We start from the raw sequence: 106,036 nt of genomic DNA, 5'->3' as shown, positions 1-106,036 counted from the left end.
TGGTATGAAGCAACGTCTTATAGCACAGATAAAGAAAAAATTGCGAAAAGCATAAATTTTTAGTTACATCATATAATAAAAATATTTGTAATAATTTTGTTTGTACGGAACCCTCGGTGCGCGAGTACAACTAGCACTTGGCCGACTTTTTTTGTTACATTATCTATTTGAAAGGTAAAAAGACTGAAAATGACACATCCATATGTCACACACTGCTATTTCTGTGGTCACACGTGTGAAAATAAAACAGTGTGTTGAAAAATGAATATTATTCGATGACTTAATCTAAAAGTAATGACAGTGGAAAAACCTATTTCTGAAATATGAAGAAAATGTCAGTCGCTTGAATGAGATTAATGTAACCGAGATCTCATTATTAATACGAGTACTTAATATTTATTATCTTCCAATTTAAAAAAATGTAAATATTTGTATCCTTGTAGCGGTTAAATTGTCCTTAGAACGACAAAAATACCTGTTGACTGAATTCTTAGCGCTACGTTTAGCATTTTATGAGTTATAGAAAATTGTAAGCACCGTTTCTTAAAAATTTCAGATCAGTATAATAAAAACAAATTACTGTTATTTACTTTTTTTAAATTTCTTTTTAAATTGTTGAAAGAATTATTATTTTATTGTTATTTAATATTAATCAGTGAACGACATATAAAATATATCGCAGCGTAGTGCTTTGTTTCCAGTGTAAACATAGCATAAATTAACACGAATTAGTAAAACCTACTTCCGTGTGCCTAGTTATAAAATTGTAAAGATTATAATGTAAATATTTTATTCGAAGTGTATTAATAATTCGAGGTTTTCATTTTATACATATCAAACAAAATATATACTAACTAAGTCGTTTCGCATTATTTTGTAAATGTATTAAACGGATAACTAATTGTTTTGTAACTTAAAAAAACCTCTAGTCATAATAAAAAATATCACCGAGTATTGGATTTGTTTCATTTCACATTTTACGTAAAAAGCATTGTCTAATATCCTAATAGAGCATTACTGAAAAATAAGATTAAGAAAGTCATCGGTTATTTTTATTTTTATAAGATTTTATTTTAAGAAAATGTCATTAGAAGCAACTCCTTAGATTCTAATTTCTGGTTCTCATTTTTGATTTATATATTTTAAACATAAAAGAATGAAAGAGTGAAATAAATTTAAAAAAAAAACTACATTACAAAAACTGACCTCAAAAATTATGAAGAATTTTTGCTACTAACTTATTAAAAATTTAATTTGAAACACGTTTTCTTATGCAAACGTAGTTAGTAACTTTAATAAAATACTATTATTTGTATCCGCTACCTACTGATCCACTGATCGGATCAAATTTTTTAACTAATCAGTGCACCAACATATAAGCAGAGTATCGTGAAAATTACACCGCACAAGTTAACAAAAATGCTCATAAAATAAAAACTTCTGAGCCAAACTGAATTAAATTTTCATGATCCCCAATGAAAACTATTTCTTATTTAATCGAACAAAAAAAAAAAAAAGAATCTCATCGTAATCAGTGTATATACAAAAAAATACCAACCGAATTCAAAACCTTCTCCTTTTTGAAGTCTGTTGAAAATTGGTAACTTATTTATATATACCTATAGTACCTGGGTGACCGAGCTCAGCTCGGTATTTTTAGTAAATCGTGAAGGATTAGTAGTAGAAAAGAGAGTTAAAATGATCCGCTGCCGGTTTGGATGAAGTCTTTTTTAACCGACTTCAAAAAAGGAGGAGGTTACTCAATTCGGCTGAAGGAAACTCAATATATATATATATCGCACCTTTGTTGCAATAAAGTCACAATTCAGGACACTTTTTTGTTATGTCTTTTATTAGGACTTTTGATAATTTAATATAAGATTTTTAAACTATAGCAAAGAAAGTAAACTATTAATTTTATAAAGATTTCAAACGTACCATAAATAGTAATCCAGAAATGAGGAAGTAAAAGCGAAAACAAAAAAATTAAAAGTCCTCTCCTATAAAATTAAGAAATGAGCTGTTTTGACTTAATAATATCCATTAAGTAGTGGAGAAATACTGTTATTTTTGAGGTTTCTAATGTGATGTCGTAAATAATTACAATTTTTCGCTTACATTGCAAACGCAGCCTGAACCCTACGAGTTTTATCAAAATAATGTACTAAGTATTATACACATTGAAAAGTTCTACAGAAAACTCTGCTATGGTATATGTCTTTCTCTTATGGATATCCCACAATAACATTTTTTTTGTCATTTACTTTTTACGACAAATAATGGCAAATTTTCAAAGCGATTTAAACCAATACAGTATTAATCCTTATCTAATTAAATACCTTAAATACATTGTTGATTTAATATAGATCTATATGGCCCTTTACAGCATATGATTTAAATGAATATTTTTGAAGATATTATAGATTTAAAAATTGCGATACATAGCGTTTGCGACAGTTCCGGCCGGCTTTTACTCTAAAGTTAACGCGTGCTGGCCACGGCCTTAATGAATAAATCAAAACTACCGGATCGATTTTAATCATTTTTCAGTGAATGACATAGGCTATAATTATATTTTATACCCGTGCGAAGCCGGAGCGGGTCGCTAGTATATATATTTTAATGTGTGTTCGGGGATAACTTCGTCGTTTATGAAAAGATTTTGATAATTCTTTTTTTGGTGGAAAGGTCCCTGGTGTGGTATGATAAGGAAACCAGGATCTGATGATGGGATCCTAGAGTAATCGAGGGAAACTCTCGAAAATCCGCATAACTTTACATTAACTACATAATACTTAACATACTACTGGGTGTACTGATTTTGATGATTTTTAACTTAATCGAAAGCCGATGTTTATCATGTGGTCATATTTCATCGAGATCTGATTACAACTTTTGGAGTAATCTTTGATAATGCGTATTTCTTGACTATTACGTTACGTTACGTTTATTAATACGTACGTTGTATTAATTGTCGATATAATTAAAATCGTTTTTTTTTCTTTTGCTTGCAAACACAATTATTAATAAATTATTAAGGCAAAATAAAAAATAACGGTAAGTTAAAAAATTTATACAAAATACACAATAACAACGCTTCAGCCTGTAATATCTCACTACTGGGCATAGGCCTCTTTCCCCATGTAGGAGAAGGATCAGAGCTTAATCCACCACGCTGCTCCAATGCGGGTTGGTGGATATATTCCCTACTGAGCGAGTAACGATCGCTATCAGGTGTACATGATAACAACCGGGGCCGACGGCTCAACGTGCTCTCCGAGACACGGTGGGGAGGACAAGGACTGCACAAACACCCAGACCACGGCAAACACCTGTATAGCCAATACAAATGTTTGTCACGTGCGGGGATCGAACCCGCAACCGCCAGCGCAACAGGTACAATCCATGGCGTAACCGTTGCGCCAACGCGTGTCACACACAATTACAAGATTGAGAGTAATTGCTTCTCAAAAACTGACAGGCGCTCCAACAAATCTTGAATCGAATTACATATTTATAAAATATGAATAATTTTTTTTTACCGACAATAATTAAAATCATAAAAAATATAAAAAATCAAAAATAAGAAATTATTAAAAAATAATAATGATAAAATATGAATAATTTTTTTCGATTTTACCGACATAATAATAAAAAATAAGAACAGCTTATTTAAATAAAAAATAACGAGTGCAATAAGAAAAAGAAAAAGAAAAAATAATTGATCAGGGATATGGGGATTTGAACCATGATCTTCTCGATTGATCCCGACCGACCGATTTCCCACCTAGCTATTGCAACTAAATTGACAAATGCGAAATTTACCTTCGTATTCTAACGATATTTTTTTCACTCCCTAAAAACAGGGATAAAACGACATTTTCTGAAAATGAATCCTAGCTAGATAGATTTATCTCCCCCGAAACCCCCTATATACTAAATTTTATGAAAATCGTTGAGCCGTTTCCAAGATTCAGATTCTATATATATATACAAGAATTACTCGTTTAATAGTATAAGATATGACTAGCCCGTTGGCGCAGTTTGTAGTGGCCCTGCTTTCTGTGCCGCGGGTTGCGGGTTCGATTCCCGCCTGAGTCTGTATTATTTCTATATATATTTATAAAAAAAATAAAATAATATTGTTATAACAGTCGGGTGTTACCTGTAACACAAGCATTAAGTTGCTTACCATAGGAACAGACGACCGTGTGTGTATGTTATAAGATATTTATTTATTTATTTAATTATTTTATTTGATTAATCACAGTTGTATAGTGGTGCGCGTAGGCGCCTAAAGACCAGCGATTGCAGGTTCAATTCCCGCTCGGAATGGACATTTATATTTGTACCAATATTTGTTTCTGGTCTGGATTTAGTGATAGTTACTTATAGTAAGGAAAATATCCGCAAACCCGCAGTGGAACAGCGTGGAGGCTTATGCTACGACCCATCTCCTACATGAAGAAGAGGCCTGTGCCCAGCAGTGGGATATTACCCAGCTGAATCGATCGATCAATCAATCATCCTCACTGAAGCAGGCTCAATAAGAGCTTCAATCTCTTGATTCTGATCCTTCAGAAGGTTTGAAGCGACTACTATTAATTCGTACAATAAAACAAAGAATCAATTAATTATAAATTTGATGTCGTAATTATTAAAATTTAAGAAAGAGAGAGATTAGGTAGTTAATTATATAAAAAATATTTATGGATTTAATTTGTTTGAAACATTCATAAAAAAGAAAATTAAACTAGATTAAAAAAAATTGAAGTCACCTCGTGATTGTAACTCGACTATAATTGATAAGCTTGAGTTTAAATTACAAATAATAAAGTAAATCTAGTTCTGTGTCTTATTATAAATAAAACTGCTCTGATGTAGTTGTGCGAGAAACCTAAAACACCGACGGTTTGCGGATTCGATTCCCGCTCGGGATGGATATTTGTATTTGTACAAATATTTCTTTCTGGCTTGGATGTCTGTCCATGTGGGTCTCCCCGCCGTGCCTCAGAGAGCACATTAAACCGTCGGTCCCGGTTGTTGTCATAAATACCTGATAGCGATTGTTACTCATAGTAGGCAACATATTATCCGCCAACCCGCATTGGAACAGCGTGGTGTTAATAAGCTCTTTTGGAGAACTCCTCCTCCGCCTATGCCCAGCAGTGGGATCTTACAGGCTGAATGCATTTATAAATAAAGTGTAAATTGTTTCTATAAAAGTATCTTTGAAGTCCACTTGAATAATAATTTTTTTGATTTATTATTTTAAAGTAGCTGCCCGGACAGACTTCGTTCTGTCAAAAGTTAATAGTAAATATTTAATTTAATTTTTAGTACTAAAAAAATATATTTTTGTAGTAGGTACTAAAAACCTTCAGTAGGCTTTAAGGAACATACAAAAAATAAATTAGCCGAATTGATCGACCCATTCTCAAGTTATACGCTTAGCAACATTCATTTTTATTTATATTATACATAAATAAAATATATATGTACCTTACATTACCTTTACCTTACATTACTTTTTTGTACCTTTGTTTTGTTTTATATGGATTCTAAAGCGCTTTAGGTCTTCAAATCTCTATACACGCAATATGTTGAAAAAGACTACAATGTATAATTTCATTTAGTGATGTGGGTTAAATATGTAAATTGAAATAAAATAAAATATTTTCATTATAGATCGGTAGCCCTGCTAGTACTTTCTGTATACCTACAATGTGCCCGTTACAGGAATTGTATATAATTTTCTTTACAAAAATATTATGATTTACATATATATCTATTAATGGAATAGTTTAGTATAAAGCCAAAAGAAACATTTCAGGGAATAAGAAATCGTAAAAATAAGAAATAGGAGTTCAGTTTGAGGTCGATCTTTAATGCACCTATTTCACTTTCATCAAAAATTTAAAGTGGCCCAAGTTCTGGCGAGTACTTAGTATCTGATGAATTTACTCATAACAATTTATGTAGGTAGTCTAGTGACACGCTCACGCTCAGCTTTACGCTCCATGTTGATTTTGTGTATTTTTTTCTTAAAAATTAGGTTTATAACTTTTTTTTAAGGATGAAAAAACTTACATATAAATATTTAAATTAAAAAAGGCTAAATAATTACAAAAAAAAATTATACTTCTAATTGACAGAAATTTCCCGAACACATTTTAATCTTCTTTTAAATTCTAATGCGTGGGACTGAATTTTGGAAATTCCTAAAAATGTCTAAAAGTATTTTCTTTGTTGGTAAAAAATATTAAAATACCCTGCCTGGGAATAAGAAACTTGGTCAAACTTTCTAATTTGTAGGTTAATTAAGACTCTACATAATGTGCGAAACGGCCAAAATAGTAAGCAAAATTATGCAGAAATTATAATTACGAAAAATGGTCTTAAATATATTTTGTATATAATTTGAAATAAAAATTAAGAAGTAAATTACTCTAATTATAATAATTGTAGTAAATGCGGCTGATGTCCATTATACGTAACAAAACGGCTTTTGAGAATTTCCGATAGAGGTGCATTAAATTGAATTGGTATAAATTTCGCGTTAGCATAAGCTTTTACTGTGGGCGAAGTTGGCAGCGGGAGATAGATTACATTGAGGTAACAACAACTAGTAGACGCTCAAATGTCTGAAAGTATTAAAGACATATCGAATTAGGTAAACGGTGTAAAGTTGGACATGATTGCAGAGAGTTAATAGAGACTTCTTGTTATTGTATAAAGTTGGTGTAACTTTTAGCTTATAGAAAATAGTAACGAATTAATATATATTTTTTGGAATTTTAGTTTCCAAAAGTAATTACAAGCAAAGGGAAGAACTTCAAAAGTTTGGAAATGTTTTGGATCCTGTGCAAAGTGCTAAGGTGCAGGATAGTACAATAATATATAAAATTTATGTAAAGAAAACTTCAAAGGACCCTTTTTTAAGTGAGAAGTTAAAAATAAAAAGATTACAATAGGAACGCATCTAATATATACCAATCACATTTGTATTGAACCAATGAAACAAAAGTAATTTATTCGTTATTGCCCGTTAAGAAAATTTCGCTAAATCGCTTATCCAGTTAAAATACTTGTATAAAACCTCCAAATCCTTTGAAAATTCCAACGTGAAAATTGGGGTCAAAGTTCGGTGCGCCAATAAATTTCGACCAATTGATTCACGAAATTCGGTGACATTAAGCGGAAAGTATACAATAATCCAGTAAATGATTATCAGAGGAGCGACGCGGGCGGCGCAAACACACAGTTTCCAGGTGCTCCAATCCAGGCGCTTTAAGGATTTAGTCGAGGATTTGCTTTCAATATTAGCCGTCGGCCGCCGAGGGCAAGCCCATTCCGTTCCGCTCCTACCTTTTTTATTATTTTGTCGCATCGTTTTGGTTCCAAATGGAATCATTCCGCCATCTACATTTTTATTTTTCAATTGCTCCGCGATTAGTGGGATTAGCCGGTATCGCTTTTCGATTCTTTGCTCCTTTTGTTGGGAGATTTCGCGGACTAGCGCCCGACCAATCTAATGACTTTTCAGAGCTTGAGGTGCTCGGACCTGCAGTGACGTCTAAAGAATCGGAAAAATTATGCTCGTGTTATCTGAGAGGTAATTAAGAATTTTATTATTTACACGACTGTAATTATAGTGCGTGTATTATTTGCTCTTCTTGTTTCTACTTACGTAAGCACATTTGTTAGCTGGCCGACCGTAGTTCGTGCGCGTCACGTGTTATCTTTATGACGGCAAACACTAATGTTGTTTTTTATTTTATCAAGGATTGCTTTAGTCACTGAGGTCTGGGGTCTACATTCGAGAGCGTTTGTAAGTGATATCATATCATCCCCGTTATATTATGTTTGTCCTCGATCAACAACACATCTTGTAGTCAAGAATGTAAGTTACGTATAACCTAACATCTTAGATAGTTTGGTATTAATTTTACAAAATAATAATTTATATAAGTTTTGTGATACCCTTACTTTGATAATATTGTAATTAAATTTAGTTTATTTATTTATTTATTTAATATGAACCACCAACAGAATTATATGTTTAAAAAAATTACAATTAGTAATATGCTAAGGTATTAAATATATACATATAATTCCTCTTAAAGGTAGTTACAGCATGCGCTTTAGGCAATTGAGTCATCTGCATCAAAAGATTTTGAACATATAGGATTTAGGTAAAAAAATTCATACAAAATAAAGAACTAAATACGTAACTATTACTATTGTAAATTAGGATAAGTTAATATTAGTGCTACATAGCTTTTGATTTGAGGAATCAAATGACTTTAATAGTTTCTTCTTAAATACAGCTAGTTTATCTGCAAAGATATATAATTCTAGAATATATAGAGAATAACGGCATCAGTAGAGGTTATATAACTTAATTAATATCACAGAAACGAAACTTTTCAAAGATATAATTTAGATATATTTATTAAATACGACAAACAAAAAAACAAAAAACAAAAGTAAGTATAAATAAAGCATGTACTAGTACCTAATTGTTTACATTCTAAAATACCACAGAAACTATCACAGTGACTTCATTTTTCTCAAGTATTTTCATGTACCTACTTCCTTTTTTAATTATTAATGAATTAAGTAAAAAAAAAAAAAAAAAAACTGTGAAATGCTGCCAGCATTCTTGGCACCATTCCATGCGGGCATGATTTGTACCATAACTAGCTGTAAATATGTATAATATTTTAATAAATTAATATTTTTTACGAATTAGTAAAAATATTTTTCAGACATCATGAGATAGCAAACTTGCGTAGGTACGTGACAGTTAAAACACTTGTTCTTCAAGAAGATAAGTAGTTTTTATTGACGCATCATTGTCATTCGCATATTATTCATTGTAATGCAAAAAATTGAACAAAATTTACTTCAAGTAAAATATTATTTCATTAAAAAAAAATTAAAGTCTGACAGCTAAGTTAATTAAGCTTATGAGCGAACAAATAAGTTCGTTCATACAACGCAGTGACTAACAATATTTCAGCAATTTCGATGCAGTGAAATAAATGGGTCAGACTTTATGAAAAATGTGTATTTTGATATCTTAAAATATTTTTATTGGAACGAAGTTCCTTACGGCAGGCTTGACATTTGGCTGGGCGAGCGAACTGAAAATGTGATACTAAAACCGCAAGAAAAATATATAACAGACGTGACGTAATATCAGTCACACGACTGTATAATATGACGTTTGTAAAACTAAAATATTACTTACTGGTAAACTTTTTTAAAATTATTTATGAAATTTTATACTGTCGACAAAAATAAATAAAGACACATGTTTTTTTTTATTTCACTTAATAGTTTGAATTATTATTATTATTATTTTGTTTGATTTATTTTATTTTAAGGTATTTGTTATTTTCTAAAATACTAAATTTCCTAAATACTTTTATGTACTTAATTAAAAACCAAACAACAAAATAAAAAAAAATCAAGAACTGGAAATATATATAAAATTCAACATTTTTTTTTTCAAATTGTGCTGCTTCTATACTATCCGAAGGAACTTTTCCGTAAGGTTCCTACCTGGTGTCCTATGACACCACATAATTTTTCTATTGTATCGTAAGCACTTTTAATTCATTACTTTCGCAGTTTTTTGCACATTTGTATAATTAATTAAAAATATAAATAAAAACAACCGCTCTGGTGTAGTGATGCCTAAACACCGACGGTTTTGCGAGTTCGATTCTCGCTCGCGATCGATATACAAATATTATTTCCGGTTTGGACATTTGTCCTTGTAAGTCTCTCCACCGTACCTCGGAACCTCCCAACTGTTGTCATATACCTATACCTGATAGCGATCGTTACTCGAAGTAGGGAATATACCACCAATCCGCAGTAGAACAGAGTGGTGGGTTAAAGCTCCTATCCTTCTCCTACATGGAATAACAGCCTATGCCCCAACAGTGGGATGTTACGGGCTGAATTATGATCATCATCATCATCATCACATCTATCTATCACAGTCCACTGCTGGACACAGGCTTCCACAAGTTCACGCCAAAAATGGCGTGAATTCTGGCTCATAGTCACCACGCTGGGGAGGCGGGTTTGTGACCGCAGGCTTCGTCGCATCGAAGACGCTGCTGCCCGTCTTCGGCCTGTGTATTTCAAAGCTAGCAGTTGGATGGTTATCCCGCCATAGGTCGGCTTTTTTAAGTTCTAATGTGGTAGTGGAACTGTGTTATCCCTTAGTCGCATCTTACGACACCCACGGGAAGAGAGGCTATATTCTTTAATACCGTAGCCACACAGCTTTGTGATAAAAAAGAAAAAAAATGGATTTCTTATAAAATATATTAATATAAATTACTTATTTATACAACATTTTTTCTTCATATAAGTTTATGTCCATTAATAAGCACTAGCAGTATATTAAATCATTTACTTCCACAAAAGGTTTTCTTGTCAAGTTTACTATAGTAATGCGTGCTTCACTTGTGCATGTTTTGGGTTTGCTTTCTTTCCTATTTCCTGTAATTGTAGCGACTCTAATAAAGTTTTCGTCAATCCATCTATTAATCTATTTAATTGTATGTTAAATTGCAAATAATATTGAGCCTAATTATTATTATTCATAGCATGATAGCTAGCTAAACGTCAACGATGAATGAACATTACTTAAGATAAATGATGTCATCAAAAATAACACAAAAATAAATAAGGTAAGCACATTTGTATGAGTGTATATTTAAGCGTTTAAAGCGACACTTTTCGTAAAGATTGCTTTATAATATTTCGAGTCTTGGTCTTAACTTCTATCTTCAGTTTGGGGCGATAACTTTAAAAGATAAAAACAGTGAAGTGAATTTACAAAGTTGCATTGAGCATTGAGCTAAAAAATCTTTTTTGACGCTGTAGTATAAAAAATTACTTGTACGATTTTTATTTTTGTGTTACCCACAATTAGGAATTCTAAACATTTTACCCGCGTCTTCGACACGGTATGTCGAAGACGCGGGTTCGAATCCCGCTGGAGCGGTCAATTTTTGATATGATATTCAAAAATGTTTAAAAAATTACTTTTCAATCATAATAATTTTTTGCGACAAATCTTCGTTCAACTAAGTTTTGATTATATAGCGATATTAAGAAATTTACTATAAACGTCATTAAAAATAAATATTATTGTATCCAATCTTTTCTGTTAATTTTAAGTGAAGCTAGATCGTAAAATATAATAAAACTACTTCATTAAAACAGCGTCATCGTAAGCTTCAATGCATACATATTTAATTTAGTACTATTAATTCCACGACATATTAAACAGGCGGCAATAAATAAACTTGTCATTGGAAAAACATACAAACAGACAGGTACAAACGCATGTCAATAGTTAACTGAGCACCGGCGAGGGCTAGGTTTGGGTGGAAAGGATCAAAACGGGATTAGAGGAACGACAACCAATCAAGGGTAACTGGACTGCTATACCTACACGAAATAAATGCGCCACATAAAACTTACGACAGTACACACGAGTTTAAGCCCTAAATTTTTACGTTACGGTTCAAAATACCTAACGCGCGTCAGTTTATTGATGTTTTGTTTCGGAGGGAGGGTAGATCGAGGAGGGCGAGGGTACGAGTGCAGCCTCCGCAGACAATCTTACAAGTTAATTGTGTTCCGTGCCTGAAGCCGCCTGACTACAAAATAATATCGCACTCAGAGCGTCGCTTGATGTACTGTCTGCTTTAATATTTACATAGGAAATATCTTCTCCGTATATTCCTGTGAAACAATACGATAAAATCGCAATTACATTTGCAATATCAAATTTATAGCAATTAGAAATAAGTTATTGAAGGTAATTTATAGGTAAACATATAACATATTAGCATCACATCAGTTTGTAGTGAAACTCAATTTTTTCATTATATACTTATTTAATATTCTTAAATACTTAAGCTGAATAATATGGCAGAAATGGAAATTAAAAAGAAACAATTTTTTTACAACAGGGTTGTAAGAGCAAAAAATGTGAAATAATATTTTAATAATTTCTATAAAACGAGAATATTCATACATCTTTATATATAGCATAAGAAAATCATTTGTTTCTTAAGATTTTATAAACGTGAAGTACCTTGAACTGAATTCAATATTTCGCAAAAGTAAGAAATTTGTTCTAATGAGTAAGCAAAATTATTCAAAATTAAGAAAAGACTAAACATATTGAGAACAGGAAGACGGTAGCTGTAAAGGTAAACACAAATGAAACATAATAGATCTAATTCGAATCTATAATATATATATATATCGATCTAATTCGAATAGATCTAATAGATCTAATTCGAATCTATAATATATAGATATCGATATAATCTATATATATCGATCTAATTCGAATTATTATAAAAAATGCCTAAAAGCATTTTCATAGAAACAATATCACAATTTGTCTCCTAACGCAAGTTAGACGCAGCCTTATGGAGACGTACGAGAAGTAAATAAATACGCCGTCGTCGTTACGATTTATAGCATCTACTTACGCAGATACAAAGAACATTTTTATATAGAATTACCCAGATGTATACACATTTGCTTGAAATGTTTTGTGCGACGGCTAATAACATTTAAGCTAATGGAAGTTATTATTTTAGAAAGAAACTAAACTACATTATAGAAACATATTTCCTTCTTTGTCGTCTAAGGAATCGAGCAAACCAAAGTAAAGTTATAAACAGACTAGTAAATAGTGTGGCAATAAGCAGCTTAAACAATTTTCGTTTTTGTATAAAAAATACTTCGAATATTATAAATATATTTTATCAAACCTTTAATTTGTAACAACTACCAAATATTATAGTAGGAGATCCGAACTGGAGACGAAAGTCACCCAAGTGCTTAATGGATGCAAATTATTTTATATTTATTTTAGTATATTGGAAAAAAAATTGCGAAGAGTTGACTAAAAATTCCTGTACAGGATAATTCAAAATTGAAAAATTTATTTTTGACATGATAACAACGATTACAATTTTTTTCCCCTTTAAGCTTTATTCTTATGTAATTGTTATATGTTACTGTGTGTAATTAAGTTATTTATTATTATTATTATTATAACGTCTTGTAAAGCGGTAAAAACCGGCTGCACGCGCGAAAAAATGTCACGTTCCGCCTGAGCCTGAGCGTGCAAGCGAGAGCGTGAAACAAGCGATAGAGAGGAACGATCGGCCCAAGCGTTGGCTTAAGACACATTTTTATCTCTATTCTCGTGTGACGTCAGGGCTAGTAGTTCGAAATAGTTCAGTGATAATAATTTAAATCAATTCATAAATGTATGCAGTTTTACATCAATGTTTCTTTATAACGTTACCACGAAAAACTATCTTCCGATAACGGACTTTACAGATAACCAATTTTTATTTAAAAATTTTAAAAATTTATTCTTTAAACTCGTTTAAAGAATAAATTTAATACCTACTGACAATATGAAGCCTGTAGATAATGCGAACGTTGGGTTGTCTGTTATTTTCCTGTTATAACTACTGGGTTGGGTTGGCAGGTATAAAAAGGTATATTAATTATATAAGTATATTACTACTAGTTATTTAAACCCACATGCTTACTAAAATAAACCCTGCATCAAAATGAGTGCTGTTTCATTGCGAATACGATGACATAGGGTTGCCTGCTCAAAGTCTAGTTTAAAAGGCGGTTGCCGAATATAATATAGCCTAGCCAGAAATTTTCCAGCCAACTCTTTCACCGCGGTGGTGGACTCTGCCAGCACACCCTCGAGGTGTGCCCGAGATGGGCGGCACTGCGTCGCGATCTGACGACAGTCCTCGTAGGGGACTTGTCACTGCCTTGCGTCATTACCGCGATGCTCGGTGACGACGAGTCCTGGACGGCGATGGTCTCCTTCTGCGAGATAGTAATGTCCCAGAAGGAGAACGATGTGCGGATGAGAGAGGAGGCCACCGACGAGGCCTCCGTCCGCAGGCGACGAACAGGGGTGCGTAGGAGGCGCTACCTAATGCGCCTCCAGTAACGCCCCTGTACTCGTATCGGGATGGGATGGGAACCCGGTCCTGCTAGACACGGCGTCGTCGGGATTATTCAGAGGTGAGCCGGATAGTCCCCATGGAGGAGAAGTCTGGCCTTTTCGCCGAGGCCAGCCGGTCGCTGGACAGATCTCGTTGCCTGCAGATCCGGGACCCTCCAATTAAAGCGGCTGAAGGCTCCCGCAGGGGTTTGGTCGGTACTGCACCCCCAAGTGCTGAAGCCGACATACGGTCTAGGACTGCCTACCCGGGCGTCCTGGATATCACCCGTAAATGGGTTCCCCTGCGATAACAAAAAAAAAGCCAACCCTTTCACCTTTTATCTTTAACATAATAAAAACTATAATTATTTAATTTTTATTAACTAAGCAGTTGGGCGAAGATCAGGTCTACTTCAGATCTCAGACTATTATGTTTAAAATAATATTTCCTAATCAACTACGTCAATATGATAAAATTAAATTATCTTACAGCAATCTCTTAAGTTATAATGATTGTAAAATATTAAACTAGATACTGTCCCCGTCTTTGCTTTAAAATTTGCATTAAAATTTTCATTTACGATTTGTCTTTATTAAGTGTAGCTTTGAAAGAGATAAATGAAACCCTATTTTTAAAAAAATAATGATTCTTAGCTTGACAAAAAAATATATTTCTATACAATATTTTATCCCTTTAATCAATAAACCTCTGTTTTTATTTCTTCCTCCTTTCTTAGTATCCAAATATTAATATTAAATCAGTATAAAAGTCGACATACCGTCATGTGTATACAATGCAGTAGAAAGAATACAGATACCTACTTAAATTGGTTCATAAAACAAATACTACAAACAAAGTAAACAATTGTAAACTTGTCAAATATTTACACGTAAATAACATGTGATCAGTTTCATGATACTGTTACGTGATGGAGCAAAACGAGACAGGAGCTGGTAGGATCAGCACAAAAACATGCTACACTAGTTTTCGTAGTTGGTTGAAGTTCCATTTTACAGCATTGCGATGTGAATAGGAATTAATAGAAATAAAAGTACAATGACTTATTGATAAAGAATTGTTAGGGAGAAAAGAACTTCGAGAAGGATTTATTCCACGTCTACCGCGGACGCGAACTGCTATGTTATTTATTTTAAAACTAATGATGCCGCAGGTTTAATGAGTTTGGCATCCGCCGGCGGTTGCGGTATACGTATAATCGTAAGTTTAGCGAAAAATAATCACTAGGTCAGAGTTTTCTATGATCAATTAATATTGAATAATACGTCATCAAAAACATTGTTCAAACTTAGAAACTTGGACATACCTATCTAACTTATTTTATCGAGGTAAAGAATTCACCCATGATACCAGATAACACAGGCAACAGAAAGTGTGAAATAGTATCAGATGCATGCGGTTTCAAATCCGGTCTCACGTTGTTGATTTTTAAGTTTTAAATATTTATATTAATTATATTTGTGTTCCATGAAGGTAATCTTTACGTGTGGCGGATTAATCTTCAAATTTTTTTCATCGAAAGAGGAGTTAAGAAACCTGTGTAATGAAGCAAAAAATTCAAAGGCTATTATAATGAAAAAGGTCATAAGAGAAGTACAGGTATAAATTAAGGTATGTTACTAAATTATGTTTGTATTTAAAACTTGATTCAAAGGAAATAAACACGTACACTCATTATGAATATTTAACAAAATTCCTAACGTTTAAATATGATCAAAGAAAATTATAACGTATGACATCAAAGCTTCCAAGTGGAAAGCAGGAATAGGGAGGGGGCAGGGGGAAATGAAGATTTACGATCGTGGCATAACGAGAACTAGATGAGGCGTAAAGATGCCCAATTCTGTATTATATCTACGTGGAGCAATGAGTACGCATATTTAGGAGAATTTTTTTTTGAACATGAATATGATTAACTGAACTAATAAAAACTCCATTTAGTTGTTTTTATATTAGTACATAAAAACGATTAGGTTGTATTTTTTATCTTATCGTCTAAAATTAATAATATTCTAATAAACGATTTTCAAGCACGAAATAGACAAGTATTTTGATTTTTGTAACTATAAATTGAATATTACCTTATACAATGTCATAAGTTTTAGCGTGTTAAGAAATAGTAAATGTAAATGAAAGAAAAAATTGATTGTGAATTTCGGGAATTTGATAATTTTCAGGCGGTGCAAGATCGAGTGTTGGAAATTCATTAGAGGCTAATTAATATCTAGTGAGCCGATAACAATCGTCTGATGTCGGCAAAAAATGATTCAAAAGTAGTACATTTTAGCTTATTTTAATGAATAGTATAGTTTTATAAACATAGAACATTATTTTTAGACAGAACTATAATAATAATAATAATAATAATAATAATTCTTTATTTCAGGCAACAATTTGACCCATAAAACAATACAACAACAACAAACAACTGAGAGAAAGCTTTTCAATATTAACTGTAAAAAAAAATTAAAAAAAGAAACCGCAGAGAGAATATTTTATACGTGATAAACGAAAATAAATGTTAGTGGGAAAGGCACGTTACAGCCCTGCTAAATAACTTTTTCATAAAATTAAATACTAAGACTAAGTTTTTTGCTTTACGTTAAAATATTATTGTATTTAAAAAAAAAAACAATGTTAAAGCATCGGTGAAAAAGTATTTTCATTTTATATTGTACATATATTGTTTTGTAACTTCTTTTTGCCTATCATCTGGTAGCGATCATTTAAATAAATAATTAAATAAATATATAATCATTATTGACGAAAAAATTATAATTCTGGTTAAAGTCGACTTTAGTCCTTTTTTTCGATAGGATTAACTTAATTAATCAAGACAGTAATAACAAACGAAACGTTTTCACACTTGACTTGAGGAGTAAACTGGTGAATGCGTAACGAAAGCGTTACGAAAAGTGTGCTCGGGTGAAGATGAAAGGGAGATACAAGTTATTTAAGAAGCACACTTTTTTTCTAATGTGTTTTTTTTCATAGATATATACCTACATAGTAACATATATACCTACATAGTTACATAGAACTATTCTACATAAAAATTCTAAAATCCAGAAGTCGTTGGTAATTAAACCAAAGCAGGAATTCGTCAATCAGTCAGTCAGTTTAGTCTATTGTAGTCTACTGCTGGACAAAGGCCTCAACAAGTTCGCGCAAGACATCGCCGTTTATTGCTATCGTCATCCTGCCTACCCCGCCAATCTTACGTAGATCATCGGTCCAGCGGGTTGGAGGACGTCCCACACTGCACACACCGACTAGAAAAAAGGTCAGGCTCAACCAAATCATGTATCTGGACCGGATTAGGATAGAATGAGGTATGCCAGATCCGGCAAGCTCTATCAGGACCAGTTTTGGTCCAGACAAGGATAGCCTGATGTAAAATATAATCAAGTATGTTAAGGCATACAGGATCAGGACCCGGTTCGGTTCTCTCGCGGATAGTCTTAATTCTAATCGTATTTATAAGAGAAACCCCAAGCGTATTAATTATTTTAGCAATTCATCCCTACCACGTCATTAATTTATCATTATTAAATCTTTAATAAAATGTATTTGTATATATATTCTTCTAGAAGATCGGTTTTAGTTAATTATAGAGTAACGCAAACAGCGGGCGATAGGAGGCGAGATGGGGAGATAACTAATTTGGGGATTAAGCACATTTGCAAATGTAATTTGTATTCATTTAAACCACACGTAGGTGCTGCTGTACGTACCTGCTGCTTTGTACGCTATGATTTTAAAACAACGTTGAAACAAATCTCCCGAACAAAAAATAATTGTATGATTAAAGTTTTTTCGTTTATTAAATACTAGCTACCTATAATCCTAAAAATACTAATATTTATTATTTATTAATAATAAAGCTGAAAACACAAAAGCTGTGCTGTGTGGCTACGGCACTAAAGAGTTTAGCCACCCCTCTCTTCCCGTGGGTGTCGTAAGAAGCGACTAAGGGACTACAAGGTTCCACAACCACCTTGGAACTTAAGAAGCCGACCGATGGCAGGATAACCATCCAACTGCTGGCTTTGAAATACACAGGCCGAAGACGGGCAGCAGCGTCTTCGGTGCGACAAAGCCAGCCTTGCGGTCACCAACCCGCCTGCCCAGCGTGGTGACTATGGGCAAAACACATGAGTTCACGTTATTTTTGGCGTAAACTTGTGGAGGCCCATGTCCAGCAGTGGACTGTATAGGCTGTAATGATGAAAGCTGAAAAGTTTGTTTATTTGTACACGGTAATCTCAGGAACTATTGGCCCAATTTGAAAAATGCTTTCAGTGTTAGATAGCCTATTTATCGAGGAAGGCTATTTTTTCTTCAAATTAACGCGTGTGAAACCGCAGGGCATAGCTAGTAGGTTAATAAAAAGATGAAAAGTATTTGAAATACAGATTTTATTTACTTTAGGAAATACATAACAAATTGAAATTAACTTTAATTATGTATAAGATCGCTGGCTGGATGAGGACGGCCGAGATAGGGAAAGTTTTGTGCGAACTTGGGTGGGTGAGGTTTCGTCCAGCAGTGGACTGCGGGAGGCTGAAGCGACGACGTAATAAGTATGTTACGGATGATTTTATTAATTAACTAGCAGTGGCCGCTCTTTTGTCCGCTTAGAATTTAACAATGAAGTTATTGTTTAGTTCGCAGAGTTATAAAATAAACAAATTTTTAAAATCAAAGTAGCTTAAGTTGAAAATGTGTGAAGTGAAAGTCCCATCAAAATTGGTCCGTTCATTTCAGAGATTAGCTGGAACAAATAGACCGACAGACAGACAAAAATTGTAAAAAAAATGTTGTTTTTGTATATGTACCGTGTATACATCAATATGCATTTAGTAAAAGCGGTAATTTTAATATTAGAAACAGACTCCAATTTTATTTATTTGTATAGATTGAAAATGTTTTTTGCAACTATTTTTAGGGAGAATGTATTAAGATAAAACATTTTGTTTAAACTATCCGGGCACCAGAACTTAGCGAAACAGTAACAGAAGAGAACTCTATCAAAACCATTCGAAATAAAGTTCATCTTCAATGTAAATAAAACGTAATCAGTATCGTAGACGCGCTCTGAGCCGTTCGTACCTACCAACGCGGCGCTATCGCTACAATTTTGAAACAATTACCTTGAGCCCGATATCGTAAGATTAAGAAAGTCCACGGTCGGAATTAGGATTTGGAGCGAATGAGGGCGAGGCGCTTCTTAACAGCCCGACTCCACAAATTGCGGACCTTAACGAGACCATAAAACTCGACGCGCTCTCCGAAGACGCCGCAGATTGTACTTAGACTTACTTCAGGATTAATGGTGTAGAAAACAGATTATCATTGGCTGGATTTCTATTACAGACCCCTGCCACCGGCGCGTGAAGAGACCTACGTACCAGCTCCGTTATTATTTTCCACATAACGGAGCGATGCTCCCAATTTAATTCTATCACGTTCTGTCGCGTTTGAACGACAGAACAATAAAGTTGTTTGAGTGGTGTCAACGCGCCCTTAATTTTATTGGTTTTACGAAGTTTTTGTCTCGTTTTAATCACATTGTCTGTACAAAAATGAAATAAAACTTAAGTATTTTATTTTTCTCTTTATTGAACATATAATATAAATACGATCAATATAAATACGATCAAGTAACATTTATTAAACAATTGTTTAGAAATGAAAGTCTGAATGTCTGTTCAAAACGAGTGCTGGTAACCTTATAAGTATACTTAGGAAAATATCGATACTCTAGAAAAACCATCATGGGGAGCATAATAAAATCGAAAGTAATCATGCAAATTGGCAGTGGAGGAAAGTTGAATTAAAAAGCGGATTCGAGTACTCGGGGTGGGGTAGCGAAGAACGGAGGGTAATGTGTCTTAATGACCGCAATGGATGAGTGCCTTAATCCTTCGAGGCAACCTTTAGCTGCCGCTCGTTAGTTTACGAAATGTTTCGGAAAAGGTTAAGTCTTTATGTGGTATGAGTACATAATATTTTATATGTATGTGATCGAAATTTTTTTTTTTTACATATGTATGTGTATTAAATACACGTGAAAAGAACGATTGACCATGTTTTGGAATATAGTTTGACTATAATTTTTTTAAGTACCCTAAAAATTATTTTATTGAATCATGAATCATCTATAACATTTTTTTACTTAATTATCTTGTTAATATTGGATATGCGTTCCTCGAAATAAGTATGTAAATAAGAGAAATTATAAAGTAATTAAAACAAGCTATACCCGTCCTAATAATTCGCACTAAATAAGTATAATAATTATAACTTAAAAAATTACAAAAAAGTATTTATATGATGATGATTATAGATGATTTGAAATTGAACAAAAAATTTACCGACCGTCAATCATGTTGACATTATTTAAAAATTAAAGCCGTCATTTAAATAATTTTAATAATTATATCATTTACAAAAATAAAAACAATAATGATTTTTTTCAGCAACTTTCAGCAACTGCTGATGCCGGTAGAGCAAGCAATTATCTATAAAATTATATATAATTTATGTGGAGTAATTATAAGGTTTATTCTAAAAAGGGAGGCAAAAATTTTAACCTTAGCGTATTAATATATACTAGTGGTCATCCAGCGGTCGAAATTGGATCATAATAAAAAAATTAAATTACAAAAATCCAAAAAATAATGATAAAGAACCATTATTTTAAATATTTCAATTTGACTGCAGACTGACAATCAACAAAATAGTATACTTAATATGCGTGTGTGTAATATTTTTTTTTATGTTTATTCAATATATTTTTATTCATAATTAAAAAAAATTAGTACACTGTACCTACTCTTTTTCTATATAAACTATAAGTGAACGTAATTTCATACTCCGTCGTCCATTTTCGTAAAAAGGGGTACAAAGTTTTTTCTTCACATATTAATATAAAGAAGATTAATATATATCATGTAGTTGTAAATATTTTTTTTCAGTAGCCGTTTTGTAGCGAACTTTTATTATACCATCAAAGATATAACAAAACAATACTTATATTAAAAATTGTTTAAAATGGATAATTTAATCCACTATTCTTGATAAAAAGTAGAGTCAAAGTTAAACTAAAAGTTCACTGAAATACGGTCTAATGAGCGATGGCAACCATAATGAAAACAACATGACATGGAACAAAAAAAACACATTTTTATAGAAAAATATATTCATTATCACAAAAAAATATTTTACAAATTTTCACAAACAAAAAGATATATAAAAGCTATAAAAAGCCAGGTTTTTTTTAAGAAGTACCAGTCCATTTTAAAGGCATAGTAAAAAAAAATCTTGTTGTTATTTTAAAATTCAAACTAATTTAAAAAAAAATTCATTTAATTGTTCATTAAATAATTCTTGTTTTTTATTCCGTCGATACTCGATTACCGATTAAACGAATTTGCAAACAATAAATACTGATGTATTTATAATTGATTGATTTATTGCAATAGAGGAAACTGAAAATTATATTTATTATTATGCATTCATAAATAATTTGAGTAACCATGAATTTAGGGTTACTTTATTTATTTTTAACATATTTAATTAATGTTTTTCTTTTATTTAATGTCTTATACATAAAGGAGAAATTCCTAGAAGAAGGCTACTAAGCCATCGAGTGTCATTAAAATACCACCAACAAAGGGCCGTTCCGTGTTAAAAACATTAACATTATTTTAATTTTGGTACCAGGTTGATATAAAATGGTCTTGTTACATAAATGTAACAAGACCATTTTATATCAAAACGAAATGATAATATGATGGGAAAAAACAATAAGGCATAGTGCGTAATGGAATACATAGAGTGACTACGCATTCGACAGTAGTACGAGTACGCGTGTACGGCGGAGGACGACATCATCAAATCAACATTTGCAGATTCGCGAAGATTTCGTTGGAGATTTAGAGGTGGAAGGAAAATAAAAAAGTTCGTAGAGGAATCCCGCTTGATCCCTGTTGCCTTTATGGTAATGCCGGGATGCGTGTATTCGACTATTCAATTTATATTTTTTCCCTTCGCCTTATTTCTTTCGCTACGAAATTATCTATCCTTCGAATTTCGTTTCGCACTGTATTGTATACGGATTCGATGTTTGCGAATAAGGTACGACTTCGCCTGAAAATATCACGGATAACCGCGGAGGATTGGCTTTGTTCCCGACTTCAAAGAAGTTTTCTTTTGAAAATATTTGTGTATAAATTCACCCGGTTACTACTAGCCGACCGTTGGAACTAACTTCGATGAATATTGCACTGGATTCTTTAAGAATTTACTGATATTCATCCGCCTTTAAGATGATCTTACACCAGTCAAACTTAAATCAATTATGACAGAAGTTATACTACATAAAAATAAAATGTCCTAATGTAAGTTATTCTAAATTGAATGATATTTTGGGTCGTTAAATAAAATTAGTCTTTTAAGTAGTTACCGATAAATCTTTATGAAAAACAAATTAGACGCTTAAAGCGCTTGACATTTTATACCAAAATGCCCCTGTACAAGTAGGCATGTTCAAATTTAACGTTGTTCTTCCTCATGAATAAATCATAAGAAGTAAGCGGGGCTCGACGCCTTTATAATTCTACATAATACATTAAAACGCTGTACAGATTGCCTTCTGCTTTAGTAATATAAACTTAATGGGAATTACCATGTGAAACGAAGAATGTTATAATGCCGTAGAATATACACGAAGGTGTTGTGTAATGAAACTCCTTTGATAAGATTTATATACGCTTCGAAATACTTAAAATAAAAATACCCTTTAATTTTACATCGTTCTGTATATTTTATATAAATAAGCAGACAAAGTTTCTGTACATACATTATAACATACTATATATCTTTGAGACAATAATTGCACGAATAAAACTCTCGATATTTATTAATTACGGCCTTTATTGGAAAAAATAAAATAGCTTAGCCTGTCTGTGTGTAGGTAGAGAATATCTGTAATCTTGAATAATAGGTACAATCTATCTTTGGCGCTGTTCCGAGAAATTAAGCATTCATTTAGTTTGTTTTACACGCGTTTTTAACTAATTTTTAATTAAGGAAAACATATAACTTCATTTGTTTTTAATCTTTCTGAATTTCATATGTATAAGTTTTGAGACCTTATTTCTTTTTTTAATTACTCTTACTATTATATATTGCAATATTTCTTTTATTAATTTTCATAAATGTGTGATATTACCTACGTTCTTTCATTACAATCAATAAATCGATTCCTTAAAACTATACAATAACACTATGTAGGATATCAATCAGTCACTACTTTTTGTCTATTTATACATTATACTCGTAATACAAAAAAAAAATAATAGGTAACAAGGTACGTTTAGTTTGACGGATAGTATTTTTTCAAAATTTCATGAACCATTTATATATCGAGTCTTTCAGTGCAATGATACAGTTGTTTACAGTGGGGGGATTGGGGTGGGGTGGAGGCAAGATGGCGGCGTCGCCTAGCAACGGTGCACTGCTTCGCCTTAATCGACCGCCTCGCCCTCCGCCCGGCTTTTATATAAGTATTGTATTGCACTTCTGAAAATGTTTGCGATGTTTTGAAAATGAAGTAAAATATTAGGGTGACACATTCTTTATTACATACAAACTGCATTTTATTTTAACAAAAGAGCCTTGAGTATTAGAACATAATTTCCTGATGAAAAGCAAGTAGACTCTTATTTGGAAAAAGAAAATTAAGAGTTTTAATTTTAAATGCTTTGGTATAGAAAATTCAACTAAATGTGGGGGTCAAGTAGTGAGGGTCGTCAAAGAGCTTGTGATGCTTCAGATGCTACAAGCGTAAATGGGCTAAAATAATCGCTTACTACCAGGCGGACCGTACATTTGTGGCGAAGACGGGTTATTGTCATAGTTGTATATCAAAATAATCTATTCTTCTATTGAGGTAATTAAAAACTATAATAAATATATCCTATTTATTAATAGAAAGATTAATGATAGAAAAGTTCCCAAAACGGACCACTAAGCTAATACACTTATGGTCAGTTGTACTCTTAACCTACTTCAGTGGAGACTCTTCCTTAAAAAAACTAGTAACGAAATGAAAAATATTCTGGAGAGACACATCTTCGGACAGTGGTAGTCAAATCAAGTGCGAGTAGTTAAATATCCAACTATACAAGCCAGGCATAATTAGACAATTGATTAATTTGTCAATGCAGGTGTGTAACATCCGACAATAACTTCGAGAGCAGCAATCAGAATCAGACCAGACTCAGGTAGATATAATCTTAGTTTTAACTTTGTTCGTTTTTGACTTACCTCAAACTCCATTATGGAACTATTTTATCGACGGATGGAAAATAAATCATGTAGGTACGCACATGTCGAAGTCTCACACCGTGATGTTAAAACCAGTCTGTTTTAGAAGCTTAAAATATATATTACCAAATTGTGTTATAGTGTATCGTACTAACATTAGTTTCTAAGTTTTCATATGTTACTAACAATTTAATGGATGTAAATCTGTAATAAATAAATATTATTATTCTTATATATTCCAATGCAGTTCTGCAGCAATAACAAGTTTCGGGAAAATTACAAACTTCATACAAAATATAGGTAGAACTCCGTCTTTGTGTATCAGAAAGTGTTCATCTAAAGTCATTAAATTAAGGAGGCGCCACTGTTGCACGATTGTAATTTAAATTATATCCTCATATGAGATAATGCTCCTCACCTCTATCCTCCATAAAACAAACATTACTTGAAATTCAAATATTCGACGTTAATAAATTTTCGCCTCCATCCCTCTTCTTATAAAATTATATAATATCTAATAAATAAATGAACTTCATTCCTTTATTATAGGTTTACTAGCATTGCGTAGGAAAATGAGTTGTCTTCAAAAGTAAAATCTGTGACGCAGCTATCAACCCTCAAATACTAGACTGTTTTTTTTTTTTAGTTAATATGAATAAACTATTTAATATTATAATTCCAAAAAAATAATAATAGAAATAAGCTTATACTTGATTTATAGTTCAGATGCGCAAAGCAATTATATTTACAGCTTAAGTTCGCATGTAGATAGTCCGTATAATCATTTTTATGTGACAATGATTTGACATAATTAGGTATATGAATTTATCTTTTAATTTAAGGCTACAAATAATGTAATATTTACCGTTCTACTTTAATAAACATGCATATTCAAAACTCTATAGGTACAATCATCTACGTTTGCAAGTGCGAATGCTATCCGTAGACTTTTAGCCTAGATTAAATGGTTTTATATCTACTATAAGTAATATTTTTTTGAAACTCTTACTGGGATGTTATTACATTTAGATAAGTTTGCAAAGGATAACATTGTAAATTTGTCAATCAATATTGAATAATTTGTAAATTTGTCAATCGATAATTGTATTTGGGGATTTTTGTTATTATTTCTAAAAGAATATTGGTGTCAGTTTGTAATTATTTTTAAAAATTATTAAATTTGGAAGGATAAAAAAACGAGTGTGTTACAGACCACACGACTGCAGTAAAACTTCTTCAGCTGGATCTAACTTATATACACCTCTAAACTTGCGTTCGCCTTGCCCGATCACACTTTTCGTAACGCTCTCGTCTCGCATTAACCTGCTCAAGCGTCCGTAAAGAAGTTTTACTTCAAAACGCAACTTTACGACGACATAGCCTTCAGTACTGATAGTGTTGTTCATTTCCAGATAATTTAAATTGTGATCAAACTGGGACATGCTGTCAGTATTCGTAATAAAAATAACACGTTTATTTCAGACTTGGTCCATACAATGAAACAATACCTTAAAAAATAGTTAACGAAGAAACAAAAAAAAATACGAAATCGAGGTCAAACTACATAATAATTATACAGATTAAATTAAATATACTTTTTTGTATCTCAATAACTAGAAAATGCTATGTCAATTTATGACAACAGAGCTTAACAAACAATATATTTTGCTTTCAGTGGTATATTTTAAATTTAAACCAATGCGTAATAAAATAAAACATGATGCACAGCTATTTCATAGCTTTATCCCGAGTGCTTGGAAATATAGCAAGGTGAAGTGGAGTCGCGAAGTTGGTCCGCAGTTAGGCAAGATTTGTCGCGCGCCGCCAACTAATGCTGTACTTGCTCTTGTAAGTAAAAATTATGATTATCGCCCGGCGAGAGCTGAGCCCTTGATCCCTAACTAACGGCGAGCGGCTCCGACTCGGAAACTTTCCTTTTCGTCTCAACTATAACTCTTTTTTATTACCGCCCGTTGCACCGAGTGCCCACTGGATTATATACTGCTCTAACTGATCGCATCCGTAAACTATCTAGTTTGGAATCGCCTTCGAATACTCTTTTCGGTTGTAACTAATGTGAATTAATGTCTCCATAGATATCGCTTTGATTTCCGAGTTGTTTTTTCTATTGATATAAGAACTTGCTGAGAATTTAATGAATACGTAAACCCATTTTATATTGTTAATTCAGAGTAGGTAACAAAAAGTTTTTTAATGATCTTACTTGCACAAAGAGTCGTGGACGATTTTTTAACCGACTTCCAAAAAAGGAGGAGGTTCTCAATTCGATTGTATTTTTTTTTTTAATATGTTACTTCAGAACTTTTGACCGGTTAGATAAAAAAAATTGTGGTGGTGCGTGTCATCTGGTCCCATTTAAATTTATTTGAAATATAACAACTACTGTTCGAGTTATATCTAATAATGCGTTTTTACTTGACTATTTTTTCGTTGAACTACGTTGTATTGCACCGCATAACTTTTTACTGGGTGTACCGATTTTACCGAAAGCTGATGTTTATCATGTGGTCACATTTAAATTTCATCGAGATCTGATTACAACTTTTTGAGTAATCTTTTATAACGCATATTTACTTGACTATTTTGTCGTCTACCTACGTTATATTACTTGTCGATGTAATTGAAGTCGGTTTTTTTTATTTCGTTTGCGAGCAAACACAATTATATTGTAGTCTGTCTGTTACAGACACTGTTCGAACGCGCATTTTCTTACAAGTAGTTTCTGTTTTTATTATAAACTGGCTTTGTCTGCGACTTCGTCCGCATGGAATTCAACAAAATAGTTATTGTTTAGTTTACAGAGTTATAGAATAGTAAAAAAAAATGTAAAATAAAAGTAGCCTACGTTAGATCTTATTACATTAGTTATATGCCAGTGAAAGTCGCGTCAAAATTGGTTCAGCAGTTTTAGAGATTAGCCGGAACAAACAGACAGACAGAGAGACAGACAGATGAAAATTGTAAAAAATGTTATTTTGGTATATGTAACGTGTATACATATATATGAATATACTAAAAAGCGGTTATTTTAATATTACAAACAGACACTTCAATATTATTTATTTGTATAGATGTATAGATTTTATTTACTGTGCCGACAAATACATTTATTATACCTACTACTAGCTGTGCCCCGCATATCCACACCCATCAATTTAAGGAAATAATAGCCTCTAGTCTTTGTTGAACAAAAGATAAAATTTAAAACTAATTAGAAGATGTAATTTAATATTAATAAATAAAGATATAGAAGTTGTATTGATTCTACTACATGTGAGATACGATAATAGAAGAAATTTTGAGAACAAGATAACTATTAAATAGAAATTGTAACGTAAAATTCTTTAACTAGCTAATTTAAATGATATATTTTTATAAGAAATGACAAATTTTTTAACCGACTTCCAAAAAAGGAGGAGGTTCTCAATTCGACTGTATTTTTTTTTTTAATGTATGTTTCATCAGAACTTTTGGCCGTGTGGACCGATTTCGACAAATTTTTATTTAATCGAAAGGTTGTGTGTGTCGATTGGTCCCATTTAAATTTTTTTGAGATCTACCAACTACTTTTCGAGTTATATCTAATAATGCGTTTTTACTTGACGCTTTTTTCGCCGACCTACGTTGTATTATACCGCATAACTTTCTACTGGATGTACCGATTTTGACAATTCTTTTTTTGTTGGAAAGGGGACATCTTTAGTTTAGTACCATGATAAGGAAACCAGGATCTGATGATAGGATCCCAGAGAAATCGAGGGAAACTCTCGAAAATCCGCAACAACTTTTTACTGGGTGTACCGATTTTGATAATTTTTTTCTTGTTGGAAAGAAGATATCCTTGGTTTAGTACCATGATAAGGAAACCAGGATCTGATGATGGGATCCCAGAGAAATCGAGAGAACTTCTTGAAAATCCGCAATAACTTTTTACTGGGTGTACCGATTTTAATAATTTTTAATTTAATCGAAAGCTAATGTTTGTCATGTGGTCACATATAAATTTTATTGAGATCTGATAACTACTTTTTGAATAATCTTTGATAACGCGCAGTTACTTGACTATTTTTTCGTCGATCTACGTTGTACTACTCGTCGATGTAATTGAAGTCGGTTTTTTTTCGTTTGCGAGCAAACACAATTATAAAATTTAACAATTGTAATGATTAATAATAAAAATTATATATAACATTGAAGAAAAATACATGTAGAAAAAAAATAAAATAGGAAGAAAGAAATTATAATAAAATAAAATAAATATATGTAAAGATTTGCATTTCAATAGTCAAGTTCTGAGAATTTGATGCCTTGAAAATGAACAAACCAAAAAACTTAGTAACTTAAAATTGTGCATATTGTTACCTATTTAAATTTAAATGTTTTAGTATAAATTTTTAAAATTCATATAATACAGCTTTAAAAACGTTACTTAGAAATAATATATAATGCATTTGGATTTAGAATCTTACATAATAAAAGAACTTTAATAAAGAGATGTCGATTGACTGCTACGTGTAAAGATGCCTGATGATGATCCAATAAAGGATCGAAAAGTCGCATGAATTTGCAGTTAGTGGTTTGATTGGCACCTTATGTCCACTTTCCTGCGAACCGTCAAAGAATACTTATAACAAATGGACACAACGATAAATAATTAATATATATTGTTTTAGTTTATTAGATCATAGTATCTCATTCAAATAGTAGTCATTTTCTTAGCAAGAACCCTCTCAATGAAAGGTAAAGGCCTCCTCCAGAGATGACCAGTACTCTCTATTCTCTCACTCGCAACCATTGTATACCTGCTACTTTTATGATGTCATTTACCTAGCGTGCGTATGGTCTTCCTCTTTTTCTCTGTCCTAGTGGACCCACCCATGTTGTCTTTTTAGTCCAGCGATTATCGCTAAGTCTCGCAACATGTCCAGCCCATCGCCATTAAAGTTTTTTTGAATAGCTGAGAGCATCTATGGCTCTAGTTTTTTGTCTTATATCAGTGTGGCGGATCTTTTGAATTTTTTTAATTTTCAAAATGCTTCTCTCCATATTCCTTTGGCAGGACGCAGGTGAATTTTCGAGATATATAGATCTTTTAGTATGGTACGTCATGATGTTAGTTTTTATTAGGTTTTTTTTTTCATCCACGGGCTTTTGAACCCATGTTCTTTTTATTCTAAAACATGCAATTTTTATTTATTTTTTTATTTCAAGGTAGGCGTTACTCAGCACCATCACTGTCCAAGTTAGACTAACTTAATGTCTCCGAAAGAGACGTGAGTCCACCGACCGCCCGACTAGAAAAAAGGTCAGGCTCAACCAGATCATGTATCTGGACCGGATCAGGATAGAATGAGGCATGCCAGATCCGGCAAGCTCTCTTAGGACCAGGTCTGGTCCCGACAAGGATAGCCTGATGTAAAATATAATCAAGTATGGTAAGGCATACTGGATCAGGACCTGGTCCGGTCCAGATCAGAATAGCCTGATGTAAAATATAATCAAGTATAGTAAGGCATCCTGGAACAGGACCCGGTCCGGTCCAGATCAGGATAGCCTGATGTATAATACAATCAAGTATGGTAAGGTATACTGGATCAGGACCCGGTCCGGTCCAGATTAGGATAGCCTAAAAGAAATTATGCGAAATGAGCCTGAATCGCGCTATTAATGTTTTTAAGCGCACTTAGTATATATACAGTTATCAGGACAGTCTAGCAGGGAGTCCATTTCTACACAGTGGAGTAGTCGTAAGTAATAGGAAATAGTTAATTAGTAATTAATTATTAGAAGTTGATAAATAAAGTTAAATTGATAATAACAATTAATTAATAACTTAAAAGACGATCTCACGATGGAGGTTTAGCCAAATATAAATCTTAATAATTGTAAATTTTTTGACTGGTGAAACTTACTTAGTGTAAAAAGAAAGCCCATAAAAATAAGAAAATGATAATCAAAACTTTTCCAATATCAAATACGTGAAAAATGAATCAGATTTAAATTTAAATATCAAATAAAAAAGTATTTTTAAAATAAAATTTGTAATACAGCATAGTGTGGTTTGGTAATATTCACATTACACAACATCATTACACAAAATTATTCATTGAGCGCCAAAGTTTTCATTTTTTCTTTCCTTAGTTAGTACCTAATAGGAAAATCAATTTTTGACATACGAAATTCAACTATTGATTACACAGCAAATTTATTCATTGACAAAACTTTTAAGTATAATAATCTCAAACAGTGCTTACGCTTTTCTTCATTTGAAATTGAAAATAAATTCTAGTTTTCAATGTTTATAGTGACCATATTATTAAATATTTACGGAGTTTTCCAATTGTTTTTAGTTATAGTTTTAATCTATTAATCCGAAATATTAATTTTAAACAAAAAGACACTACAAAATTAACCACATATAGATTTTGAACGAACATGGAACGTAGCGGTCTGTCAGAATAGACTTAGGTACTTTCGTATTTGATTTGTGCATATTCATGCTTTAAATCATTTCTGTATTTAATTTAAATTACATTTCAAGTTTAATGTTAATATTAACAGAAATCCTAAACATAATCAACTAAGGTATCTAATTGGTAACGTTCCTTAGTTTTGTTAACGAATTTTCAATAAAATTTTCTCTATACCTATTGTTAGACAGAGTTAGACATGTCTCGACAGGCTCTCACTTTTTTTTATTTTTTTTTATTCTAGCCTTTTCAGTTCTTACTAGACACCGTTGAAAGAAACTAAACTAGATAGGTAAATAGATCAATATTTTATTTATTATTTTATTTAAATACAACAACAAATGAGTGTTATAATGAAACAACTTTTTTGGATTTTATCGTGGTTTATTAGGTTTTTTAGATGCCCGACGTTTCGAATACTTTACAGCAGGGGTTCCCAAACTTATTTTGTCTACTGCCCACTTTGAAATTAAATTATTTTATAGTGCCCCCCCATTTTTTCACCGACTTAAAAACCACTATAACTTCAAATTAAATTAATTATTGCGAGCTATATTAACGGAGATTAAACATTAGTTCTAAGCGAGACTTTTACTATAACCCTTAGGAGTTAAGTTGAGACCTGAGCGCAGTAGGTAGTGTAGTACACAGCGGCGGCGCTCAGGTCTCAAGTTAACTCTTACGGGCTACACCTGCCAAGGAGAATGATTATTGAAACGCAATTTTATAGTACCGACCTTTATAGACCTTTTATAGTTCAGACCGAGTATCTTTTACTCAAAATAAAGCAAACATAATCGATTCTAATATAAAAACTAATGTGAAGGATGATTTAAATCGCCCCCCAAGCCTCTACACAACACCACCATTTTTTTCTGAGTCTCTTACCCCTTTTATGCCTGCAGTGCCAACAAGGGGGCGTTATCGCCTACTTTGGGAAATGCTGCTTTACAGCAACCATGGTCACGGGAGGACCATGTCAGTCCTCCAGCGATAAAATCCGAAAAAGTTTTTTCATTATAATGCGTGAAATTCGCGTAATCATTAGAAAACAATAAGCAAATGATTGTATTACTTTATCACACAACATTACTGTATCTCATCATGAATATGTTACTTATGTACCGAAATATAAAAATTGTGAAACATATTTCTAAATTACTTCGAAACGGACTAGTGAGTATTGTATGAGAAGGTTGTAAGATGAGTGTACACTGTACAGTCCCGTCACGTGGACGCAAGTATGAGGACAAACAAGAATGTCAGTGCGTTAGGACAGCGGTATTCAAGTGTTATTCAGAATATGGACATCGGTTACGTGACCGCCTGTGGAGACTTCATTGGCTGTATAACTTTTTATGTGTTATTACAGCTTATTTGAAATAAAGATTTAGAAAAAGCTATCGGCTGTTTTAAATTATTTTTCATATTTTCGATTTTCTTTACGTTTCTTGATACTTTAATTTTTATCATTAAATTATGTAATTAATACAAAAATGTCAAATTTTTAACATTAACTATGTGAAGTTGTTTAAATGACAAATAATATTTATTACAATACTATTTTATTTACCTGTTTCTTTTATTTTCTCTGTACTATACCTACAAGATTATGTATTTTAAAGAAATGTATTTTAAAACATTTTATAACGATTCAAATTTAACAAAGCACGTATATATACAGTACACTAATACCCTGCCTCTTCATACGTGGCACCTAATCTTGCCAGTAAAAGACCTTGTCTACGAACAGGGCTGGTACTGAAAAAAGAAAGAAACGGAGACTCCACGAGCGACAGCGTAGCGCTCACGGGCCGGCTCGGGCGGATTTGTTTTATGCCCACCGAAAGCATCGACTTACCGCTACCGTACGCCCGAGTCTTCTTAATTTTATTACGCGACCCGACTCGGACCAGCTTCCCAGGGGGATACCTCCTAATTGTGTCTCAGGAAAACCGCGCGGTAGAAATTGTAATTTCTCTTTGTCGATTGGTTTTAACTTCATATGGAGGTAACTCGTATTAAAGATGTTATAAGATGTTTTGAAATGGAATAAAAGACTTTTTATGTATATATGATATACACATAGTGACAGATTTACTCAAAAAAAAAACAAAAATATATAAACTACGAATAAATAAGCCAGTAGAAAGTTACAAAGTATAAATTAATTAAAAAAATATACTGTGTACTTAAGACCGTACGGCAGAAGTGAAAACTTATTATTACGTACCAAATGATAACTATTAAATAAATAATGACAATTATTATCTACATATTAATTAAATATATTAAACACAGCAACACAACAGCAAAGAGCAGCTCACTGTATGTTTCTCGCTCGGGTACACTCGGCGGTCCTGAGTTCACTTGATCGAGCCTTTCGCCCTTCCGCAGCGAAGAGCAGTTGTCTGTATCTTTCTCGCTCGGGTGCACTCGGTGGTCTCGAATTCACCCGATCGAGCCTTTCATCTCAAAGCGTGACGGATCAGTTTAACTTACTACCTACGAAAAAATGTGTGTGTGGTGCGCCAAAAGAAGTTTTCACTTCAATGATAATTTTGTACCTACTTATTTTGTAAAAGAGAGTGTTTTATTTTCGTTACGTTTTTTCATTATTTGATATTATGACTCTATATCCTTGTTTCTTGGCGTAGCTCTAGTATAGTACTGCGTGTACCGTGTAGGCGCTCACAAATATTTCTTTCCGGTCTGGTTGTTTGTCCATGTGGATCTCCCCAGTGTGCCCTGGGAAGGTTTATTATTAAGTTAATTTCTATAAAAAAAATTGTCAAAAAAATATTTTTTTTTTCGTTTTTTAACTCTCTTAAATGTTTATCATACAAAATTGCAGACATATGATACGATTATACATGATTTACTTATTTATTTAGAAAACCAACAGCTTATACATACAACTTTTATCATATAGCATACAACAAATAATATAGCCAATAACAGGTTTCCCTAAGGTTAACAAATTGATATTATGGAGGTATCGTTGAGGAAAAATAATTGTATTTGCTCGCAAACGAAAAAAAAATCGACTTCAATTACATCGACAAGTAATACAACGTAGGTCGACAAAAAATAGTCAAGTAAATACGCGTTATCAAAGATTACTCAAAAAGTAGTTATATCAGATCTCAATGAAATTTAAATGTGACCACATGATAAACATCAGCTTTCGATTAAATTAAAAATCCTAAAATTGGTAGATCTAGTAAAAAGTTATTGCGGATTTTCGAGAGTTTCCCTCGATTTCTTTGGGATCCTATCATCAGATCTTGGTTTCCTTATGCTACCAAACTAGGGATATCTCCTTTCCATCAAAAAAAGAATTATCAAAATTGGTACATCCAGTAGGAAGTAATGCGGTATAATACAACGTAGGTCGAAAGAAAAAAAGGTCTAGTAAAAACGCATTATTAGATATAACTCGAAAAGTAGTTGTTAGATCTCAAATAAATTTAAATGGGACCAAATGACTCACACCACCTTTCGATGAACTTTTTTTTTGTCGAAATCGGTCCACCGAGTTAAAAGTTTTGGAATTTCCTGCTCAAAATATGGAGCAGCCCGACTGGAGTAGTACCTCGACCTTAGAGAGGATCACAGCAAAATAATACTGTTTTCAAGCAGTATTGTGTTCCTGTTGGTGAGTAAGGTGACCAGAGCTCCTGGGGGGATTGGGGATTGGGTCGGCAACGCGCTTGCGACGCTTCTGGTGTTGCAGGCGTCTATAAGCTACGGTAATCGCTTACCATCAGGTGAGCCGTACGCTTGTTTGTTGACCTAGTGACATAAAAAAAAAAAAAAAAAGTTCTTAAGGAACATACATTAAAAAAAAACAGTCGAATTGAGAACCTCCTCCTCTTTTGGAAGTCGGCTAAAAAACAAGTGTGACTGTATCTGATTAGTACCTACATTCCGATACACAAAAAATGCTGATAATTTTGATGTTGAAACACAGTTATATTACAGTTAGTAAATAATACGCATACATAAATAACATATGTAAAAGATGATTAAAGAAATTGTCTCTCTGAACATCTTGCTATAACACAAATAATCTGAGTAAAAACCTATCAAGCCAAAGTTGGTAAAACCGCTCGAGTCGAATTGTAAGTAATAAAGTGAAATATTTGATACTATTAGCGACATCTTCTGTCGAGTAGCTAAAAGACTATAAAATTCATAATTTTTTAACACGGCACTTCTATCTTTACGTTTTTACTGCCATCTACTACGTAACATTGTAAAGTATAAAGAAATATTTGTATTATAAAATCATATAAATAAAAAAGCTTAAGGACAATACTGGTTTAAAGTAATTCTAAAAATATATTACAATGTAAATTATTATGTCCTTGTTTAAGTAGAAAAATTATTTCCGGTCTATTATTATTACTACTCACAACATATTTAAATATTTATTATCTGTGCTCCGTGACTTGACATTTGTTTATCAAATCGAATCAATACGCAATAAACTTCGCACGAAACAAAGTGAAAATTATTCGGTGTATTGTTTTGTTACTTCGTTAGTCTTATTACGACAGAGATCGAAAGTGGACATTATAAACTAAATTAAAAGCGTTCAAGATGACAAACACGCTAGCTGTTTGTCTCCTCTCTATATCATTATTTTGTTGTACAAGTAAGTATTTTTGCACGCAATAATTACATGTTGATTTTATTGTCCTCTGTCCTTGCAAAAAAACATTTCGTGTTATTCTGAGAAACTAACGCAATCCAATACAATACAATACTAAACCAGAAACTATAATAAACAACAGTAGTTTTTGTTCCGTTTCGTCAAGAACATAATGCAATTAACAGGATTATGGTAAATTAAGTTATTGTTTTATTATTTTAAAAGGAGAAATTTATTCTCAACAAAATATTTATACTTCATTTTTTATAAAAGGTTTTTTTTTTCATAATGTAAATAAAATATCATACGTACTAAACTATGTAAATAAAACTAATAATTGCCATAAATTATCAAATTTTACAAGAGTAGAAATAGTAAAAAAGTATATATACAGACATCATATTCATTATTCAGTTTTAAAAGTGTTTCAATATTCATTAGTTAAAAATAGGTATGTACTTGTAACTTATCGTAGATTACTGACCAAATCTTGCTTTGTTACAAAAAAAATATAGGCTAGTGTTTAGATTAACACCCGTCGAATTAATTGTGTAACGAAATTATGCCGATAAATGGTCAAATTTTGAGTTAAGATAGGTTAGGTTAAATTTTTTTTATTCGATGGGTCTTAATCTAAAGTGTTATCAAAATATATTAGTAACTTTAAAGACTATGTTATATATTGTGCTGGAACTACAGTATAAGTTTTATCTATTTTTAAATGAAAGTGTACCATGATACACTACAGTATTAAATATTAATGTTTAAAATACATTAATAAATACAAGGTCACAAAATTATATGTTTTTGTCTGAAGGTCAATTATTGTGTAAAAACAAATAATTTTTTTTTCATACAATCAGCTGTGTATACATCAATATATATCTATAATGTAGTAAAATGATTCACCCAACGGAGATACTCGGTAACTACTTAGCATTTGTCACAATATTGAACTTCCTGCAATTGATACAAACAAGGGGTTCGAGTTATAAAATAATAATTGTAAAATGACAATTGTAAAGAGCTGGTTGGAGCATAATTTAACAGTAAAATTATTGTGAATGCTTTTAAGCTTTTATTATATCTGTGAGACCTAGCAGTTTTTATTTTTGTTGTTATTACAAAAGGGCTTTTTGTCTTTAATCAAAACAAGTAATAGAATTGACAAATCAAAACACATAGCTCTACAGATTTTTTCATTATACAATATAGGAAGCTATTTTTCATTTTTAAGTTCTGTATTAAATAGGATTACATCCTATAAGAGTATTTAAAATGTATTATAGACAGCATTATTACACATTTAAAGGCTCCTAACCACAAAGCATTATAATACATTTTATTATTGGAATACATAGTTTTGTGTCATTGGAACTATATTAACGAGACAACATATTCCTCAATTGAATATATTAATATTGATTATAAAAACGTTAGTTCCGTTTATGAATAGGTGTTGATTTCATAAATAATGTTGTTTTTGTAGGCTTTTAAATTATAATATACAAATATCTTTGTCACACTGTTTATTGGGTTAGTTACCCAGCTTTATCTCCGACTTCACTATTTTAACTTTGTTTACAATGTTATTAACGTGTCATCCTGATAATGTATGTGATGACCTTTTATATTTTCATATACTTAATTATTTTATGGAACTGCTTGCTTAATTTCTTTTTGCATGTATCTGAAAATATAGTAGAACTAAAACTACATTCAAAATCATATATTAAAATATAGTCGATTAGTGAGTTACTACTATTTAAATTGTAAACGAGTTTTATTTAATAGTCTTAGAACAAATTATAAGCTGTTGATAGTTTTATTCATCTACATATAAAACATTAAGGGCCCGTTTCAACAATTGTGGATAATGCTAATTGATAGACGACGGTATGTAACAGATAATTTCCAATGTATGTATGATATATTTCTATTCACAAATATTAATTTAAAAGTTGTAGTTTATTAATTGAGGAAAAACAGGCCCTAATGGTCTATTCTACCTCCTGCCGCTAAAGTTTATTTGTAACAAACCATCTGCAGCTGTGAAACTGGCTCTTATTGTATTTTATTTATATTATAAAGTTATGGATATATGGTTTAGCAATGCTGATCTAAAGCGCATTTATAAAACACAAGAAGATAAACAAAATTTAGTGATGCATAAAAAATGCAAGGATGACTAAAAGACTGTATGTTGTGTCTGCTAATAAGACAAGAGTTAAGGGTTTAGATTAAATAGTGGCGATTTATTTAGTACATTAGGGATTTTTAGTCAAGTATATTCCTACCTTTTTATAACATTCCTACCTTTCCTTACTCCTACAGGTTTATCAGCAGCCCGACAAATTCCAAAAGAATGTTCAAAAGGACCTGAATATTGGTGTGAAAGCTTAAAGTGAGTGTATATAAATCTTTAATATGTAATAATATTTAAAACGTTTGTTGTACTATATTATATAGGGGTACATTGATACATGTCTGGGGAACTTTGGTTCATAGTCAGTTAACTAATATTTATTTCAATACTTGCATAAATAAAAGCCATTTTAATCGTTTTTATAAAATTTTATACTATAATGATTACTTTGGTATATATTTGCTAAACAATTTGTAGTGAAAATATAATTTAAAAAAGTAAATAAATAATATTCATTTTACACTTAATCATGTGCCATTTCTTTGAATTAATGAATCATAAATGAATCATAGGCATGCATCCGACTGCGGAGCGGTGCAACACTGCATTGGCACAGTATGGGAACAGCAACAAGTCGAAATCAAATACAACGATGTGTCCAACAATATTGTACATCTTTTCAGAAAGTTGAAAGATGTCAAAGACTTGATAAATGAGGTAAAGCATAATATACGCGTTACTTTTAATAATTTGGAATAGATAAGGAAAAACGCTAACTTGTTATTATTAGTCACTACTGTCCTAAATATCCGAAATGAAATCCCTTTTTAATTTGTTTTTAGTTTTACTCATATCTTTAATCTTATGATGCCCCATGCCTTATGCTGACACCGAGTTGGCGCAACGGTTACAGCCATGGATTGTACCTGTTGTGCTGGCGGTTGCGGGTTCGATCCCCGCACATGACAAACATTTGTATCAGCCATACAGGTGTTTGCCGAGGTCTGAGTGTTTGTGCAGTCCTAGTGGGTCTCCCCACCGTGCCTCGGAGAGCACGTTAAGCCGTCGGTCCCGGTTGTTATCATGTACACCTGATAGCGATCGTTACTCATAGTGGGGAATATATCCGCCAACCCGCATTGGAGCAGCGTGGTGGATTAAGCTCTAATCCTTCTCCTACATGGGGAAAGAGGCCTATGCCCAGTAGTGGGATATTACAGGCTGAAGCGTTATGATGCCCTAGTACATTTTTTTGTAATTGTTTATACTCGCTCACAGCCGATTCCTATATTTAAAAAAGATTCGTTTTGGGTACAAACCGTTTAATTTCGAACATGTTCGTTTTTTAAATATAGGAAGTTCTGTTTTTTGGTAACTCGAGTTTTCTGAAACCCCAATCTTGTGTATACGGAAGTGTTTGTTTCAACAAGCTTATCTTGGAGTCTACTGAACTTGATTTTAAAAATTCCTTTTAATAACATATTCTACGAGTACTAGTTCCCTAGAAGCAGGTGACGTCAACCTCAAAAAGCGAGTCGCCTAGACTCTAGGCAAATTATATAAATTGAATCAAATTAATAGCTAACTTGGCAATGAATATAGCTGCACAAATTTCTTGATATCTAAACAGAAAATATTGACAGTTTTGATGAAATAAATGTTTTTATTTCGTCCGAGTGATAAAAGTTTAACCCTCAAAGTAAATATTATTTCAAATGTTTTTTCAAACCAACTTGGTAATCACTGATGATAACAAAATCGTACGTTTCCTGTGTATTAAAATTATGATAACTCCTTTGTTATTATTTATAAATGACACAAAATATATATTTGTAATTCATTGGCATTTCTAAATATCTTTAGCACTAATGACTGCAGACGTTTTAATAATACAAAAAAGTCAAATGCTTAAATAATTCTTAAAAGTAGTCCGCCAGGATATAGTTTTTGTAAAGGATAATCTGCTCTTTGTTTCTGTAAGCCCTACATCGCACAAGTAACCCTTCATAAAAAATTATGCATTAATAGTAAATGAAATACCTATAACCAGTATATAACTATACCAATTTTATTGTTTTTATTTTTGTTTTTTTTTTGTGAATTATATTGGAGGAAAAATACAATTAGAATGATTTTATGACCTATTAAGTCCTATTAGATTTCAAAGAGTAGTAGTAGATTACTCGTAACAAATCTCTAATTTGCCAATTCGTCAAAAATTACGAAAAAGACATTAATATAGGTACTTTAAATTTTATTTCAACAAACACTTTACAATTTAATTTATCTCGCACCCCTTCTTTTATTTATTCAATATTTTTAATGTTAGATGTACTTCTAAAAAAAAAATATATAATTTAATTTTAAAAAATATAATTTAATATTTCTATCCATTAGATTGAAACAATTATGAAGTTGTCTTGTATGGTGGTATTGGTGTATAATATTAAAATCTATCTCCATTAGGAATACCTAGCGACCAGAGTGAAGTCAGCTTGCAGCGATATCCACTCTCCGCCTATAACCGCTATGTGCAAGGCGAACACCGCAGTGCTCGACAGCTACCTCATGCATGTCTTACAATCCAAGACCTCTGCAGAAACAATGTGTCAGATTATTGGCATGTGTAATAATGCGAAACTCGATCATCTTCTTAACGTAAGTTGCTAAAATATAGAAAAAATAGGTTATTTTGTTCGATCTTTATAGATATATCTATTTATACTACACTATAATATAAATTCTGCTTAGCAAAGGCTCACTTTACTATTAATAAGGAATGTTTTCCTTTCAAAGTATTTTGATTCCTTTTTGATGCTTTCCTTCAATGACGATGAGATGCTTAATGAGTTTGCAAGACAAATTAAAATAGCACTTGATAGCGCAACACAACTAACAAATTAGATTTTACAACGCAGCTGGTCATTGGTCCAGACCAATTGGGCGTTTAGGTTTTTTATTTAATGGTCGGGAAATGAGTAGAGGGGTTAAATGGTGTTAAGTGATCATGTCCCTGAATATAACCACAAAAATAATTACTAAAGAAAAAAGTTGTTAATAATGGGTTTTGGAATTTTACTATGGTGGATATTTTAGTAGGTTTTCTGTAAAAACGTTTGATACAGTCTTTTTGCGTAGGTAATATATGATTGTAAACATATAAATTTCATATTTTATTTATATTAACTAAATGTAATATAAAATCTGTACGAAAAGGTCAATTAATTTCATTGAAAGTAGCTAAGCAGAACAAGTCGTTAAACATATAACTTGTTTACTAGTTAAAACGTGTTGGAAGATTTATATAAACGTATCGTTTATTGAATTACATAACTATATAACATTAAGTACATTTGCGCTTATCACGATAATTTTTTGAAGTCAGCGAACATTCATCTAATATATCGTTTCATAACATAAATACATAAAATATAAGATAAAAAAGCAGCTAAACAATAAAGACATCAAAATATCAATATCCTTGTTTTTATTAATGTATTTTTTAACATATTCAACATTTTTTTTTTCCAAAAAAGATTACTTAATGAAGTGAAATAGAAATTTAATGTTATATTCAGTTATTTTATTTAGTATTTATAATCCAATCTAAGTTTTTATAATCTCTTCAATACTTCTATCGACTAAAATATTTATATTCATAGCGACAATGTGATTACGACGAAACTATCGTTAAATATCTTTAAATTAATATGTTTGTTTGTTTTAACAGAAAAAGAAAGCAGAAGAACCGGGCAAACAAAAACGTAAGTTTAATTTGTCTTTTTAATATCTAAAATATAATTTATACCGTATTATAAATGAAAAATGTAATTAAAGATGCATTTTGTTGCATTTTCATATAGGTACTCGTAGTAAGTACACACTTGCTTTATAATTATGCGCAAAAACCTTCTAAATGGAGAAAGAGGCCTATGCCCAGCTGAGGGGTGTTACAGAATTAATCGTGATTAATTTTTAAACTTAAATTTGTAACTAAAATATAACAATGTTATATAATGGGGCTTGATGGACCAAATTGCTTGCATCAATAAAAAAAAAAAAAAAAACATTAAATTATTTATTTATATAATCCGTTCACTAAAGACTAATTTTAAAATAACAATTTTGTTTTAAAATATCTGAATTATGTATAATATAATAAAATATTTGACAAAATTAATATATAATATGAAATTAACACGAGGTTTTACTGTAGAAATGACACAATCGATACGTTTTATATTATTTACGTGATGTCTGTATTTTTTATGCCTACATCCAACCATAGATAATATATATAAACATGACAAAGAAATGATTTTTATCACTTCGATATTAAAATAATGTTTCGATCATTAATTAAGCATACGAATATTAATTAATTAAAATGATCCAATAAAAAATATTTGTTATAGATAAACTCTTGGGAGCATCGAAATGTACTTGGGGACCCTCATACTGGTGCAGTAACTTCAGGTAAATTATGAATAATTTTTTCTATCTTAATGTTATTTATATTGCTAGAAGTTTTAATAGTTCAAAAAAAGTTTGAAATAGTATAGTTTTAAATACTAGCTGAGTGTTATAAATCTTTACCTTGATTTTATTACTTTGTTTTTTGTACCTGATTGTAAAAAAAAAAAAAAATAATTAGTTAACATGTGTCAAATAGTTTACAATTTTTTTTTTTTTTTTTTAAATTTACATTTAGACAAACATTTAAATATATCTTTATTGTTCGTTCACGTTCGTCTGACACTCTTTGGAGTCTAAATAGTCGTAATATAACGTTTTATCTACATAAATCAGTGGTGCAATTTTATTTATTTTAAAAGAGTCATACAAATTGAGTTTATATATATATGTGTGAAATCGGTTTAGCTAACTTTATTAAATGCTAGATTCCTAAGTGCGTCCTTCAAGTAGTTCAAGAGTTGATAGGTGTAATAGATCACGTCGTTTCGCGTGGAAAAAAATATCCTAACCCTATTTTCAATTTGATTTCTCATCTCATTCTTACTTCATTATCAGTGACCCAATCATCATATTGAGTTCACTTGTTGTGTGTTGTTTTTGCTTTGGCTTCGTTTTTTTCTTATCCTTGACACCATATACATATCTCTTTCGTTCTTTTAGCGAGGAAAGATCTTTTAGCATAAATTGTAGTGAAAAATGAAACGAACATTGAGACTTAAAAACCAACTCAATTTCCTACAATTTACAGACTAACTGTTACATACATTACTTTATTGAAGTATCATACAATGTTTGAATGGTACATACAAATAATATTTTTGTATGAGTTTTTTTTTTTGCCCTTATGTATCTTACTACATTATCAAATCTTACATCGTGCCTACCTAGCTGTAAATATTTGAAAATGGGAATTAGTTTTATGGTTAAATCTATTGCCTACTTTATTTAAGAGTTTCACAATTTAAGTACCTAACGATATCTAGGAGTATCAAGTTAAGACATAGTAATAATTTAGTTAGTGTTATATCGATAAGTTTAGTATAGGACTGTCATGTATATATGTATGTATAAAAATACATACATAAAGATAAAAAGGTACCTACCTAACAAGACCAAATTATATGTGCAATCAAGTTTGTATAATAATTATTGAGTTATTTAAATAATTATACATATTGAGGATAATATTTTCCTATATTTTGCTATATGTATTCGTTGTATGTCAGTTCGAATAATAATAATAATAGAATATTATACATAAATATCTCATAATTATAAATGAGTCAACTTATGGTAAACAAGTTAAGGTAAAAGCGGCTATGGATATTATTTTCCGCCTCACCTTATTATATTTGTATTGTAACCTTAAACAATCGTATGATCTAGTGTTCAGGCTTACTCATCTTTTTGTATGGAACATGTTATTGTATGATTATATATTTATTTAGTTACATACAAAGAATCTATACTAATATAATGATTGTTAAGAAAATTGACCTGTAATGGGCTACTGGATCATTTAGACAAAGAACAACAAACAAAGACATATCCCTTTTCTATTAATGTAAGTCGATCACAATAATATTGACTCGTAACAGTCGTGAAACTTCCTCCTATTCTAATAACTGAGTAAATTCCATTCGACACGGTTAGTCAATATTGTTTGTTTTAATCAATATTTGGTTTTGCTGTTACGACGGAAATTAAATTTTGTAAGCAAATAATTGAAACTCAATATGTACTTGTCAGTGACGTAACGTGGTTTTTTACCGCGCCTATCAAGTGACTTATTTTTTTAACAAATTAATTTAACACGCTCACTGCAAGCACAATTTTCATTCAGTTCAATAATGGAGGCTCTCAATTATAATTATTGTAATTTTTGTGTATGTTACATTACGGACGAGATTTGGATTTTATTTTTTTGTCAATTGTATGCCGCCCAGGGGCCTCCCCGACATCCCCCACGCTACGCCACTGAATACTATATTCTTATTTACCTGACACGACAATTTACCATAATAATTAACCCTTTTTATGGTTTTTTATTGTAACATAAATTAATTTCGACTTCGTTACAATTTCACTAGAATTTTTTATTTAGTAATAATTTAAGTAAGTTTGTCAAGATAAAATGTACACACCAGAATTTAAGTTAGATGGAAATCCGCAATTTAATTTCTTTTTCAGAATGCTTTGCAAGATACCGAAATAAATACTCTCGTAATAGCCCATACTTCGTTTTTCCGAAGTATCTCTATTTTGCATGTATTGACTAAATGACCGGTTGAACTTTGGACTACTGCAAATTGTTGAGTGTTCGTTTAATTATCATTGGATGCTTTGTAAGAATAAATATAGATGCAAACTAGTCAAAAATGAATATTATATTGTTTTTAAAAAATATATTTAGTAATATTGAAATATTTTTCTCAATATCTTAAAATTGCATAGCAATTGTCGCAGATTGCTTCAACTAACCTTGTACTTTTTTGTCCGTTGCGATCTGTCAGTTTTTTTTTTCGTACTATTTGTTTCAACCGCGTTAATTTGAATAAAAACAGATTAAAATATTTTTAAACTATTAGGTACTGTGCAACTCGGGTAAAATGTGTGCAGCGCGACACAGCGTCGTTTCATTTCATTGTACATATATTTTAAATTATGTGACCAAATTAAATTGTATAAAAGACAAGTTTATCTTAAAAAATTCCCTTGTTGATGAATAATTTTTCATTAGTAAGGATTCATATGCCTGGCTAATAACACTGCAATAAAATCACCTTGTAATATTTTTGTGATTATTAATTCCTTGCAGATTTATTTTAAAACTATGATATTTTCTAAGATGTTCATTGAAATCAAATAATTTGAAGGACAATTTTGTTAAAAAAAAGATTTGTGATGAACGTATTTATTTGGATAAGTTCTTATATCATGTTTATAAAACTACCTTCTACACAAATAATGCATTGTTTTACAAAAATTTGATTACCATAAAAAAGGTTATACGTACTGTGTGGCTACGGTACTAAAGAATTTAGCCACCCCCTCTCTTCCCGTGGGTGTCGTAAGAGGCGACTAAGGGATATCACAGTTTCACTACCACCTTGGAACTTAAAAAGCCGACCGGCGGCGGGATAACCATCCAACTGCTGGCTTTGAAATACACAGGCCGAAGACGGGCAGCAGCGTCTTCGGTGCGACAAAGCCAGTACTGCGGTCACCAACCCGCCTGCCCAGCGTGGTGACTATGGGCAAAACACATGAGTTCACGTTATTTTTGGCGTAAACTTGTGGAGGCCTATGTCCAGCAGTGGACTGTATAGGCTGTAATGATGATTACGCAGCGCACGCAACGGAAGCTCTCAAAAAAGACATTTTTTCCCGTTTTTGCAACATTTCTTATTAATACTCAGCTCCTATTGATCGAAGCGTGATGTTATATAGCCTATAGCCTTCTTGGTAGAGAATACATCCGCCAACCCGTTTAGCATTGTGGTGAATAAAGCTCCAGCCTTTCTCCTGTATTGAGAAAGAAGCTTATGCCAAGTAGTTGGATGTTACAGACTGATATCAACCAGTGGCGTATTTTAAAATTCAGTACCCTGGGCCTATAAAGTTGGCCGCCGTACAAATTGACGGGTAAAAGCAAAAGCATTCTACTCATGCTCGGCTTACACCGCCCTATAAACCTTTTGAATCTAAGGTAAATACGCCCAATGCTCAATCAATAAATCAAAGTATTATATCTTCATAGCACGGGTCGAGAATGCGGCGCGACGCACCACTGCGTCCAACGCGTGTGGTCGAAAATGACCTTCCCAGAAGACAACGACGGCATCTGCAAGATCTGCAAAGATATGGTCACCCAGGCCCGTGACCAGCTCCAAAGCAATGAAACACAGGTGTGTTTTTCATATCTAAATCTATATTGTTTTCTAATGTTTACGCGAATTTTACTCATTTAATAAAACACTTTTTTCGGATTTTATCGCGGTTTATTGTTAACTTTTGATTCCCGACGTTTCGGATACTTTACAGCAACCATGGTCACGGGAGGAATCTAAATCTATATTATATTACTTGCTCACAAAAAAAAAACAACTTCAACTTTCATCAATAAGTAATATAACGTTAGTTAGGTGAATAAATATTCAATGAATAGGCATTATTAGAGATGGTACAAAAACTCGAATGGGACCACGTGTTAGGCAACAGCTTTCAATTAAAATAGGAATCTTCAAAATCAATACACCTAGTAAAAAGTTATGAGGTAGGAACAACAAAAAAAAAATTAAATTTTATTGCCACGGTACACAACTATAACAATTAATTACGTGTCATAATGTCATAATAACACAGATTCTTTTATAATGTAGGTGAAATATTAAAATCTCATTAGTATTGCATCATTTAATATGCAATTCATGAAACGTTTTAGACTACATTTGTCAATTATATGCAGCTTCTTATAATAAATAATGAAATAAACACGAGACAATTTACTATATAAACAACGTTTATTTTGTTTTTTAATCTATAGGTCATTTAATTATAAATTATTTAATTATCATTATTTTACAAAGCAATGACCGATAAGAGTATACAGTGTCCATTTAATTTCTTATAATAGTGGATTGTATAAAATAACTACGGTATTATGATGGTTATAGTTATTCTATTGCTAAAGATGAATCACTAGATGATGCAAGAACTGAAGAATCCGATTTAAAATATACATATACACCTATCTAAGTTCAGATTCAAATTTTATTTTATATTTGGATTGCTAAATAACATTTTATAATTTTATAACTGCTAATGGAATTTGGCTGTGATCTTTACGCGTGAATTAGTTTCATAACAGAAATATTGATTAAATTAATTTATCTAGCTGCATATTACAATACATTGAGTAAAATTTCATGATAATCAAGTAAATAAATAAAAAAACAATTAAAGGGACTTAAATAAATTAGATATTATTTAACTAAATAAATTATCGTAGCTTGCCGCGTGGATGACGACATTTATAGAACAGGTATATAATTAAATTATATCATTTTACTGACGTGTTGTAGGGTGTTTAAATATCTGCATATCAGATTACATTCGTATAAATAAAGAAAGAAATCAATAATTCGAAATGATGACAAATTTAGCAATTTAAGTCAAATTGTTTTTGAAGTAATCAACAATACTATTGATTAGTGTGTTAAAGTCAAAACGTGTGCAGCGATATTTTGAAAGAGTTCATTCTTATTAAAGTTTAAACTTCAGTCAAAATTATCAGTTGTAGTACGTTTTAGATAATTCATTATATAAGTAAAAAGAACAACAGTTTAGGAAAAGGAAGTCATCAAAATTGGTACACCCTATGAAAAGTTATGTATCTCTATCTATATAAATCTCTCCTCCTTTTTTGGAGTCGTTAAAAAATAGATTAAGCTGTAATAGGTCAAAATGAAACATTGCTTCTTTTTTGTGTTTTTTGTGTTCAAACGAAACTGTCAAATTCCACTTAACTTTTTACGGGTCATAGATAACTAAGAATTTTATCAATAAGTAAATATAGTTTAATTTAATAAATGTATTTATATTTTCTTCAAGGAGTATTTTGATAGATATGTCAATAAAACCCGATTTTGAGTTAAAATGTTTTCATTTAAATTTAATTAGAAAAGCAAAAGGCGTTTACCAAAATGAGTATGTCTAATTGATATCCCTAAGCTATAGGGCGATGTCACCCTAAACTTAATTTCACTTTTCACTTCACTTTTCTGAAAATATTCGTAGTAAGCTATTTTGTATTTATTCTTTAACTAACTTTTTTTTCTAACGATAAAAAATATTTTGCAACAGGAAGAACTAAAGGAAGTATTCGAAGGCGAGTGCAAGTTAATCCCTATCAAGTTAGTGACAAAGGAGTGCATCAAGCTCGCAGACGACTTTGTCCCGGAGTTAGTCGAGACATTAGCTTCACAAATGAACCCTGACGCCGTCTGCTCAGTCGCTGGACTCTGTAATAACGCCAATATTGACAAACTTTTGGAAGACTATGTGAGTCTTTTTATGTTTTTTCTTTTGTAATAATGGTATTTCTATAATTATAGACACATACTATAAACATAAGTATTAGAAAATGATATATTTGTTAGAGCTTTTTCTTAAAAGTTTAATTTTTTTACTAATGGCTTATAGTAGTTACTGTTAACAGTAAATATAGACATTCATAACCCTAATACACTTTTGGGCTTTTAAGTTGTTAAAAGAAAAATATGAGGCTATGGATATAAGCTAGATAGTATAGATTAAGAAGTAACTAAAAAAAATTCTCTTATATTTCAGAACGCAACCCTTAAACGTAGGGAAGGTTGCTCGAACTGCAGAAGATCGGTTGGCATCGTCAGAAAGAGGTTCGACCAAACCAGCTATGAAAACTTCTTGGTTGGATTACTTCAGGTAAGATGACTTTTTCTTTTGCCTATAATTTTTACTGTAAAATATTACATATAGACTTTAAAATATCACAAAAATATACAAGTGAAGTTACGCGAGTTCCCTTGTTGTAAAAACAAAGAATTATTTATAAAATTCTCTGATAAAGACTAGACTGGTTCGCCAATGTTTATTACTTATATGTTTATTCAAGCATATCGTATTATGCGGATTTATTTGACATGTTTCAAGTTTACGTTCTCATTTAGTCTGTTGGAAAATTTGTTTGACCCAATATAATACGACGCAGATATAAATTTAAAGTATATAACAGAGCTTGTTAAGCTAGAGCGTAGCCCTAATAATATGATAGAATCAATACAATTGTCAAACAAACTTCATTATTTACTACTAGCTGGTACTCGCAACTTTGTCTGCGCAGGATTAGTAAGTACTTCGAGTAGCTTCTCAATATCTATCTTTATACCAAAATTCATCAAAATTGGTTCTGTGACATAAAAATCAATTTGTTACTACCAAATATGCATTAGAAATAAACTATCAAATTTGGTTGTATTCATAGTTCACTGTTTTTGCCATAATGGCTTACTCAAAAGATATGCTGTCGCGGACTTTTTCGTAGAAATAATTAAGATAAACATTTCTCTTATACATTATATACGTGTAAACTCTACAGTTTTTTCAGCGCACGCCAATAGCTCGCAGAAGGCAGATTTTTTTCCGACTTACTTAACAATTATCGTTATATTTTGGACAATTCACACACTATCTTTAAAAGTTATAGCATATGTGTTATTCTAGTGTATAAGCTATATTATTGTAAACTTTCGGTAGTGTTTGCATGAAAGAGGAACAAACATCCATACATCTATACATCCATACATATAAACTTTCGCGTTTATAATATTACTAGGACTATACTGTTAATATATAATTTATCAACAGGTCTGCCAAAACATGGGGTCTCTGTCCGATTCTTGCTCGATGCTAACATTTAAGTACTACGAGAATATTCTAGAAGCTGTTAAGAAGGATTTCAATCCCCAATCCGTCTGTCATCTCAGCGGACAGTGCTCTCATATTTTCCATTCTCACAATCTTTACACTTTCCCCGATGAGACCAAGGATTTGAAGGCTAACGAGTAAGTAAATTATTTCTAATTTTATATTAGTTATATACTTTATGTTTTTAAATTGAATAAGATTTAAAAGGTATGCAAGATATGATTTATTGAGTTAGGACACATCAGAATATATCCTGATCACAGCTAAATAATACCTTACAAATAGTGTTAGGGTCCGCAACGTGACATTCGCTTGCGATGCTTCTGTTGTTGAAGGCCTCTATAGTCTACTTCTACAGTAAGCGCTTACCATCACGTGGTCATCGGTTGTTTGCCGACCTATTTGTATAATAAAGTAAATTATATCTTTACACAAATATTGTTTAAGTTATATATTTTTTATCTGTGGATTAAATGAGATGTAAAAATATAATATTGTTTGTACAGTGACGTGCCATGCGAGTTCTGCGAGCAAGTCATCAACCATTTGAGAAACACACTCATCGCCAATACTTCTGAAATCGAGTTCCACAAAGTGTTAACTGGTAATTTATTTATTATACACTTTGAAAGTGACAATTGTTCATCTTAACTTTTTATTTGGGTAATTATATACCCGCATTAGTTTCATAGCTATTCAGCTATGGCAACCGTAATGTTTCATATTCTATTACTTGCTAGATAGATAACCCATTTGATATACAGGTTGGGCCATATTTTTTTTGCACTTTAGAAATTATCGTAAAAAAATCTACACGTATTTTAAAGAATCTTTATTTGAAATGAAATAACATATTTCGAAATTTTATTTCTTACAAATAACATCTATGTGAACTCCATCTCCGCTCTCTTCCCGTGGGTTTCGTAAGAGGCGACTAAGGGATAACAAGGTTCCACAACCACCTTGGAACTTAAGAAGCCGACCGATGGCGGGATAACCATCCAACTGCTGGCTTTGAAATACACAGGCCGAAGACGGGCAGCAGCGTCTTCGGTGCGACAAAGCCAGTACTGCGGTCACCAACCCGCCTGCCCAGCGTGGTGACTATGGGCAAAGCACACGAGTTCACGTTATTTTTGGCGTAAACTTGTGGAGGCCTATGTCCAGCAGTGGACTGTATAGGCTGTAATGATTGAACTCCATCTCGCCGCTGGCACTCTTCATACCTAGCCATTCTTGCTGAATAATTATCCTTTAATTCTGATATTGATCTCGGTGCATTCACATAGAATCTGCTCTTAAGATAACCCCGTAAAAGAAATCAGCTGGAGTAAGGTTTGGGCAACCGCGTTTATTTCAAAAAAGTACCAAGCTTACCTTTTGAAGTCATTGCCGCCCAAACTGTCACTTTTGGAGATATAAAGGTCTTTGACGTTTTAGTTTAGGGTTTTTTACATTCCGATTCGGTTTGTCAATTTCGTTGCTCTTAACGCTCCGAGGCAGTGTTTGGTTAACCGACTTCCAAAAAAGGAGGTTCTCAATTCGATTGTTTTTTTTAATGTATGTTACTTCAGAACTTTTGACTAGGCGGAACGATTTCAAATTTTTTTAATCGAAAGATGGTGCGTGTCATTTGGTCTCATTTAAATTTATTTGAGATCTAACAACTACTTTTCGAGTTATATCTAATAATGCGTTTTTACTTGACTATTTTCTCCGTTGAACTACGTTGTATTATACCGCATAACTTTTTACTGGATGTATCGATTTTGATTATTTTTAATTTAATCGAAAACTGATGTTTATCACATTTAAATTTCATCTGATGATCTGATTGATTTGAACTTTTTGTTTAATCTTTCGTATTTACTTGACTATTTTTACGTAGCTACGTTGTATTATTTGTCGATATAATTGAAGTCGGTTTTTTTCGTTTGCGAGCAAATACAATTGTTATTATTAACAGTCGAATCGTTTTTTTTTATGTTTAAAGATATATCCACAGGCTTTGCTTTTGTTATTCCAATTTTTTATTTTTGATAGTAATCGTTACTCGGTACCTACACTACTGCCGCTTACAAAAGAAAGACCATTATTAGAAAACCAATTATTTTCTCTCTATTTTTCTTATAAATAAATAAATATATTACTATCTTGTAATGGTATTTCGTTCGAAACAAGCGGCGAACAGTGACGAAGAATCATTATCTTGCAAAACTGCTTTACACAGAACGCGCGTTGTACTCCCGTGAAGCGATTGTGTCTAAATTTCCCTGAATCGAGCTACCGCGCGTGAGTGGTTCCCACCCCACCAAAAACTTATGGCCCATCCTGTATTTTATCCTTACTATAATTTCAATATAGATAAAATAATAACGTCTTTCCACAGGTCTCTGCAAACAGACTGGTAAATTCAAGTCTGAGTGTCTGCAATTAGTCGAACAATACTCGTCTGTTATCTACAACTACCTCGTGTCCGAGCTCAAGCCAGATATGATCTGCGGTTTCATTGGAATTTGTACGAATAATACAGATGTTAATATTGCTCCGCTGTTGCCTAAGGAACTAGTGGACAAGGCTATTAATTTATCTCCCGAACTGATTGGTCAAGATGAGGCCAATAGCTATACTACACCGAAGGTAAATAGTAAATTGTAACTTAAATTAGTTAAAGTTATTAAGATAAATAAGGTTAATACTTATTATTTGTTTCGTTAACTTAACCTCAGTGGAGAAGCGTTTTGAATAAGCTCCAAAGAATTTCGTACGTAATAATATTTACAGTTTAAAACTTTAATGCAAATCTCGGAGCTTGTATATAATATTTTTATAAAATAATTCATGTACCAATAAGTTTTTTGATTTTACATTATTTCTCAGCTTGCTCGCGTGCCATTGACACACAAGCAGTCTAATGTAAAAATATTGGGAACGGAACCCACCGAAACCCCCGTGCTGCCCATCGAGAGGATGTTCATAGCTACTCCCAAGGCCAACGCCTGGTGTTCCTTCTGCCAGTACTTCCTGCACTACCTGCAGGTGGAGCTCAGTGATGATAATAACGAGGTTAGTTGATACACTTGATGAAACTTCATCATTTAGCTGACAATGTAAGTTATTCATTGTTATTTTATAAGAGAAAGTATAATGTTTGTTTATTCGAAAATACCCATTTGTGCTTTTTTTTCTTAAATAAACGCTTTACACTCAACGGCCCCAGTAGAATTTTCACTTGTGTCGGGGGGATGTGGGCGGTGTCCAGAAACACACACAATACATAACACACATTTTATCAATCTGGTAAAAAAAGACTTTTCTTGCGTTAGAAAATGAAATTGCATTTAAACATTTCAATAGCGAAGTTGTGACAATAGACGCGATAAATCTGCTCGAGATGTCTAGTAATATATAAAGTGCATATCATTAAGTTGCCGATATGGGGTTTACCAAATAATAACTGCTTGATTTTCTTAAATACTTTTTCAAAGCAATAAAATGAGTTCTAGGTATTATCTAATTCCATTTAAACTGCAAATGCCTTACATCATTTTGGATATGAGCTGATAGTCTTAACTACTGGATCGATTTCTATCAAATATGAGTAAACAACAAAGAAACTTGCTTTCACGTAATAAAACCTCATCAAAATGGGTTTATCCGTTCGCGAGCTACCATCCCAAAGACAGACAGATAATTGACGTAAAACTTATTGTCGCCCCCCCTGTTTTTGCGCGGGGGGGGGGTGAAAGTAAAGACATGTTTCACAATGTGTGCCACTGAATATACCAGGAGAGCATAAAGAAGGCGGTGGAAGATGCGTGCGACGTGCTGCCGCAGTCCGTCAGCGACGAGTGCCGGCAGTTCGTGACGCAGTACGGGCCCGCCGTCATCGCGCTGCTCGTGCAGGAGATCGACCCCGCCAGCGTGAGTCTCTCGGCGGCTTATGATAGCCTAGTACTATTTTTGTTTAGATGAATAACGGTCACCAACCCGCCTGCCCAGCGTGGTGACTATGGGCTTTCCGCCAGCGCGAGTCTCTCGGCAGCTTATGATAGCCTAGTACTATTTTTGTTTAGATGAATAACGGTCACCAACCCGCCTTCCCAGCGTGGTGACTATGGGCTTTCCGCCAGCGTGAGTCTCGGCAGCTTATGATAGCCTGGTACTATTTTGGTTTAGATGAATAACTGTCACCAACCCGCCTGCCCAGCGTGGTGACTATGGGAAAAAAACACATGAGTTCGCTCCATATTTGGTGCGAACTTGTGGAGGCCTATGTCCAGCAGTGGACTGCAATTGGCTGAAATGATGAATAACTGTCCGTCGAGTTTATAGGCATTTTTTTAGTTTTTTAAACTTACCGATAAGCTAGGATACTCGATTTTCATTTTATATGGAAATTTTTAATTTTACCTTTTGTTGAACACAATGTTCAATTTTTTAATTTCGCGCCTATTTGTGCAGTCTGTGCGCTCTAATATATAGTTGTCTCTCTCTATATTCTGTTACATCAAGCGACCGGCATATGACTTAATTTTTCTATTATTTAAATATATAGTGATTAAAACCTGAGCTACGTCTTTTAATTCAACAATTTTGTCATCCACACCACTGAGAGATTAAAAAATAGATGCAATAATTACATCTAAAAATTACAAAGTAATAAATGAATAAAAAGTTTATAGTCTGATTCCTATATCAAAAAACGATTCATTTTACTCACAAAAGAAAAAAGAAATGAATCGTTTTTTAAATATAGAAACCGGACCTTAGTCAAAAAGTGTCGACGACGATATCCTGTTTCCGGTAACACTCAATAAAATGTCTTCAATACGTTTGTGCAGGTGTGCCCCGCCCTGGGCCTGTGCCCGTCCACGGAGGAAGTGCGTCACGTGTCCATCAACTCGGAGAAGTCGAACTGCCCGCTGTGTCTGTTCGCCGTCGAGCAGCTCGAGACCATGCTCAAGAACAACCGGAGTGAAGTTAGTTTTAACTAAAATTAATTACTAACTGACGGGCCAACTACCTATATATTCGTCATAGTTTTAGTACCTACTTTTAGTCTGTGTAAATTCATATACACAGGCTGTTCTCGATGGGAACAAGGTATACTAGGCTTCTTAATTAGTTCCGAAAATTGGAATGGAGCTACCGCACCGACCGCCACTCTAATTAGCTGAAAAAAAGCTTGTATGATTTTTTGAGGACACAGACAAAATTATAAAATATTTTATATATATAACATGTCACAATTATTGATTTATAAACTATTCCATACATGGGATTAGTCTCGTATTTATTTTAAGTAAATAAATAAATTAACGCCTCACACTCAACGGTCAACTGATTTACTCCTATATCGGGGGTCTGAAAGCACAAACAATACACAAGTACAAATGCCTAGACCACAACAAAGATCTATATGGCCAATACGAGTGTCTGTTGTGAGAGGGGATCGAATCTGCGACCGCGAGCACAACAGTCAGTAGTGTGACCGCTGCGCCAACGCGTCGTCGAATTGTATAAATAAACATATTTTAATTTGTTGTATTGTTAGTATTATGCATACGCTTTTTTTTTATTAAAATATATCGATTTCAACATGTTACATAGTCTCAAATTATTAAAATATTGTTCGTCTGTGCTTGTTCATTACAATCTGCTCTAGAGCAAGGACCATTTACTGTTAAAAGAGTCAGTAGAATGATTATTTATAAGTCAAATAATAAAATACATTACAGGAAAGCATCCGCAAAGCCCTAGACGGTCTCTGCACTCACCTCTCAACGAAACTTCGAACGGAATGCGTAGACTTCGTCGACACGTACACCAACCAACTAGTCGAGATGCTTGTGGCCAATCTCAATGCTCAAGAAATATGCGTGTACCTCAAACTGTGCAAGGACGATAAGAAACACGTTGACCCATTGGCTATCACGCATCACTCTATTGACGATTTCCATACGAACCCAGCTCTGAGAGCCGATAGAAACAACAGGAGAAAACCCATGCTCCCTGTGGAAATGTTGGAAAATGTAGCTGGGGATATTAGTAAGCTTAAAATTAATTTATTAGAAAACTTTTATATATAGACAATACTGATATTTAGGAAAATATGTTACTGCATGCAAAATGTAGCTGCATGTGTTCGTACAATTTTGTGTATGTATGCTTTCTTTTCATAAATAATAAAACATGTAATTGTTTTAGTAAAGCTGTTAAGATACAAAATAATAGTAGTCATTATTTTTATAAAATAATAAAAAATATATATAAAAATAGTCAGTCAAGGATTTTTTCGGCATCCCATTTTTAACATATTATCTAATGTACTAATTTTATTATAAAGTATGTTTCATTCGATTATCAGCTCGGTGAAGATCGATTTAGGTTCGGATCTTGAATATATAACATATACGATGTTTTTCCTTTATACATTGTATGAACTTGGAATTAAAGGTAATTATTTATAGGTATTAAAGAACATATTAATGGATGATAATATGTTCCAGGTACGAACGAAATACCAGACCATACGTCGAACGGTCGCCCCATCAAAAAACCTTCGCAAAACACAATTTGTGTCATCTGCGAGTTTGTGCTGAAGGAGATCGACGATGAGATCAAGGACAAACATAATGACGTTCGTATTTTTTATTGACACTAGATAAATAACTTACATCACGTTTCATAGCCTCCACTGTTGTTAATTTTTGTCAAGAGATACTACTGTGCAGATTAGTATTAAGATTCAGTGCACACATGTATTCAAAAATTTAAAAGTAAATGAAAAAAAAATTAATTAAAAAATATAATAAATTGTTTTTATTATAAAATTTTATCATTAATTTAACATATAACGAAAAAAAAGTGAGATATTTTAATCACCGACTTTTAATAGCAATTTGTCGTCGTTATTTGAAACAAAATCACGAATAACACTCAATATTTGTGAATATTTGCAAATGGCTCGCTGACAAAAACTCCAACTCCGCTGTGAAATTAAGAAAACGTGAGTCGTTCACACTGTACAATACGCAAATCGTTCCAGGACGAAATAAAGAAGGCGGTACACTCGGTGTGCAGACGTATGCCGAAGTCGGTGCGGGCGGAGTGCGACCAGTTCGTGGAGAAGTACGCCGACCTCGTCATCAGTCTGCTGGCGCAGGAGCTCGAGCCCGACGAGGTGTGTCGCGAGCTCAGGCTCTGCGACCCCGCGGCCTTCGACAAGCTTCGAGGTTGCTAGATAATCTGGATTCATTGATTGATTGATCCAGTTTATAACCTCCCCTACTGGGCATAGTCCTCCATATAGGATCTATATTAATACTAAATCATCTTTTTTGTTCTACTATGATATCGTTAACGGTTACCGTAGCTTATAGACACCTGCAAAACCATTGTAAAAGCAAGTATTGCAAACGCGTTGCCGACTTTATCACCGACGTTCCCCAGAAGCTCTGGCTACCTTACTCATCCCAGAAATACAATACCACTTGAGAACAATATTATTTGACTGTGATCTTTGAGGTTGAGTTACTTCCTCAGTAGGGCTGTTCTAGATTTAAATCAGATCGTATGCATTAATAATAATTATAATAATAATAAACATTTATTCATACTCACACACATACATCGATATAGAGTAAAGACAAAAAAAAACATAACAATTCTATTATTCATTACGAGGGTGTGTATGTACATGTAATCTACAAAAGATACTAAAGGGCAATTAGTGCCATGTTCAATTTCTTTCCATTCTGTTGTGCTAGTAGTCTGAGCTCGATCCCCACCCATGACACCTACTGGTTTTTCACCCCACTGGTGGACCTTTGATTATCAAGCGTTTATTAGACTTTACTCCTTACGAATCGATTTTCATATGAGGCTCCCGATATGAAAAAAAAAAAAAATGAGTAAAATCTACTCAACGAATGACCTCGTAACGCCATCTACGGTCCGTTTTTTTGGAAGAGTCCTAATTGGTAAACAAATATGGCGTACTTATGACCACAGACAATTAGAGTATAGTGTAGCTTAGTGAAGTGACACAAAGAGCAAATGAATGAACAATATCAATAAGCCATAGACAAAGTAAAATTAATTTTACATCGAAATATTTAATGATACCATATTGCTGAAATTATTTCAAAAACTAATAATATATTAAATAATTTTGTTAATAATTAGTAAAGGTATAAAATTACGAAAAAAAATCGAACATCTTTATATAAACAAATTTATATTTCTTAAATATAAATAACCTGTTAGAAATTAGTTGCTCTTTGACTAGAATAGATAATTAAAAAAATACGTACTGATTTATTCATTACAATAGTAAAGTAAAATATTGAAATACAAAATAAAACGCCAATAAGAAATTTATTTACTTTATTTTCTAATAACTGTCTATACTTCCCAATGAATCGCAAGATTCTTCAGAGACGTGGATATTGAAACCTGGGGATTCTGATGCAGCATCCATGATTCCGTCAAGCTGCATCATTTTATCTTCTTCTTTTATGATATGTTCGATATTTTTTTTCCACGACACCGCACTTATTTGATTTAGGCCTTCTTTTAAAAGCTCCTTGACTTCTGCCATTTTGAAACTTTTATTATTTTTGCCTATATAACCTTTTACTTGTGCCCATATGAGTTCTATAGGGTTTAACTCGCAATGGTAGGGCGGAAGACGTAAGACTATTATATTTTTGCAAGCTGCCATTTCGTCATTAACTTTTTTGTTATAATTATCTTTATTAATTTTTTTTAAAAGCTCTGCTTTTATTTCATTTTCATCATAACCTAAATCATTTTCTAACAACCACGCTTGTATGTCTGCCTTCCGCCAACTCATGTTAGGCACTTTGACAGCTAGTCTCGAGTGGTACGGTGCGTTGTCTAAAATTATTACTGACCCAGGTTCCACTTTATTTAAAATATTAGCAAACCACTTCTCATAATTATGTGCATCCATTTATATTATCCAATTATTATTAACGGACAATCGATTTTAAAATATTTTTAAATCAATTATTTGTTAAAATCGATTAAAAGTAGTCTATAAAAGAAGTCTATAAAAGTGTATTTAGTAAAAAAACATTTAACTTTGGTGAAAAATAAACTATTTTAGAAACATTGTTATGGACTAAATAAAAAGCAAGCAATTAATTATATTAAATTCGATTATCGATTGAATCGATTTATTTGTTTATTGAAAATATTATTTATTATGGCAACCCTAAACTACAGACTTTTGCTTCATACATTCATTTAACTTCCATATTGCTTTCATAGTGATATAGCAACCTACTGTAAGGTTTTCCGTCAACCGAGAATTCATCACTACTGCGACGTAAAATACACAGTAGGCATATTCATAAGTAGGAAATTATATTTTGTATTTATTTTATATGTAAACAATAAAAGTCAGGCAGAGAAGCCATAAAAAAATATTATTGCAACTGCATGGTTAGTCGACGGACAGTAGGTTGTTGTGCCCATGTCATGAAATTATTTGGTTTTTGGGCTGAAAAAGGTTTCAAGATTTTATAAATCTACCTGCCTAGTTTTTAGATAACATTCTGTTAACGTACGAATCCGATTAGTAAAACAAAAATAACAAAACAATGATTTTTTATTTCAGAAACCTTCTTGTAATTATCCACAAAAAAACAAAAAATGAAACACCTGGATACAAAACTATATCATTTTCCTAATTCATACTTGTTAGTACTACTAACTTAATATATAATTATTATTCTCAGTGACTGTTCACTCGGGGCCGAAACCCCCATACAAAGTGGACAGTCCCCTATATATTTCGTTTATGTGATATGGTCGGTAAAAAAGATGCCAAAAATAAAATTTACAACAAAATAAGGGGGCCGCCTGTGTCTAAAAAAAGTCGACCCTATTAATATTATTGTCACATTATTTGTATTTACTATGAATAAAAAACCTTGCGCCGGCGGCACACTCTCTCTAACATCTAAAAAAAGGACTAATAACATTGTACTCCACGAAGCTCTCATTGGGTCCTAAGTCTCATCCTAAAGTCTCAAAATTTTTTCCTGTGAACTACAGTAAACGTTTATGCCGTTGCTATGTGGTATACTTTAATATTATATGGGAAAGCATTAAAAATGTGCAGGATGAAATTGATATTCAGAAATATTCATAATATAAAATAAAACCTTTACAATGAACACTTTGCCATAAATGATTGACATTTGCAATATTTTGTAAGCATTTTTTTTGTGCGCTCGACATAAAAAAAAGAAGAAAAAAAAAACAATTCATAACAAAATACAAATAAATAACAAATCGCTTTACTGTAATATTATTTAACAAGTTATAATTCGTGAAATTTTAAAATATACTTAAAGAACATGGCCTATTTTATCGCTCATGCTGTTCATTCACTTATACTCATTCACTTCTAAAAATATTATGACCACATCCCTATTTGCCTTATAAAAAAAGATATTGAAATGTCATATTCGAAAATATTAGTTATCTGTACTTTCGGAATTCGTATTTTGTAGTTTTTATGTGTTTAAAATGATAAATTGATATTTGTTTTTAGTGAAATAAATATTAAATGGAGTTTTACAAGTGTCCGTAAGCTAATATGTTGTGAAAGTGAGTGATAAATGCGGAAAAATAGTGAATTACGATTGACAGCGGTTTGTTTACCAAATAGGACTCTTCCAAAAAAACAAGATATACACCCTATTGGATTCCGATAGATGGCGTTATTTGATTCGTTTATTTACCATTTGGTATGGTATTAATCGTCGGTCACCAACCCGCCTGCCCAGCGTGGTGACTATGGGCAAAACACATGAGTTCACACCATTTTTGGCGTGAACTTGTGGAGGCTTATGTCCAGTAGGCTGCTGTCATGATGATGTGATGGTATTAATCTTTTTCTTAGACTTTAAGCCTTTTTTGTGCCTATTTAGACAGTCGATCTGAAGGAGTAAACTCCACTCGTGCGTAGGAGCTGACAAACACACACTTTTTTACTTATTAACGTCATTTTTCGAGAATATATGGTAATAGAACTTGTAACTGTTGTTATAACGTGTTCGACGTATTATATACAAAAAATTCTAAAAATAGTAAGGCATATCACTGATCGAAACATTTTCCTATCAGAGGAAATCCTGGACTGCGCCGTGTGTGAGACGGTGGTGATGGCGGTGAAGAAAGTGTTGAGCAACGACAAAATGGACCGCAACATCGTACACATCGTGGAGAAGGCCTGCTCGGCGCTACCCGCCAAATACAACGCAAGGGTGAGATACATTTATTGATTTATATTTATATACTTTATTGCACTTAAGAACAGAATATACAGAAAATTACATATATAGTTGATGGCAAAGGTGGACTTATCCCTAGAAGAGATCTCTTCCAGTCAACCAATGGTCATGAGAGAGTGTCATATAGCGGGGGACACAGTGCAAGAAATAATATTGAGAAAATAGTTGAATAACTGTAATGTATTACAAACTTATAAGTATAAATACATACACACAGACATATCATACATATATATACATACCTTACATTTATACATACATACATGTACATATATATATATGATTTATTTAAATAATAGCTGCTAATAGAGTGTACAATAAAAATTGTCCAAATATATACATTTGTTTCAACACTATTTGAGAGCAATTTTATTTGGCAGTGATCTCCTGTACGGGTGAGGTGCTTCCCCGGGCGGGCTGCTCCATATTCTGAGCAGGATATGTTCTGCTGTGCCCTACCTCAGTTAAAATATATATCTTTGTGTAGTGTCACACAATGATGGAGATCTACGGCGAGGGCGTCATCCACTTGATCGAGGAGTTCGGTACCAAGGACGTGTGTAAGAAGATCGGCCTCTGTTCCGCTGGGAACGCGGCTGTTGTCAGCATGCATAGGGATAATTAGCGTGAGTATCGCAACCTGTGACGAACAGTTTTTAAAGTCTCTTTCACAACATGTTTGATATTAAACTAAACAATGATATATTAGTTGGCTCAGCCAATAAAACAGGGCATAGACTTCTTTCTCTATGTAAGAGAGATCGGAGCTTAAACCACCACACTGCTTTATTGACTAGCCCGATGGTGCAGGTTTGCTCCGTCTGGATGTAATATATGTATTTATTTATATGTGCTATTTATAAGTTATTTCATTGAAGAAACATATATTTAACAAACATTAAGTTGCTGTGTGTGTGTTAACCCTCCGTTGGTCGCGTGGGGTCTTTGAAAGCCCAGGTGTTACAGAAATGTAAAATTTTAACATTTAAAACCATCTCAGCGATTCAATATTTTGGGTACCCTCCTAATTTGGATTATACTTGCTGCGTATACCCATTAACTTCAATTCGTGCGTAAGTGCCGTGAGATACAAACGTGTTTTGTGCGTACGGGCTTTGAAAGACCCCACGCGACTAACCGCGTAAGTAAAATTTAATTGATTTTTTTAGATTAGATTTTATTTGTAACATATTTTTATGTATTTTTTTGTTATTTTAAAATTTTATTAACTGGTAAAATGGACGAAGAATAACAACGTCATATATCAAGCTGGTTAGATGATGAAAATAACGATGTTTACGGTGGTAGTAATGATGGAGATGGTGAAGGCAGTATATATCCGGATAAAAGGAGTAAGCATAAAACTGATTCTGAGCAGAAATGTGAAGATGAATCTACAGAATAACATGAGGTATCTCCAGACAAACTGCTTGAGAATTGGGAATCTTTGCGTGAGCATCGTCAGGTTCTGGAATCGTTGGACGAAAAGCATGTGTTTTTGGAATCGAATAAACAACACATACATTTGAAAAGTTCGTATAGAGATGATAATGTAGAGCCATTGATAAATATATCGTCACAAAAGTTTTTCATCGTCAAAAAGAGGGAGAGAAATGGGACCTACGAAATAAGTTGCAAATTGATTGATAAATTGCAGTGACATAAAAAAAATTGAGTAAGACACCTTTGCATTCATCGTCCAAGATCAACAGATCGAAAATTCAAATCTGTTTGCCATTATTGTAAGGGTAACATATGCCTAACACGTATTAAAACGGTCTACACCGACTGTGTCCAAAAAGATAATCGGTAAAAAAATGACTGACTTCAATTGGTAAAAGTTTGTTTTTTTTTTTGTCTGTGTTTTCCAAATTTTACGTAACTGTCTTTGTTATTTTAGTGTTATTGTATATATATTTATTAAAAGGAGAAATTCCTGCATTTAGTTACATTAAAACATTTTTTTTGTGATTGTGATCTCAAGGAGAGAAATTTAGGTTCCTACTTTTAGATTGTAAGTTGAAGGCAGAAATAAAAGAATATTTTACGTAACTCGTTGTAGTTATATTGTAATTAGGTTAATTACCAATAATTTGCTAAGATAGTTAAGAAAATTTAATTAGATAGTTGTTTTTTAGGCTGTTTATTTTTGGGGTCTTGAGAGACCCCACGCGACCAACCGCGTAAACAAAAAATGCGCGACCGACCGAGGGTTAAACATGTCGGCTAGCCTGTTGGCGCAATTTGCAGTGATCCTGTTTTCTGCTCCGGGATTTTTGTGTTTTCGATTCTCGTCTCAAGTCTGGGTGTAATATGTGTACTTATTTATGTGAATATTATTTGTATGTATTTATCAAAAAAAAAAAAAAAAATAGAGTGCAATTCACACACGGCAAAATGAAACTTCTGAATAGAAAAGACACCTAGACCGGAAACAAATATACAGTTCGTAAGCAAAGCAAAAGGTTTTTTTTTTTAATATAGGAACCAGGCTTTAAATCGATTCATTAAAACAACACACAAACACTACTACACAAACCCTATAATGAAAACTTTGAAGAAATGAAATTATAACCTTATAAGGTCCTTGAGTAATAATTGTGTTTTCTGGCAAACGGAAAAAAATCGACTTCAAATACATCGACTGCATCGAAATGCAACGTAGGTAGACGAAACAATAGTCGAGTAAATACGCATTATCAAAGATTACTCCAAAAGTTGTAATCAGATCTCGATGAAATTTAAATGTGACCGCATGATAAACATCGGCTTCCGATTTAATTAAAAATCATCAAAATCAGTACACCCAGTAAAAAGTTTAAACGTTTTACTTTTTAAAGTTTTTCTAATGTTTGTTTTGCCTTTCAGGTGCTGTAGCTGAAATATGAATAAGCAATTAACAATAATCTCTCATTTACTTAAGTCATGATTTTTTACCAAATGTCTTTTAGTAGTTTCTTTTCTTAGTTCATTTTTTTTTTAAATAATATCATTGATTTACTAAGTTAGTTGTGCTTAACTTTAAGTTTTATCCCCCTCGTTCTGGATATCTTAAAATATGTATTTTTATAAAAAAGTTTTGTATGATACGTAAGTTATAATAATGTATAACCCTTTGTGATAATCTTTTGCAAGACTTTAAACTAAGTATATATATATGTATGGGTTATATTATGTATGATTAATAATCTCAATTAAATGTTTATATCTTACATATTAGCCTGTGATAGAAAATCTTTTGTGGAAAAAATAAATTTGGGGAAAAAATGGTGTTTTATTTATTTTATACTTCCAGTCTATATTAATAAAAAAGATGTTATGCCATATTAACACGCAAGAAATGAAAAATTTGAGGTAGATAGTTTATTGCTAATTGTATAAAGTTGTATCCACTAAACAACAGAAATACATGATAATACAGAAAACTCAAAGCTTACGATAGTTAAGTCCAATGTAGTGTTGATCGTTTTTAAATCAATAAATAATCACTCAACTTCAAAATGACTAAATGGAATGGCGTTGTCCAATAAGAGAACTAAATTATTAATGTGGATTCTTATTTTAAGCGGAAACTTTACTTATTTATGTTTTTTTGACGTCTCCTAATTAAATAAATAAAAAATAAAATAAACCTTGAATGCTAATTTTGGTACAAACTGTATGTATTTCTTTCTTTAATAAGAAACAAATAAACGGTATTAAGTGCGAAAGTTCTGCGCGTACAAGGGATTATATTCATTAATATTTTATAGTTCAACTTTTTATACGACTAATAATAAGTCGGCAAATAAGCGTACGACCCACCTGATGGTAAGCGGTTACCGTAGCCTGTAGACGCCTACAACACCAGAAGCATTGCAAGCTACCCCCAACCCTCGTCAGGTTGCTCGCACTACCTCCCACACCACAGGAACACAACACTACTTGGGTACAGTGTTATTTAGTTGTGATATTAGAAAGGCTGAGGTTCCCTTTTTTGGTATCGCAGGGGAACCCATTTACGGGTGATATCCAGGACGCCCGGGTAGACAGTCTTAGACCTAATGTCGGCTTCAGCACTTGGGGGTGCAATACCGACCTGCGGGGAGCCTTCAGCTCGTTCATCTCTCCAGCGACAGGCTGGCCTCGGCGATAAGGCCAGACTTCTCCTGCATGGGGACTGTCCGGCTCACCTCTGAACAATCGCGACGACGCCATGTCTAGCAGGACCAGGTTCCCATCCCGGCCCGACACTGGCACAAGGGCATTACTGGAGGCGCATTAAGTAGCGCCTCCTATGCACCCCCGTTCGTCGCTTGCGGAGGAATATCACGTCGGTGGCCTCCTCTCTCATCCTTTCTCGCAGAAGGAGACCATCGCGTTTCAGAACTCGTCGTCGCCGAAAATCGCGGTGATGACGCTCGGGAGTGACAAGTCCCCTCCGAGGACTGTCGTCAAATCGCGACGCAGCGCTGCCCATCTCGGGCACACCTCGAGGGTGTGCTGGGCCGAGTCCACCGCCGCGCCACAAGGTTGAGGTTCCCTATCTCAATAAAACTAAACATAAAAAAGCGCATGTAAGCAGCGCCCTACGTGTACCTATCGCTTGGTAGGCCTGCTTGGGTTCTATGGTGTTTTTTTTAAATAATAACAATTTAATTAATCAACTAATTCGTCACTTCAGCCTATCGCAGTCCACTGCTGGACATAAGCCTCCACAAGTTCGCGCCAAAAATGACGTGAACATGATGATGTGTATGTGCCAGTAGTCACACAGCTTCAACTAATTATGTTATGAAGTTATGCCACAAGAAGTTTTATAAATAAAAGTATGGTTACTACATTTCACAAGACTATAAATATAAGTACTCAATAAAAGATTAAATAGATACAACTTATATACAATATGATTAGTAATTTAGGTCAATTCTATTTTATTAAAAGAAAATATAATTTGGAAGTCATTTAATTCTGTAACCATAATGGCGTAACATACATAATGTTTTAAAGTCAAATTAATTTAAAATGGATTCTTGCGAGGGTAGTGGCGTATGACATTTTTCTTCTTCCCTTTGTTCCCTTGCTATAGGCGCCCACTGGGGTTCGTTAGGGTTGTGACGGTTCAAGTAATCAGCTAGCCAAACTATGGGCTCGGAAGGTCTTTCTTGAGCGAGAGCTGATAGTGCGGGGACGAGGGTAGGCGATAAGTTTTTCTGAATATAGTCGCTGATTTGCCATCGACGGAGTAAGGGTCCTACGATCACTGTTAAAAAATATTTAATTTAGTTCAATATTAAATTTTTGCCATATAGGTTTCCAGCGACTCGACCTAATTACTAAAGAAGTTCTTTCTTATCAAAATAAGAATACTGTCTTTAAAGGTCTTATTTTTATGGTATACTAGCTGTGCCCGCGACTTCGTCCGCGTGTTTTAAACAAAAAAGTTATTGTTCAGTACGCAGAGTTATAAAATAAATAAATTTCTTAAATAAAAGTAGCCCAAGTTACTTCTTACTACATCAGCTATCTGCCAGTAAAGGTCCCGTTAAATCGGTCCAGCCGTTACAGAGATTAGCCGAAACAAACAAACAGACAGACAGAATAAATGTTTTAAAAAAATATTCTGGTAACTGTACCGTGTATACATCCATATGCATTTAGTAAAAAGCGGTTTTTTTTAAATGTTACAAACAGACACTCCAATTTAGTTTATTTCCATAGATTATAATTATTATGACTATCTAACAGTCTAGCATAGCTTCTGACGAGAAAAATATTTTATTTATTTGTGGCCTTTATTTGTTTTAATGCCAGCAAAATAGAATGGAAGGGAATCCGATGAGTTATTAAGATGAATAATTTAAGGTGCAAACTATTGTATATTTTACTTTACCTACAATGAAAAACATTGACGCATATTTTATTCATTTAACTAAGGGACTAGAAAGTACATCGAACTTAAGAAGATCACAGCTAAATAATACTGCTTTCAAGCAGCAAGCAGTGTTGTGTTCTATGGTGAGTAAGGTAACTAGAGCTCCCGGGAGATTGGTTTGATGCTTCTGGTTTTGCAGGTGTCTATAGGCTACAGTAGTCGCTTACCATCAGAAGAGCCGTACGCTTGTTTGCCGATCTAGTTTTATAACAAAAAAACTTGGTTGCCTGTAAAGTTGGTTTTATAACAAAACAAATCCTCGGACCGATAGGCCAATCGTAACAAGACAATGAGTCATCCTTTTTCGTGCATGAAACCGGTATTTATTGATTTATTAGACGTTGTCACGTCAAAAAAAAAATGTGTGGAGGAGACGAGTGTAGAGTGCGTCACGGTCACGTATATTAAGTAGACTAGCGCTGGACAGCAAATTGTATTATGTGCGATAAGATACTTTAGAGTTTTTCTTTTGGAAAAAGCAAAGTAAATCAGATAGGTAAATACTTGTAGGAAAGAAAAAGTGTATTTCACGTAAAGCTTCCGCGTGGTTTTCGCTGCCGTGCAAAGCGTTGAAGTAGTCTCCATACTTGGTGCGTCGCCCGTAGCAGGCGCGTAGACTATCCGGCCAGTAGGCTTGGGCTTCGACAACTCTAAATAATTAATAGTTTATCCATTTGTATCATAGAATATTATTAACGAGTTTGATGTAAGTATAAGATAGAGATATAAGTATCCTCAAAGGTGGTTGTTTATTTTTCAAAGTCTTCGCGATAAGACGATTTTTAAAAGCAAATTCATGGAATAATGCTAATAGTTTAGTATGACAATATCGACCAATTCCAGGTAAACGCTTGAAACTTTTTTTTACGTAACGATATTAATTCAAAATAATGTCAAAATTGATATCAATTTATTCTAGCCTGTAGTGCTGTGTGGCTACTGCATTAAAGAATATAGCCACCCCCTCTCTTCCCGCGGGTGTCGTAAGAGGCGACTATAACGCAGTTCCACTACCGCCTTGGAACTTATAAAGTCGACCGATGGTGGGTTAACATCCAACTGCTGGCTTTGAAATGCACAGGCCGAAGACGGGCAGCAGCGCAGGTGCGACAAAGCCAGCCCTGCGGTCGCCCACCCGCCTGCCCAGCATGGTGACTATACACACATGAGTTCACGCCATTTTTGGCGCGAAATTATGGAGGCCTATGTCCAGCAGTGGACTGTAATAGGCTGAAATGATGATGATGATGTATCCTTAGTGACAGGCACAATTCCTATGTAATATGTTCGGCAATTTTTTGTTTTTCGGGACATGATGCCCTTCTTGCCCCACCCTCCTCCCGCTACGCCAACGTGTATCTTGTATTATTTTTCGAGTCCGATAAAGTCTGTTGTCCTGATTTTCTTGTGAAATTGTATATTACATTATTAAACAAGTGTAAAATATTAAATAAAATGCTTTTTACTTTAGTTTCCTACATTTGGAAAAATTGCTTAAATTGCACGCAATTTTTTTTTAAACCAAGAAGAACTAGGTAAGCGTAAGTATAAATAATATGAATTTACATAAAAAATTTACTACGTATCAAGCAGAATTTTGATGACATCTGTATCGCTCATGAAATGCAGAATACAAAAAGAGAATCAAAATCGTATTTTGTACCTAGCTGGCCCCATCAAAGTCCTCCACTTCTGTATACAATTCCTAGCAGCGAGAACGAGGGCAACAATCGGTCCACCAGACATATGAGCCACGAGATGAGGGAAGTGGTGCCTGCCATAATGACCTTTGTATAGCTCGGCCGCTTGTTCCGGAGTAAGGCGGACTTGACGTTTCTGAAAATAAATTTTTTCAAAATTCTTTAATGACATTTTTAATTAAATGTATATACTAATCAAAATAATTTGTCCGTTTTTTATTATATAATTTTGATGTTTGCTTCTATTTTTTTTTTTTTGTTTGGGTACTTTTACATTTTATTTTTGTTGTTTCTCATCAAATAAAGAATAGAGAACTTTATTAAATTTAACTATGCAATTCTCAGGTATTTGCCTGTAGTTAGATTAGACTTTATCGAAGATAAAAGTCTCCCCTCCCTAAAAACAGCTAGTTTTAAGCCATAACGACAGTAATTTCTACCATAACTTCTTTACCAATTTATGTTTAGAGTAGAATACACTTGAAGATGATTTTGTATGGGTAATGGTTATTTTCAGAAACTAATCATTATAACCTAAGATCCAGCTGCCTGCAGCTGAGCCATCTATACGTTCATCGCGTAAATAATCAAACTTTAATTTCTACAAACTTTTATAAATAGGCAAATACATTGATAAAACCCAGTCAAAAAGTAATTAAATTAAAATTATTTTTATTAATTATTTAAAAAAAAATCATTCACTTCTTGATTAAATGAAAAATTAATCAGGAAAAGTAAAAGACTGAAAATTTGTGAGTGGAGAGGTAAATGTAAGTTTACGTGCCACTAAATTTTACCGTTTATTTCGACCTACTACATTTTGCGTACATTATTTTGATGTGATAACGTCTTATACATCAATGAACACCGGCTATACGCACGAAAAAGTGTCACGTTCCGCCTGAACCTGAGAATGCATGCGAGAGCACGGAACAAGCGATATAGGGGCACGATAGGCCCAAACGTTGGCTCGTGACACATTTATTTTGCGTGACATCAGAACTAGCAGTTCGAAATAATTCGTTGATAATAATTCAATTCAATTCATAAGAGTATTTATGCAGATTTTCATTAATGTTTTTTTATGACGTTATCACGTATCAACGAAAAAGTATCGTCTGTAAACTGACTTTACAGGCAACCAATTTTTTTGAATAATTAAATCATTTTTAGGTACCTAGGTACTAAATAGAAAATAATAATTTTTTTTATCGATTTAATAGAAATGACTTCATAACTAAACTACATTGGTATCTAAATAGATTTTCCAGATTTCTTTTGCAAAAACACTATTTATTGTATCTACAATTTTATAAATTACTAGCAACCCGCCCCGGCTTCGCTGGGGTGCAATGCTGATACTAAATGTAAAATTTAAAAGAAATATTTGCAATGTAAGCGCAAAACAATGTATTTATTTTACGACATCACATTAGAAACTTCTAAAACAATCAGTGTTCCTCTACTATATTATGCATGTATTATCTATAATAATAATATAATAATAATATATATAAAAGCGAAAGGTCACTCACTCATCACGAAATCTCCGAAACTATAACACCTACAAACTTGAAATTTGGCAGGTAGGCTTCTTATAGAGCGGAGGCATCCGCTAAGAACGGATTTTATGAAACTCGACCCCTAAGGGGGTAAAACGGGGGTTACAAGTTTGTATGAAAATCCTATGTTTTTGAAGTAAGACACCTGAAATTTTAAATGTATGCTCTATAAATGATGAAAAGACGTCCAAATAATGCATCTTTAGAAATCAACCCCTTTTTGGGGTTAAAACGGGGGATGGTAGGTTCACTCACTGATCACGAAATCTCCGAAACTCTAACACCTACAAACTTGAAATCTGGCAGGTAGGTTTCTTATAAGACGTAGGCGTCCGCTAAGAACGGATTTTACGAAACTCGACCCCTAAGGGGGTAAAACGGGGGTTGGAAGTTTGTATGAAAGTCCTATATTTTTGAAGTAAGAGACTTGAAATTTAAAATGTAAGCTCTATAGATGGTGAAAAGGTGTCCAAATCATGTATCTTTAGAAATTAACTCCCTTTTGGGGTTAAAACGGGGGATGGTGGGCTGACTCACTCATCACGAAATCTCTGAAACTATAACACCTACAAACTTGAAATTTGGCAGATAGACTTCTTTTAGGGCGTAAACATTCGTTAAGAATGGGTTTTACAAAATTCGACCCCTAAGGGGGTAAAACGGGGGTTGGAAGTTTGTATGAAAGTCCTATGTTTTTGAAGTAAGAGACTTGAAATTTAAAATGTACGCTCTTTAGATAGTGAGAAGGTGTTCAAATAATATATCTTTAGAAATCAACTCCCTTTTGGGGTTAAAACGGGGGATGGTACGCTGACTCACTCATCGCGAAATCTCCGAAACTATAATAGCTACAAACTTGGAATTTAGCAGGAAGGCTTCTTATAGAGCGTAGACATCCGCTAAGAACGGATTTTACAAAATTCGACCCTTGAAGGGGTAAAACGGGGGTTGAAAGTTTGTGTGAAAGTCTTATGTTTTTGAAGTAAGAGACTTGAAATTTAAAATATATGCTTTATAGATGGTGAGGAGGTGTCCAAATAATGCATCGTAATCTATATATATATAAGAGAAAAGTCACTGACTCACTCATCACGAGAACTCAAAAACCACTGGATGGTCTATCCATCCAGGTTGGACAAAGATAAAGTTGGGCAGGGATGTAGATTATAGTTAGCAGACGTCCGCTAAGAACGGATTTTACGGAACGGCTAAGCCGATTTTGATGAGAGTTTCACTGGAAGTTTGCCGGCAAAACTTTGTGATACACTAATTTCAACGCGAGCGAAGCCGCGGGCACAGCTAGTATACATATAAACCTTCCTCTGGTATTACTATATTTACTAAAGAAAACTACATCAAAATCCATTACGTAGTTTTAAAGATCTAAGCATACAGACAGCGGGAAGAGACTTTGTTTTATACTATGTAATGATACACGGTATTATATAAGATCAAAATGTGATAAGAATCATTAAAAAAGTCGTTACGTAATTATTTATTGATACACGTCTTACGATGTATCTTTATGAGTTATCATAAAGTTCAGTTTCTCGTGTAACATCAATAAAGTAATAAAGATAAAAGAGTATGTAGGTACTTGTAATTCTGCTTCAGTTATAAACGTGATAGTTTTGATGTCATGACAAAAGGAGTGAACAGATCTCGAATAACTAGACACTAAGTTGCCTTTTTTATTCATGAAAAAGCACAGTTCACATGTTGGTAATACCTTACCACGCAAATATACCCAAGAGCCACAGTTTATTTAATTCAGAGTACCGATTATTACAAAATATTTGTGTTTGTTATTAATTTAAAAAGTGTATGTGTCATTTCCAACGCACGACCTGAGTTTACTCCTTCAGATCAGCTGTCTAAATAGGAACAAAAAAGGCTTACAAGTCTAAGAAAAAGATTAATAAGATATCAAATGGTAAATAAACGAATCAAATAACGCTAACTATCGATGATACTTTACGATGAGATGGTGTTATTAGAAAACGTCGTTACGCCTTTAGACTTTACACGATAGATGGCGTTACGAGAAACTTAACGAGGTCATTCGTTCAATAGATTTTACTCCTCATTTTTTTTTTCATACCGGGGCCTTATATGAAAATCGATTCTAAAGGAATAAACTCAAAAAAAATATTATTTTACTTTCATCATAATCATCATGATATTTTTATTGACAGCAACTACACATTAGAATATCATCAAAGTGTCGAGGTCAGTTTAATATGCATTCTTAAACCTAACTCAAAAACTACACTAGCACCGCCAATAAACAAGAAAGATCACAATCGGTATACTAAGCAAAAACTTATGAGGTAACAACACAGATAAAAAATACAATTGAATTAAGAACCTCTTTCTTTTTTTAAAGTCGGTTAAAAGAGAGGATAATTGTACATTTTTCTTTTAAAAATATCTATGACGCATATTACATGCTGTTCATGTTGAACTTAATTACATATATGTAGCTGAGTCATATTTATGATAACATCGCCTAGAAACATAAACTGCAGATATCAGATAACATACGAGAGTGAAATAATCCCCTTACATTAAAAAATAAATACATTACCCAAACATTTGATAATTATAAAAAATAAGCAATTAAAATGTACCTTTGTATATTTTAATGAAATACATTCATTCATTCTTTATTCTTACGTTTAAATATAAAAGGGTTGTTTTAAAAATGTTGTAGTATACACATCTGATGTAGGTATAGAAATTACAAAAGTAATATCATATAAACACATATTTAACTTACACAATTGTGTTTGTTCGGAAACGAAAAAAAAAACCGATTTCAATTACATCGACAAGTAGTACAACGTTACCTATAATAGACAAAAAAAATAGTCACGTAAATACGCGTTATCAAATATAACTCAAAAAGTAGTTATTAGATCTCAATAAATTTTAATGGGACCAAATAACACGCACCACCTTTCGATTAATTTTTTTTTTTGTCGAAATCGGTCAACACAGTCAAAAGTTCTGAAGTAACATACATAAATAAAAATACAGTCGAATTGAGAATCTCCTCCTTTTTTGGAAGTCGGTTAAAAATAGACATCCACACAAACATTATACAACAAGATTACAAGTACGTCCAGTACTCTGTTTTCTTTAAAATATTAATTAAAAAATCTAATTTTGAACAAGCGAAGTTGTCAAGGACAGCCCCACTCGAAACGTCAATGGGAATATGTAATTAGTTTTTTTTATGGTATCCATAGATAGCAGCAGTGACCGCCCCAAAGCTAGGGCGCTCAAGATCTAACATAATAGGGTTACTAATCCTATCTATTTATTCGAAAATAAAAGTGAGTATATTTTTTATTTTGTCTGTTGTCATGATCCACAATTTATTTCTTATACTTTTAAATAACGAAGATTTAAGAAAAAAAACTACAGTTTAATTAAACAAATGAATAAACCAAAAAATGTAGTTATGTATGTAGAGGCTTATTTAAAATCTGTGTTGATATTATATTACATTAAACGCATAAACAATAAAAGTGATATTTAGATGTCATCTATTAAAAACAAAAGTCTGAAATTTCTTTACAGCATATTTGATATGCCTCAAAACCACTATTGAGACCTCTTCTAAATATATATATTTTTTTTTTTTTTAAATTAAATAATCTATATACTTCTAATGAAGAATAATCGATATTAAGCTCAATAGTTTAATAGTTAATGGCTAAAATAGTAACTATATCTGTTGTAAATAAATAAAATGTGAAAATAAAACTCAAATATTTTCGACATTTTTTAATTTATTAAACATAGTTATTGTGGTGAATCAACAAGAAAATCAAAAGTTGATGGGTAATCGCTTAAACAGTAACTACAACTTTTAAAATTAATAAAATGTTAATACCGCCCTTAAGATTTTTCGACAGCCCTACGCTAACAAGGGCTAGCTGTGACGTGGAATAATGAACGCGCCCCTCACTCTCGACTGTGCTGATATATTTTGCATACCCTGCAACCCTTGCACGCGCCGCCGGCCACTACACGGACATCAACCAACCCTTTGAGCAAAATCACGATCAATGCGTCCTTCTAAACCTTTAAAATAACCTTGACGTAATTGAAATATTTTATTATATTCAAAATAATTATTGATCTATTTCATTTTTGATTATACAAAATAAAGATTTCTTACCTGATATTAATAACTTAATAGTAACGAGATATACTCTAAAAATTGTAACACAAGTGTAATAAAGTCATATTAATTTTAAGTACCTAATTGCTAAGTAATGTATTTCAATTTCGGAAAATATAAAGAATCCTAAGGTTGTTTAGCATGTAAATAAAACATGTTCGTCGTTTAATAAGTCACAATTATTAAGAGACAATAAAATAAATATTGAAAACATCATTTGATCTTTATGAGTCATTTAATAACATCGATAAAAAGCCCATTTCACAGATAAAAAGTAATGAACTCGTATCAATTTATTGCGAACATCAAACAATATGTCTCCTTGACCTAGTCCTGAATTAATTTATAAAGAAATGAATAATTATTACGAAATGAGAAACACATTCTGTCTATATACTTATAAATAGTTTTTTCTTTTCAATATACTGTTGTTTTAAAAACTACACTAAATGGCATCTTTATAATATTTAATGACGAATGTTTATTATTTTATAACAACAATTCAATAAAAACTTACCTACTTCTTGGTTGTGAATCAAAATTCCATGCGCTGACTGAGATTTTGTTCGTGATTTTACATTTTGATTTTCCTAATACCTACGTAATATAGACACAAAGCATAACTTTTGACATCTACATTCGTTTAAGAGTTTACATCTAGTCAGCATTTTAAAAAAATATGGCCACGCTATAAGCATCGAAATCGTTATGTTTCAGGTTCCATCTTGTTACAATAACCACATCTCAAGAAGTCAACATGGCCACATGCTGGTAATGAAGCTCAGGGATATGTATCCTACCAAAAACATTTTCATGTAAAATGTTGCCAAGACGAGATCATATGGCTCGCGCTGTCAAAAAGTTATCAGATCTCATGTAGAGCCAAGCTTTTAATTCTACACGCCCCAACTCTACAAGCCCTAACTTCACAAACTCTACAGCTTAATCAAAATATATACATATTGTATAACAGAAAAGTAATATACAGTGAATAAATTTTTCACCTTACGTGACGGTAGCGAAACGGCCAAGCCACATATTTTGACTAAGGCGTAGAGTTTGTGAAGTTGGGGCTTGTAGAGTTAGGGCGTGTAGAGTTAAAAGCTTGGCTCTACATGAGATCTGATAACTTTTTGACAGCGCGAGCCATATGATCTCGTCTTGACAACATTTTACATGAAAATGTTTTTGGTAGGATTTCACATCTTTTTGTAAGTTGCTTATGACAATATTTTGTTATTTTGTTCATTTTTTCTTTCCTTTTTTGGGCTGCATTTCTTGTACATCAGAGGTGCCTTTTTTCATAGATCACTCTCTATCTTTGCCTTTTTTCTTTGTTGGTTTACTGTTTATAATAAGCGATAGATCAGGGCGATACTTGGCTCTTAGGCGATTATATTCGACTATAGCTACCTGTTGTGCTTTAATACTACTTAAGTCAATATTTATCTAATAACCGATTTTTATTTTTTTTTGTTTTTTATTAATATTATTTATAAGAAGGAGTAACAAGGAGTCCCTATATCAATTTTCAGACCTTTAGCATCAAAATTTGCGGAAGTCTCATACAAACTCCATCCCCTAGTTTAATGGGTTGGGGGGTAAAAGTTAGAAGTTTTAGATTTTTTTGTTGTTTGTGTACTAATACTAGCTTACATAACAAATTTCAGCTTTCTGGGACTTCAGGAAATACTCTAAGAATTTTGATGATCATCAGTGAGTGACGAAATCGGGGTTTTTTTAGATATCAATAAAATCTAAAGTATAAGAGCTATGCAATTGAAACTTTATATGGTTAATAAGTCCACTATTGACATCATATCCCGAGAATCTTGTTTATCTAGTATAATCTGAACCCAAGTTATAAGGGTTCAAAAAAACGACGAAGCGCTTCGAGAAAAGATAGGTAGTGCTTTTCGTTTTTTTTTTTTTTGGCTCGTCTTGGCGGGGGCACTACCCCCAGATACAGCCATAAACAGTAACTGCACAACACGTTGAAAACTATGGGGTGGCATATAGCGGCTTGGAAGGTTTCATAACCGCGGTCAACACTGAGGGCTAGAAGTCACATTACCTAAAGGACATTCTAGTAGGGCACAACAGGAAATATCCTGCTCAAAATCGCCTGATCATCCTGCAAAATCAAAATCCTGCTCAAATCTCTAAATCTGGAGCATCCTATCTGGGGAAGTACCTCAACCTTATAGAAGACGGCTACTAAATAATACTGTAGCCAGACCTCTTGTGGGAGTCAGTGGTAGGTTCGGCAACGCGCTTACGATACTAACGGCGTACAGGCATCTATAGGCTACCTTCTTTACTTGTTTATCAACATAGTATAAAAAAGCCGTCAGGATCAGACCATATCCTTGCTTTTCTAAGACAGCTAATTTGAAGTCAATATGCCTCATAATAATAAAACGCATGCTAATGAGCAAAAAGTATCACTAACAAAAAAGATACGTCGGTAACTAAAAACAAAGCATTATGGCGAATACCACACCAGGTTAGTATTGCAGAGACAGCTTCATCTCTGGGTTTGATGTATAGACCGAGCATTAGTAAATCAATTAAGAGGTAATAAATTACATGCTATCTTTGTATGTTCAACGTCAAACTTTAATCGCATTTTTCTCGAAACAGCTATTTTAAAGTCATTGATCACGACATCTCAAAAACTAGTGAATCGTTTTCTTTATATTGAAGCAGTCCTTGATTGAATTTTTTTTTTGTATTATGAAGAAAAATCTATTGATTTTTTCATCGAAATTCAGACTTTTACTTTCGATAGCCGATGATATAAGAGATAAGGACTAGATAATACGATATAAAAGAGTAATTCATTTAGTTACCGCAAAAGGCTTTTTTTTAACAAAGCGTCGCGAAATATATTTACATATATTACTTGTTTTACTAATAAAGCCTTTAGCTTTATTAGTAAAACTAAAAATAATAAAATATATATATGAAACTTAAATTATATATCAAATCAGCTCAGTACCTGTAATCATTTTTTGAAAAAAAAAAATCGCAAAAATATTCTTTTCTTTTTTCAGCTGTCAACTAGTTGTGACCCTTTTTGACAAGGTGTAAGAGTTACGACTTAATGCGCGGCCAATGCTTGTTATGGTTTTATGCGAGGATTTTAGATATTTTACTAACTGACTGTTTCAGACTGAAATATCCCACTGCTGCGCATAGGCCTCTTGTTCCATTTAGAAATTTAACCTTCATAACACACATCAATTTAAACCTTAATTTGGCAGAAGAGTTATGTCTTATTTATAAAAACAAATTATATATTTGTGTTTCTTTAGCGCCAGCCAATAAGAATAAAGTAATTAAAAAAAATTGCATCTTTCAGATTTTCAGGACTCGGATGTAAAGTAAACGTTGCGAAATCTGTAGATAACAACCAACTAATTTTGATGGCCACGATAATGAAAATTGCCAAATTACGGTACAAAAAATTAAAAATAAATTTTCAGGAAATCTTACAATCACTTCTCAAACCTAATCCATTTTAAGGTTATTGAAATAACAAATGGATATTTTTGAGACTCTTGAAAACTTGCAATATACCAATTGTCTGTAAAATCTTACATCCGAAGAAAAAAATCTTCCCCTATTTAAGGTTAGAGATTAAGCTACTCTCGCTTGGATACAGATCGTTTTATTTGAAATTTCTTTTCTTACTTTTTAAATTTTTGATACCGAAATTTTGAGAAAAAATTTCATGTCTTGGAAGTCTGCAATTGGAGTCAAGCTAGAAATTATTTATTAAATAAGTATATAACTTCAAAATTTAGCTACATCGCAGACTTCTACCGAATTTTATTCTCTCTCTATCTTGCCTCTATAATTTACTATAACTTTTTTTAAATAAAATTAGTTTTTTATAACGCCTAATTAAACTATTTCCATACGATGTTGTACATAAGCAATATATGTCATTTCTTAATTTCACATATAAATAAATAATGTAACAAACTTATTAAAGTATCACCCCTAAACTATTATCCTACACCTAACCGTTTGTCGGTTGTCGTGTCGTCGTATCGTCATATCGTCGTGTCGTCGTGCCGTCGTGTCGTCGCATCCTCAACCTGTCGTTGTCCCCCTGTCTCCGTGTCTCCGTGTCGTCGTGTCGCAACTGCATCGTCTGTCAGCGCCCACCCCCAACTACACTTTGTTAAAATAATAAATAAAAAAATAAATAAATATCATATAACATACACTTAATTTCACATACTGTGTTATATTGGTTTACATCCTTTTTTACTGACTTCAAAAACAGGAGGAGATTCTCAATTCAAGAGTATGTTTTGTGTGCTACCTCATAACTTTTTTACTTGGTGCTTGTTGTGTGGTTTAAATTAAATTTTATCGAGATGGAGAGAGTACTTATTTTAGTTATTCTTAATAATAAATATAATATTTTTGGTTTTGAACATTTACTATCAACATAATTATAACGTCATTAACCAATTTACATAATGTAAATACTTGTCGCGAAATTTACCTATGTAGATAAATAAGTAAATTAAATAAGTTGATCTCATTGATTTTAATTTTTATTTCTTTCAAATAAGTAATCACGAGTACTTGAATCTTATAGTTAATCTATACTAATGTTATAAAGAGGAAAGATTTGATTGTTAGTTTGTTTGCATTGAATAGGTTCCAAAACTACTGAACCGATTTGAAAAATTCTTTCGCTGTTGGGAAGCTACACTATCCGCGGGTGACATTAATAATAATAATAATTTACTCTTTATTGTACACATAAAAAGAAGTTTACAATTTATTAAACTATTCAAGAAAAGAAATGTACAACAGGCGGTCTTACACATTGACTGTATTATAATGACAAAAAAATAGGGGAAAAAAATATTTTGAAATTATTGTTAAATACCCGTGCGAAGCAGGGGGTGGATCCAAATGTACAATAAATAAGTTTATTTAGCGTAACATACGAGTTACGTAAGCACATCTATAATAGCAGAAAACAATCGAATGTCTATCGTCTGAGTATTTTTCCAGCGTAATAATGTAAATACCTACGTTTCCAAACATCATTACTAACAATAGGAAAACTATTCAATGCATTCTTCCATAATATTTAAGCAGCGTTGTTATATTAATTATATGAGTCCTTTATTTATTTATTAGAAATTGGACTTGACTTGTTTATTTTATTATAGTCATCTGAAGTTTTCTGTACGATCTGACAAAAATTTAGAAACAAATAATCAGTGAAACTGAAAAACACCAAAAATCGTCGCGATTGAAACAATCAGTCACGTCTAGTATTATAGACCCGAAATTATATGTATGACTTTTGCTCCTCATTTATATTTAAAAAAATGTTATAATCACAAAATATTTTATAAGTATCCAAAAACGACCTATAATAACCCAAATAACTGACCTATTTGGTTTTAGATTAAGAACCGTAATTTTGAAGTTAGATAGGTTAGGGTTATTTTTTTTTGTAACGAAATTATGTCGATAAATGGTCTTATTTGGAAGTTAGATAGGTTAAGGTTTTTTTTTTTGTAACGAAATGATGTCGATAAACGATCGAATTTTGAGTTTAGATAATTCGACGGTTCTTAATCTAAATCCCTTACCCCATATTTTTCTTTAGCACTTTTATTTTGTTTTCGTCACCATATTGAATCAGCTTATGATATTCGAAAGTTCCAAATCTTAATAGTACATATTTAGTATTATAATATTAAAGTACTAACAGCTAGTATTGAAAATCCATTAGCACGGATATGGTTTTCAATGTCCTCAGCATTCTCGTACGCCTCTGGTTTTATAATAGCTAAAGTTCTTTCCGAGTAACAGTGGTACTCAGCTTCGGAATCCGATGAAGCAATTGACATTATTAAATAAATATTACAATTCTAATTTTTTTTTAAACTCCTTATGAACGATTCCAGATATTTTTTGACTTTGATGTATAATAATTTTAACGAGACTTCTTGTTTGATTTGACGGACAATAAATTTGTCAATAAACAAAAATCCAAATGTCTAAAGTGTTTATATCGACAACCAGAACCAAATGTTTAAAAAGTTAGTTAAAGAATTAAAGATTAATAAAAATAAAAGGTTTTGACGATAAGTATAACGCCTTCTTTTGAAACTCTAATAACAAATTCGTTCATACAAAGGCTTACATAACGACAATGGTACTCGCCGTTCATCAAAGCGAAGTAATATCTAGATTTTCTTTCCTTTTCATTACAACGTCAATACAAATTAAGACGCCATAATCAATACGGACAATAGGCAATTGCAGACGGGAAAACTGGCACGCATTTTCCGGCGCGTCCGAGCCACCCCGAAGCGCGCGTGGGGGCGGGCGCGCGGGTGACGGGCGGGGAGACGAGGGCGCGAGGGGACAGGGGGGCAGGGGGAAGGGGGCGCGCCGGGAGCACAGGCCCCAGTGCCCCCCGAACGCAGCGGCGGCGCGACGCCTCCCCGAGATCCCGCGACATGCGTTGATGTCTCCCGCCACCCGACAACCACCGCCGTATACATGGACAACTCCTGCCTCCTCGACCTCCTCATCAGGTGCTTCGCGATGACCGAGCCCGAGGACCTCAACTTCACCGCGTTCACCGACCTCTGTCGCCTGTGCTCGCTAAAGAGCGGGCCTCGCCTTCACATATTCGACAAGGAGTCGGAGCAGCGGCAGATTCTATTCAAACTACGGACCTGCCTGCCCACTATGGTGAGCCTTTATGTTTTCTATACCACGTAGTGTTCTTCGTAATCTTTTCATAATAATAGTTTTACACGGTTGAAAGATAAATGTCATAGTAAACATCGCTTAAAGAGGAAGATGCAGTGATGTAGAGACGTGTCGACTGCCGTAGACTCGTAGGCGCATGCGCGCTACGCGTTACGAACATCAACATGAAATACAGTAACACTTAACACGATACCTGTTGAATAGTAATTGTAATAGGCATTTAATTATAATCATTATTATGAGTGAAAAATTAGAAATTAAGTAATTTAAAACTTAGTATTACAAATCGCTTTTGCAAAAAAAGTTACCTTTTAATAAGAATATAATTTTGATATTAAATTCCTTTGTTGTGCTGTAATTTGCAATGGAATTTCATTTGGGCAATTTTAGGTGTCTATTAAATAAGTCTGAATCTGACATGTGTTTTTGTATATTAAAAATGCTACTTCTTATGTAAACAACACAAATTTAAAACAAAATGAACCCTTTTTCCACAGTATGCGTTGTCATTGTAAACAATACTGTCCTTGATTAATTTCTATTAATGTGGGTACTCTGTTAATTCACAAGCCTTACTCGTAATATGTAATATTAAGCTTGTAATACGCTACGTCTATCTAAAATTTATAATATGAGACAAAAAGTGTGTTATATTTGTTTATTACATAATTCTTACAGCGTACTAGAAAGACTTCATAGTTGTATTGATTCAAGTTACAAATAAGTAAGACTAGATACGGCTTACTTCAATTTTAAACATTAAAATGGTCCTGTATCCACATTCATGGTGGAATTATATTTGTTATATTAGAATGGCATTTTAAATATCAATGTATTCCATCCATGAATAATGTCTACGCTCAACTTTTTGAGTTATTTGTAAATTTACCTTTATCAGTTGGAGCATAAGAATTAGAATTTCGAAATGGCCTAAGATACCACACAATCTTATAGAAAAAAATATTTAGCAAAACCCTTTGAATGAAATGGAAATTCTTGACGCGTTCCTTTGTTGTACTGTAATTGACTACAAGTAATATTGAAAGACTTTTTAATCAAGTAATATCTGAATTTGACACATTTTTGTTCAATAAATATACTTTCATAGAAGATTTCGCAGTTAGAAACACTACTTTACCATATAAAATAAAGTAGGTCATAACTCATAACTGACAGCATTGTTGCTATAAATAGTAGTAAAAATCGATGAATGACTCCTATTTTTAACCGACTTCAAAAAAGGAGCAGGTTACTCAATTCGACCGTATATATATGTATTTTCGGGGATAACTTCGTCGTTTATGAACCGATTTTGATAATTCTTTTTTGTTGGAAAGGAGATATTCCTAGGGTAGTACCATGATAAGGAAACCATGATCTGATGATGAAATCCCAGAGAAATCGAGGGAAACCCTCGAAAATTGTACTAACGACTAGTGCATTTGTTAATATTTTTCGTCTACTTACGTTGTTTTATTTGTCGATCTAATTAAAGTCGGTTTTATTTTCGTTTGCGAGCAAAGACAATTATATATTCTCTTATAATTCATAATAGGTGTGTAATATGAATCTCGTAATATTCTTAGCAAATATTAAAAATAGTATTTAATGCTACTGACAAGTGTTTATTATCTTATCCATTGTTCCATACATCCATTTTTAAACCAATCTTAACAATAAACAGATAAAAAGTAATACGATAATTATGTAAATAAAATTCTGAAAAATATGAATAAAAATCCGAAAAAACATGTGAAGTTGAATTTACACAATTTTAAAATAATCTTACCACCTATCTCCATACTCTCATGTTATAATGTATGTTGTATATTTGTATTAGAACATCTTTACCTTAAACAGCACTTTGCATTCAATGTACGACAAATATGTATTTATCTTTATAAGGTCTAACTTTCAGTACCTTTTGTATTGTAAAATAGCCCCTATTAAGTGAGTCACAAGAGCAATTTCCAAATGACCGAATGTCGAAAGAGCAAACAGTAAGTGATTCGATCCCATACATTTTTGAAATATAGCCCTGATCGTTGCTTAGTGATTCTACTACAGGGATTAATGTCATGTAAATATTGGATACTTGAATACTTCGTACCTTAAATTTTCATACTGTTTGCTTTTACTAGAAACGGTGCGTTATCGAAAATGAAGATGATGAGTTTATATTTTTATACGTTTTTTTAACTAACTCATTTTGTATTACAACATCTGAAAAGAACTAGTTAGAGACTACAAAACTTCGCTCCAAGATACAAATCTGTAAAACAATAATAATATTCTGGAGAGCATCCACGTATTGTATATCGTTACGAAATGCCTTTATTTAACTTGTAATGTAAAAAATATGTACTAAATAAATAAATGTAAGTATGTATGTTAGGGTTGAATCTTCTTGCAAAACAATTTTGATGCATATAACTTTAATCAATTGAGCTGAAATTTTGTATACCTACACGTTTAATTTGGATATTCATTCATCTTTAGCTATACGTTTTTAACGAATAATACAAAAACGAGGAGGTTATCAATTCGGTTGGTATTTTTTTATGTACACGATATAATTTTATGTGTGTCTTACCTCATAACTTTTTAATGGGTGTATCGATTTTGAAAATCCTTTTTTGGATCGAAAGCTGTGTTCAGTCTTATTTAAATTTCTATATTTCGATATATAGGGATCTGACGAGTTCTCTTTGAGTTATGTCTAATAATGCATATTTACTTGGCTTTTTTTGTCGACACGTTATATTACTTGTCAATGTAAAAGTCCATTTCTTTTTTGTTTGTAAGCAAATACAATTATTATCATACAAATTGTGTAATGACGTGTGTGTAATAACGAATTGTGTAGATATATTTTGATAGAATAAAAGTTTTTTTTTATTCCTTTAAGAGCATTAAAATTAAAAGCTGTAAATTAAAATTGTTTGTTTAATTTTTAAATAAAATGGATTTATGAAACGTTTAATGTCGCTTTAAAATATTATGGATAAAAATAAAAAGAAAATAATACCTAGGTTTACTTAAAAATTATAGTGCTTAAAATAATGTATTACTTTTTTTATGTAATACTAGCTGACTCAGCAAACGTTGTCTTGCCCGCTAAATACTATTTAAAAATAGGGATTGGTGGTAGAAGGGTGAAAATTTAAGGTCGTATGTATTTTTCAATGCCAAATCATAATAAAATAAAGAATAAATAATTTATCTAAAAATTTAAAAAAAAATTAGGGGGATGAAAAATAGATGTTGTTCGATTCTCAGACCTACCCAATATGCCCACAAAATTTCATCAGCATCGGTTAAGCCGCCGCCGGAGGAGTTTAACCACAAACACCGCGACACGAGAATTTTATATATTAGATTAACTAATATATTCAAATAAATAAAATTGGAATGTCTGTTTGTAATATTATAATAACCGCTTTTTACTGAATGCATATGGATCTATACATGGTACATATACCAAAATAACATTTTTTACAATTTTTGTCTGTCCGTCTGTCTGTTTGTTCCGGCTAATCTGAAACCGCTGGAACGATTTTGACGGGACTTTCAATGGCATATAGCTAATATAATGCTGCAGCTGATGTAATAAGGTTTAACTTAGGCTACTTTTATTTTAGAAATTTATTTATTTTATAACTCTGCGAACTGAACAATATTTATTTTGTTCAATTCTACGCGGACGAAGTCGCGGGCATAGCTAGTCTGAATATAATAAACCTTAAGCCAAGGTAAATAAGGTTAAGTTTTGTTTACGTCAGTAGTTGTTTGTACTGAGTTGCCAAATTATTTTCAGCACATGTAGGTAGGTAGTGTTCCAAACAAAAATTGTACTCATAGTTGACTAGTGCTGAAAAATCAAAAAGTTTCTAATGCTTTAATTTCAAATATAATTAAGTACTTGCTTATTTCTGAGCCCCTTTCACGTTGCCGTTATTTTAAAGTTTATCTCGTAAAAAGTTTGCATTGTGTGTAGTAAAGAATAACAAAACCATTTCCTTTCTGCCCTTACTTAATAATAATACATTAATTAATAAAGTACTTTATATTTAGCAGATATCGAAAGACGATTTCCTGCCGAAGAAGATCTGCGAGCGGTGTGTGACGAGGCTGGAACAACTCTACGAATGGCGCCAGAGCTGCCTCAACACAGACTCGGTGCTGCGGAACTACGCTGAATCTATGAGGATTGTCACTTCTACTATTAACTTTCAGGTTAGTTATACTTCTTAATTGCAATTCATTGTAATTTATGTTGTTTGCAAGTGATTGTTTTTAATGATGTTTTAATGTTCTTCAAATGTCACTTATTTTTAAGCAGATTCTTTCTGTTGTAGTTTTTTATTATACAACGATACATCGACCATAGGAAGAGTACATGATTAGCAATGAATTTAAATTAATCTAAACTCTAAAACAAATTAAATAATAAACACTATGATTAACATAGCTTACAAAGTCAAAAAATTGTACACACCCATGAAGGACAGACACAAAATATGTATTTACTATACTTTCTTAATATTACGTACCCGTACGTACTAACAAATGTTAACTGAGGTTGTGAGGCACAGGAGGAATTTCCTGCTCAAAACATGGAGCAGCCCGACTGGGGTAGTACCTTGACCTTACAGAAGGTCACAGCTAAATAACGCTGTTTTCAAGCAGTGTTGTATTCTTGTTGGTGAGTAAGGTGACCAGAGCTCCAGGGGAGAAGTGGGGATGGGGTCGGCAAGGCGCTTGCCATGCTTCAGGTGTTGCAGGCGTTTATAAGCTACGGTAATCGCTTACCATCAAGTGAACAGTACGCTTGTTTGCTAATCTTTATATTTAAAAAATGGTACGGAACCCTAAAAAGTGTATGTGTCAAATCCAACACACAATCGATGTTTACTCCTAAAGAAAGATTAACGTGATATTTAAAAATAAAGTATTTTATCTGTTTCTTGCAAGATGTCGCTCTAAGGGTCAACGTTACTGTTTTGCACGATTTAAGTCCCTTAACTTTTTTCATACCACGGGACTTGTATCGAGTAAGCTCCATTAAATTCCGGATATGATAGCGTTTCTAATTTTAAAATTAATTTATATAAAAATTATATTGATTTGTTTTATTTATCAATTTATTTATTTTTACTTTACTGTACACCACAACTACATTTTAAACATTAAAAGCATTTAAAGACAGTTACAGACTGTGAAGTAGTGTGGTTTTACAAAAAAAATGCGTAAATTTTCAAACTAGTATTACAGAAATATGAAAATATATATCTACTAGCTGACCTGGCGAACTTCGTATCACCTTATTTTTTTCTGAAATATAATAATAACATAATATATCAAAATAAAATATAGCCTATCTTTTAAGTTGGATCGAACTGCACATGGTGTGCGAATTTTATTATAATCGGTTAAGTGGTTTAGGAGTCCATTGAGGACAAACATTGTGACACGAGATTTATATATATTAAGATTATATTACTATAGAATACAATAGGCAAAATATGGTAAGATAAAAAAACAAAAATTGATAGCGCTTATCTGTGAACGATCGAATCGATTTCAATAAACTTCACTGTGTAACACCGATTTCAATAAATTTCACTGTGTAACACCGATCGATAAGTTTCATATAATGTCACATTATTATTAAGTATGAATCGATAAGCTCCTTAGCGTACCTATAACAAAATATTAAATTATTGATAGTAATTAATATATTATATAAGTGAAGCAAAAACTTTGTAACCCTTTTTATAAAAACTGCGCGGATGGAGGAGTATAAAATTTCATACTTATATAGTTTATATAGAGATGGAGTGCAGAATACTAATATTTTGTTCAATTATGCATAAAAATACATTAAACCAATAAAAAAAACATTACACATACTACCATGTATATAGTACAACGTATACCATGTATGACGGAGAAGTATGTAAGTAACTTCTCACACTCATAGTTTATATAGGGGAGTGCAGATGCAAATTTTTTACAAAAATTATGCATAAAGATACATTAAATCAATAAAAAAAATCACATGCATTACCATATATTTGACACACACACGCGTATAATTATATACTCTTTTGTTTATTATTATAGAAATATATTCTTTGACAACAGAAGCTTGATAATGTGCAAACTTATAATTTAAATTAATTATGACCGAATTTCGACCACTGGGCGACCACTAGTATTAGTTATATTCGCCACATTGACATTGTCTTGACCTGTTGACAAAATACCAACCGAATTGAGAAAATCGTCCTTGAAGTGTTCTATGCAATGCTTACTGTTATACAAGCAGTTCAAAAAGGAAACAGATATGTTACATTGACGAATAAACCATTTTTTAATTTATTTTAATGCAACGGTACTTTTCATAACTCACTAAGGTTTATTAGACAACAGATTTTGAAGATACAACAAGAAAATACAAAAGCTATGTTCTTCTATTATAATATTCCCGTTATTTTCTTCTAGGGGTTTATTTTGTTTTTATATTATTACACTATCCTAATTTCTTAGTAATCCATAAAAGCAAATCTTAATAGATTTACATGTTTATGAGCGAATACATTGTTTTGTTTCTGATAGTATGGAAATATTGAGCCATGATTTATTAACAAAGGAATGGAGCACAATATTGAGTTCTCTCACGAAGGAATGAATCTCTAAAGATAAATCCGTTCCATTATTCATTCCTTTTGATATTATTTATATCTGACTTTCCTACTCGCATAAGATTGAAAGATATGGTTTGATATTAAATATTTTTGTTATTTATTGAATTATACATAATATAGTAATGTATTACTACAATACTTCGAAGCGCCGATAGAAATCTAACGTACATATACTTAGCGCAAAATATTTACAAATGTGATAAAAATTCATGAAACTGTAATGCAATTGCTCATAAAGTTGCAGTAAATCGTGGGTATACTCGCATGTCATTAAAAGTCAAAATGCTTGTTTTGTGTCGACACGCGACTGGCGATGCACGTCGCAGCTCGGTCGCGGCGGGCGCCCTTCTATCGATCCAGCACGCCCGGTTCATATCGACCCATCACCCACCCTCACTCACACATCTAAAATTCAACCTTATACTTAAGAAATAAAACCCATAATACCTCGTAGTAATTGCCGAAAATGCCGGCAAACCATTTCAAACTCAATAAAAACGTATCACGAATCCTTATCGAATACCTCCATATTGTCTTACAAGATGATGAACTATCAACTCTAACGTACTAGTCATAAAGTGGTCGTCGAAGCCCAAACTATAAGCCCCTAAGAAATTCGAATTGAATAATGAATACGCATGTCCGGTAACTCTTTGTTTTCGGATACTAATGTTTCTAGCATCAATATTGCTTAATGTATTGCAATCATTATAACTTTAATTTAAATAAAAGCCTCTATTGCCAATTAATACTGTCAACAAATATAATGAAATTTTGCAAAAGACCTTGAATGCGACGCTCTGAATGCAAGGGGCTGTGCAGTACACGCATAGGAAGCAAGGTCGAAGGCTGGCTGGTTAACAGTCACCCTGCTCGGGGGACTGTTAACCCTGACCTAGCGGGGTGAAGGATATTCCTACTACGGCCTCCCGCCTCCCAGTGGGGACTGCACTACCCCTGAACATCACTGGCGCTTTAACCTGCCCCACTAATGTGATGGATGATCAAAATAGGCTCACCTCACACAGCGTATTTGAATAGGCACGCGTTTTGGATTTAAGATCACTAAATTTATAATATCTAAATATAACTACTTATATAATACTTATAAACTATATCTTCAGATAAGTTTTGTCTTAAAATTATATAACTGTGTAAGAATTACTATTGATGTTTTAATAGAACATTGGTATTTGTAACTTCAACGTTACATAAAAACTATAGAAAAATATATTTTTACTTAATAGAATAGAATAAACTTTATTGCACATCACTTAGAAAAAAAATATTGTTAATACTTGTTATCTGACAAAAAAAATATATAACGCGATTAATTCTTATTAGAAATTACTTAAATTTTTATTATTTATCATAATAAACTATTTTTATAAAACTTGAAGTAAAACTTCTTTACGTACGCTTGCAAAACAGAAGTAAAAAATTATAAATATTTAACAAAGATTGATAAATATTAAACTCGTAATGCATATAAACTAGTGAAAGAAACGTATTTAAAATAAATTATAATATCGTTCAAAAATGTCTTATCTACGACAACCCCTACACAACCCGCTAAAGAACCCCCTCAAAAGAAATGAGGGGGAGTACCTCTACGAGTCTCCGTTACCCTTGAATTTTTATGAATATGCATCCAGTCATGGTCTGGCATTGTTATTTAGTACTGAATTTTTTAATAATTCATTAATTTAATTTAAAAATAGCTAGAAAACCTTTAATAAGATCAACTAAATTATTAAAAAAATAATTGATCGGGTAATGATAGTAAATAAGACACGGGACATTAAATTATATTATTACGGATTACTTAACGTAATATGTATGATATTATTAATTGTTAGATATTATATTATTTAAATGTTAGTTAAACTTTCGTCCGTAATACGATAAAAAGCTTCTTTAAATGCACATCTATGTCACAAATGTCAATATTTCTTGTTAAAATTTCCGTAATTAGGGCCAGCAGCTTGGGCTACGCATTGTCTAAATATTCGTTTTATGATGTTTTGAAAGGAAATATCAAATTAAAAAAAATATGTTGAATTATTTACTATTACCTTGAACAGTAAAAATTATTTCCGGTTAATTAAACATTCGTAGTTTTTGTGTACAGTAAAAAAATATTGGAACTAAGTAAATTATATGGAATCAAAACAAATCGTAAAAATTTCACCGAATAATAAGACGAGATTGCTCAGATAGACCCGTGAAAATTAAGGGAAAAGTTGAAACCGGAGCTATAAAAAAATATGCCACTGATAAATTAAAAATAAATTTTTCGTAGTTTGTGAAAAACGTAAAAATTGTGTGAATACTTACATGTCTTATGAGAAATATTATAGAAACTAACGTAATCAATTAACCTTAAGACAGAAGAAGAAAGTATTTCTATCGATATATTAGAACGTTTACAGTCTTTTATATAACTAAACGTAATGTTAGTAATTCTAACTAAATTAATATTTCTAAATTTTTATTAAGTTTCGTTATTTGTCAAAGCAAAAACGCAAATTTTTCTTTGAACCGACGATCTACATAAGATTGCCGATGTAGGCGGGATGAAGATTGCAGAAATCTGGAGGGTCTGGCGTAAACTTGGGGAGGCTATGTCGAGCAGTAGACTGCAATAGGCTGAAAAGATAATGATGCTGATGATAATGTGCGATAATAAGTGGGAATCGTAGCTTATGGACACCTGCAACGTCAGCATTACAAACGCGTTGTCGACCCTACTCCCGACCCTCCTTAGGAGGCTCGAGCTACCTCACCACAGGAACACAACACAACTGGAGACTAGTATTATTTTAGGTGTGATCTTCTGTAAGGAGGTACTTTTCCAGTTGTTGTATTTCCTTTTGTGCCTACCTTTATAGAACCCACACATTACACTGTCTAAAACTAACTCAGTAAAACTCTAATCAGTTTTATCACTTATTATATGTACAAGACTAGCCGTGTCCGCGACATCGTCCGCGTGGAATTTAACAAACCAGTTTTTGTTCAGTTCGTGGACTTGTAAAATCAATAAATTTCAAAAACAAAAGTAGCCTAAGTAACTCCTTATTATATCAGCTATCTGCCAGTGAAAGTCCCGTCAAAATCGGTCTAGTCCGGAACAGACAGACAGACCGACAAAAATTGTAAAAAAATGTTATTTTGGTATATTTGGTATATTTATTATTATTATGTTATTAATATTGTATATGTGTGTATGTATGTGTGTACATGTGTGTGTGTGAGTGTGTGTATGTGTGTGTGTGTGTGTGTGTGTGCGTGTGTGTGTTGTGTATTTTAATATAAATATCCAATGTTTTATTATTTCCCTATGATTTTTTTTCTCTGTTACTTCATTTATTATTTTTGTATACTGCTGTTTGATTGTATGGACTTTGTCTGATATAAAATTATTATTATTATTATATATACCGAGTATACATGATGTTAAGCACTAGTGGGTTTGTAAATTAAATAGCCAAGGCGATTATCACAATCTGTCTATATTTTTCAACAGCGTAACGTTGTTAACTACTCGAATAATAATGTATGCTTAAAATGATTATCTACCCTTTTTATACAATTTTACCGATGTCTCGAATCAGAGTTAATTTTTGATTTATTTATTATATTAAACGAATGTAATTATAAATAAGAAAATTAAATATTCATTTAAGAAATGATTACATGTAATATACTAAGCTATATCCTGCTTCCTGCTTCAGCCTGTAATATCCCACTACTGGGCATAGGCCTCTTTCCCTGTGTAGGAGAAGGATCAGAGCTTAATCCACCACGCTGCTCCAATGCGGGTTGGCGGATATATATTTTTTTTTTTTAATTTATTTAAACTCATTTTACATTAAAGAAAATTACAGTAATACACTCCAAAAATCGCAGAGATTTGTCCGGAGTGTTAAATTTGAATACAGTTCATTTAGGCAATTAAAAATAAGGTGGGTAGTTCTGCAAATTAAAGTAAGTAGGTATCTTTTAATTAGGTGTAAATGCGTACGCGGGGAAGGCGATCGAGACGCAATACCGGTTTGTTACAAACAGTTACAGGATGTTCATATACGGCGGACTATGAGTAACGATCGCTATCAGGTATACATGATAACAACCGGGACCGACGGCTTAACGTGCTCTCCGAGACACGATGGGGAGACCCACAAGGAGGACTGCACAAACACCCAGCCCTCGGCAAACACCTGTATGGCCAATACAAATGTTTGTCATGTGCGGGGATCGAACCCGTAACCGCCAGCGCAACAGGTACAATCCATGGCTGTGACCGTTGCGCCAACGTTATATCATAACAATTAATACGAACTACATCATAACCGTTGGGCGACTATTGAATACTTGATAAAAATCCATATGCATTTAGTAAAAAGCCGTTATTAAACAGACACTCCAATTTTATTTATTTGTATAGATAAGTATCAGACATGGTGAAAATATGGGTATTTTTAAGTCGCGCGATGGTAGAAAATTTTAATACGTTAAAACTTATCTTAAAATTTGTTTTTTAATTTATAAAATACGTTTTTTTTAATGTACTTATGCTACCTCGTCGTATCGATCAATTCAAAGATTCTTATATACAAAATTTTATTAAAATAAGATTAGAAACATACATTTATAAGATATTATTACAACTCCATGAAAATTCAAAATAAAAAAAGCTGTACAAACATTTCCATTCAAAAACATAAGACTTGTACACACGCAATGTGGTCCCCTAAGTTTCAGGTGCATTCCTAAGGGAAAGTTAAATCGATCGACGTAGGCGGTGATGCCTGCACTTAGTAAACAGATACGGGGGAGAGAGCCCGTCTTAGCCATGACTTTAACCTTGGCAACCACCTTAGCACATGTACAGCTTATCCTTTATTAAAGATGTACTTCTTAGTATGTTTTTATAACAGTATAAGTGATGTGTTAATATTGTGTGACTATTGACATCATAATGGAGGTACTTTTAACGGAATTTTATATAAAAGTAAGTCGTTAAAACATATGAATATATCTTTTTTAGCATTAGAAGGAATTTAGTTTCACTCATTTTGTTAGTAATTCATAGAATTAAATTCATAGAATTAAATTTAATATATAGTATATTATTTTATGTTGTATTAATATAAAGTCATAAAGTCATGAACATAAAATAAATAATGTTATGAATAACTTTATTACCTGTTAATTTTAAGTGAATAAATACAAGGGTACGAATAACAAAAATAGTTTATATGCCGCTTTATTATCGTCATCGTCATATTATCCATCATCATATATATTCAATTTGGATTTATTTTAAATAATGAATTATGATATTACAACTTGTGACAAAACATCGACGATATCAATTTCACTCTTGAATATTGTCAACACGTGAATGACAATGAACAATCATAATATTATCATGAAATTAAATATCATAAATTCGGATATTCAAATTCGATAGCACCTATTGCACCCCTGTTTCGTCTGGACCCTAGTAACTAAGTTTGCTTTTAATCAGTGCAGAAGTGATAAGGTTCCCCTTCCGGTTATCGTCGAGGGGGACATCTTCAAACAATAAAAAACGCGAATTCAGATCATTGAAGTGTGTATGATAATGCGATAGAACGCAAATTTGCCGAGGTGGTAAATTAAGGACACCATGTATATACATGCTTACAAAATTATTTGTTTTATGTACTCAATACTTATTAACATTCAATGATTTAAAATATGAATACTTAGATAAAAAAAAAATAAGCTATGCTTAATGGAAGACTAGAATTAAGCTATGCTTAAAGGACGACTAGAGATTTGATCATTTTATAGCGAACGCTTCTAAACAGCATTTCCAATGTTAGATGAATTGTCAGTCATAAGGTAGTCGTGAAAAAATAAAAATAAAACTATTTTAATATATCTCCGGTACCATCTTACAATAAGTAAGAGCTTAAATTCAAACTTTTCTATCAAATACACAGTGCAAAATAATTATACGAAGTACAGAAGGGAGACAATGTTTACATTTCGACGAAAATTAGTAGATAGATGAATGAATGAATGAATAGACATGGTCATATTTGCGCAAGTCAAGTATATAAACATAACAGCTAAATTTAGCAATCTAGTTTATGAAGGGCAGCTTAGGTCTGACAAAAGGCGAATAGTGAGATCTAAGGAATTTGTTGACAAAGCACAGCTAGAGTTAGTATGGCTTTGTATTTTAAGTTAGTATGATTAGCAGCATTAGCTTGTATCTAAAGAAATACATGAAAGAAGCTACTTGAACGAACTTAACAAATTGTATATATTAATGAAAACTCTGAGATGACGAAAGCATTACGCTTCCTCGAATACGTCGCCTCTTGTCTACTACTCGGAGGGCATCAATCAAAACAGTCGGCCCATCTTATTATTTTTATCACATATTTATTATATTACTATATTATATATATATGTATAATATTATAATATTACATATTTAATGTATTATTATATTATATATTACATTAAATATTATTATCACAGACACCTGATAGTGATCGTAACTCGTAGTAGGGAAATTATGTCCCAACTTTAAGTAGGGCAGTGTGGTGGGTGAAAATGAGCTCTTTGTCCAGCCCTAGGGTAGTGCTGACTAATTCAGCTTAAAGTAAATATATAATTCAATTAACTGCCAACAATATGAAATAAACTTTCAAAACATTAGACCATGTATTTTTATAAATATCAATAATGATATCCGAAACACAAGAATAATATCTTTTAGTATAGTAATAATTATCTTTCACATCAAATAGTTTCATAAATGTATAGGTACTCGTACTACAGGTATTGTCGTACCTATCCCGAAATTTGTGCAAATATTATATACATCTTCGAACTACATTAAAGGCGACTAATATAAGGGTTTGGTTAAGTCACCTTAAACATATACATAAATAGATATGAATAATTTCCATCAAAGATGTTTCCATGGAAATCAAACGTCAATGTCCTTTTCCCTGCTTTTCTCTCGGTCGTTGAACTCACCCCTTACCGAATTTAGGCAATTAAGCATAGGGTGTTCATATTCGTGTTACGGAATGAAAGTCGACTAAGGGGGACCGTTCTCACTTTCTGCGGGGTGAATGCACTAGGGGGCCTCGGGGGTGCCTCCCTTACCCGCCCTCCGACCGCATCAAAGACACTCATTGAAGGCGACGGAAAATAATGCACAGTGAAGGCAATCCGCAAAAAAAAAATGTGCGGAAGAAAACAGTCGTACAAGTTTCATTGTAAGAAAATATTTAGAAGACATATCAGAAAAAAAATACGTAATAGTATTTTTAGAATTATTACTACAAATGTACATAATGTTTTGAAAAATAATAAATCAAAAATCATTGAATAATATTTTATATTATTCTTATAGGATGGTACGGTCAACATGGATAAGATGACAGAAGCACAGAAAACGGCATATTTAGAAGCACACGTAGCGGTACAACAACATATGGCTCAAGCTGCAGCTGCTGCTAGACGTGAACAACAACAGCAGCAGCAACAACAACAGCAGCAACAACAGCAGCAACAACAACAACAGCAACAACAGCAGCAACAGCAGCAGCAACAACAACAACAGCAGCAGCAGCAGCAGCAACAACAACAACAGCAACAGCAACAACAGCAGCAGCAACAACAGCAACAACACCAGCAACACCAACAACAACAACAGCAATCTAATACTTCTACTAATAACTCTAGACATCATCAAGAAATGCAAGTAAGTGTAAAAATAGAAAATGAATACGCTTCTTATAATTTCAAAGAGGAACAATTTCGTTTGTTTTATTAATTTAAATATTTTTAGGGACAAAGCAACACTCATCCTGGTCATCCATCGCCGCCAACGGTTAGTTCGACTCAACATCACTATGCAACCATTAACTCTCCTATAAAGGTTCCTCAAGTAAGCTCTAGTACTGGTGGACCAGATTCCACTTTCACAGTTCCGGATGATGTAGGAATGGGATTTGAAGGAGGGGTGCGAGTCCTACAAAGCCTTGGAAATTGGTGAGTAAATAAAAAGTCAATAATTACATTAAAATTATTCCAAACTTAGATCGTGTTTTTTGTCTACACTCGAAACAATAATGTTTATTGTTTTCACATCGCACACCTGTCTTTCAATCTTATTTCGATTGATTTGTAATACTTGTATTATTTCATCACTTCCTATTTTACATGATAAACGTCTGATTACGAGGACTTCAAAGACGACAAACAATGCGCATAATTGACTAAAAATAAAAACAAATTCACCTAGCATTATAGGAATTTTTGCAGGTCACCTGAAGTAACAAATAATATTCCAAGACCAAATTTGATACCTTTCACGGAACCGTATGCTGAGGGTGGTTCAATGCATCCCGGAACTCGTCTAAAAGCACTACAGGGTACAGCTGTTAGAAAACATCCAGCTATTAAGCCTACTAGTTCTACTAATGATGGTAAGTTTTATTTATTAATTATATACAAATAAATTCCTCAACCCATTTTTAAAGCACTGAATTAAAGAAATTTTAATCTTTTCAGGAAATAAAGCATTTGAGTGCACTGTTTGCGGAAAAGGTTTAGCGCGTAAAGACAAATTAACTATACATATGAGGATACATACCGGTAATAATTGTTTTATTCATATACCCTTTCAACATTACATCATTTCATTTTCAGCATTGACGCTGCGTTGGCGCAACGGTCACAGCCATGGATTGTACCTGTTGCGCTGGCGGTTGCGGGTTCGATCCCCGCACATGACAAACATTTGTATTGGCTATACAGGTGTTTGCTGTGGTCTGGGTGTTTGTGCACTCCTTGTGGGTCTTTCCACCGTGCCTCGAAGAGCACGTTAAGCCCCGGTTGTTATCATGTACACCTGATAGCGATCGTTACTCATAGTAGGGAATATATCCGCCAACCCGCATTGGAGCAGCGTGGTGGATTAAGCTCTGATTCTTCTCCTACATGGAGAAAGAGGCCAATGCCCAGTAGTGGGATATTACAGGCTAAAGCAGTTCAACATTAGATGAAAAATTGTAACTTTAACAATTACGTTAAATTTTTCAAAGCTTAACTTTGTTTTTTAGTCTACACTCGAAATAATAATTATATATATTGTCAATAGTTGCAACATCATAGCTTTTGATTTAGCTTTACAATAAATGAACACGTCTATACTTTTTTTTCAGGTGAAAAACCATACGTTTGTGAAGTTTGCAATAAAGCTTTTGCCAGAAGAGATAAACTAGTTCTGCATATGAATAAGTTAAAACACATAACACCTTCAAATATAGCGCCTTTGGGTAAACGGACTATAACTATACCTCGTACGTTATATTTTATGTAATCACGAATAGTCAGAGATGATAATATGAAATCAAGTTTAAAGATAAATCCAGATCATAAACATAAAATATCTCGAACAATTTATTACGATTAAATAGATAGTATTTCATTCTTTATTTAAATTAAATCTTACTTTTTAAAGGAATTACTAAATTGAGATTGTCGATCTTACAGCTCTTAAATTGGATGACGTAAAACCTAAACAAGAAGATACAAAGCCTAGTCAAGCAGAAATCGCAGCTGTAGCTCAACAACAACAGCAACAACAACAACAGCAGCAGCAGCAACAGCAACAACATTCCCATCAGCAGCCGATTCAGGTCTGCCAGGTACCTGGACACAACTTTACGGTAAATCTCACAAAGAAATCAAGGCATGAAATATTATCGATGTTTTTTATCGTTTAGATTATTTTAGATTATATTAGTAGCATTTAACTAATTTGTAGCAATTAAGTTCATTTTTATAGGTTTAATATAATTTGAATAATTTTAATATTTAAATATTTTTTTAATTATTCTAAGCCGTTGTTGTATGCTAAATATATTTACTGATACTTTATCTTAATAAGCATGTGCTGAGAAAAAAAATCTAGATTGTTGCATGTTTGATTCAAGTTTCTAGCAATAATAATACCTACTATTATCTAATTAATAGAACATACAAATTATCTAAAAATATACTCGTATGTTAATTAATATTAATAACTCATATAATTTGCCAAATTTAAATATAAAAGTAATCAAATAACTCAATATTAAAATAAACAAAAATTATCACGACAATTTTAAATGTTTCAGAATTCAAATCTAGTTCACACGAGTGCTGCGACAGCTGCAGTAGCGGCCGCGACCGCTGGCATGGTTGTGTCGTGGTCGTGCGAGCTGTGCGGACGACTGTTCGCAACGAGAGATGAATGGAGTGCACATGCCAAGTCTCATTTACCCGACAATAAACTGCTCCAAGATAAAATGCAACAGGCTTCACAACACCAGGTACATTGAATTTTTAACAATAATTGTACATTAATTTATCTATTATAATATTAATAAAGTAATTACTACATTGATAAACTTAACTTTCAGCAACAAGAAAAGGTTCATCTAACAAATCAAGAAAAACTTCAATTACTACACCATCACAACCAGAATCAGCAAATTTTGAATGGGCACGGAATAGCAACGGCATCTGTGTCTGCAGCCACCGTTGTGAACGAAGGAGGAGGGGCGTACTTTACACACGGACACACACACTACGCACCGGAGAGGCAGCACTCACAGGCACATCACCTCTGTCTCATGTGCCGTCAGGAGTTCGCTGGTAAAGCGGAGTTCATGTTCCACGTTAGAGGGCATTTTGAAGGTAAAGTGAGTGATATAGCAGCCGCGGACGTGTTAGCACGTTCACTCGTCGACAACTCTGGCCTGTGTACCTGAGCCACGCCTACGCCCATCGGCGCATTTCAGTCAGATGTTTGCGGGAAGGGCCTCTTGCAAGACGACACGATCATGTTGAAGTTTTGAGACCTAAGTGATGTTTGTGACGAGCTCGCTCATCTCTTGTCATAATCGTTTTGATTAAAACTAAGAGTGTTTTATGGACAATTGATAAAATTTATAATTATTTTATTTTTTTTACTCTCAATTATTTCGAAAATTGTACATAAAATATTTATATTTACAACAATACATCAAAAAAGATATCTCTTTTAAAAGTTTGCATTCTAACGAGTAGGTAACCTTAAACACATTTTGTTTATATGTGTATCTCTTTATCTAAAACAAAATATTCCTGTTTCCCTTTTACTATTAATAAAAATTATAACGATTTGCCAGGCGAAACAAAAATTCTGCATAGGTCGCTGACCTATGCAGCATACCTGACCTGTAGCTGTAACAGGAAAATCAGCTTAAATTTGTGTAAGCGACTGCAAAAAAAAATTGTAAATTATCTATCGGATATCTACTGCAATAGCTTTACAATTCTACGTTGTCTCAATTCAAAAGATGAAGCATTCCTTTGCTATTGATTATTTTATTTATCCAAATATATTTTAGACATTAATCACAATCATTTGTTTTACAGGAACATTTTAAATTAAATATTATTAAGTAGAATATTATAATGTGTACAATTGTAGAAATTTTAAATTAATTTGTAATGGTCCAAGTTACATTAAAATTTTCATATCAGTTTGTAAATAAATATAAATTCATACATTTATATATACAGACACTCTCATTCCTTGTAAAATATTTAGATATAAAAATACGTTTAAGATTTCCATACCTGGTAGAAAAGCTAGTTATTTTTTGTAAATGTAAGCGTAATAATATTTAGTATCGCGTTAGGAAATTTGGATTTTCAAATGTAATTCCAAGCATTGAACTGATAAATTGGATCCCTTAAACTATTTATTTGAAATGATTTTATAGTTCAATTTGATTTTACTTTTGAAAAAATAAGAACGAACATTTACTTTAACTACAATTAACACAGTCCTAAATGTATACCTATATTTTATAAGATAACTTAACACTGCCCCGTAATTTGATAATTGAAATATGTAAGTATTTAACATTTAATAAGACTTTGTCATTATAAATAAAGATAAAGTAAACAAATAAAAAAGGATGAGTCAATCTAGTCATTTTGTAGTTAGTAATAAAGTGATATATTACATCGGTCATAAAACTTCATTTTAATAGAAATAAGAACTTTAATAATAAGAAACTATTATTATTAGGTATGTGTTGTTAAGTCAGTTGCTTAGGATAGTCTTAAAAAGTGAAATAAGAAGAGAAATAAGTAAACAGCTTAGAATGATTAATACCCGTTCACTAGTACAATAAACAGAAATAACAACGAATTGTGGTAATAAAATAACATTTAGAGATCTATTGTCAAATTGAAATTTACAATTTGATTATTTGTCTTTCGAACTTGATGTCAATGATTGTTAGCATTTTGCCGGCAAGAAACAATAAGATAATTCTAATGGCGATCGTATGCCAAAAGTAAAAGAAGAAGAAGAAGAATAAGATAATGTTTTTTTGGGTCATTTAATGACAGTAAGTTGGTAGGTGAATTTAAATGAAAAATATAATTATTTATCATTTAAAGACGATTACTTATTATAAGTTGTGAGCAGCATTTGTAGTAAGGAAAAGTGTGATTTTTTTCGAAATGTATATTCGATGTTACTTTTAAGAATCAAAATATAAATATTAATCACAAACAAAAACAAGGAAATCTTGAATAAAAATAAATATAATCTAAAGCTCCTACTAATCGGATTAACTTATCATTGCAATTTTAATTTTAATTGTTCGGAAACTAATCAAATTTGAAATAAATTGATTATTTCTAATATTTTGATAGATTTTATACTTTAATACAAACATGATAAAAAGTAATAGATAAAAAGATAATATAAATTAAAATAAATCTAAGTATTTTTTACTTTTTAAATACGCAACAGAATTAAATTAAATCAACATCGTCTTAAGTTTTTTTATTGAACGGTTATTGACCATTAGTCGCGTAAATTAAAATAATAAAGTTTTTTTTTTCTTATTTAAATTATAGTTATTTAAATGCAAACGCTTTAGAGACCAAGTCCAACAGGACTCCTTAGTGGTATAATTAATGATAATGAATGTTAACTTATTAAACTTATTTTGTTATCTAATGTTTACGCAAATTTCAAAAATTATAATGAAACAAGTTTTTCGGATTTTATTGCGTTTTATTAAGTGTTTAGATGTCCGACGTTTCGTGACCATGTTTGCTGTAAAGTATCCGAAATGTCGGGCATCTAAAAAACTTAATAAACCGTGATAAAATCTGAAAAAGTTGTGTCATTATAATAAACTTATTTTATTCTAGTATACTGGTGGTGATTACCATTCAAAGCGCGTATTTGTTCTATAAATATAAAAAAAAAATCATGCCCACAAGAAAATCAAAAACCATCGGTAATATTTGCTTTTGTAACCTCCTGGCACGGAAAGTATCAGCCAAACCAAGTACAATAGAATATTGTTTCGAATTAAGCTTCAAACTTCTTTTGTATAAAAAAGCATTTATTGCTTGTTACAGTCAAAGTAAATATAAAAAAGAAAATAAACTCGTGCCTGACTGAAATCTCAAGTTGTTTTCGAATATTATTACGAATCTCGCTAATATATTTTATGAATTTCCATTCCTTGAATAACACAGATCGGGGTATTATTACCTCACTCAAAAGATTAAGTGAAAGATTTATTATATTCTTTAATTTTCGGCTGATTAAGTGCACCACTAAGTAAATTTTTAGCTTAACCTAATTTAAAGCTCATTTTGTGACAGTTCTACTGTGCAAAAAAATGCGTCCTTTTCTATGATTTTAACTTAATTTTCCGCGATGTAATGTTTCAGGATAATAGATACATGTCTATGGTAGTATACGATAGATGTAGTATCGTAACTGAAGATTTTTAAATGTAGCATCGAATTGACACTTTGATGATTAGTTCTAAGGCAGCTCATGCGTAATTCATTTTCTTGAGTGGAAATGAAAATATATACTTACGAGTATATGTATCTATATCAAAACTCAAATCACTCATTAAATTGGAAAAGAATACGAAAGATCAATAATTGTAAGTTACGTAGTACAGACATGTACTTATAAATTTAATATAATATTTCTTACTACAAGCTTATTATATCAAAACATACTTAATTATTCTTTTCTTTTACAATTTAATACGTACGAGTAGCTATTTCATAATAAGTAATAAAGTAACATTTTATTATAAAAATATTCCATTACGTTTCCATTTCATTACTAGCTTAGAATAAATAGAATTTTGTGACAGTATAAGTACTTTGGTAGATTGACAGTGTAGGCTGGATGAAGATTGCGGAAAACCGAGATCTCTGTCGCGAGCTTGGGGAGGCCATGTCCAGCCGTGGACTGCAATGACTGAACTGACTGACTAAGATATTTTGGACCCATGTCACAAGTTACTGTAGTCTCTCTAGCAAATTAGTTAATTATGGTAAATATGTCCTTAAGATTTGTAAACTACAACTTTTAGTTTAACTGGTTCGAACAGAAATATCTGACAGGTAAACTAGAGTTGTTTTTCATTTCAGATAGCAATATCGGCAAACTATGAAATTAGCCCTTAAAGTATCGAAGCTATAGTTACTGACCTAAATATCAAAATTACCATAGTAAAAATACAATAATATCAGCATTAACTTGTTACAATTTTTGCCGCGAAAAAGGACGTCAATTAATTAAAAATGTTCTTATCATTGTTTGTTACTAAGTACGTAGTTTTTAACCTCGTACAAAAGTAAATAATGATTTCTTACGAATAAAAATACAGGAAAACAAGAGATCTCTGTGTCGTCATAGTACAAAATAACTTCATTTCGTCCATATTATAGATAAATGAATTACGTAAGGGATTAGGTAATTTGCGTTTAGCAAAACAGAGCACGATGGAAGTTACAAATTCGAGTAGGTATAGGTTTGTACAAGTAAAGTTGCATAGCGCACGATAGGTGGGACATGTATGCAATACATCATTAATTTTAATTTATAGAGATATTTGTACATTTGTATAGCTTTAGCTCACTTTTAAGAAAACTAGGCGTAAAATTTCTGTTCTAATTTTAATGTTCAGTAGGTACTTTGAAATTTAATTATTAAATATATTTATAAATAAATACGAATATATATCATGAATAAATATCAAGCAATAAATATCAATATATATTTATAAATAAAATTGGTTATCAATAACAGTGTATTGACGATATGTTGCTATTGTCATTTCCGAAGCAAAACAAGACAAAAGATATTTTTATACTATGCATCAATTTTTATCTAACTACGATAAAGTTAATAACCGCAATTTTTTCTTTTATCGTCACTATCTCTTTAGATATTAATTAAAAGATAGTGATTTCATTGTAATAAAGAAAATCCTTCGCTATGGAAAGATGATGATGATCTTATCTAAAAATTGTGATATCTTTATTTAATGTAACAACCATTTTTATAAGCACCACGTTCAGTTGTGTAGGTACATCAATTGAAACAATATTATTTACGAATAAATTTGTAAGCAATAACTAAATTTGCTTCGATATTTTAGATGAGTAACGCAAGTATTAGCTAGTTTTCTATGCCTAACACACAATTTTTACATATGCATTTGCATCGGTCATCTCTTTTACAAAAAAAAAAATATTCTTTATTAAAACGTATGTTTGCATATAAACGAAATATAAACCTATAATAAAACAAGTATTTTTTTATTTGTTATTAATGCTAACAATTGTTTATTAAATCTAAAAGCAATTAAGCAAGTCATTGAAAATTTGGATTAAATTTTAAATTTGCAAATTACGTACTTTTTTTATTACAGTCTAACATATATTTTAACTGACTTTAAAAAAAGGAGAAAGTTCTCAATTCGATTGAATTTTTTTTATATTTTACCTCATAACTTTTGCGAGGAAATATATAATAATCTATAACATATTTACTTTTTAATTTATGTAAGTCAATAATACCTACATATTTAATGGATTGCTGCTTTAACCATATTACTATTAAGTTCCGTTTCCGTTTTCTCCTCTTGTAACATAGCCTTACTTAGTAATAACATAACATTCCACTAAGGAAAAAATATTCCAATATGATCCAATATACTTTTCATTTTGTCCATTACAATCAAACAAAAAATGGAATCTTTCTTTTGTATGTAATATTATAGATAATTTATATTTATGTAAGTAAAAGGAATTGGCTTTCGAATTGATCTCATGTTTCTAGTCGTAGTTAAAAATAATTAAATGAAAGGGGTTTTCTAGTCACTTAAATAAAAGTAAGTGTATATATATTTATATATGTGTAGTATTAATCAAGAAATTGATTGAATGTAATTAATGAATTAATTTTATTTTTAACTTACTATACTTTATTTGTACTGCGTGGTTTCATCCTACAGAAGTTTTTTAATAGTATTTAGTGATAAAATAACGAGTCTCAGAATGTTCACAATACAATTACTTGTAAATAAAATATCTGTAATATTGGTATAGGTTTAAATGTAATTTTTATTATTTAATTAATAACAGCTTTTAACAAAAGTTTGTATAAATTTTGTGGCGTGTAATAAAAATTTTGTATATTAATATAATGTTTATATTTAACATACCTGTTTTACAAATGATAAATAATTTGAGAGAATAGCTATCCTTATCAGTCAGTCAGTTATGAATCAATTATTTCGCAATAAAGTGTCATTGGTGACAATTTCGTGATAAAAAAATCTGGTATAAATCAATGTAAACTGTAGTAAAGCATATTCCAAATAATACATAAATAAAACATGCCCAAACCGCTCTGTTGTATGTACATGTAATTTAAAAACAGCTCTTGATGTAGCTCCCCTATGGAAAAAATCTAAAAAACATGGACAAATGCAGAACAAATTCTCATACAGGGTTATGAGAGTCTATGAGATCTGATAGATTATGTGTATGAGATTTTTTCCATAGGGTCTGTAGCACAAGTTATTAGTTATGTATAAATGAATAAAATTATTACAATTTTGTTAACCTGTATATTTAAAACGCTCTCCGGCTATTCGTAACTCAGGAGCAATAATAATTTTGGCATATCGAAAATTGTAAAAAGTTTTATTGAATTTGGTGATGTATGTACGTAATGTATAGTAGTGGAAGTTGTGAAAATAAAATGGAAAATATTCACTTCAATAGTAGTTTTATTTTATCCAGAATAATAGAATTTTGTATTCAAAGGAAGCTTGACTTGACACAAATCGAAAGTTAACGACAGTTACTGATAAAAAAAAATAGTCTTTAAAAAGGTAACACTTGACGAAACAAAATATATCAAATTAGAAATGTACGACGGTAATAATGATACGAAGAAAAACTTAATTTTTTATTACAAAAAAGGTTCAATGCATTTTTTTAAATTTAAAAACATATTGTGTCAAAAATTTTGACGTCAATATATTTGACATTAAATTTTTAGTTAAATATACCAAATATAAAATCAAGCTTCACACTTGACATTGACCAAATTACTGTGTGAATAATATGAATCTAAATAAATTACTATATCATTGTTAATTCAGTTACTTGTGAAAATCATTTGAACAGGTAAAATGAATTCTTTATTCTTTAAAATTTAGTATTTTTAGTCGGGACTAAATTCGGAATCCTCAGAATAACTAATTTTTTTATGTAATTTTTTTTTCAGTATTTTTATGAATTTAATGGAAACTCCTTATATTCATATTAAATTTGCGCCACTAATAAAAACGCTTGTTAAAAATAATTCACATTACAATTTAAAAATATCACCTGTAGTGCCTTGTGTTGAACACATAAACAAAATAAAATGGAAAGATGTAAAAGATAAAGTTGAATTCACAGTCCCAATATTTTACCGAATAGTTATTTTGAAAAATAGCCCTCAAAAAAAATTTATCAGGATTTATCATTCCTGTGTTGATATAGTCACATCTACGTCTTTATCGACTTTAGGATTATCAGCAGGCGACATAAAAAAATCTTTGAGTGAATATTCAATTTTAAGCAAAAAAAATAAAAGCTCAGAATTTAAAAACATACCAATCTGCGATGTAAGTCTTCATACTAAGCTAAATTTAATAAATAAAAGAGACATTGTTTTTAAAGCGGAACGAAAAATATTAAATCCTTTTAAGGTTCGTAAATCGGCATTAAGTCCGTTATCATATGAGAACCTCGAGTTATTAAAGAAAAGCG

The 106,036-nt window shown here is 32.3% G+C and overlaps 3 protein-coding genes across 3 annotated transcripts; 2 read left to right on the top strand and 1 right to left on the bottom strand.

Moving 5' to 3' along the window:
- The first annotated feature begins 35,333 nt into the window (after positions 1-35,333).
- On the top strand, positions 35,334-64,131 carry LOC123656095. Its single transcript, XM_045591819.1, has 21 exons — positions 35,334-35,543; positions 37,875-37,944; positions 38,259-38,403; positions 40,153-40,344; positions 41,417-41,450; positions 42,102-42,162; positions 45,923-46,070; positions 48,028-48,225; positions 48,514-48,627; positions 49,570-49,766; positions 50,136-50,233; positions 52,019-52,269; positions 52,510-52,695; positions 53,419-53,553; positions 54,474-54,611; positions 55,371-55,680; positions 56,142-56,272; positions 56,681-56,867; positions 60,796-60,935; positions 61,450-61,588; positions 63,831-64,131. The coding sequence occupies exons 1-20, from the start codon at positions 35,489-35,491 to the stop codon at positions 61,585-61,587; spliced, it is 2,928 nt and encodes a 975-aa protein (XP_045447775.1). The 5' UTR covers positions 35,334-35,488; the 3' UTR covers position 61,588; positions 63,831-64,131.
- Positions 64,132-65,891: 1,760 nt separating this feature from the next.
- Positions 65,892-80,224, bottom strand: LOC123656094 (nucleoside diphosphate kinase homolog 5-like). Its single transcript, XM_045591818.1, has 4 exons — positions 80,084-80,224; positions 68,540-68,712; positions 67,381-67,526; positions 65,892-66,204 (listed from the first exon to the last, which is right to left on the bottom strand). Exons 1-4 carry the CDS (start codon positions 80,222-80,224, stop codon positions 65,957-65,959), a joined length of 708 nt encoding a protein of 235 aa, XP_045447774.1. The 3' UTR covers positions 65,892-65,956.
- A 658-nt stretch (positions 80,225-80,882) lies between these two features.
- LOC123655983 (mediator of RNA polymerase II transcription subunit 15) lies at positions 80,883-98,646 on the top strand. The gene is given in 10 exon segments (XM_045591710.1): positions 80,883-81,077; positions 85,173-85,334; positions 95,238-95,594; positions 95,676-95,878; positions 96,152-96,315; positions 96,401-96,484; positions 97,054-97,195; positions 97,353-97,560; positions 98,011-98,205; positions 98,296-98,646. Coding segments are annotated over 10 exon segments (2,061 nt in total).
- Positions 98,647-106,036: the final 7,390 nt, after the last annotated feature.

The sequence above is a fragment of the Melitaea cinxia genome, chromosome 8 (genome assembly GCF_905220565.1).
Source record: "Melitaea cinxia chromosome 8, ilMelCinx1.1, whole genome shotgun sequence".
NCBI lineage: Eukaryota > Metazoa > Arthropoda > Insecta > Lepidoptera > Nymphalidae > Melitaea > Melitaea cinxia.
The sequence above is the reverse complement of the archived record's forward strand: the minus strand, read 5'-3'. Positions and strand labels throughout refer to the sequence as shown.

Excerpts from the sequence above, each read along its gene's own strand:
- LOC123656095 (XM_045591819.1), top strand. The coding sequence starts at position 35,489 with ATGACAAACACGCTAGCTGTTTGTCTCCTCTCTATATCATTATTTTGT. Across the intron at positions 37,945-38,258 it reads TATTGGTGTGAAAGCTTAAA|GCATGCATCCGACTGCGGAG; the intron begins GTGAGTGTATAT and ends AATGAATCATAG. Across the intron at positions 52,696-53,418 it reads TCAGTGATGATAATAACGAG|GAGAGCATAAAGAAGGCGGT; the intron begins GTTAGTTGATAC and ends TGAATATACCAG.
- LOC123656094 (XM_045591818.1), bottom strand. The coding sequence starts at position 80,224 with ATGTCAATTGCTTCATCGGATTCCGAAGCTGAGTACCACTGTTACTCG. Across the intron at positions 67,527-68,539 it reads ACTTTGATGGGGCCAGCTAG|AGTTGTCGAAGCCCAAGCCT; the intron begins GTACAAAATACG and ends TTAATTATTTAG. Across the intron at positions 66,205-67,380 it reads ACACTTTTTCTTTCCTACAA|TGATCGTAGGACCCTTACTC; the intron begins GTATTTACCTAT and ends ATTTTTTAACAG.